Source organism: Lissotriton helveticus, chromosome 6, assembly GCF_964261635.1.
Source record: "Lissotriton helveticus chromosome 6, aLisHel1.1, whole genome shotgun sequence".
In the NCBI taxonomy this organism is placed as follows: Eukaryota; Metazoa; Chordata; class Amphibia; order Caudata; family Salamandridae; genus Lissotriton; species Lissotriton helveticus.
This window is the reverse complement of record NC_136067.1, coordinates 87,573,634-87,717,812: the sequence shown is the minus strand read 5'-3', so window position 1 is coordinate 87,717,812 and position 144,179 is coordinate 87,573,634. Positions and strand designations below refer to the sequence as shown.

General features: G+C 48.2%; 1 protein-coding gene across 2 annotated transcripts; it reads right to left on the bottom strand.

Annotated features, from left to right (window-relative positions):
- Positions 1–47,818: 47,818 nt before the first annotated feature.
- On the bottom strand, positions 47,819–122,821 carry LOC144762259 (uncharacterized). Of its 2 annotated transcripts, XR_013596070.1 has the most exons (3): positions 122,427–122,821; positions 58,176–61,625; positions 47,819–48,029 (listed from the first exon to the last, which is right to left on the bottom strand). XR_013596070.1 is itself a non-coding variant. In XM_078647404.1 (2 exons), the coding sequence occupies exon 2, from the start codon at positions 61,212–61,214 to the stop codon at positions 59,271–59,273; it is 1,944 nt and encodes a 647-aa protein (XP_078503530.1). In that variant the 5' UTR covers positions 61,215–61,625; positions 122,427–122,707; the 3' UTR covers positions 57,201–59,270. The 2 variants fall into 2 exon arrangements, 1 of the variants encoding a protein (XP_078503530.1); XM_078647404.1 differs by lacking the exon at positions 47,819–48,029 and having other exon boundaries at positions 57,201–61,625; positions 122,427–122,707.
- Positions 122,822–144,179: the final 21,358 nt, after the last annotated feature.

Sequence of the window (144,179 nt, the reverse complement as noted above, 5' to 3'; positions counted from 1 at the left end):
TGTACCCATCAAGCTATTATAGTGCTCCAGCACCGGTCGTCAATTTTACTATCATGGGGTTGCCGTTTTTTATTATCACAATGTGTCCACAATTAACAAGCATTTGCAATGCAATAGGTCTCGCATTAGGAACGTTTGAGCTATTGGTCTTGTAAATGACAATTTTTTTATGTATGTGTTGGTTTTGAAAATAGCTAAATTAATAGCTTTGTCATTTACAATGCCAATAGTTATAACTTTCGCAAATGTGACACCTATAGCATTTGTAATGCAACATGTTATGTACTTACGTGACATAGATGTATTGATATTACAAATAACAATGGCTTTTAATTTTTTTAAATAATTAATACTTAAATAAAAGTGATTGTAATTTATAATGGCAATAGCTTAAACTTTTGTAAATAAAGATTGTGAAGATTATGTTCAGTGTATTTTGTTGTGACGAAAATCCAAGAACAGAAGTGAAATATTAACATCTTTTTGTGACATTTGTAATAAAGCTTGAAACATTGAGAGAACATATTTGAACCAGTTGTTGTTGAATGGTTGCACAGATTGATGCTGTGGAGGCCCTGAGTGATGCTGTGGAGGCCCTGAGTGATGCTGTGGAGGCCCTGGGTGATGCTGTGGAGGCCCTGGGTGATGCTGTGGAGTCCCTGGGTGATGCTGTGGAGGCCCTGGGTGATGCTGTGGAGGCCCTGGGTGATGCTGTGGAGGCCCTGGGTGATGCTGTGGAGGCCCCGGGTGATGCTGTGGAGGCCCCGGGTGATGCTGTGGAGGCCCCGGGTGATGCTGTGGAGGCCCCGAGTGATGCTGTGGAGGCCCCGAGTGATGCTGTGGAGGCCCCGAGTGATGCTGTGGAGGCCCCGAGTGATGCTGTGGAGGCCCAGAGTGATGCTGTGGAGGCCCAGAGTGATGCTGTGGTGGCGCATAATGATGCTGTGGTAGCGCATAATGATGCTGTGGTAGCGCATAGTGATGTTGTGGTGTTCCAGAGTGATGCTGTAGTGTTCCAGAGTGATGCTGTGGTGGTGCTGAGTGGTGCTGTGGTGGCGCTGAGTGATGCAGGGGTGGTGCTGAGTGGTGCTGTGGTGGTGCCGAGTGGTGCTGTGGTGGTGCCGAGTGATAATATGGTGGTGCAGAGTGATAATGTGGTGGTGCCGAGTGATAATGTGGTGGTGCTGAGTGATAATGTGATGGTGCTGAGTGGTGCTGAGTGGTGCTGTGGTGGTGCTGAGTGATGCTGGGGTGGCACTGAGTGATGCTGGGGTGGCACTGAGTGATGCTGGGGTGGTGGCCGAAAACAGCAAAGAAAGAAGCAACAGCTTAAAGTTCAAAGGGGGGATGCATGTGGTCCAGAGAGAAAAGGGACAGGCGGAGCCGAGCCCGGACAAAAACAACTAAGAACAAACCGACCAAGATCCGGCGCGAAGAGTCTCTGCCCGAGGATTGAGTAAAAAGAGCTGCGGTCAAAACGATGCTAGGAAAAGCGGGGAAATGAAAAGCGGTCGGGAAATGCTCTCGGCATTGCGGGGGCGGGGGATCACTTTTGGAGGAAAATAGACATTTAACTGCTGTGGCTAATTATTTTCGCACTGGAAACAGGATCTGCATTTTATAGTCACTTAGCCCTCATTTAAAAGACTGTATTACATTACCAACGCATTCACTACATGGTTTTATTCTAGCCGGTACTCGGGTAATTCAGGATCACTGGTGCGTTCAACAAACATTTAAAATAATAAACGTCAGTCTTGACTTTCCGTTGTTCACTCGGGGAAATGCCTAAATGTGGTAAATGATTGTGTGACTGTGATCAGGTTACGCAAAACAACTGCGACTTAAGTAAATTGGGGTTTGACGAGATTAGCGAATACTGGTATAAATAATATATATCACACCAAGCATTTAATTTGTGTTATATTTGTATTCGGGACAGTATTAAAGAAAACTTCCAAAGCGCCCCGTCCCGTTTTAAGATTGAGCACATGAAAAAACTGTAAATAATAGGATAAACAATCCTTACTGTGTATAGGACTGCAACCAAAATAAGTTTACCGCTGAGTTTTTGAGGGAGGAAGGAGTATGGGAAATGTAGTTCACCGCAGGAGAGCGACTTAAATGCACCGTCAGCCATCAAATCCAAAACAAGCAGGATTAGCCTTGGAAAGACGCCCAAACCTGCATGAGTCCTACCAAAAGAAGCCCAATGCTGAGTAAAGGCACGGAGAGTAAACACAAGCAGCGACGAGTGATAGCAGAATGAAACAATTAAAACAAGCATTTAATTTGTGTTATATTTGTATTCGGGACAGCGCCCCGTCCCGTTTTAAGATTGAGCACATGTAAAACCTGTAGGCAAAGCGAGCACAAGAAAGGTTTCCTACCGCAAACAATCGCTTTTCCCATCCCAGAGATGGCGTTTATGGTTCAGTATAGCAAGCCAAACAGACTTCCAACCTCTAGGAGAGAGCACTCACTCTAAACAAGAACATCGCCAAAAGATTTTTTTTTAATTAGAAGCGGCCAGGAAATGCGCTCGGCATTGCGGGGGCGTGGTGCGCATTCCTTTGAACTGTGAAGCAGGGGGCGGGGTAGCGGATCCCTTTGAAGTGAAGCTCTCGGCAGAGCATGGCCTCGCGGCCGTGAAAGTGAAACAGCAGGGATGTAATTAGGGGGGAGGAGAAGTGAGGCCGAGCGCGCGCTGGGGTGAATGCCTGAGGCCGAGCGCATGCTGGGGAAGCTTCAGATGCCTGTGGGAGGGAGGCTGATGGGTTTGATGTGGACGCGCGTTCCGCATGAGTGCACCACATAACCTGGACGCAATCAGCAATGGTTTCAGAGCTTGTTTTGCCTACTATACTCTCGTCTATTTATCCCTGCCGGATATAATAGTCGAGACCTAAAAATCACAATAAAGTCAACAAACAGTGAGTTGAGAGAGTGAGAAGATAAGTACATAATAGAGGTCAGTAGGTAATTACCACTGTTATGCAACATAGCAATCATATCACAGTATAAACAATAGTAAACTTAACATCCTATCCTTGCAATTATCAGTGAAAAATGGGGGCATCATATCCTCTATTTGAACCTAACTAGGTAAGTATATACACAAGGGGTTATCGTGGTCAGTAAAACATCCTTCACAATACCATTGGGTGATAAACATTATTATTTACACATGTTTTAACATGATCAGATCTTGGTGTAGCACTCCTCTAACACACCAAATGTTACTCAATCAAATATGATTGAATAGTCACATTATAATAACATGTCATCCTTGACGCTAGCCAAGTACACTCAAGATAAATACATAATCACTTTCATTATTGTCCTAGAAAGTACTGGAATTCTTTATCGATGTTCATACCACATTCCACCGCTTTCAATTTCATTAGCCAAATCACCTCTCTCCTTCTAAGTTTCAGTTGTCTGTTACCCCCTCTCGGGTCCTGGCTAATATGATCATTACCATGAAATCGAAATATGTGCCCTTTATGGTCATCATAGTTCTGAACAGCATGTGCTGCGATAGGGTATCTAGTATCCCCATTCTTCCATGCTCTAAAATGCTCCATCATTCTATACCACAATCTCCTAATTGTACTGCCAACATATATCAGATCACAAGAACATGCAATCACATATACCACATAAGTGGTGTCACAGTTGATAAAAACATTGATCTCATATTCACCCGTATTATTATAAGCAAATGTCCTGACTCTGTTGTCAGCCCACCTGCAAGAGCTACATCGGCCACATTTGTAAAAGCTTTTGAATCTGTTACTCAACCAAGTACTCTCCCCCTTGTATGGGTAACTAGGGCTGACATTATTAGCCAGTGTTCTTTCTTTTCTGAATGTCAAACCAGGTCGTTCACCAATATAGGGCAATATATCCTTGTCTGCTGTCAACAAGTGCCAGTGCTTGTTCAAAATAGAGTGTACTTTATGGCTCTCAGTACTATAGTGCGTAATAAGTCTGATCTTATTCCCTTCTTTGCTCTTGGAATCAGTCTAATTGGGTGCCAGTGTCTGTGCCCATTTTAGACCAAGCACTCTCTTCCTAGCTTTATTTATGACCATCCGGTCATAACCCCTAGCTTGAAATCTTCTTGATATATCCTCCACATTCCAAACAAATTCATTATCATTCGAGCAATTGCGTCTTGCTCTCACCATTTCCCCAAAAGGTATCACATTAATCTAATTCTTTGGGTGGCAGCTTTTGGCGTGTAGTAAAGCATTACAACTCGTTTCCTTCCTGTACATCTTACTACACAGTTTATCACCATAAACAAACAGTTCAATATCCAAAAATGCTATACGTTCTTGGTCAAAATGTGTAGTAAACCTCAAATTCCCTTCATTGTCATTCAAGTAAGTAAAGAACTCTAAGTTTTTCCACAGGACCAGTCCATATCATCAGACAGTCGTCAATAAAACGACCCCAGTATTGGATATATTCAATCCATCTATGCCCACGACAGCCCCAGATCCACTCCGCCTCGAACCACTCCATGAAGAGGTTGGCAAAAGACGGGGCGAATCTGGAACCCATCGCTGTACTGAGGCACTGTTTGTACCACTTGTTATTAAACAAAAACACATTATTTTTCAATACCAGCTCAGTCATCTGTAAGATCATCATAGTGTGGTCATACAATTCTGCAGGTCTCTTGTTAAGAAACGTCTCCATAGCCTTAATACCCAGATGGTGTTGAATGTTTGAGTACAGAGAAACCACATCCAGGGTAACCAGGTACATACCTGGTTCCCAAATTAAATCATGCATAATATTTAGTAAATGTTTTGTATTTTGTATGTATGCCGGAAGGTTCTGCACATAAGGTCGCAAGAAAGTATCTATGTACTGGGATAATCTCTCAGTCGGACCTCCAATGCCCGATAATATGGGTCTCCCTGGAGGTTTCTCTCTATTCTTGTGTACCTTAGGTAAGGTGTACAAACATGGTGCTCTAGGACAGAAAACCAGTAAGTAATTGTATTCATCCAGATCCAGCAGTGTTTGATCATACCATATTTTAAGTTGCCTATTGATTTTGTCTGTGAGTTCTACAAGGGGGTTACATGTCAAAGCCTCATAATAGTCAGTATTTTTAAGTTGTGACATCATTTCTTCATTGTATTTGGTTTTATCCATCACAACAATATTTCCCCCTTTGTCAGCCATACGTATTGTTAAATCTTTATTGGCTTCTTGTTCCTTCAAAGACTGTCTTTCACCCTTAGTTAAATTGTCCTTTTTCCTAAAGGGTCTTGTACTCCTATTCTTGTCAATCAATTTGTCTAGATCATAGTTAACAGACCTGTAAAAAGCATCAATAGTATTTCCTGTCGTCAATTGTGGTGTCCACCTAGATTTCAATTTAAGACCACTGCTTTCACTCTCATATCTATTCACCTCAAGATCTTCCAGGAGTCTAGATACGATTACTGGATCATCCTCATTTTCAGTTAGAGACATAAGAATCCTAGTAGCATTACTTCCTCCAATAGTCAATTCGCTTGCTTCCTTTATTGTACCCTTATATTTTCTTTTCTCTGGTACATTAAAAAAATATTTCTTCAACTTCAAGAGTCTCACAAATTTGTACACATCAATTTTTGTCATAAACCAATCTGTTTGCATAGTGGGGCAAAAACCTAGTCCCTTTTTAACCCCTTCAGTGCTAATGACAAGGGTAACTCGTCATGTAGGGCCCATTGATTTCAATGGAAAGTCAATGGACCTACATGCACACCCCTTAGCAGCCAAGTGGTTAAGCAAAGAAATCATATTTTGAGACAAGTCTTGTGATGACAGGTTGATAATTTCAATCTCATTCCCCAGTATATCCTCAATATCAGTTAATTTTTCCATGATCTGGTCCTCATCCCCAATCTTCCTCCTTGCTGCACCCTTTCCTCTTGTCCCTCTCCTTGTCTTTTGATACCTTCTTCCCGGTTCCTGGTACTCGTATCTCGGTTCCCAATTCTCAGCCTCCGTACCTCCTCTAAAAAATTATTCTCGATGTTAGTTGTAACCTGAATACCTTCCACATTCTCACCCTCACTGCTCGAAAGATTACTTGAAATGGCATCCGCATCACTGGTTGAGGGGGCACCCACCTTATTCTTTGAACCCTGATTCTGTCTCACCAGGTAGTCGAAGCGCTTGACAAAAGTAAAAACTATCCCTGTTTTATAGTCATTTTCATCCCGCCTCAACTTCCTGGCCTTCCTGCGCTTTATTTCTGCTTGTAAGTTACTCAGATATTCATCTAAGATAGTGTAATTCTTAATTGTAACCTCCGGGAGATTCAACTCCTTAATCTCATCTTCTATTTTCTGTATCTCCACTAAAAGCTTGGTAATTTTCCTCTCTGCGTTCTCAATAAGAATATTCATTAAATTCCTCAATCTATTAGTCAGTTCTTTTTCCCAAGTGTCTAAAAGGTCAGGTTCAAGGTCTTCGTATGTGGGCATAATCTGTGACCGTAGGCCACGTGGTATTCTATTTAAAGTGAGATATTGTTTAAGTGTCACTGCATCCCACCACATGTTTAGTTCCATTCTTTTTAGAGATTCCAGTTTCTTACATTTCTCCTTAAGACCCACTTTCTTAGCATTTCTGCAGTGCCCGTCACTGCACTAATTGAAACCCTGCCGTAAGGTTGCTAAATAGATCTCTAGCTTCTTTATCCCTATTCATTGTTCCCTGCGGCTGCCCTTTCCTGTTACTAAACACAAATACAATTGGTAACCAGTTAAACAGGGTGCTGGGCTCAAGTTTGAGGGAAAGTTACTCAAAAATATATCTCCCACGGTGCTACTAAGGGTGAAGAGTATGGTTACCAAACATGTTCACTCAGAACCACTCACGTGGAAATGTTACAAAAGCTAAAATGGTTCTCCCTGAGCACTCAAAACCAACTTTTGTTTAAAACAAATTGTCATCCAAAAACATCAAATTCTTCAAATGCAGGAAGACAAATAAATTCCAGTCCTTATATTGATACAGTCAATACAGTCCTTGTATTCCAGTTAGATTTTATTCATCCACTGTTATCTTCAAAACGCAGCCAACATGTGTTTCATCGTGCTATGTAAAGCACAATGACTTCCTCAGGGCTGCAACCCAATCAAATAATGTATAAATGCTATGCTCATTACATGAGGGTAATCAAAATTCAGTTGATACAACATTGATCTTCCATAAACAATTTAATACTAGTGGAATCCCGTGCAAGAAAAGAACAGACAAAAGATAGGGCCAAATCCAATAGTCACCCAAGTGTATAAAGTCCCTAATAAAATAGAAAAAGCCTCCACCACTCTTATCACAAGAGTACTTACTAGGGCAAAATAGTAAATTGAATTGAAGTATTAGATAAAAATAGTCACCTTTCCTACACATTCGCAACAGAAATAATCTGTTACTCCACAAGAGGTCCTCACAATCAGTATCCTGTAATATTAATACACCATACTAAGAGAATACATCTCCCCATCAAAACCACTCATAATATACTGGCTCCATTAGATTAAAGATAAATAACTAATCCGCATATTATATACCGCATGTCCGTTGTCCCACGCCGTAAATTCGTAATCTTCAATTATGGTAAAGTCCTCTATTCAACATTTGTTCCTATAATACCAAAATATACCCAAAAGAAATATATAATATATGCACTAATGGCACTAACGGAGTAAAAAAAGACAATCAACTCTGGCAATGCAGAGCCATAACTACTCACCCCATGGTTTCAAATCCAATTTCAATAATCTTTCAATTATCCAGAGTCGGTACCAAATCTCCCCGATCACTTATTAATAAAAGATTAAAAAAAACATTCTTATGTTCATTTAAACGCCACTATTTTGTACAGGCACACACTCTAAAATGCTCCCTTTAAGTAAAACCCACCCGTGTAGGCAAAAAAAACAAAAACAGAAATAGGCAGACACAATCACTCCCTCCGTATACTGAAATAATCACTCATCTTTAGAGTACTGACTACAGGACAGAGACAGCCACAGTCACCGTGTCTAAGACTCCACTGCACACTTGTAAGGCATATGTATACTATCATATGCTTACAAGTGAAAGAGTAACAGCCACAATTATTATGACTTGACTACACCGCGCACATGTGAGCTTCCTCGTATGCTTTCAATCAAAACCGTGACAGTCTCAATTATTAAAACTGGACTTCACCGCGCAAATGTTGGCTTCAGTATTCTATCGTATGCTTACAATTAAAAATGTGACATCGCTCCCAATACGAGTAATAAACAAGTTACAATGCAATTATTATTATGAACAGACGATGCCCAGCAATCCAAACAAACTTACCCATATCACAATCATGTGCACCGATGCACACTTTTCCTCATCGGTAGCCGGTGTCCTATGTCAGTACCATCTTGGTATCCCCATATATACTAACAATACATGGGCGCCATCGCCCAGTTATCTAAATTTGCGATCTGAGATAATATTTACTCTATCCCATTATATCTCAAAACTAGATATTCAAAAGCTGAAGCAAAAAACGCAAAAAAAACGAAAGATATAAAATAACAAATGCTCGTTCTATATGCGCCATTACTAAATTGCACACTTATCGAGAAATACCCGCTCGATTCCCATGTCTGAACAATAGAAAGTCGAAGAAATCAATAAAGTATAAGATCAGTATTAACTTATGTAAAAAACTGTAAAATCTACACAGACCGTAAGTACCGATCCCATGGATAACATTACATCTGCACAACAGGCAATGGTACGTACCTCGTATCCCTGCTTAGTCGATACCAATTTGGTACGCAGACAGTTATAAGTATGATTTTTCATAATGATTCACCCTGTTCAAGAATCCAAATCTATACGATGTGGTGGATGTGGAGGGTGTAGTTGGTGTTGTAGGGTGGATTTGGAGGGTGGATTTGTAGGGTGGATTTGTAGGGTGGTGTTGGAGGGTGGAGTGCTGAGTGTTGCTGTGGTGGTGCTGAGTAGTTTTGTGGTGGTTCAGAGCTGTGCTGTGGTGGTGCTGACTGATGCTGTGTGGTGCTTAGTGGTGCTGTGGTGGTGCTGAGTGATACTGTGGTGGTTCTGAGTGATAATGTGGTGGTGGTGAGTGGTGCTGGGTGGTGTTAATTGAATTTGTGGTGGTTGTACGTGGTGCTGTGGTGGTCCTGAGTGATGCTGTGGTGGTGCTGAGTTGTGCTGTGGTGGTTTTGAGTGAAGCTGTGGTGATTTTGAGTGATGCAGTGGTGGTGTTGTAGTGGTTCTGGGTGGTGTTGGGTGGTGCTGGGCTTGTGCTGAGTGGTGCTGTGGTGTTGCAGAGTGATAATGTGGTGGTGCTGAGTGGCGCTGTGGTGGTGATGGGAGATGCTGTGGTGGTGCGAATTGGTGCTGTGGTGGTGATGATTGATAATGTGGTGGTGCTGATTGATAATGTGGTGGTGCTGAGTGAAGCTTGGGTAGCGCTGAGTGATGATGTGGTGATGCGGAGTGATGATGTGGTGATGCAGAGTGATGATGTGGTGATGCGGAGTGATGATGTGGTGATGCGGAGTGATGATGTGGTGATGCGGAGTGATGATGTGGTGATGCGGAGTGATGATGTGGTGATGCGGAGTGATGATGTGGTGATGCGGAGTGATGATGTTGTGTTGCGGAGTGATGATGTGGTGATGCGGAGTGATGATGTGGTGATGCGGAGTGATGATGTGGTGATGCGGAGTGATGATGTGGTGATGCGGAGTGATGATGTGGTGATGCTGTGGTGATGCTGTGGTGATGCGGAGTGTTGCTGTGGTTACGCTGACTGATGCAGGGGTTGCGCTGACTGATGCAGGGGTTGCGCTGACTGATGCAGGGGTTGCGCTGACTGATGCAGGGGTTGCGCTGACTGATGCAGGGGTTGCGCTGACTGATGCAGGGGTTGCACTGAGTGATGCTGGGGTTGCAAGGGGAATAATATGGTGGTGCTGAGTGATGATGTGGTGATGCGGAGTGGTGCTGTGGTGGTGCTGATTGATAATGTGGTTGCGCCGAGTGATGCAGGGGTTGCGCTGACTGATGCAGGGGTTGCGCCGACTGATGCAGGGGTTGCGCCGACTGATGCAGGGGTTGCGCCGACTGATGCAGGGGTTGCGCCGACTGATGCAGGGGTTGCGCCGACTGATGCAGGGGTTGTGCTGACTGATGCAGGGGTTGCGCTGACTGATGCAGGGGTTGCGCTGACTGATGCAGGGGTTGCGCTGACTGATGCAGGGGTTGCGCTGACTGATGCAGGGGTTGCGCTGAGTGATGCTGGGGTTGCAAGGGGAATAATGTGGTGGTGCTGAGTGATGTGGTGATGCTGAGTGGTGCTGATTGATAATGTGGTTACGCCGAGTGATGCTGGGGTTGCGCCGAGTGATGCTGGGGTTGCGCCGAGTGATGCTGGGGTTGCGCCGAGTGATGCAGGGGTTGCGCTGAGTGATGCAGGGGTTGCACTGAGTGATGCAGGGGTTGCGCGGAGTGATGCAGGGGTTGCGCTGAGTGATGCAGGGGTTGCAAGGGGAATAATGTGGTGGTACTGAGTGGCGCTGTGGTGGTGATGAGAGATGCTGTGGTGGTGCAGAGTGGTGCTGTGGTGGTGATGATTGATAATGTGGTGGTGCTGATTGATAATGTGGTGGTGCTGAGTGAAGCTTGGGCAGCGCTGATGTGGTGATGCTGAGTGGTGCTGTGGTGGTGCTGAGTGGTGCTGTGGTGGTGCTGATTGATAATGTTGTTGCGCCGAGTGATGCTGGGGTTGCGCCGAGTGATGCTGGGGTTGCGTCGAGTGATGCAGGGGTTGCGCCGAGTGATGCAGGGGTTGCGCCGAGTGATGCAGGGGTTGCGCCGAGTGATGCAGGGGTTGCGCCGAGTGATGCAGGGGTTGCGCCGAGTGATGCAGGGGTTGCGCTGAGTGATGCAGGGGTTGCGCTGAGTGATGCAGGGGTTGCAAGGGGAATAATGTGGTGGTGCTGAGTGATGATGTGGTGATGCTGAGTGGTGCTGTGGTGGTGCTGAGTGGTGCTGTGGTGGTGCTGATTGATAATGTGGTTACGCTGAGTGATGCTGGGGTTGCGCTGAGTGATGCTGGGGTTGCACTGAGTGATGCTGGGGTTGCACTGAGTGATGCTGGGGTTGCACTGAGTGATGCTGGGGTTGCGCTGAGTGATGCAGGGGTTGCGCTGAGTGATGCTGGGGTTGCGCTGAGTGATGCTGGGGTTGCGCTGAGTGATGCAGGGGTTGCGCTAAGTGATGCAGGGGTTGCGCTGAGTGATGCTGGGGTTGCAAGGGGAATAATGTGGTGGTGCTGAGTGGCGCTGTGGTGGTGATGAGAGATGCTGTGGTGGTGCGGAGTGGTGCTGTGGTGGTGATGATTGATAATGTGGTGGTGCTGATTGATAATGTGGTGGTGCTGAGTGAAGCTTGGGTAGCGCTGAGTGATGATGTGGTGATGCTGAGTGGTGCTGTGGTGGTGCTGTGGTGGTGCTGATTGATAATGTTGTTGCGCCGAGTGATGCTGGGGTTGCGGCAAGTGATGCTGGGGTTGCGCTGAGTGATGCAGGGGTGGCGCTAGGGGTGGCGCTGAGTGATGCAGGGGTTGCGCTGAGTGATGCAGGGGTGGCGCTAGGGGTGGCGCTGAGTAATGCAGGGGTTGCGCTGAGTGATGCAGGGGTTGTGCCGAGTGATGCAGGGGTTGCGCTGAGTGATGCAGCGGTTGCGCTGAGTGATGCTGGGGTTGCAAGGGGAATAATGTGGTGGTGCTGAGTGGCGCTGTGGTGGTGATGAGAGATGCTGTGGTGGTGCGGATTGGTGCTGTGGTGGTGATGATTGATGATGTGGTGGTGCTGATTGATAATGTGGTGGTGCTGAGTGAAGCTGGGGTTGCGCCGACTGATGCAGGGGTTGCGCTGACTGATGCAGGGGTTGCGCTGACTGATGCAGGGGTTGCGCTGACTGATGCTGGGGTTGCAAGGGGAATAATGTGGTGATGCGGAGTGGTGCTGTGGTGGTGCTGATTGATAATGTGGTTGCGCCGAGTGATGCAGGGGTTGCGCTGACTGATGCAGGGGTTGCGCTGACTGATGCAGGGGTTGCGCTGACTGATGCAGGGGTTGCGCTGACTGATGCAGGGGTTGCGCTGACTGATGCAGGGGTTGGGTTGCGCTGACTGATGCAGGGGTTGCGCTGACTGATGCAGGGGTTGCGCTGAGTGATGGAGGGGTTGCGCTGAGTGATGCAGGGGTTGCGCTGAGTGATGCAGGGGTTGCGCTGAGTGATGCTGGGGTTGCGCTGAGTGATGCTGGGGTTGCGCTGAGTGATTCTGGGGTTGCGCTGAGTGATGCTGGGGTTGCAAGGGGAAAAAAACGAGTCTAACAGAGGGCAGAAGGGCAGAAAAACAAGGGAAACAAGCGATGGAAATGCAATAGGTCTCGCATTAGGAAAGTTTGAGCTATTGAGGCATTGTGCCGTTTGTGCGGAGGGTCGTTAAACCGAGCGCCACTTCCTGCCCCTCACACCACTTCCGCCCTGCCTCTCCACCTTGCAGGTTAGCGGTCTAGTGGTTCACTTTACTATTGGTACAAATGGTGGCCTGGCGGAAGCGCAGCGGGAGCGCCGACTTCGCGCCGAAGTTGCGCCTAAGTTAAGCCCGTCTGCGCCCGTCCGCGGCCGTCCGCGTCCAGCGGCCATCCACTATGTCCACCGTTTCACATACACATCTAAGGAACTCTACTCCTACCAACGCCCCGGGCCCCCTGACCCCTGCGCCGTCGGCATCGCCCAAGCTTGTGGCATTTTTGTTTCTCATGGCATTCACCCTACCCCCCCAGACGTGCCTGCTCCCATCTCTCGTATCAACTCTGTCCCCCTGTCATTTGTGGATGGTCCACCAGTGTCCCATCTCATTTCTGTTGTCTACCTCAATACCCGATCGCTACCCAAGCATCAACTTGAAGTCTTCCAACTGCTAGACGACAGTAATATTGATATTCTTCTTCTCTCCGAGACCTGGTTAACAGACGATTCCACCCCCGACATTCTCGCGGCCATCCCCTCGGGCTATTACATCCTACAGTCCAATAGGGTGACGGGCAGAATGGGTGGGGGGGTTGCTGCCATCATCCGCTCCCAATATAACTTCACAAATTTAGCAACTACCTCTATTCCAAACACCGATATTCTTATGCTGAAATTCACTTCCTCCAAAATCTCCTTTATTTGTGTCCTTGTTTACCGTCCTCCTGATAACATGCCTTTATTTTCCCGACAATTTGGCGACCTCATCTCCCAGCTAGTTATTAATTCTGCCAAAATTCTTATCATAGGCGACTTTAACTACTGGCCAAAGCACCCCCGGGAAAGCAGTCTGTCCGTTGAATTCACAGATCTGCTATATGGCCTGAACTGTAAGCAGCACATTTCACTAGCTACCCACACTAAAGGTCACATTCTCGACCAAGTTTGGACAGCCAATCTAGACATCTCCCCTTCCCTAGTTTACCCCTGCACTTGGTCTGATCACTTTTTTATTTCCTTCTCACTGAAACTTACTCGGCCCACCAGCCCCCCATCTACTACTAACTTTACGGCATGCAACTGGAAGCGAGCCGATATCTCTCACTTTCATTCTATTTTGCTTACTACAATTCCCAGTGACTCCACCTTAATAAACCCTCAAACAGCCATTCTTGATAAATGGTTGACACAAGCGAGCGATGTGGTCGCCCCGATGAAAACCGTTAAAACCAAACGCCCGCATGATGCTCAGCGTTGGTTCACAGACCAATTCAAACAGAACAAACTAGTTCTTAGACAAGCTGAGCGCCGGTGGAGGCGTAATTACGATCCCTTATTAAAAATTGTCTATATCGACCTTTTAAAATTGTATAAAAAATCCATTCTATCGGCCAAAACCCTCTATTTTTCCCAGAAAATCCTCAGCTCAGCATCTAAAACCAAAGATATCTTCTCAATCGTTGAAGAACTCTCCTTGCCTGACCGTGTTACTGCGCAACCCCAACCCTCACAGGCTCTCAGCGATTCTCTCAATTCCTTATATATTGAGAAGATTACCACCATCAAAAATAACATTCCTTCTTTTTCCTCCTCCACTGCCTGTTCCTTACCTCCTATGAACCCTTGCTGTCTGTATGAATTCCCCCCCATTTCCCAGACTGAATTTACCTCTCTATTACACGCGGTCAGCTCAGGTTCCCCCAATGACTGTTGTCCCCCTCAAATTCTGAAAGCTGCTTTCTTGGCCTGTCCAGGTCCCCCGCTGGCTCTTCTTAATAATTCACTTGCTACAGGCTCTGTCCCCGATGCTTTCAAACAAGCAGTTGTTGTGCCTATACTTAAAAAGCCTGGTGCTGATCCATCTGTTCTGAGCAACTATCGGCCGATCTCCCTCCTCCCCTATTTGGGGAAAGTCTTGGAGACCTATGTCACCCGTTGCCTCAGCGCATTCATTGAAAAATCTTCCTTTCTTGATGACCAGCAGGCCGGGTTCAGACCGGCCCATTCAACGGAAGCGGTCATCGTGGCTGTGATGGATGCGCTGAGACAAGGCGCCGATAAGAACCTGGCCCAGGCCCTTGTTCTATTAGATCTGTCGGCAGCTTTCTACACGGTTGATCACGCCATCTTGATCGACCGTGTCAGAAACGCGGGCATTCAGGGCCTGGCCTTAACTTGGATCAGTTCCTTCTTGCACCAGCGCTCCCAATCGGTTCATCTATCTACCTTCTATGCCCCCTACTCTTCACTCTCCTGTGGTGTCCCCCAGGGTTCTGCTCTTTCGCCCCTTTTATTTAATCTCTATATGCAACCCCTCTTAGCCTCCCTCCTTCACACCCCAGTCACTATCTTTAACTATGCGGATGACTTACAGTTAATTTTCCCCATCGATTCCTCTCCTTCTTCTTGTACCAACTTTCAGTCCACTATGCTTGCCATATCTGAGTGGATGCATTTCAGCCAGCTGAAGCTCAATCCCAGCAAGACGGAGTTGGTATTGACAGGAGGGTCTTCCAACCCTTGGAACTCCAGCTTCTGGCCCCAATCTCTTGGCCCCCCCACCCTGTCCCGTCGATACTGTGAGGAGCCTCGGCGTTATTATCTCTAGTGATCTATCCATGAGACCTCAAATTAACGCCGTCACTTCTGCATGCTTCTACCATCTGCGCAGAATATGTAAAATCCGAAGGTTCCTCACTACAGAGGCTCTCATACTTGTCATCATGGCCCTTGTCACCTCTCGTATCGACTATGCCAACTCTCTGTATGTAGGGATCCCTGCCTACCATCTTCATCGGCTCCAGCTGGTGCAAAATCAGGCGGCCAGACTGGTCTTTCAACAGCCTAAGCACCAACATGTCTCGCCCCTGCTGAGGAGTTTGCATTGGCTCCCGGTAGCCTCTCGATGTATTTTCAAACTGGGTTGACTGTTTTTAAGTCACTCCTTGCCCTTGCCCCTGCCTTCACTTCCCTCAGTCTCAAGCGGCACATTCCCTCGAGGAATCTTCGGTCTTCTGCTCACAACCTTTTAATCGTTCCTAGGTTCAAACAGAAAAAGCACGGTGGTTCCTGTTTTTCTTTCCTTGCCCCCTCTACCTGGAACTCCCTTCCCTATACGACTCTGTTCTGACTACACCTGCTTTCGCAAACTTCTAAAAACCCATCTTTTCCAGCTAGCCTATGAATAAACCCCACTGCCTTTCCGTCCTGCTTTGTCTATGAGCGCCATGAAACCATCTGGTGACCGTGCACGGTACAAATCTTTTTAACATAACATAACATAACATAAATGTTTTTTTATTTTATTTATGTGTTGTTTTTGAAAATAGCTAAATTAATAGCTTTGTCATTTACAATGCCAATAGTTATAACTTTCGCAAATGTGACACCTATAGCATTTGTAATGCAACATGTTTTGCATTTACGTGACTTAGATGTATTGATATTACAAATAACAATGGATTTTAATTTTTTAAAATAATTAATACTTAAATAATTAATTTAATTTGTAATGTCAATAGCTTTAAGTTTTGTAAATAACTTTTGTGAAGATTATGTTCAGTGTTTTGATGCTTGCTGTGGTTGTGCTGAGTGATGCTGTGGTTGCGCTGAGTGATGCTGTCTCTGCGCTGAGTGATGCTGGGGTGGTGCCGAGTGATGCTGGGGTGGTGTTGAGTGGTGCTGGGGTGGTGCTGAGTGATGCTGCGGTGGAGCTGAGTGTTAATGTGGTGGTGCTGAGTGATAATGTGTTGGTGCTGAGTGATGTTGGGATGGCGCTGAGTGATTATGCTGAGTGATGATGTGGTGGTGCTGACTGTTGCTGGGGTGGTGCTGAGTGATGCTGTGGTGGTGCTGAGTGATGCTGTGGTGGTGCAGAGTGGTGCTGCGGTGGTGGAGAGTGGTGCTGTGGTGGTTCAGTGTGGTGCGTCTGTGGTGGCACTGAGCGGTGCTGTGGTGGTGCTGAGTGATGCTGTGGTGGTGCTGAGTGATGCTGTGGTGGTGCTGAGTGGTGCTGTGGTGGTGCTGAGTGGTGCTGTGGTGGTGCCGAGTGGTGCTGTGGTGGTGCCGAGTGGTGCTGTGGTGGTGCTGAGTGGTGCTGTGGTGGTGCTGAGTGGTGCTGTGGTGGTTCTGTGGTGGTTCTGTGGTGGTTCTGTGGTGGCACTGAGTGGTGCTGTGGTGGTGCTGAGTGATGCTGTAGTGGTGCTGAGTGATGTTGTAGTGGTGCTGAGTGATGCCGTGGTGGTGTTGAGTGGTGCTGTGGTGGTGCTGTGGTGTTGCTGAGTGGTGCTGTGGTGGTGCTGAGTGATGCTGTGGTGGTGCGGAGTGATGCTGTGGTGGTGCTGAGTGATGCTGTGGTGGTGCTGAGTGGGAGATGGGGAGAGGGAGAAAAAGGAGAGCAGGGAGAGGGAGAGGGTAAAGAGAGGGAGAGAGAGGAGAGAGGGGGAGAGAGGAGAGAGAGACGTAGACGGGGAGAGGAGAGGGAAGAGAGGGAAAGGGAGAGAGGGAGAGGGAAGTGAGGGAAAGGGAGAGAGGGAGAGGGAGAGAGGGTAGAGGGAGAGAGGGAGGGTAAGAAGAGAGGGGGAGGACGAGAGCGAAGGACGGAGGGGAGAGAGAGGGGAGGGAAAAGTCTTCCATCCCCACTCCCACCCATGCTAGGAAGCACACCATACCCACACAAGCGAGCGCACACAATGCATGGCACCCTGCCAGAGAGAGACCCTCTGCCCACACTGGCTCTTTACAGTGACTCTCCATAAAACAATCTTTCACAGTCCCATTACAAGATACTAGTCATAACAAACGGTGTCCTAAATATATGCCACCAAGTTACCAGACTTGGCCCCTCTGGCCTGGCTGTGCCGACAGTGCCACACTGGCCCATTCTGAAATACCCATTGAAATGCACTGGAAACACTCGGAGGACATCAGGAAATGTGCTTCCAAATGTCTAGTACAAAACACTAGGGGGCTTATTTACAAGGACCTTGCGCCACTTTTGCGTCACTGTTCCCATGTTAAAAATGACGCAAAAGTGGCTCATGGGCCTTGTAAATCTGCCTCAATGTTCATTTTCCCATCTTTCCGACCTAAAATGTTCCTGTAAGACAGTGTGGGAGCTAATCACATTTTAGCCAATAAAGACACACCAACACGAGAAACTAACATTTTTGGTAGAGATTACACGTTGTTACGGTTTGTTGTAAGCAGCACACGCAGTTCTAAAACAGGGAGGGTTTAAGTGTATATTGAATAATACAAGTAATATAAAAAAGTTTTACAAAACGCTGTATGTAAAAAGCAGTTAAATTCATCCACACACTCGTGTTAACATCACTAGTAACACACAAGAAGAGACATGGATAAAAAAAGACATTTGGCCAAAGGCCATGCGAGCGAACCTGCAAATGCACACTGACCTTGTAAACAATACAATCCTGCCTCATTTGCAGGATTGTATTGTGCTGCGCTGGGAGCCTGTTCATTAATCCATTCATTCATAAGTTTACACACACTTAGTTGTACAATGGACCGCAAACGTGCAGGACATAATTAACAGGGAGCCATACCAGAGACACATGCCAACATTTGGAATAACTCCAGGTGAGGCTAAGGGGGCATGATGTGCAAGGATAGCCACTTTCTCCATATACTTGCAAAGTCGTGAAAAATCAACATTTTTGATGTAGACAAATGTCTGCAGATCAACGAACGCTGTTTAAAAAATATAAAATATTTTTATAACTTATTCGAGTACTTACTGTCCTATATTTATAACGGAAAAGCAAAACTCTAAATAGCAAACATGGCGCAGCTTAAGAGCACTCTGCACACAAACAATAGAGAAGTCTCCGTCCTAAAATAACCAAGGCATCTCCGCGTGCCTCATTTAAATATTTCACAAACACTAGCTGCACGTCAGCTAATTGGCTGTTTTGTACAGCGTCACAAGCTGGCATTAATATGCCCGACTTCTGAGAGAGAAGCTGTTCAAAGAGCGTGAATCGTGTCTGCCTGGGATCTGGTAGCTAATGAGGATACGGACGTGCTTTGGTGGTCTTATAAATCCAGTACTCAAACAGTGTTACGGTGTGTCTACATCATGCTCTTTCTGCTGTGCGTTCTTCATTAAATTGCAGGTCACTTTCAAGTCGGGAGCATGGCGCCAGGTGGCGTGTAAAGGTAGGGGGTCTCTGGAAGTCGGGACATGGGGCTGCTCTTTGAACACAAGGCAGCTCGGGATCATTCACGAGTGAGACGCATTTTGAAAGAAAGAAGAGATAAAATAAAAGGAGACACGGCCTCCCGGCCGTGAAACTGAAAGTATGGCCGGCCGCGCTTTGGTGGTCTTATAAATCCAGTACTCAAACAGTGTTTTGGTGTGTCTACAACTACATCATGCACTTTCTGCTGTGCGTTCTTCATTAAATTGCATGTCACTTTCAAGTCGGGAGCATGGTGCCAGGTGGCGTGTAAGGGTAGGGTGTCTCTGGAAGTCGGGACATGGGGCTGCTCTTTGAACACAAGGCAGCTCTGGATCATTCACGAGTGAGACGCATTTTGAAAGAAAGAAGAGATAAAATAAAAGGAGACACGGCCTGCCGGCCGTGAAACTGAAAGTACAGCCGGCCGGCCGTGAATAATTAGGGGAGGAGAAATGGGAGACACGGCCTGGCGGCCGTGAAACTGAAAGGGGAGGAGAAATGGCTGAGTCAGAGCGCATGCTTTGATGCAGCAGGGGGCGGAGCGGAGCAGGAAGAGCTGCTGGCGGCACCAAGCTGAGGAACAGATGGCTGGCGATTTGATGCTGTGCACGCGCATTTTAACTCATTGCGCTTGCGCATTGACCTAAAAGCGCACGTGAACTTCATCAAATTGCCACTTTGGTTAAATTCTGGATAAGCCCCTATATCTCTCGCCAGCTCGAATGCGCAAGCGCATCGGCAGGCGAGACCTAAACACGAGTCTAATAGGGGCAGAAAGGCACAAAAAACAAGTCTAACAGGGGCAGAAGGGCACAAAAAACGGGTCTAACAGAAGGCAGAAGGGCAGAAAAACAAGGGAAAAAACAAGTCTAATAGGGGCAGAAAGGCACAAAAAACGAGTAACAGGGCCAGAAAGGCACAAAAAACGAGTCTAACAGGGGCAGAAGGGCACAAAAAACGGGTCTAAGAGGGCAGAAGGGCACTCTGAATCTGCACTCTGCGCTCTGAATCTGCGCTCTGAATCTGCGCTTTGAATCTGCGCTCCGCACTCTGCGCTCTGAATCTGCACTCTGCACTCTGAATCTGCACTCTGCACTCTGAATCTGCACCCTGCACTCTGAATCTTCACTCTGAATCTGCACTCTGCACTCTGAATCTGCACTCTGAATCTGCACTCTGAATCTGCACTCTGAATCTGCACTCTGCACTCTGAATCTGCACTCTGCACTCTGAATCCTGCCCTTGCCAGTGGGACATGTGGCTGCAGGCGAGGGAAAGCCACTGACAGTTGATCCTGTGAATTGTTTCGGCCTTTCATCCACTTAAATATGTAAATGTAGGTGGCGCCAGTTAGAATGAAGGAATGGCTCTGCAGGATATTGCGACCTGTGTTTCAGCTAAGGTGTGCTGTTTGAGGGGGTGGGGAGGGGTGTTAGCAATAAGAGTAATGCAAAATCGCAAAAGGAGGAGGCAGCTGAACACATTTTTGTTTTATTTCACCTGTTTGGTGTTTTCACCTACTAATGACACACTTTGGTGTTGACAAACTTTGGTGTTTTTACCTACTAATAGCACATTTCAGTGTTTTCACCTGCACCTTTGCAATAAAGGAACAAATGAAACACACGAAGACGGGAGGTGGGGGGCAGCCTGCTGCCTGCGAGGAGAGATGGAGGAGAGGGGGGAGATGAGATGCTGCCACTAGTAGAGAAGCAGGAAGGGAGGGCGAGGGAGAGAGGGAAGAGAAGACTGAGGGGAGGTATGAGGGAGAGGAGAGATGGGGGAGATGGTGCCACTGGTAGAGAAGCAGGAAGGGAGGGAGAGAGGGAAGAGGCGACTGAGGGGAGGTATAAGGGGAGGTATGAGGGAGAGGAAAATATCGATAGAGGAGAGGGGGAGGTGCTGTCACTGGTAGAGAAGCAGGAAGGGAGGGCGAGGGAGAGAGGGAAGAGAAGAGCTGAGGGGAAGAGTGAGTTAGAGAAAAGCTAGAGGAGAGGGCTGCTGAGGGATGGAGGGGGGGCTGCTGAGGGTGAGAGGGGAGTTGCATGGATGGCCGCGAGGTGTGCCGAAGAGAGGAGGTGAGAGGGACTGAAGAAGGAGGAAAGGGAGGGGGTTTCTGCCCGTAGACTGAGTTTATTTAGTCAGTTATGCATTATTATATAGCGCCGTCATTGTCCAGAGGTGCTAGAGCGCTATACATTGAACGAGGTTCGTTACAAAGATTCGTGATTACAAAGACTTGAGATTACAAGTCTTACAAAAGGCAGAGAGGAAAGACTCTGGAGACGAGTGTACATTACTGGAGGTGGCAGCTTGCCCCTAAAGATGACCAAATCTAAGACAGAGAGGCGGAGGGGGAGAGGGGATCCGGGGGGGGGGGGGGCAGTGGGGGAAAGCTAAAGGAGAGAGAGGTGTGGAGCAGGGGCAAGAGAAGGGCAGAGGGCAAGAGAGGATGAGATTTCAAGTCAGAGATGGAATGTGTAATGCCCATTATAAGTCAGCATTCTAGTGCTGAGCTCTGTATCTACACTTAACACCCACCCACCACTGATGTCACTGGTCAGGTGACACATCATTAATAAAAGAGGCCGAGCCCACGTGCTCTAGGCCAGTTGCACGATACCTCCTGTGTCTGCATGTGACTGATTGCCAGCATGAGGGCCTAGGGCCCATTCACAGACTTTACAATGGCGACGAGGCGGTAACGCTAGCCACGCGTGCCGCAGCTAAGAGAAAACTTGATGGGAAAGGGGAAGAGAGCTGCCTACAGCAAAGGCACACCCCCTAGGACGAATCGAGCCGGCTGCCGAGAGGCCCACGAGGCGTGTGTCGAGCCCCGGGCCTGGAGAAGGTGGAGGTGACCGGAAGTTCACCCCGCACCTCTCCAGCCTGCTGAATGCCGCCCTGCTGCGGCGGTGCCCCCAAGAGGATAAGCGGACCGGCCAGAGCCCACCTGTACCGGCCGCAAGTGAGCCTGAACAAAAGTGCGGACCGACCGGAGCCCACCCGCGTCGGCCGCGAATGTGCCCACGTATGCTGAGACCAACGCGGAGCCCACCCGCGTGGTCGAACAGGCCTGTTGGCCGAAGGTGAGCCCAAGCGCAATGAGGCTAGCGAGAGCCCACCTCGCTGCACCACGCCGAAGCCTACACTGACTCCCCCGCCGCGCAGCGTGTGATCCCGAGGCGGCGGGGTGAATGTGCCCGCAGCGTGAGAAGAGCTGCCAGGCACTGTCCATGCAAGCGGAGCCCACCCGCTATGAACGATAAACATCAACTGTGCCCCAGTGCGAGCGGCGCCAGCTATTGCCCGTGATAAAGCAAGGCTCGCGGAGCCCACCTGCGGCCTGCCTGCAGAGACGCGGCGTCGGCCGCCATTGCCCCGTCATTGAAGCAAGGCTCGCGGAACCCACCCGCGGCCTGCTTGCAGCGTCCCCCGCCGCGCGTGTGAAGTGCGACGGCGGGGTAAATAAACTTTACCGGAGAGCGCCCGCAGCGTGTGGAGAGCTGCTGGGCGCCAATTAATTAAAGCGGAGCTCACCCGCGAGGGAAAGGAAAGCCCGGAGGTGAGCCCTACCTGCAGCGGGGGGTGGGAGGGGGCACGAGGAAGAAAGACCAAGGCGGAAGGACGGAGAGCGGAGAAGCTAACTGCTCCCCCGTCCCCGCCAAGACAAACGAACTGTGCCGCCTGCCTTGCCCCACCACTAAGAGGGAAAGAGACTGCAGCCCTAGCCCCAGTGCAGCAAGCAACGAGGGGAAGCGAAGAGTAGCCTGCGGTAGTGCAGCACCAACACCCCTCCCTACATAGTCCGAACCAGGGGAAGTGAGCACAACAGAAAGAGACTCACAAGTCTGAAGCGGAGTCCTCCGGTCATAATTAGCTGCCTGTGGGTGTCCCGGGGGAGCGATGTGCATGAGGCTGTGGTGCCATTGTGAACAGCAACTCCAGATCTGATCAGTTGATGCTCCGTTACGCTGACATCTAGTGGCCACGTGAACAAATCACAGGCAAGGGAAGAGCTCCACAAGAAAAGAACAAGCCTTGGGTCAACCAATTAAGAACAAGCATACCCCAAGCAAAGAAAGCCCACAGCCCAGCCACAAGAGCCCCCACAAATGCTGCCCAGAGAAGGATAGAGAACCACCTGCTGGCAGGTGACTACTTCCAATAAGAAGGCAACAGGGTGCACCGAAGACACACAGAAGCACAAGACTCTAGCAGCAAGGGAGTGCAGCGAAAGCAAGGTTCAAAGCCAAGGACAGACTGCAAATCATTGCCCTCCAGCAAGACGACTGTGGTCAAGCGCAAGAAAGCACCAGGAGTGCCCAAAGTGCTCAAAGAAGAGAGCGAGGAACAAAGGTCAGCACTGTGACGCTAGAAGCGCAGGTACTCTCCAGAAAGCGCAAGGAAGACGCCAGGAAGCATGGAACGCGCCACAAAGCACAAGGAAGGTTTGCAGCAAAAGACTACGAAGGGCAGCAACCTGCCTGCAGTCACGTCCAAAGTAGTATACAAGCCATCACACCGCCGAGGAAGATAAAAGGTAATGGCGTAGGAGCGCGCCAGAAGCACAAAAGAGCGCGAAGAAAACTCCAAGAATGCACCAGGAAGTGCAAAAGCGCATGAAGCAACTGCGCAGCAGTGCAGACCGCACTAGCCCAAAGCAGCAAGTCACAAGGAAGATACTGCGAAGGAAAGAAAATGGTTGCGCAGACAACCCGCAGCAGTGAGGATCCAACGCAGAAGCAACATGACCACTCAGCCTGGTCACCAAGCATGAAGACGGCCAGCAACATGGCCGCACCATGAAGTCGACCAGTCAGATGGGCGCACCGAGAAGCCTACCTGTCAGTGATCGGCAGATGGTCGCACCGAGAAGCCTACCTGTCAGTGATCGGCAGATGGTAGCACCGAGAAGCCTACCTGTCAGTGATCGGCAGAGGGGACCAGCACGAGGTCCAAGAAGTTCAGACAAGGCGCGGTCCGAGGACATGGACCCACGAACTTCAACCCCATAATTAATGAAAGCGACAGAAAGAGGAAGTGAAGGTCGCGACGCTAACCCTGAGAAGAGGAGAAGAGAAGAAGAAAGATCGGAGTGGCGCGCCGCCACCGAGGAAAGGAAGAAAGGAGAAGCCAGAGTGGCACGCAGCCACTTCAAGAAGAAGGAAGAAAGAACAGAGTGGCCACCGCCACTAAGAAGAAAAGAAGAAGGGAGAAGTCGGAATGGCACGCTGCCACTGCAAGAAGAAGCCGCCCCTGCAGAAAGAAGCAAGGTGACAGACACTGGAACACCTGAGTGCAATGGAAGACAAGCCTGGCAAGAGCATCGGCAGCACAGACCAAAGACAACCACCTACGAGCCATCCATCCACATGGCGAACGCAGAAGAGAGCAAGCTAGACTGTTGGCGACATCTACCTCTGGGGTTGAGCGGAAGATTTGATGGTGAGACTACTCAGGCCTCCGGAAGCTGAGGAACTGACCACCTCGCACCAGCCCGTGGCAAACCAGAATCAGAGGCCTCAAGGGACTCTGGTGGCAGCAGGTCCCGCACGGGAGACAGGTCTACAGAAGCGCGTCTGCAGGACCCAAGGGGATGAAAGCCTTGTGAGCAATGAGAAGAGTCTACAACTCGACCTTCAGGTGGAACTAGGACACGACGGTGAGGCTCGTGGAGGGTCCTGCTCAAGGCCCGAAGGCCATGGTGGAACAACACGACCGAAAACACCAGTCCAGTGGAAACCTGGCAAAGAGGTCCTCCCGGATATCTGGTGAGAGAGGAATACCGGCGAGAGGGACATCCTAGTGAGAGGGATGTGTGCACCTACTCTATTCACCTGCCAAGAGTCAACACTAAAGCCTGCCCGGAAAACATCACGAAGCCAGTAGAACAAAACCAGAAGACTGTTGACACCTGTGTCATCCATTTATCTCTCATCACCAACGTAGCGAAGCAAAGGCAGGGCTGAGAACAGCGGACAGACAGCACAGACAAAGAATGAACCCGCCGAACAACTGCGAACCGTGCCACCGAGAACTGTTAGCCCTGAATGCAAGAACTATACTGCCTGCGGCTTGCAAGCAGCCCAAGAGACTCGTTTTGAAAACGCAAGTCCAATGGTACCTTTCTATGTTTTCTTTCCCCCACAGGTTTTTGGACTTTATCTGTTCGGTTTAATTTTTAACCAATTTGGGGAGGGATGTAATGCCCAGCATAAGTCAGCATTCTAGTGCTGAGCTCTGTATCTACACTTAACACCCACCCACCACTGATGTCACTGGTCAGGTGACACATCATTAATAAAAGAGGCCGAGCCCACGTGCTCTAGGCCAGTTGCACGATACCTCCTGTGTGTCCTGTGTCTGCGTGTGACTGATTGCCAGCATGAGGGCCTAGGGCCCATTCACAGACTTTACAGAATGCAGAGGATGAGAGGGGGCGTGTAGAGCAGGAAAGGGCAGCATATTATGTGGAGTGGCATCTACTATGGATTAGCAGTATTGGCACGAGGACCTCACGCGAGCCGTCAGGTGTGAGCATTATTGCTGAGGTGCCTGTGGTCGCTTGCCTGTCTATTTGCATCCCGGCCGCTCTGTGGTTCCCGCGCCTCTGCTTTTTTTTTTTTTTATTGATTTCATTTGGCAGTGGAAAGTTGTAGAGTACACATATACAAATAATTCATAACGAAAATAGAGCACTGTTACAAATAAAGAAAAAAAAAAGAAGAGGAAGAAGCATTAAAAAATATTGCATTGAGCACAACGAAGCTTCATACAGCAAGAAAAAGAGAAAAACAAGTTCACTTTGTTTTTAAAATCAGAGTAAATCAATCAATCAGATCCAATTACAGATAGGTGACCATAATTTTTGACCATAAATCCTCTTACGCCGGCCCTTCAGTTTATATACCGCATTTTCAAGCCGGGGGATCCACATCAAGCCAGCGAGAGGTAATACAATATCTGTAGACTGCCATCGCTATAAATAAGAAGCTTTCCTCTTCGATCGTTCTAGTACCAGTTTGGTCAGCCTGAATTCCCAATATCACTAATTCTGGTGATAGTACAGGTGATAATTCTAAAATGCTATCTAAGAAACCTTGAACTTCTAGTATAAATTGATTCAATTTTGGGCATTGAGCAAACATGTGAATTGAGTCGGCAACAAAGTACCCACAGCGGCAACAATTAGTACCCCCCTTAGCTTTCCATAGCGCCAATTTCGACGGTGTATAGTATAAATCAAAAACGGCCATGAAGTGCTAGCTTTTAAAAGACCCATTGAATAACACCGTACTGGCCATTTCTAAGGATCTAGGTATATCGACCTTTTCTATTCCAAAGTTCTTTTGCCATTTATCAGTAAATATCTCAAGGTCGTCTTTTATTCTATTTAGCATAAACTGGTATATCGTGCCAATTCTATTTTTCCTAAAACAACTTTCCAGCACATCTATTTTATTCATAGAACCGGTATTTAATACATTTTTAGACTCTATAAAACTTCGAATTTGGAGATATTTGAAAAAAATCTCTCCTTGTTAGACTATATTTGCCCTGCAAGTACGAGTATGATACCATTTGCCCATTCTGAAACAAATCTCCGAAGGAACTGTTAGAACCGGCTATTTCTGGTAGGCTAAGGCTGACGCCAAAGCCAGGCAGAAACCACCATTCTAGTCAGGGCAAGGAAGTCACACGCCAAGATAACCCCTGCTCAACCTCTAGGTAGCTTGGCACGAGCAGTCTAGGCTAAACTCGGAGGCGATGTGTAAAGCATTTGCGCCAGCGCACAACAGCAACAACATACTAGGCACACCACAAAAGAGACTCCACACAAGGTTATATTAAAATAACTTTTGTATTGTCAAAACATATCAGATAGAAATCACACATGTACATTGTGCCAACTGGCACGGCAATATTCACAAGGGATTATTTACAAGACAGGGCCACATGGGCCACTGTCAGAATCAACACTTTGCAGATATAGAAAAACTTGTTAGAAATTAGAATAAAAGTATATAAAATCACTGTAACACAAAGTAACAGTTATAGATCACATCCAGTAACTACTGGGGACAGGTAAGTACCTCCTACGCAACCCTAAACCCTTAGGAGACTGTCACGCAGGGGACCAGGACCTCACTAGGACCACCTGTACTAAAAAGAACAACCACCTAAGTATCACACAGCATTTAGGGGTCTAAGAAAGAACACATTACCCATGATGTATAAAACACATTCAGAGGAGTAGTAAAGAAAAACACATAATGCATAAACCCACACATTCAGCGGTGTTAAGAATAAAGCGCATGATGCAATAAAAATACATTCAGAGGTACCAGAATAATACAGTAGCGCAAAAGTCACATGATGTCTAAAAACATTCAGAGGTGCAGGAATAACACATGATGCAAGGAAATACATTCAGAGGTGCAATAACCATACAATTGCGCAAAACTACACATAAGCCACCACCTGTGGCAGTCCCTAGGCCAACTGGCCTTGTTGGGGCTAGTACACCCTGAGTCTCAATGTCAGGGGCCTAAACGATGCAGGTGCCCACTACTTGCTGGGCACCTGGGAACACTCACAAGGGCCTAAACGCTGCAGCTGGCACTAAGTGCTGCGCAGCTGTGACAGGCCGGGCACCTCTGTGCCATCTCTATCCCTCTCAGGGTCTCACTCTACATCTTGCGCCTAAACGGTGCAGCTGCCCACTAATTGCTGGGCAGCTGGAGAACCATCAAAACTGCGCCAGGGCCCTCACTGGCCCTTAGGCGCGAACTGCGCCAACGCTGGAGCCACACAGGCTCTAAAAACACTCTACACGCAGGCAGGAGTGGGCGTGCACCGGCAATATGCCCGACGCCCCCCCTAACTAAAAAGGGCCAAACGTTGGAGCCACACAGGCTCTGGGCATCACATGCCCCACAAGTGGGAGCCACACAGGCTCTGCACCCACGGTGGGGCGACCCGCTGCCATTCGGGGCCGCCCTTTCTCAGTGCCTCAAAGCGGCACCAACGTACAGCAGTGCGGGCCCTCAAGAACCCCTCGCGGGCCCTCTAACCACGGTGGGGCGACCCACTGCACATTCGGGGCCGCCCTTTACTCAGTGCCTCGGCCGGCACCGCACGGAGCTTTCCCCCCCGCAGCCCTTCACTCACCGGCTCTCCCTTTGCTCTCGCCGGTCTTCGGTGCGGCAGGGGCTGGCGCGTCAGCCTCTGAGGAGCTCCTGCTCCACGCAGACTCTCCTCGCTTTGCCCGGTCCCCCGTCTCGGGACCGGGACTCAGGGTGGAGCCAGCAAGGCTCCCGGCGGCAGTCCCTTCTCTCGGGGGTGAAGGCGGGGCTCTCCCGACCACATGGGAGCCTCGCTACTCCCGTGCCGGACTTCTCTCTCTCTGCAGGGCTCCCTCGGCACACGGGAGCCCTGTCAAACGGCCGCCACGTGTCTTCCTCGCCGCCTCGTCCTCTCGGGGCTCCCTCAGCCCAGAGGAGCCCCGCGAACGGCCGCCATCATCCGGGGGTCTTCACACCACCTCCTTCAGCTTCCAGGAGCCAGACAACCACAGCGCGGCTCCTGGACCGGGCCCCCTTCAGAGGACCAATCAGAGCACGGCTCTCCTTGGGTCTTGGCCAATCCGGTCGCGGCCCCTTCGTGGTTGTTTTTCCTCCGCGGCAAATCGAGGTGGGCACTCGTAAATAAGTAATTAAATACGGGCAAGACACCTCAGCGCGTCCAGCGCTATGAGCGGCCCTAAAGCGCTCTTAAGCGCTAGAAAAGTCCAGAGAAAGCGCTCTCAAGCGCTTGGGGGAAATGAAGCGCTCCAAAGCGCTAGACAACAGGCAGAGCGCTCCCAGGCGCTCAGGGGGAAGCACAGCGCCTCCAGGCGCTAGGAATACAGCTCCAGCGCTCTTCCCCAGGAAAATGCAGCTTCTCCATGCTGCAACGGTCCCAGAGCTTCCCAGGGGGCAAAGCCAAGTCCCCCCCATCAGCCCAGGCAGGGCAGAGGGGTCCCCCAGGTTCCAGAAACAGGCTAGGAAAAAGCAAAAAGTCTCGGGGTGAACCTGCCCACAGGACCGGGTCCAACACATCCCCCTTCCAGCCAAAACGCAGGGTAGACCAATCACTCCACTGATGGGCTTCACTGCTTTGGGCGACAAAAACACGGACACGGGCCTGCACGGCAGGGACACCTTCCAGTTTTTCGCCACTCTGAACCCACATAGATTTCCCTCAACAAGCACTCTCTGTCACAACTAGAATACCCCACTGGTACACACTAGTCATCCACAGCCAGGACCAGGCCCTAGGCCATCCAAATATCACAGGTCCTAACCAACCCACAGAGCGGGGGGCAGTAACCCCTGGCACACAATAGCCAATCTCCACTCTCTCTCTCAGGGTAGCTACAACTACCACTGTTCCAACAACCTAGGGTCCACACCCCCAGGCTGACCAGAGGTCACGGGCAAGCATGCCCCAACCTACCTCTACTTCTGTGTTCCCGCACCCTCACAGGGAAGCACTCACCAGAACACAACTCTCTTACCAGATCAGGACCTCACTCCGTCACTGGTCTACCACCTGGAAACTATTCCACCTCTGGGGTACAAAGCATACAGCACAGTCCCTCTTCAAGCAGGTGGGGGGCACAGCACACAGCAAAGCCCCCTTTCCTCTACCTGAGTGGAAACAACAAACTACAGGTGGGCCCCAGAACACACAGCAAGGGCAGCCGCCTCGGTCTCTTCAGCTGATCCACTTTGGTAGAGTTCCTCTTGACCTAGAAGTTTCCTAATCTCCCAACCTAGGATCTAAACCCTCAGGTTGCACCGGGGTCAGAAGTACACCGTCCTTCTGCACCCCCTTCCAGAGTTCTGCACCCTCCCACCTTGGAGCGGTACCCCTAGAAGCCAACAACCGGTCAGGACACTGATTACAGATGCCCTTCCCTCCTGGTCAGGCTGAACCTGAACCTGGCCTCCCCCCTCCTCGGGGAACAACCTCCAGAGGCCCCACAAATGGTCAAGCACCCTAGACAGTCAAATGCCCAGCGAACCAGAACTTCTGCACCCTCCACTTAGGAGCGGTACTGCCCAACACTAGGACCGCCGGAGTTCTGGTTACAGACACTCCCCGTCCTCTAGACACAGGAAGATCCTCCTCAAATGACCTGTAAGTACAGCCTAGGCCCCTGACCTGGCGCTCCCTTAGGGAACCCTCCAGGCCCTGAGATAAGGTTTCGGGCTAACGTGGGACACACCGTCCCACCCTCACTCCGCCTCCACTGAGACAGGACGTGAGCCCCTACACCCCTACCATCCTAATGGGACCTAGCTGGGCTACACATGAACCTCTTCACCTACACAGGATCATCAGATACACAAGCCACTACTTTTAGAATCACTTCCCTAATGCCTCTGCAAGACATCTAGCACACCGCCAGACATCCACCTTCTTGTCCAATGCCTCTGCAGGAACTCCTGCACACCACCAGAGGTACACCTCACGTGCAAGCTCCTTAAAAAAACTCACACCAACTCCTCCAGTTCAAGACGCCACTCATCCACACACTACCCCTCCAGACTGGTGAGACAGTTTCTCACTGCCCCTGACTCTCAACCTATCACCCTCTTACTGAGCACCAGGCACCATACTCTGGGAACTGGGAATGGGACTACACGCACTGGACACATTTAAGCTGCCACCACTGGATTCTACCATACTGGGGAATCCAGACACACACACTACACTCAGGGGATAACTACCCTCCCAAGCAAGTCATTTCTCCTCTACACTCCCTCTCTTCCATCTACCCACACAGGGACAGGAACAGGAATTGGACACTGGACCCAGCAAGGGATTCCTAATCTATGGGAACCTCCCCTCTCTACTGGCGTCCCGCCCTGTCATTTTCTCTCATCTGCCACTAAACATAACGCGCAGGAACACCATCTAAAAATGACACTCTTGAGGAAAAACAAAATCAAAAACAATAATCCCAAACATGTGACTATCTGAAAAATGCAGAGTTTTGTAATGTAGCCAGTTGTCGCTATGGCACTGCGCAAACACAAGTCCAAATCCGCACCGCTGACCAACAATGTTAGAACCGGCTATTTCTGGTAGGCTAAGGCTGACGCCAAAGCCAGGCAGAAACCACCATTCTAGTCAGGGCAAGGAAGTCACACGCCAAGATAACCCCTGCTCACCCTCTAGGTAGCTTGGCACGAGCAGTCTAGGATAAACTCGGAGGCGATGTGTAAAGCATTTGCGCCAGCGCACAACAGCAACAACATACTAGGCACACCACAAAAGAGACTCCACACAAGGTTATATTAAAATAACTTTTGTATTGTCAAAACATATCAGATAGAAATCACACATGTACATTGTGCCAACTGGCACTGCAATATTCACAAGGGATTATTTACAAGACAGGGCCACATGGGCCACTGTCAGAATCAACACTTTGCAGATATAGAAATACTTGTTAGAAATTAGAATGAAAGTATATAAAATCACTGTAACACAAAGTAACAGTTATAGATCACATCCAGTAACTACTGGGGACAGGTAAGTACCTCCTACGCAACCCTAAACCCTTAGGAGACTGTCACGCAGGGGACCAGGACCTCACTAGGACCACCTGTACTAAAAAGAACAACCACCTAAGTATCACACAGCATTTAGGGGTCTAAGAAAGAACACATTACCCATGATGTATAAAACACATTCAGAGGAGTAGTAAAGAAAAACACATAATGCATAAACCCACACATTCAGCGGTGTTAAGAATAAAGCACATGATGCAATAAAAATACATTCAGAGGTACCAGAATAATACAGTAGCGCAAAAGTCACATGATGTCTAAAAACATTCAGAGGTGCAGGAATAACACATGATGCAAGGAAATACATTCAGAGGTGCAATAACCATACAATTGCGCAAAACTACACATAAGCCACCACCTGTGGCAGTCCCTAGGCCAACTGGCCTTGTTGGGGCTAGAACGCCCTGAGTCTCAATGTCAGGGGCCTAAACGATGCAGGTGCCCACTACTTGCTGGGCACCTGGGAACACTCACAAGGGCCTAAACGCTGCAGCTGGCACTAAGTGCTGCGCAGCTGTGACAGGCCGGGCACCTCTGTGCCATCTCTATCCCTCTCAGGGACTCACTCTCCATCTTGCGCCTAAACGGTGCAGCTGCCCACTAATTGCTGGGCAGCTGGAGAATCATCAAAACTGCGCCAGGGCCCTCACTGGCCCTTAGGCGCGAACTGCGCCAACGCTGGAGCCACACAGGCTCTAAAAACACTCTACACGCAAGCAGGAGTGGGCGGGCACTGGCAATATGCCCCGACGCCCCCCCTAACTAAAAAGGGCCAAACGTTGGAGCCACACAGGCTCTGGGCATCACATGCCCCACAAGTGGGAGCCACACAGGCTCTGCACCCACGGTGGGGCGACCCGCTGCCATTCGGGGCCGCCCTTTCTCAGTGCCTCGAAGCGGCACCAACCTACAGCAGTGCGGGCCCTCAAGAACCCCTCGCGGGCCCTGTAACCACGGTGGGGCGACCCACTGCCATTCGGGGCCGCCCTTTACTCAGTGCCTCGGCCGGCACCGCACGGAGCTTTCCCCCCCCGCAGCCCTTCACTCACCGGCTCTCCCTTTGCTCTCGCCGGTCTTCGGTGCGGCGGGGGCTGGCGCGTCAGCCTCTGAGGAGCTCCTGCTCCTCGCAGACTCTCCTCGCTTTGCCCGGTCCCCCGTCTCGGGACCGGGACTCAGGGTGGAGCCAGCAAGGCTCCCGGCGGCAGTCCCTTCTCTCGGGGGTGAAGGCGGGGCTCTCCCGACCACATGGGAGCCTCGCTACTCCAGCGCCGGACTTCTCTCTCTCTGCAGGGCTCCCTCGGCACACGGGAGCCCTGTCAAACGGCCGCCACGTGTCTTCCTCGCCGCCTCGTCCTCTCGGGGCTCCCTCAGCCCAGAGGAGCCCCGCGAACGGCCGCCATCATCCGGGGGTCTTCACACCACCTCCTTCAGCTTCCAGGAGCCAGCCAACCACAGCGCGGCTCCTGGACCGGGCCCCCTTCAGAGGACCAATCAGAGCACGGCTCTCCTTGGGTCTCGGCCAATCCGGTCGCGGCCCCTTCGTGGTTGTTTTTCCTCCGCGGCAAATCGAGGTGGGCACTCGTAAATAAGTAATTAAATACGGGCAAGACACCTCAGCGCGTCCAGCGCTATCAGCGGCCCTAAAGCGTTCTTAAGCGCTAGAAAAGTCCAGAGAAAGCGCTCTCAAGCGCTTGGGGGAAATTAAGCGCTCCAAAGCGCTAGACAACAGGCAGAGCGCTCCCAGGCGCTCAGGGGGAAGCACAGCGCCTCCAGGCGCTAGGAATACAGCTCCAGCGCTCTTCCCCAGGAAAATGCAGCTTCTCCATGCTGCAACGGTCCCAGAGCTTCCCAGGGGGCAAAGCCAAGTCCCCCCATCAGCCCAGGCAGGGCAGAGGGGTCCCCCAGGAGTCCAGGAATCCAGGCATCCAGGGGCTGGGCAGCGCCCACCCCTGGTAGATTCAAGTCAGCCACAAGAGCAAGAACAAGAACCTTTTGGAAGGGGACACAGCCCCTTCTTATACACAGAAAAGGCTTTGAAGTCCTTTGAAGTCTTTGTGTAAGCGGGCCCTGAGCCCTGGGTGTTTCTGGTTTCCCTCTCCGGTCAGCCTCAGGTCAGAGGTGACAGTGGGCCGTCAGGAAGGAGAGCCAGCATGGTGGCCAGGCAGGCACAGCCCGGCACCACCAGACGCTATTTCCTCCCATCCCTGACAGCAGATGGGGCCTTTCATCTACGGCTGACTCAGACCCCCTCCTCCGGGGCCCTGCAGACCCTGTCCTACTCAAACCAGACAGTCCACCCACCAGCAGGCCCAGGCACTCCTGGGCCAGGCTCACCAGCCAATCACGTGCCAGCAGACTCACTACACAAATATGCCAACTTCTAAAAGTGGCGCTTCTAGACTAGACACAGCCATGCCGCATATACCATTCTACAGCATTCATTCACACATATCAAACTCGACCCTGCACTCCCCACGCATCAGGAATCTACCATGGGCATACATATTCCCCATTCATTCCTATGGGAGGGCAGGACACTCAACACACATACCCAGAGAGCACACGCACTTTACACTGAACCACAGTGAAAAAGTGCGCAGAGGCCTAAAATCACCAACCCAGGTTTCAGAAACAGGCTAGGAAAAAGCAAAAAGTCTCGGGGTGAACCTGCCCAAAGGACCGGGTCCAACAGGAACTAATCTTAAGATCGTTCCACCTCTGCATCACGTAATCCCTAAAAATGTCAGGTAGCGAAAGATTTTTCAGAAATGGTGTATAGTAATTCAGCTTTATGTTAAAACAAAACCTTTTATTAAATTGTTTCCAGATTTGAAACGCTGAAATCAAAACCTTAAACTTTGTCTTTTTATAATAACTGGGTTCTATCAACCTAAATAACCACTGTCGGGCTTCTGCTCCTAACAGCATTTCGTAAATAGAGGGCGCCAATGCTTCATCCTGATAAAAATCTGGAAAAATCATAACACCCATAGCTTTAAAAAAGATTACCCAGTAATATAATCGGAGGTTCTGGACCCCCAATCCTCCTCTTAATTTGGGCAAAGTGCACCATTTCAGAGATCTTCTCAGTCTCCGATAGCCCCATATGAACCTAGAAGTAGTTCTATCTAATTTATTGAAAAAGGCAAGTGGTATGGTGCGAAACAAATACAAGAATTTGGGGAATATAATCATTTTTAGTGCGTTTGTGCGGCCATATAGTGATAAATGCAAATTATTCAGCCTCTCAAGAGTCCTATTAACAGAAGATAGTAGAGGATCTGTATTCAGTCCGACAATGTCTTCAACTTTAGCTGAAATTGTCACACCAAGATATGTATCTGTAGAGGCAAATACTATGTCATATGGCCTGCCTGCAGCCGAATGTATAAGCTGGGTCTTCGTAATATTTAATTTGTATCCAGAAAATTCCCCATATTCTTGGGCTAGTTCTATGATTTTAGGTAAAGCTGATGCTACATCTGTCGTGACAATCGCCACGTCATCGGCGTATGCGAAGACTTTATGATGTAGCATAACCGGGGTGATCCCGATTTCTTTTATTAACCTAATTAGATACGGCTCAATATAGAGCGCGAACAGCAAGGGGGAACAGGGACAACCCTGCCTTGTCCCCCTTGTGATCGGAAAAGGGTCAGATGTATCAGTGGCGATACGTATTACAGCTTTTGGATTATATTATAACGCCTGAACTGCTTGAATATACTCTTTAGGAAACCCTTTCCATGCTAGGACAGACCACAAGAATCCCCAGTCGACCCTGTCAAAAGCTTTTTCAGCGTCTAGTAATACAACGCCGACTGGGGATCCTGTGACCTGAGCCCAATCCAATAAGGTGATAATACGTCTGACATGGTCAATAGTATCCCTCTTTTTTATAAAGCCAAGCTGGATCTTGGATACTATCGTTGGCATTATATCGTTCAGTCTATTTGCTAGTATTTTAGAATTTTTTTTCTGTCTGATGTGATTAAAGAGATCGGCCTATAGGATCCCATTTCCTTACTAACCTTCCCCTTTTTTTTTTTTAATATCACTATAGTAGCCAATGACCAAGAAATAGGTGGATGTCCTTGAAAGGCTTGATTAAAGACCTCGAGTAAATGGGGTTTAAGCATGTTTTGAAAAACCCGGTAAAATTCTAGAGGAATCATATCTGGCCCCATAGCTTTGCCAGGAGCTAAGCCCAGGATAGCAGTTTCGATTTCGTCCCAGGAAATCCGAATACTTAAAGATATTATATCAGCCTCAGTAATAGGAAGATTATCAATATTCCTCAGGTAATCCAGTGGGGCCCTGTCTTGGATATCACCCTCAGCCATTTTATTATATAATAATTTATAAAAGTCACTGAAAGCCTTTAATATCCCTGTTTCATTTTCTTGGGTTACACCAGCTAAATCAACAATTTTTATTATGTCGTTCATGACTACTTTTTGTCTTAACCTTTGGGCTAAAATTTTGCCTGTCTGATCATTTAATTCATAGCATTCAGCTTTATATTGTTTATACTTAATGGCAACCTGATCTGCTAGATAAGCATATAAAGCAGCCCGTTCGATGGTTAAGAGGCGCTGTGCTTCCTCCACTCCATGACCCCTACTAATAGAAATGGCTAATTTCAGCTCTGCCCCCCTAACTTGATCAGATTTGTTATTAAATTCTTCCTGCATTTTTCTCCGATAAAAATTAGAAAAATGTTTGTGAACGCTGAAAGTGGCGGGTATGGAAATAGCTCAGGCTTTCGCCGGGAGATAGATCTCATTATGCAGCGGTGGAGTGTGTGGGCGAGCCCTGGAAACCCCGAGCTCTTCATGCTTCCTTTATGATGCCGACGGGTTTCTGAGCTTTCTGAACTGCGCTTCGAAGGTTAATTAAGAGCCCTGAGTGCGGATTACACGCAGCTGTTTCGGGAACAGCGTTTGATGTAATGTTGCCAAATAACAAGAGGGTTTGTAGCGAGTGCACTCAAAAGTGAGTGCTGTTGCACAGCGAAATAAATCATTTGTCTGAGCCAGTCTCCCTGGTGGTGGGAACTCACTTTCGAAGTAAATTGAATGACTGTCAATGAAGTGTAAAACAAAGTTTTGTTTAGGAATCTGGTGATGGGAACTCACTTTCGAAGTAAATTGAATGACTGTCAATGCAGTGTAAAACAAAGTTTTGTTTAGGAATGTTAGTCAAGCAGGAATACATTCAAGGTAGTCAAAATCAATTAGTCAAACAAGCATTGGGCAGGCTGGTGGCCTGAGAAGCGTCAGTGAAGCAGGGGGCGGGGAGCCGAACCCTTTGATGTAGCTCACGGCCTGGCGGCCGTTAAAAAAAGCAATTAGGTGGGAGGAGAAGTGAGGCCAGCGCGCACTGCGCGCGCTGGGGAAGCCTGTGGGAGGGAGGCTGATGGCTTTGATGTGGGGAAATGCGCGTGCTTGTGTCCACGTGACCCACGTGAACTGTCTTAAATCCGCCGATGGTTTGAGAACCTATTTTGGCCACTAAAATTCTCCCCTATCCATTCCTGCGGAATGGGATAGGCTCAACCTAAAAATCACAATAAAGTCAACAAACAGTGAGTTGAGAGAGTGAGAAGAAAAGTACATAATAGAGGTCAGTAGGTAATTACCACTGATATGCAACATAGCAATCATATCACAGTATAAACAATAGTAAACATAACATCCTATCCTCTCAATTATCAGTGAAAAATGGAGGCATCATATCCTTGATTTGCTCGAATGATAATGAATTTGTTTGGAATGTGGAGGATATATCAAGAAGATTTCAAGCTAGGGGTTATGACCGGATGGTCATAAATAAAGCTAGGAAGAGAGTGCTTGGTCTAAAACGGGCACAGACATTGGCACTCAAGGAGACTGATTCCAAGAGCAAAGAAGGGAATGAGATAAGACTTATTACGCACTATAGTACTGAGAGCCATAAAGTACACTCTATTTTGAATAAGCACTGGCACGGATATATTGCCCTATATTGGGGAACGACCTGATTTGACATTCAGAAAAGGAAGAACACTGGCTAATACTGTCAGCCCTAGTTACCCATACAAGAGGGAGAGTACTTGGTTGAGTAACAGATTGAAAGGCTTTTACAAATGTGGCCGATGTAGCTCTTGCAGGTGGGCTGACAACAGGACATTTGCTTATAATAATACGGGTGAATATGAGATCGATGTTTTTATCAACTGTGACACCACTTATGTGGTATATGTGATTGCATGTTCTTGTGATCTGATATATGTTGGCAGTACAATTAGGAGATTGCGGGATAGAATGATGGAGCATTTTAGAGCATGGAAGAATGGGGATACTAGATACCCTATCGCAGCACATGCTGTTCAGAACCATGATGACCATAAAGGGCACATATTTCGATTTCATGGTATTGATCATATTAGCCAGGAACCCAGAGGGGGTAATAGACACTGAAACTTAGAAGGAGAGAGGTGATTTGGCTAATGAAATAAAAGCGATGGAATGTGGTATGAACATCGATAACGAATTCCAGTACTTTCTAGGACAAGAATGAAAGTGATTATATATTTATCTTGAGTGTACTTGGCTAGCCTCAAGGATGACATGTTATTATAATGTGACTATTCAATCATATTGGATTGAGTAACATTTGGTGTGTTAGAGGAGTGCTACACCAAGATCTGATCATGTTAAAACATGTGTAAATAATAATGGTTATCACCCAATGATATTATGAAGGATGTGTTACTGACCATGATAACCCCTGTGTATATACTTACCTAGTTAGGTTCAAATAGAGGATATGATGCCTCCATTTTTCACTGATAATTGAGAGGATAGGATGTTAAGTTTACTATTGTTTATACTGTGATATGATTGCTATGTTGCATATCAGTGGTAATTACCTACTGACCTCTATTATGTACTTTTCTTCTCACTCTCTCAACTCACTGTTTGTTGACTTTATTGTGATTTTTAATAGTGGGCACATTGTGATGATAAAAACGGCAACCCCATGATAGTAAAATTGATGACCGGTGCTGGAGCACTATAATAGCTTGATGGGTACACTCCATCTTATTTCTGTTACATCGAGTATCCTATTATTGGATATGTTATTATATAGCGCCATATTTATAGGACCTTATATGCGTTTAATAATGGGACTGGTTTAGCTGAGATACGATGGTATTGTATTGGATTCTTGAACGGGGTGAATCATTATGAAAAATCATACTTATAACTGTCTGTGTACCAAATTGGTATCAACAAAGAAGGGATACGAGGTACGTACCATTGCCTGTTGTGCAGATGTAATGTTATCCATAGGATCGGTAATTACTATCTGTGTAGATTTTAGCGTTTTTTACATAAGTTAAAACCGATCTCATAATTTATTGATGTCTTCGACTTTCTATTGTTCAGACATGGGAATCGAGCGGGTATTGCTCGATAAGTGCGCAATTTAGTAATGGCGCGTATAGAATGAGCATTTGTTATTTTATATCTTTAGTTTTTTTGCGTTTTTTGCTTCAGCTTTTGAATATCTAGTTTTGAGACATAATGGGATAGATTAAATATTATCTCAGATGGCAAATTTAGATAACTGGGCATTACTTCAGGTAACTCGATTCGAGCACACTCAAAGATGGCGCCCATGCATTGTTAGTATATATGGGGATACCAAGATGGCGCTGAGGTAGGACGCCGGCTACCGATGAGGAATAGTGTGTATCGGTGCACATGATTGTGATATGGGTAAGTTTGTTTGGATTGCTGGGCATCGTCTGTTCATAATAATTGTATTGTAACTTGTTTATTACTCATATTGGGAGCAATGTCACGTTTTTAATTGTAAGCATACGATAGAATACGGAAGCCGACATTTGCGCGGTGAAGTCCAGTTTTAATAATTGAGACTGTCACAGTTTTGATTGAAAGCATACGAGGAAACTAACATGTGCGCAGTGTAGTCAAGTCATAATAATTGTGCCTGTTACTCTTTCACTTGTAAGCATATGATAGTATACATATGCCTAACAAGTGTGCGGTGGAGTCTTAGACACGGTGACTGTGGCTTTCTCTGTCCTGTAGTTAAGACTCTAAAGTCGAGTGATTCTTTCAGTATACGGAGGGAGTGATTGTGTCTGCCTCCTTCTGTTTTAGTTTTTTTTGCCTATACCGGTGGGTTTTACTTAAAGGGAGCATTTTAGAGTGTGTATCTGTACAAAATAGTGGCGTTTAAATTACCATAAGGATGTTTTTTTACATTTTTTTGTAATAAGTGATCGGGGAGATTTGGTACCGACGCTGGATAATTGGAAGATTATTGAAATTTGATTTGAAACCATGGGGTGAGTAGTTATGGCTATGCATTGCCAGAGGTGATTGTCTTTTTTTACTCCGTTAGTGCCATTAGAGCATATATTATATATTTTTTTGGGGGTATATTTCGATATTATAGGAACAAATGTTGAACAGAGGACTTTACCATAATTGAAGATTACGAATTTACGGCGTGGGACAACGTACATACGGTATATTAGGAGTGGTTTTGAGGGGGGAGATATATTCTCTTTGTAATATTGGTGTATTACTATTACAGGATACTGATTGTGAGGACCTCTTGTGGAGTAACAGATTATTTCTGTTGCGAATGTGTAGGAAAGGTGACTATTTTTATCTAATACTTCAATTCAATTTACTATTTTGCCCTTGTAAGTACTCTTGTGATAAGAGTGGTGGAGGCTTTTTCTATTTTATTAGGGACTTTATACACTTGGGTGACTATTGGATTTGGCCCTATCCTTTGTCTGTTCTTTTCTTGCACGGGATTCCACTAGTATTAAATTGTTTATGGAAGATCAATGTTGTATCAACTGAATTTTGATAACCCTCATGTAATGAGCATAGCATTTATACATTATTTGTTTGGGTTGCAGCCCTGAGGAAGTCATTGTGCTTTACATAGCACAATGAAACACATGTTGGCTGCGTTTTGAAGATCACAGTGGATGAATAAAATCTAACTCGAATACAAAGACTGTATTGACTGGATCAATATAAGGACTGGAATATATTTGTCTTCCTGCATTTGAAGAATTTGATGTTTTTGGATGACAATTTGTTTTAAATAAAATTTGGTTTTGAGTGCTCAGGGAGAACCATTCTATCCAAGTGTCAATGTCTTCAAGATGGTGAAACAACGACCTATCAAATGCCCCCTTTTGTCTATTCAATTACTGAGGATTCATCTTCGTATTCTTCCTGTTGTGGCTCTTCAGTCCACAGATGAGCCCATACAAATCAGTAATGTTTTTTTATCATTGTTACTAGCTGGGAGCCCAGTCAGAGACCAGGTCGGATGGGAGTGTGGTACAACGCTGTTGAATTTGTCATGACAGTTTATAATTATTCGTTTATTTGCAGAGTTTTTTAAAGCGCAAACATAAACCCATCAGGGTATCAAGAGTACTGTACATATAGCAGTTAGGTCATACATACAAGAATATACAAATAACATTAACACTAGACCCACTGAGAGCACCACGCCCAGGGCTGTCATTGTCGCTCCTCGCCCCTCCTCCAATTCTTGGCTAAGTTTCTGCCCCATCCAGGAACATGAGAAGCACACTGAGCTCCACTTCCAAACCCTCTTCCCATGTCATTGACCCTATTCCACCCCTACTAACCAAAGAACTGAAGCACTCCCTAGCACCGCTTTGGTGTACAATAATAAACAGCTCCATGAAAAATGGAGACGTTCCAGACTGCCTTAAACTAGGTCAAATCACACCCCTGTTGAAAAAACCTGGCCTTGACACGACGGATTTGAATAACTTTAGACCTGTATCTAACCTTCCCCTTCTATACAAAATCCTAGAAAAGTGCGTACTCCAATGTTATGTTAAGATAAATTTATCAAGCGCACTTACACCATAGGCTTCATGGCGCTATTCATACACTCGCAGCTGCAGGGAACCAATTTAGCAGGATAGCACAAAGAGCCAGGTTTTCAAGGCCTTTCTGAAGCCCAATAGACTATCACAGTTCCTGACTGAGAATGGAAGGGAGTTCCAGAGCCTAGGAGCCAAATAGGAATACCTACGCCCGCCTTGTCATTTCAATTTAATTAGTGGGATAGACAGAAGATGAAGATGGGTGAAACGAAGATTGCGTGTGGGGACATGTCTAATAATTAGGCTATTGAGAAACTTAGGGCTCGTGCAGCGCAGTGACTTAAAGATTATACATCCAGACTTGAAAGCAGTGCGTTGCTCTATGGGCAACCAATGTAGGTTACGCAGTAATATCCTGGCTGACTGCCATCTCGGCTGTCTATAGATCAGTCTAGCCACCTGATTTTGAATTATTTGAAGGCGATTAAGCAGACCCAAAGGGAGGCCAGTGTGAAGAGAGTTGGAAAAATCAAGACGAGAAAGCACCAGTGCTATCACCACCTGAATCAAGGCTTGATGAGACAACAGGTACGCGATCTTCCTTATTTTGCGTAATTGGAAAAGAGAAGAGGAGACCACGGTGCCCACATGTCCCTTCAAAGAGAGGTCAGCATCTAAGGTCACCCCCAGACTCTTCACTGATGAAGACGGGAGAGGTGGAGGGCCTAATTTGCCCGGCCAGAAATAAGGTCCCCAGCAAGTGGAGCTCTTCCCAGGCAACACCAATTCTGTTTTGCCGGGATTGAGCTTCAATTGGTTTTGGTCCATCCAACGTTGGAGATGCATCATTGTAGCTTGAAATTCAGCAGCTGCATTTTGGGAGTCCAACTTGAAAACTAGCTGGAGGTCGTCTGCATAGTTAAAAAGCGTTGTTTTCCTGGTATTAAGTGAGTGAATCAAGGGGCGGATATACAAATTAAACAATAGTGGTGACAGGGATGAACCCTGTGGAACTCCACATGAGGCGGTCAGGTTAGGAGCCGTATAGCTCCCAAGCAGCACTGCCTGGGTTCTGCCCGTTAAAAAGGATTTTATCCACCCGTAGGCTGTTCCCCGGATCCCCGCTTGTTCTACGAGGTACAATAAGATGTTATGATCGACCGTGTCGAACGCAGCCGACAGATCCAGGAGCACAAGTGCCTGCGGTATCCCCTTATCAGCATTAGCTCTCAAGGTATCCATCACCACCAGGATCACTGACTCTGTGGAATGGGGCAGCCGAAAGCCGGCTTGATTAGGTTCCAGAAAATCTGAATTTTCAATGAATTTAGAAAGGCACCTGGTCACATGGGCACATGGGCCTCCTGTATTTTTTTTAAAAAGGGGAGAAGAGAAATCGGGCGGTAGTTCGAAGAAACAGATGGATCCGCTACTGGCTTCTTGACCAATAGCTTACCCAACACCTGGATAACATCAATCTCTTGGACTCCCACCATTCTGGCTTCAGAAAAGACTGCAGCACAGAAACCGCGATCCTCAACATCATAGAGGATATCCACCACTCACTAGACTCTGATCAATGCTGCCTCCTCATTCTCCTTGACCTATCGGCAGCATTCGACATAGTATACCACAGACTCCTCATTAGGGCTCTCCAAGAAAGGGCCAGTCTTGGTAAAGCAGTCCTCCAATGGTTTTCCTCATTGCTACACAATCGCACTCAAAAAATAAAAATGAAAAACTTTGCTTCTGACTCTCACCCTATCAACAAGGGAGTCCCTCAAGGCTCAGTGCTCTCCCTGCAACTCTTTAGCATCTACATGGAACCCCTCACCAAACTACTCAGAGCAGCCAACATCCGCTTCCATCTTTACGCAGATGATACTCAGATATATCTGGAAATCTCCTCCCTCAGTGACATTCAAAGACTGAATGATGTCCAACACTGGCTGTCTTCCAATCATCTTAGACTGAACCCCGACAAAACCGAGATACTTCTCATTTCAAACAAGGAGGAGAACCCTCAAATTGCTGAATATCTAAAGGCCGTAGATGCGCTCAATGAGAATCTCACCCTAGCTGACTGTCAAATCACTAGGCATCACACTAGACCCCAAACTAAACATGACCAGACACATCAAGAATTCGGCTAAGAGCACCTTCCTTAATATTAAACTTCTGAACAAAATAACACCCTTCATTCTGCCTGGTGATCTCAAACAGGCCACTCAGACACTGGTACTGTCAAGACTGGACTGTGGTAACACAGTCCTCTCAGGAATTGCAAAGTCTCACCTAGCTTCCATCAAAACAACTCTGAATGCGGTAGCCAGAATGGTGACCGGAATAAAGAAATTTGACCACATCTCTCCTGCACTCAGTGAACTTAGTGGCTCTCAATTGAAATGAGGATCCGCTTCAGAGTAGTGTGCCTCACTCATAAAGCCCTACATACCGGCAAACCCGAATACCTGGCGGCCAAACTCAAAAAAGCCGGTCAGGTCAGGAACCTCAGAAGGTCAAACTCCCTCCTTCTCATCCCAGCAAAAACTCAAAAAATAAAAACTGTGGCTCGTTCCTTCGCCGGAAACGCGCCCAAAATCTGGAACTTCGTTCTCCCCCACATCAGAACTATTCCCTCCATTGTAAAATTCAAAAGCCAACTCATAATCCTGTTCCTCAATCGTGCCCCAGGAAGTCGATAGGAGCACTCAGAGTGGGGTAACAGACACTTAACTCCGCTCCATCATCATGTCAGTGAGACTACAAAACAGATGTTCCCTCGACTACAAAGCTGACCCCTCAACATCGCCATGCATTATTATTGTCGCTTTCTCTTGTCTAGTTTATTATCTGTGCAATGTATCCTCTGTAAAGCGCTCAGATACCCTCGGGTCAGGCTAGCGCTATATAAAACTTCTAAAATAAAATAAAAAAATAAATAAATACAATGCAAGAGGGAACATGCAGGAAGCAATGTAAATACAAACATAGATTGGTTTTTTTCTATTGCGTGGGCATAGTCTGAATGGACATTCGAGCTCTTTATCAACGATATAAGAAAGTTGCAGTGTTTAAACGTCTAGGATTGCATTCGGTACTTTCAGCAGATGTTCATTTTATTACAGTTGAGCATGTTTAACAAATACACTGTACAGCAGTAGAAAGAATACATTTGTTGCCTACACGTGATATAGGAGATTGTAACCCACGCTGTAAGTAGAGGCCTCTTATTCAGATTGTCGGGCAAACTGTCTAGCAATGTCTGTGCAAATGGTGGCAGCTCCTGTCCCACACAAAACCATAAACCTGATGCACACATAATTTGAGGGCTTCAAACCTCTAAGGCTAGTGGTATCGGTCTGCCAACCGATCCCAAAACTCCACTTGTCATCTCCAGGGCAGGATTGCTATTGATAGAAAGGAAATGTCAACAATAAACAGCAAGAACATAACATCCTAGATAACAAACTGTATTTCATTATCAGAAATGTCCCTAAAACTGTGGATACAAGCCCTAGAAGGCCTTGCAGAACAAAAATCACTTTGTGGAGTAAATAGGCATAGTCAGGTCTTATCACAAGATCGCCAACATTGTCCTTATACTACAGTAGGCTGGGAACAAAGAAATAAATCTAGCTGTTTTCTGTAACATTTGCATTTTGTCGAAGTTTGATGATCTCTGGAGTTTGCATAGTTTAATGTCTGTGGGATAGGGGTAAGGTGGGACCTTTTCTTGACTAATCCTTTGGCACCTACGATGACAGCCACTATTTCTGTTCCTTTGTTCCACATTTTGTTCAGGTATTTCATCCCCCTATACCTGTGTGAGGTGTGGATTTTTTGACGTAGCAACTGATGATGGTTTCAAATGAAAGACTTCAATATCAGTCAATCTTAAACCCGGGTGGCCATTTTGATTCCGTGTCAGAGAGCGTTTGGTTGGAAATGCTCTTCACGTTTAAATTATTCAAATGGCTTCTCCCTGGTGTATAATTTCTGATCAAGTATTAGCGATTCCTTTGTAATGAATATCACGTCATACTGAAGACAGATATAGTTTCTCTCTAGAATACATGTTGACACATCAGGCCCATCCTGTGAGAAAACACTTGCAAGAAAAAGTTGTTTCAGCAATAGTGGACTATCTGAGCAGCACCTGGCCACACATTTGTATTGCTTCAGTTACTTCCCAATGTGGATTTTCAGATGTTGCATTAACAGTCCATTCGTAAGGATTGCTTTCTCACATTCAGTATCGCTCATATGCGGATGACAGGTGTCCCACTAGTAATAACTTTCTGATGTTGCATTAGCTTTGACTTTGTAGAGGAAGCCTTTCCACATTGAGTGCAGTGATATGCATTCTCCACCTTCATGACTTTCTCCTCTATGTTGACTTATTGTTATTGTATCAGCTGTGCCCGGCAATAAATTAATTGTCACATTCAGTACATTTATATGGTCTCTCCCTAGTGTTGGCTTTTTAGGTCTCAGCCTGATCCAGCGCATGCGCTGGACTCGGCCGACACATTTAGTAGCTCTGAGAAATGCTACTTTGCCGGCGATCAGCTTGGTAGAACGTGCACAAGAGCGCGCACGTCGTGCACAGCTGTCGCAGCTTCTTTGATCTTCGTTTTGTTTTTTTACGAGCGCGGCCGCTCACATCTAGTTAAACACACACAGCTCTGCGGCTTCTTTGATCTCGTGTTTTTTTTGTTTTTTTATTATTTCACTTCGCGCCCTGACCGCGCAGCGAATGCTTGTTACTCAACAAGGAGCTACTCAAATACATCGTGCAAGTCGGACGCCTCTTTCACTGCTATTTTTAAACAAAACGGTGAGTACTGCAACATTTGATAGTAGTGTTGCTTTCACAGTAAATACTGGCCTTCCCAAGATGTATAGCTCTCACAGTAGCTACCTCTCCATTAAATAGGTCTGCACCACTTCTAGTTTTAGTAACCGTTGCATGTTGTTTAACTGTAGCTGCAGGTGCATGACAAGTGCCAATGATATGAACGTAGACATTACGGAAAAGAATATGCATCCCCTTGTGCCATATAGGCAACACTTAACTCACTTTATCACTGACTGGTCCACAATCCTGTGCTGAGGCTAATACAACACAATTTTTTTTCTATCAAATTAAATTCTAACCATTTTGGCCACGGTGTGCGCTTTATGCTTTTGCCGCTCATGGATTTAGCTGTCACTGCATCCACCATGACAGGAGGTGGACGTTTTCTCATCCATATGCATCGGAAATATGGTGGACGTTTCCTTTGAACTCAGGTACTATTGAACCGCAGAGAGGGAATGCATCCAGCTCCCTCTTGCCTGCATGAGTCCCTTCAAGGAGATGAAATTCTGCTTGACATGTCAGCGCTTCCCTTGCTTGGGAAATTTGCAGTATTCAGTTACTGTGTAAAGCCACTTCTAAAGCACAGAAGAACATGCAGGACAATAAACTGTGCAAAGTGGATTGTTTTTTTTCCCCAATTGAGGTAGCTAATGCAAAACCCTCTCAATAATATGTGAAAAAACAATATGGGGGGACCCATCCTCTGTAATATGCAGTTGAAGTCAGATATTCCATGGGGTGATCTGACACGCTATGCATCCCTGTGGACCCATTTATCAAGGAATTCACCTCCGTACCATAACAAAGACCAAAGGCGGGCATATGCACATTTTCACTGACCAACGGCCACTTCATTTTAGTTTCAGTGTTTCCAAGTACAGATTAGTACCATATTATGTAAAAGCAGTGTCACCTTTACTGAGCCCAGATAATTCTCGTTGATTTAATAACGGAGGAATTTATTAATACCACGAGCCAGGGGACAGATTGCATAGGTTGTACTGGTATAACTGTGCACGCACATTTCCCTTTAAAATGGATCGCACCAGTGCCTTTGCTGCTGTACTCAGACATTTACACCTGTTGAGTGAGATGTGCATAAACTACATTACCTAGTAGGATCGTCCAGCAACAGTGCAGAATTGATTCGGTGTTTGTGCGGTCTATGGAGTCTGTACATTTTGGTGCAAAAATTGCAATCTAAGTAATCCGGCCGCTGGAGGCTGAACGTCAGACTTGCACCTCTCAGCTGAACCTTGCCTCGCACTAACAGATGGTGTCTGAAAAGCCACTCACTCTGCTTGGCTGACCGCGCGGGAACAAACATGCACGGTTCCTCACAGTTTGACAGAAGTGCTGTCTGCTTGTGGCTCAGATTTGTTTGGTTCATGCAATCATTTTTCTTTCCCATAAAAAAAAACATAAAATGGAGACCTTCTGAAGGCTGACGTGAAACACAATGGCTCCCTGGGATGAATGCACGGGTCTCAATTTTATGTATAAGTATCAAGGACCCCCTGAGAAAATGAATCTAGTAATTCCTAGGTCAGGGATAGAATAACAAGCGAAATGTAACAACCTAGGCAATTAAATACAACTAGTCATATAAAAAAGATAATAGAGAGGGAAACACTAATTACAGTTCACATTCAGATATTTATTAACATAATAAAAAATTCATTGAAAAACACATAAATATACAGTATAAATCAACTCTCAACTATAAGATTAAAATCAACATCATGGACAAAATTACAAATTATATTCAAAGTTTAAAAAGTGGCACAAATATATCTCGACGCGCGTTTCGGCGACCAGCGCCTTCTTCTGGAGTTGCCACACACTACCTAAAAATGAAAAATGACATATAATAGATGTCTTCTTTTTAAACAATGACAAATAAATACACAACGCATTCAAAATTCATTAGAATTAGGCTGAATTTTCAATCAGATAGTTTAACACATTCTTAAGCCTGCATCTTTTTTAACGTAAACCTCTCATTACATGACTAGTAAATTCCAATTCATAATATTTATTATTATAACACTCAAAGACACATATTTTTATTCCATTGCGCATCTCTCTTCGATCAGTTTATTGGGAAGTATATAAAACTGTAGAATTATTTGGTAAGGTGAAATAGGAAATTCATTATTAACCATTGGTAGACTAATGTTCAGTAGTTCTTTATAGATAAAGGGGAGAGAAGGAAACATAATTTTATGGTAATCATATATACTCACTAGTTTTGTGACTTTAGAGTTTTTGAAGCAGTTTGAAATCCATAGGGTCAAAATCAAGGATGTTACATTTCGCTTGCACTTGTCTCAATAACATATTGGATTTTTTTAATTTTATTTTTAAAAAGACCCTATCTTGTGAAACGCCCTTGATTTATCTTTCTCCTCACAATGGAAGTTGCAGTTTGAGAGGATACAATTCCATGTTTTGTATTAGGCTTCAATAGGGTTTGCTTACTTCTAATAAAATAAAAACAAGATAACATAGCGGGGGGATTGGGATCGGAGCATGCAACACACGCACAAAGATCCTAGGGTTTGTGGCCATCGCTGGGGCGAAAATAAAATGGCAAATTCAAATTGGGATGGTAGCATGGCAGCCGCTGCTCGACCCCCTCACATCCCATACTATGGACATTTCACCAGCTGTAAGCAATTTCTAATTGTTTCTGAGCCCCTAGTGGCCAGTTGTACATTCAGCGATTCTGCTTTTATCTTTGCCTTGAGGTGCTTGCGCTGAGGTGTTTGCGCTTGAGATGCTATTACCTTGCCACTCAGCTGTGTTCAAAGAACAATTAGTTCTCTTGATTGGTCCCAGGGGGGATGTGGCACGAGCCGGTGTCCCCCTGGGAAAATTCGCGCAATGGAACGGTCCATGCGCGGGGATTGGGCAGGAGTTGGGAAAGGGAAGGTTTTTAGTGGGCGAGCAAGGCGGGAGGGGCTGTCATCGGCGTGAGGGAGAGGAGTGGCGCAGCTTCGTTTGGTGACGCGCTGTTTTCTGTCAGCTGAGGCGATTTCTGACAGGCGTCGCGGAGCGTTTTGTTCGGCGGTGCTGAGAGATGGGACATTTTATAATGGAGGATGCTATTGTGAAGGAGGCTGTCAGAGCTTTGCTGGCAGTTGGTCGCGGTGATTTATTGCGCCCTGGAGCTTCTTTGGAAGGCGCTGAGGAACCTAAGCGCCCGAGGCGTGTGGCGGCAAGAGGGGTGAGTCCGGCAGTTGCTCCATGTCTGCCGCAGTCTAGCCGCCCCTCCCCCTTGGTATCGATTCCTGCATCAGCCCCCACCTCCCAGGTGCATCGAGCGCGCTCCTCAGGAAGGAGAATTCAAGGGAAAAGGGCGCCGCTGCTTCTGCCCCAGGTGTTTTGAGGGGTCGCTCTGGCATTTTAGTGCCCAAAACAGTGAAAAGGGTTGGGAAGAGGGCGGCAGAGGCAGCGTCAGTGTTGTGTATAGCGCCCAGCAGTGTGTTTTCAGTGAGGGAGCGTTGGTTCAGGACGGTGCAGCAGGAGCCAGAGACATTAACAGGTCGGCTGAAGGGTTGCTACTACATAAGGAGGCAGCATTTACTGGCATGATACCGCCACACGTACAGACTCTACAGAGTGACTATTCGACCATTAACATAGCGCCAGCTGTATGGGAGGGTGGTTGCAGCGGCACATTAGTGGATTATTCTACTGACAGCGATGAGGAGGAGGTTTTTCTGGATAATAGGTGTGAGGTGGGGTCTTCAAGGGTGGGAGGTCAAAGTTCAATTCTCACTAGCAGCTCGGACAGTGGGGTGTTGGCGGTGTATCCAGAACCCAACCGCCGCACCACCCTCAATTAGATTTTGACTCTGCTTTGGGATGTTTGTGGGTTGAACATTCACACGTGACCAACGATGAGGCGCCTGGTGTACTCCAGGATCGGAGGCAGGGTAAGTTAATGGCGGTTCCTTGCTGGAGCGGCGAGGAATTGGTAGCGGACTCTGGGGTCAGTTCTGTGTCACAGTTAAGGCGAAGTTCAATGCGGCTTTTGGTAAGTCTAAGTATGCCCGAGGCGGATCTGTTGCGGATTTAAGGGCAACGGCCGGGAGTTCTAGTCAGACTCCTGTGACCTATTGGGAGATTTATGATGGGGGCATTGGTGATGGCGAAATGCCAAGTACAAGTGGTGATACCGGAAATGTTAATTTGGAGCAAAGTCATGATTTGGATGGGCATGATAAAGAAAATGTGGTTACTCCTGTTGAAGTTTTGTCACAAGATGCGGCTTCTGGACTTTTCAGTCAGAAGTTGGGTAGGGGGAGAAGGGGTCATTTCACGTCTGCTAGTGTCTTACAGAATTCTGGAGCGGATTTCTCAGCGGCTAGCAGGCGGCGTGTCGGACATCATAGGCGTGATGATCCTTCAGCACAGAGCTTCGCAACTGCCTTCAGGTAGGAATGATTGGTGGTCTGCGTGGAAGCGGCCTGTGCTGAGTGGCAATGTTGCCATTCAAAGGGGTGGTATTGCGGTGTTTGCAAATGTTCCTGTGGTTTCAAGAACTATTTCTCAGGTACTGCCAAAGTTAGGTTCAGGATCTCAAGACATTGTTGGGTCTGTAAGTAATGCAAGTTCAGTGCCGACTGTGGTGCATACAAAGCAGAGTCTGGGTCAAGGTACAGGTAGGACAAAATTGCCTTATATGGGTTTGGCCATGCCTTTGGGCACACATCTATCGGAAAAGACAAGACAAAAAATTTGGAACCACGACTTTGTGGATGTCTTTAGATTATTGCATAGAGAACTGCAGTCCAAACAGGGCTCGAAAGAAGAAGAGTTGGAACTGGCATGCCGCCCGAGGGTTCCTAAGAGCATAGAAAACTGGACGGCTGCCTTTCTCATATACGCGAGTGTGTATTGTGAAAGGCGTCCCGAACGGGCGGTGGCTTTATTTAAATACATTGACATCATTAGACGGGCACACTTGCAGGTAGGTGGGTACTCCTGGCTTAACTACGACGAGGAGTTTAGGGCCCGGTTAAGTCTTGACAATGACAAACCTGGGGGGGAAGTAGACCAAGAGCTTTGGCTACAATGGATGTCGGTTCACCAGACATCAATGACTATCCATACAGCAAGTCGCCTCCCCATCACTTATCGGCCCTTTCTGCAGCGTCCCACTCCATTGGGGGCGGGTGGTGTTGGCAGAGCACAGTTGCCGGCAACAGGAGCATGTTGGAGTTTTAACCGCGGTTCCTGTATCCGGCAATACTGCAAGTTCAAGCACGAGTGCTCGCAGTGTGGGGGGAGACACCCAATTTCAAGGTGTTTTCCCAGCCAGCACTTTGGGGACCATGGGAGGGGTCAGAGGGGCAGGGGGGCCGGTGCATCTGTTGTCCCAAAAGGCGCCTATCCCAGTTAGGCTACAGGCTATGTTACCGTATTTGGATGAGTACCTGGATGTGGAAGCCGCCGCTAAGCTGTTTTGGGGTTTTAAATTAGGTTTTCGCATTGGTTACCAAGGCCCTCGGGCTCAGCGCTGGGCGGACAATTTGAAATCGACAAAAGAGTTATTTCAGGTGGTTCGTGCGAAATTGAGTAAGGAAGTGCAGTTGGGCAGAATAGCTGGTCCTTTCCCAGGGTGTCCCCTTCCAAATTTGATGGTCTCTCCTTTGGGAGTGATTCCGAAGAAGGCAGAAGGTGAGTTCCGCCTGATTCATCCCTTATCATGGCCAGAAGGTCAGTCAGTAAATGACTTCATTGCTCAAGAAGACGCGGCGGTCTCTTATGCTTCAGTGGATGACGCTTTGCGTTTGGTTCGTTTGGCAGCAGCTGGTGCGCTTTTGGCCAAATGTGATGTCCAGTCTGCTTTCCGCCGGCTGCCCATCCACCCGTTGGATTTTGAACTGCTGGGAATGTTTTTTGAGGACGCCTTTTATGTTGATCGGGTTTTGCCAATGGGATGTTCCATCTCTTGTTCTCTTTTTGAAACATTCAGTACGTTTCTTCAATGGTGTTTGGTGAAGAAATCTGGGCATACGGCAGTGTGTCATTATTTGGATGATTTTTTTTTTATTGGCCAGGCTAAGTGTGACCAGTGTGAAAAGGTTTTGGCGTGTTTTCAGGGGCTGGCTGAGGAATTTGGAGTGGTACAAAAGGGGGTGGTGATGGAGGTGTGAGTGTTTGATTGGTTCTGATGCTCCGTCCATCACCACCCCCTTTTGTACCGCTTGAGGAATTTGGAGTGACATTGGCTCCGGAAAAAACTGCAGGGCCAACTACCAAATTGACATTTCTAGGCATTGAGATAGACACTGAGAGGATGATAGCTTGTCTGCCAGGTGAAAAGGTGGTTGAAATTAAGACCTTTTTAAGGGAAGTGTTATGTCAGCGGAAGCTGGAGCTCAGGCAGGTGCAGCGTCTGCTTGGCTATTTGAACTTTGCCTGTAGAGTGGTGAGACCAGGTAAGACGTTCTGCAGAAGGCTTGGTTTTTCCATGTCAGGAGCTTCGCTTCCTCACCATAGAATACATTTGACTAAAGCAGTGAAAGAAGATCTGGATATATAGTTGCGTTATTTGGAAGACTTCAATGGTGTCTCCATCAATTTTGTTGAGGATGATACTGTGTGGCAAATACAAATGTTTTTGGATGCCGCTGGGGCTCAAGGCTTTGGGCTCTTTTGGGAAGGACGGTGGTGTGCTGAGCGATGGCCGGCACATTGGTTACAACAAGGACGTAGCATCGCCTTCTTGGAGTTCTTTCCTCTACTGGTGGCGTTACAGGTGTGGGGTGAGGATTTCAAGAATCGCTGTGTACTTTTTCACATTGACAACATGTCTGTTGTGAACTTAGTTAACTGGCAGAGAGCTAGAGATGTGAGGGTTCTGCATTTATTACGTTCTTTTATGCTGCAAACTCTGAAATTGAACATTGTGTTTAAGGCGAAGCACATCCGAGGCGTAAATAACTCCATAGCAGATGCTCTGTCTCGTTGTAATTGGCAGGCATTTCGGGAGCTGGCGCCAAAGGCGGACAGCTGTAAGACAGAGATACCTTCGAACATCTAGGACTTGGGGGAGTGAGAATTGCTGAATTGGTGGAACACTCCATTGCGCAGTCAACGAGACGTAGTTACCGTCAGGCGTGGTCCGAATTTTTATCTTATGCTTCTTCTCAAGCTCAAGGGGGTGCAGCAGTTGGTAATGAGCAGTTTATGTTACGTTTTGTGCTGTATCTGATGGACAAAGGGTTGTCGCACACAACCATTTCAGGCAAACTTTCAGGAATTTCTTTTTATAGTCAGTTGTTGTTGGGGGTGGAGTTGCGGGTTGGGGTTTTGTTACGTAGGATGCTGAAAGGATTCAGCAGAAGCAAGGTTCATCCATGCACGTTAAGGGAACAAATTACTTTTGATCCTTTACAAAGACTTTTAGTTTGGCTGCCCAAAGTTTGCTACAATGAGTGGGAATTAGTCAGGTTTAGGCTGTGCATGTTATGGCTGTTTTTTTGGTGCTTTTCGGATTTCGGAATTGCTTGGATTAAAGGATCAGAAGGGTCTTTTAACGTCGGAGGTACAAGTGTTTAAGGGGTTGTTTTTACGGATTTGGTTACGACAGTCAAAAACAGGTCAGATGGCAAACGGAACGTGGATTCAGTTGGGTGGTAATGGGGTGGTTGGTTGTTGCCCTTTGAGCGAATGAGAATCTTTTGTTAAGTCTCCTCAATTTCAAACAGGGGTTATTTTCTGTCACAATGACGGGTTTAAGATTACCTGTTTCCAATTCTTGGCTGTGTTGAGGAAAGTGTTAGCATTGGCTGGGGAAAATCCAATGCTATATGGGACTCACTACTTTCGCATTGGAGCGGCCACGGAGGCGTCCAGATTGGGTTGGGGGAAGGAGGAGTTGCAAAATTTGGGTCGTTGAAAATCTGATTGCTGTTACAGATATGTTCGTCATTGAATGCAGTTCACATTTTGTATCTATGCTGTTTAATTCTGGTTTCTATTCTTAAGTTGAATTTTTTTTTTCCAAGGAGAAAAAGGACGTGGATCTTAGGACACTCCTTTATGAAATGGTCAGCGGTCTTTGCGGAACAACAAATCTGTGGAAGAGCCTTGGGTTTGCATAGTAAAGACCATGAAGTACTGTGGAAAGGGGTTGGGGGAATGAAGTGGAGAGATCTTTTTCCTTTATTGTCTAAATTGGCTACTGAGTGGGGATTTCCAGATCTTTTAATATTACATTTGGGGGAGCTTTCAGGTCTTTCACTCATTCATCAGATGCAACTAGACTTAGCTGTGATTAAAGACAATTGGGTAGGTACGGCTGTTGTATGGACAGAAGTTATATATCGACAGCAATGGAGGGGGGCTCGCACGCATTCAGCAGTGGGGAGAGCTCGCCGGAAGCTGAATAGAGCCATGAAAACATATTGCTCGGCAATGGGAATTCATGTTTTAGTTGACAAACTTATTTCCGGCAAAGAGCTGCACTTGTTCAGACAGGATGGAGTGCATTTGTCTCAATGGGGATAGGCTTATTACCTCATGGAGTTGCGGGATTGGTTGGCTCGTTTCTGGGGCGTTGAGTTATGGTGTACTAACAAAGTCAATTAAAACATTTTTACATTTTCCTATTTTGGGGTGGGGCAGGAAAACTCGTTGGTTTTCCTGGGTGGCGTTCTTTTGGGGGGGATAGGATAGTCTAGAGCGGACTTATCCTTTCCCTCTGGGGGTGGGGGGAGGGTAGGTGGAAAATGGTAAAAAGGAAACATTTGGAGAGAAAAATATTGGTTTGGAATTTCACAGTTTGGGGATTTTGCAAATGATGAATTGTTGGGGAATTGGTGTTTTTAAGTCAGTATGGGGAAATGTGTTGGGGTAATATTCAAAAGTTTTATCTATATAACAATAAATGCAAAGTTGCGGATTTCTGTTTTTGACTGTCCTAAAATAAAAGTGACCTTTTATGCTATCCATGAGGTAAGTGTGGAGTGTCCTTATTGCGCGATGGCTCCTGCTCGCCGAGTGCAGTTTCAATGCTACGCACCGCTGATCAAAAGCGACAGGTAAGACGGAAGCAGAATTTTGGAGGATTACCTCAGAAAACATCACTCAAGCTCTTGCCTAGGGGTGATGGGGCGCGTAGATCTCTGAAGCAGGAGCGCTGCACATTACTCCTGGGGCTAATGTGGAAAAATTCATTTCGAAAACCTCCTGCGTATTTTGTTTATGATTCTGAATTTGTGGACGCCTTGACTGTGTCTTTGTTTCGCCAAATAAAGAATAGATTAAATTGATGTTTTCAAATATTTGAAAGTGGTAACAGGCTATGAATAAATGTGGCGAGTCCAGTTTGCCGAATTCTTTGTTAAATTCATTAAATAGTGGTATGCTGATTTATTATATATGAAGTGTGCCTGGTAGTATGCCATAAATGACCTTACTGTGTGTGTTACACAAGTTTGTACTTGGATGTAGACATAAGCTGGAGCATACAAATTGCTAATGGAAAAAAATACAATCATATCTTGTTTTAGCAGGTAGTGAAGGCGATAACTCAGTTTACACAAAATAAACATGGGGTTTGATGACGGGTACAGGCTGTAGTGCTAATCTGAGCACACCGCTGCCGTGCCTGCAGTTGGCCAAGTGTCCAACTGGTCTTTCTCTGCTCTTTTACTGCATTTACCTGACGCCTATTTATATAATTTACTATTAGATCTATCATTGCAAGTTCTACTGTCGCACAAATCCGCACCCTTTCCATGAAACAATATTTTCTAATGCTATCTGGGCCATTCAGGAATATTAAAACATGACCTCTAGTTCTAGGAATAATATGCAGATCTAAAAATCAACCACACACACAACCACACACACAACAACACACAACCACACACACAACCACACACACACAACCACACACACAACCACAACCACACAACCACACACAAAACCACACATACACCCACACACAACCACACATACAACCACACACAACCCCACACACAACCTCACACACAACCACACACGCAACCACACACGCAACCACACATACAACCACACACAACCTCACACACAACCACACACACAACCACACACACACAACCACACACACACAACCACAACCACAACCACTCACAACCGCACATACAACCGCACACACAACCACACACGCAACCACACATACAACCACACACAACCCCACACACAAAATCACACACAACCACACACACAACCACACACACACAACCACACACACACACAACCACACCCAACCATGCAACCACACACACAACCACAACCACACACACACAACCAACCACACACACAACCACACATACAACCACACAGTCAGTGCACACTTTCACCAGGCACAGACACCATCAGTCATCAGTGCACGCTTTCACTGGGCACAAACAGCCCAGCCGTCAGTGCACACTTCCACCAGGCACACACCACCAGACGTCAGTGCACACTTTCACCAGGCACACACACACCACCAGCTGTCAGTGCACGCTTTCACCAGGCACATACCACCAGCCGTCAGTGCACGCTTTCACCAGGCATACACACCACCAGCCTGCAGTGCACACTTCCACCAGGCACACACACCACCAGCTATCAGTGCACAATTTCTACAGGCACACACACCACCAGCCATCAGTGCACACATCAATTGTTAACGCATCCACAATTAAGTATTGTAGCAATCGCAGTATGGCGCACTTTACTTTTAACCCCTTCGCTGCTGGGGTGATTCCCCTGCTGTGCTGGGGGTGAGGGGGGCACGCACAGCGCCCCCATGCTCATGACGAGCTCAGCTCGTCATGAGCTATGGCGCTCCGGTACTCATGACGAGCTGAGCTCGTCACAGGTGTATTGACTCCGTGGAACGCTCAGCACAGCGGGGGAATTCTCCCCGCACCTGAGCGTTCCACGGGCCATGACGAGCTGAGCTCCTCATGAACACTGGAGCGCCATGGCTCATGACGAGCTCAGCTCATCATGAGCGTCGAAGAGGTTAAAAATATTTATCTAAAGCGCAGCATGCCAACATTGCTACAAAAATAAATACACATTTTTTTGGCCTACAATTTATAGACTTTTGTTGCAATTGGTGTTGCAATATTTAGCCATGCCAATAGCTAAAACGTAATCCATGCGAGACCTATTGCATTGCAAATGCTTGTTGATGTTGTGGTTGGTCTTTCTTTTTTAACAAATACCTGTACATATTTGTTATGATATGCATTCTTTGCCAAGAAGAGTCTTCACTGGCTTCCGATCCAGTCCAGAGTCTCCTTTAAAATCTTATGCCTAGTTTTTAGTGCTTTATCTGGAGGCAGCTCTGAAGCCATAAGCTCCCTTCTGATTCCCTATACCCCCAGCAGAAATCTACGCTCTGCTAATAAGAATCTCCTCTCCGTCCCTCGGACAAACAAGGTCAGATGGGGCGGAAGAGCTTTTTCATCTGTGGCCCCTAAACTGTGGAACGCCCTTCCCCCTGAGATCAAAATACAACCCACTATGGCTCATTTCAAGAAAGCTCTAAAAACGTGGTATTTCACTAAGGCCTACCATTAATCATGCTCTCTGGCCCCTCAGTTTATTTGGCTAGGCGCCTTGACGCCCTTTGGGGCTAAGTTGCGCTATATAAATCGGGCTTCATTCATTCATTCATTCATTCATTTGTGTCATGACTTTCTTCACTTTGTGGACTTTGATATTACATTAGCTGTGCCTTTCTAATAACTGTTTGGTTGAATTCAGTGCAGTCATATCATTTCTATCCCATGTGATCTTTCTGATGTCATCCTAGGTTGCTTTTTTAACAAATGCCTAGTCACAGTAAGTACACTGATGGGATTTCTCCCCTGTGTGGACTTTCTGATGGTTTGTGCTGTGCCCATGTAATAAATGCCTTGTCACTTTCTGTACATTCAAGCGGTTACTTCCAAGAATACTTTGTCGCATTCTGTACATTCATAGAAATTTACCTCAGTGGGAACTTTTGATGTTGTTTTAAGTCTCCCTTCCTAATGAATGCCTTGCCTCATTCCGTGCAGTCTTCAGTGTGGACATTTGATGTTGCGTTAGCTCTCCATTTCTTATAAATATATTGTCACTTTCAATACATTTATATAGTTTCTCACCTGTGTAAACATTCTGATGTCATTGATTTTGGATTTGTAATAAATCTTGTCACATTCTGTACATTAATAAGGTGGTTCCCTAGTGTGGATTTGCTGATGTTGCGTTAACTTATTCTTCCTGCGGAAGACTTTATTACATTCTTAGCATACATAGGATTTCTCTCCGTGTGGATATTCTCATGTTGCTTTAGCTCTCCAGTTATGAATGCTTTGTCACATTCTATACATTGATATGGTTTCTCTCCCGTGTGAACTTTCTTATGGGTAATAACATTTTTCTTTCTAAAAAATCCCATGTTACATTCAGTGCATTCATATGGCTTCTCTCCAGTGTGGAGGTTCTGTTGTATTTTTTAACTTTGCTTTGCAATAAAGGCCTTGTCACACTCTGTACATTGATATAGTTACCGCGCAGTGTGAAGTTTTTTATGTTGTTTTAGCTGTCCATTGTTACAAATGCCCTATCGCATTCTGTACATTGATATGGCTTATCACCCAGTGTGGATTTTCTGATGTCGTTCTAGGTCTCCATTTGTTATGAATGCTTTATCACACTTTGTACATTGATATGGCTTCTCCCCAGTGTGGATTTTCTTATGTCGGTTTAGGCCTCCATTGGTGATAAACGCCTTGTTGCATTCTGTGCATTCATACGGTTTCCCCCCAGTGTGGATTTGTTGATGTCGCTTTAGCTGTCCATTTGTTAAAAATTGTTTGTCACACTCTATACATTGATATGGCTTCTCCCCAGTGTGGATTTTCTGATGCTGTTTTATCGTTCCATTTGTTACAAATGCTTTGTCGCGTTCTGTGCATTCATACGGTATCACCCCAGTGTGAATTTTCTGATGTTGTTTTAGCTGTCCATTTATTACAAATGCTTTGTCACACTCTGTACAGTGATATGGCTTCCCCCAGTTTGGATTTTCTGATGTCGTTTTAGGCCTTTATTGGTGATAAATGCCTTGTCGCATCTGTATATTCATATGGTTTCTCCCCAGTGTGGATTTTTTTATGTTGCTTCAGGTATGTATTTGTAATAAATGCCTTGTCCCTTTCAGTATACCCATACGATTCCTCCCCAGTGTGGATTTTCTGATGTCGTTTTAGGCCTCCATTGGTAATAAATGCCTTGTCACACTCTGTACATTGATACAGTTTCTCCCCATTGTGGATTTTCTGATGTTGCTTCAGGTTTCCATTGGTAATAAATGCCTTGTTGCATTCTGTACATTCATATGGTTTCACACCAGTATGCATTTTCTGATGCTGCTCCAGCTCTCTATTTGTTATAAATGCTTTGTCACACTCTGTACATTGATATGGTTTCTCCCCAGTGTGGATTTTCTGATGCCGTTTTAGCTTTCCATTTGTTATAAATGCTTTGTCACACTCTGTACATTGATATGGTTTCTCCCCAGTGTGGATTTTCTGATGTTGTTTTAGATTACCAGTTGTTATAAATGCTTTGTCACATTCAGTGCATTGATATGGTTTCTCCCCAGTGTGGATTTTCTGGTGCTGCTTCAGCTCTCCATTTGTTATAAATGCTTTGTCAAACTCTGTACATTGATATGGTTTCTCCCCAGTGTGGATTTTCTGATGTCGTTTTAGCTCTCCATTTGTTATAAATGCTTTATCACATTCAGTGCATTGATATGGTTTCTCCCCAGTGTAGATTTTCTGATGCTGCTCCAGCTCTCTATTTGTTATAAATGCTTTGTCACACTCTGTACATTGATATGGTTTCTGCCCAGTGTGCCTTTTCTGATGCCGTTCTAGCTTTCCATTTGTTGAAAATGCTTTGTCACACTCTGTACATTGATACGGTTTCTCCCCAGTGTGGATTTTCTGATGTCGTTTTAGTTCACCACTTGTTATAAATGCTTTATCACATTCAGTGCATTGATATGGTTTCTCCCCAGTGTGGATTTTCTGATGCTGTTTCAGCTTTTCATTTCTTATAAATGCTTTCTCGCACTCTGTACATTCATATGGTTTCTCCCCAGTGTGGATTTTCTGATGTCGTTTTAGCTCTCCATTTGTTATAAATGCTTTGTCACATTCTGTACATTCATACGGTTTCTCCCCAGTGTGGACTTTCTGATGTTTCATTAGCTGTCCATTGGTAATAAATGCCTTGTCACACTCTGTACATTTATACCGTTTCTCCCCAGTGTGGATTTTCTGATGTTGCTTTAGGGAATCCTTACTTCGGAATACTTTATTACATTCTGTACATTCATTTGGTTTCTCCCCAGTGTGGACTTTCTGATGTTTCTTTAGGTTTCCACTGGTAATAAATTCCTTGTCACACTCTGTACATTGATAAAGTTTCTCCCCAGTGTGGATTTTCTGATGTTGCTTTAGATAATTCTTCCTTCGGAACAATTTATTACATTCTGTACATTCATACGGTTTCTCCCCAGTGTGGACTTTTTGGTGTTTCATTAGGTTTCCACTGGTAATAAATGCTTTGTCACATTGTGTACATTTATGTGCTGTTTCTCCTGTGTAAACCTGCTGATGTATTTCTAAACTTTGCTTTGCAATAAATGCCTTGTCAAACTCTGTACATTGATACCGTTTCTCCCCAGTGTGGATTTTCTGATGTTGGTTTAGATTCTTCTCCCATCTGAACACTTTATTACATTCTGTACATTCATTTGGTTTCTCTCTAGAGTGGACTTTCTGATGTTGTTTTAAATTTCCATCTGTTATAAATGCTTTGTCGCATTGTGTCACTTCATATGGTTGTTCACCAGCATGGATTTGTAGATGCTGCTCTAGATTCTTCTTCCTTCCAAACACTTTATTACATTCTGTATATTTATGTGGCTTGTCCCCTACATGGACACTCTGATGGTGCATTAGGTCTTTCATTTCAGGAAAATCGTTTCCACAATCAGTCCCTCAATATGGCTTTTCTCCAGTATGAAGATGCAGATGTCACACTTGCTCTTTCTCTGCTGAAGAAATGTTTTGTGACATTCATATGGTTTCTCTCCTGTGTGTTCTTTCTGACACCCGGTTATCTCTTCCTTTGTAATGAGCACCTCATAAGGCTTGCTTCAGTATGTCAGTGTGTTATATCTTCTTTGTCTATCATCTGATGCCTAAGAGCCAAGTACAGACCTCATTGGGCAGTTTTGGTTTTCCGTTGTAAAAAAAGATTTTAGCGAGGTATTAGCCTTCAAGGAAAGAGATTTCGAGGTATGCTGTTTTTACATCACTTCCTACACGAGTGATGTTAAATGGCTTTATCGTTTTCGTTTATCAGTGCACTTATTTCACCTGTAAGATTAAGAAAAAGAGACTCTAAATAAGCTGAAATGCAGGGTCCATCACAAAAATCTATAGGCATTTAATTGTACCTATTGATAAGTAAGGTGAAGAAATTCTAGATTACACTTTGATTGTAAAAATGCAATCAGCAGAGTAAGGGTATACACCCCTTCCGTGGTCCCCTTCTATTGAGGAGTGTGGACTCAAGCAGTAACCAAGACACCAGAGAAGGTTGCTTTTTAAGTTATCTAAACGGGACGTTTCTGACCTCGGAGCAATTGCTTCAAGGGTTACAACCGTCCTCGCTAAACATCTTCCTTTACGTCTGACTCTGTCAGGGAATACAATCTATTCCCCCAGAATTCCCACAAGAACCCCCAACCTTCGCTCCATTACACATGTTGCTCCGCGCTGACTCGCCGATTGATCTCCATGCTGTATCACGCCATACAAGTGCAACGGGAGGTACCTACCTGTCCGGCTCGGTGGAACCTAGAACTCGGGTTCGACATTACTGATAATCAATGGTCGTACTGCTGCCTTCAAACGGAACAAATAACAGCATAAGCTAGGCTACGATTCACACATTATTAATTCCTGCAGCGCTTCTATTACACCCCTGCAAAACTGTTCCGACTCAACTTGAGCACTACCGATAGCTATGTGAGATGCGTCGGCAGCCCAGGAGCTGATTTCCTGCACCTGGTATGGCATTGTCCACAAGTAAGCGAATATTGTCTTTGATGCATTAGATAAGATGGTTCCCATAAACGTGGAACGCACACCCTTAAAAGCGTTGCTAGGTTACACTGAGCTGATTCCCAAATCCTGCCGCAAATTTCTTGCTCGTGCTGTTAGCAAAGCGTAAGGTGGCTTGCAAATGGGGACTGGGGCGTGCACCAAAATTCAAGGAGTCGTTGGACGATTTGATCAATTGACTTTGTATGCTGAAACGTTGCCACGGTCTGCATGGCCAAGGGATATATGGTCTCCCCTGCAGGGCTACCTATTCACACGTGCAGCGGCCTCCCCGTCCTCTGCGCCAGGGGAGTGGGTGCAGTAGGAATCCTCATGTGTTTCGGACTTTCATTGGGCACCTGTGATGCACTCATTATTTACTGTACGTATTACTGTTCCCAGGTATTCCACCATGCTATGTCTCTCGGACTGTTCCTCATTTCAAAAACTATAGGAAACTCAATGTAACTGTGGTATCACCATATGCACACCCATACCTAACTCACTGCTCTATGCTAGCGCTGTCGACTACTTACCCTACTGCTTACTGTGCCAAATCCAGTAGGAACGATCACATAAGGTGCTGAATGCATATTCCAACTACATGTACAATCCATCGAAAGCCCGTATGTGATGTAATGCTATTGATTCTTCCCTCTGTATTCATATAACATGTATTCTAAAGCAGCGATAATTTTAACACCGTTTCTTGATAATATGCCCCTTACTTTTTAGAATGACACAATTAAATTCAATTATACCTGCACTCCTGTCTGTATTTTAATTGAGGACTAGAGCTATGCATGCGAACCAACTTATCTGTAGGTCCTGCTTGTAGATCTTTCTAGTTTGGTTTGAGTGTGCGTTTGTCATAGATATTTAACTATTATATTACTAATTGAATCTGTGCTGCGCTATCTGTCTTTGCAATCCTATCTATCTACCACTGTCTGTGTTTGTGTCGATCTACCTGTCTCACTGTCCATCTATATACGTGTCTACCTTTCTATCTATCATCCTGTCTATTTATCTAGTATCCCTCTATCTACTAGTCTGTCCTTCTATTTATAAGATTTCTATCTTGGCAACTCTATCCATATTTTATTACTTCTATATCTCTTTGCAAAGATATTTATCTTTGCAAATCTATCATTCTATCTATCAGTCTATCTATCTTTTTAGGTGTATCTGTCACTATCTACAAGGTTATCTCTATCAATCTGTCTATTCAACCCTGACTGCCTGTCTTTACGAGTGCTCTGTTTTGCACGCCTCTCTAATTTTTCTATCTTTTCAACCATCTGTATTTTGCAGCAAAGATTTACAAAAAAGCATTAGCAAAGGCAAGAGGCTGGCAGCCAACACCAGATCAATTGTATTTTTTAGGATGAGTGTTAGTTTGACCTTTCGATTTTATCAATTTTATGTATTACACACTGTTATTTATAGTGGCTTTCAGTCAGACTTCATCTATAAGCCTGTTTTGTCATTCACATTTTATTATTCTTTCCTTTCCTTTTAGAGTGACGAAGGTCCGCCAGCTTCCTGGAGAAGCGTGGCTCAGTGGTTAGAGGCGGCAGACCCGGAAGCTGAGATCGGCCGTGGACCAGGGTTCGATTCCCCGCCTCGGCGGGTCTCGGGCTCAAAATTCCACGGACTCAACAATTCTCGCTCCGGTGCCTACTCGACTCACGGGGTCACACTCTGCGACTCTGGGCAATAGCTTGCTTAATCTCCACTACGGCCCCTCGCGGCGGGATGCCTGGCTTTCACCTTGTGGATACCCTGCCGGGGTATCTCACAGGGGAATACCAGGACGGGTTCCCTAAGCAAGCGCCTTGAGACCCCTGGGTGATTCGTGCGCTATATAAATCGAAATACATTTACATACATTTACATTCCTCAATAATAACGTTTTGCAAAAACCATGTCCGAACAAATCAAGCATTGACAAAGTTAAAAGGCTGGTGACCAATGCCAGATGTGTTAGCTTGGATTGTAGCATTTATAGTGCCATCCACTAGAGTGACAACGAAACGTGGCTTTAGCCTTGGACTGCAGCATTTATAGTGTCATCCACTAGAGTGACAATGAAACGTGTGGCAGAATGAAGCATTTATTATAAAATCCACCAGAGTGGTAACGAAATGTGGATTCAGGACTGGAATTCAGCCTTTATAGTGCAATCCATTAGAGTGGCAATGAAAAGTGGCTTCAGGCACAGACTGCAGCATGTATAGCGCCATCCACTAGAGTGACAACGAAAAGTGGCTACAAGCTTGGACTGCAGCATGTATAGCGCCATCCACTAGAGTGGCAACGAAACGTGGCTTCACGCCCGGACTGCAGCATTTATAGTGCCATCCACTAGAGCAGAGTTCTTCAATCTGTGGGGCGCGCCCCCCTGGGGGGGCCCGACACCATCCCAGGGGGGGGCGCGCGCATTCCACACCAAGATCTTCCCTTTGTTTGTTAACTGTCTGTCGTCCACGTCTTCATCCAGAGCTCCGATAACAGAGGATTGGAGAGGGGAAGGAGGGGGGAGGGAAATAGAAAAGGCACGAGGTGCCCGTGCTTTTCTGATGTAAAGAGCTGAGTAACTGTCCAAGGAGGGGGTTAATTCTTAGAGCTGGAGTGCTTCAGCTGCAGTAGGAGGCAGGGAGTCTCCTGCTAAAAACGAAAGCAAGGAAACAGACAGTCCTGTTCCTTTGCATTTGATTTCATAGCACAGGAGAGTCCTTGCCTCCCAGTGCAGCTGAAATTACCGTATATCTGTTCCTGGCTTTCATTTTTAGAAGAGAACACACACATCCTGCCTCCAACTGCAGCGGAAACATTTCAACTCTACAAGTTTAACCCCGTCCTGGGAGGGTTAAATCTTAGCAAAAGGAGACAAAGTTTCTTTTAAATTCACACAGGGCTTCAAGTTGCAAAAAAAAAATGCCAGCCAGCCATGTGTTGTTTAAACAGCCTGCAACTTCATTGTCCGGACACTAAATATGCTTATAAACAAGTATATATTCATTAATAATGTGACTTTTCTGTCTTTGTTCCATTTTATTATTAGTCATGGATCATTCAAACAGCCCTAGAACACTCTTAACAGTGCTTCTATTTATATTTGCTGTTCAAGGTATGCACACACAAGTCCTGACAGTACAGCTTTTGGTGACCTCAAAATAAGGACCTGGCAACGCTAATCATAAAACTGGAAGTTTGTTGTAAGATCAGCACATTTATTTCCTCCACCCTGATCCCTGGTTAATGCCATAATAGCAATAGTTTAACATATCTGAAACCCTGCACTGCTCCCAATAGCATTCTGAGTTACTGCAAGTGTCTGGGAATGCACCATGCATTCAGACAACTCGCTCCTCATTCTCGCCCTTTACTTTTATTTGTGCAATTTTATATAGCGCGAACTTTACCCGAAGGTGTCAGAGCGCTTTACATAGGATCCAGTTGAAAACATAAGGACTGGCGGTTACATGCGTAAAAATGATTGCAAATTTTTGCATTACATAAGAACCGGTTGAAAGCATACAGATTTAGGATTACATGCGTTACAAAAAAAGGTACAAACAGAAAAAATTGCAAATGTACAAGAGATAAAGTCACACAAGGAGGAGATACAAATGGATATACTCAAGGCCTATACTAGTGATATCTCTATCAACATAGGGAGGGGATACACATGGATATACTCTAAGAGTCACATAGGAATGGTTGAGAGCACAGCAGCCTACTGCATATACTAGTGATTAGAGTTATCTCTATATACATAGGGAAGGGGTAAGATTGGATATACTCTAAGAGTCACATAGGAATGGTAAAGAGCATATCGGACTACTGCATATTCTAGTGATTAGAGTTATCTCTATATACATAGGGAAGGGATACACATGGATATACTCTAAGAGTCACAAAGGATTGGCGGAGAGCACAACGGTCTACAGCATATACCAGTGATTAGAGTTATCTCTATATACATAGGGAAGGGATAGGACTGGATATACTCTAAGAGTCACAGAGAAGGGCATACTTTCATGCTCACCCTGCGCTCACATCGATTGCAATGCCCTCACACTCATCCTGACGCACTCACACCATTCACCCGCTTACCCTGGACTCACAGTGATCACTATGCACTCACAATGCACTTGCGCTGTTCACCCTGACCTCACCCTGCAGTCACACAAGCACACTACTCACCCTGCACTCATGTGACACTTCACTCACCTGTCCCTCCCACTGCCCAATCTGCAATCTCACTCAAATAAGACCATCACTAACCATACATTCATTCGTCCCACTCTGCACTTAAATCTGCACCCAAATTCATGTCACCTCACTCACCCTGCAGTCACTCCTCTTACCCTACTCTCACACTGTTGCATGGCTCACCCCGCACTCACATGGTACTCCTGCCACCACCCACACAGCGCAGAGAGTTAATGTGCCTGCTACAAAGAATGTGTACCATGCAGATCAAAGAACTGAGTGTGAGTAAACAAGGAGTAGTGCTATAAAAAAGAAATGTTTGCCAGAAAGGTGCTGTAGAGAGATGAGGTGCATTGTTGGTGAGTGGTAGTGAGGAAATTCATGGAGGAGGAGGAAATGGGGGAGGGGCGCCAAAACAGACCGTTCCACTGTGTGCGACCAGTGCTAGGGCCATCCCTGGTTCGGAGTGTTCGCCCCCACCCGAAGTTTGGGTCTAGTTGCGCCCCTGTGCACATGTATGGGCATGTCGTGCCCCATCAAGGTTTTCTTCCTAAATTACAAAAGGACACATTTACATGCACTGCAATGCAGCCTTTCAGGGGCTTCTTGATAGAGGCAACTCTGTTTTTGCCCTGATGGCTTGGAATAATTCCTAAACAGATTCTTGTAAATACCGTTTTGTTTAATTTCTTTTTAATGTGATTGATGTGAGAGTTCTATTACTATGTACAGAGAAATGTTTTTGTTTAATGCACACATTTTATCATGGAAAATTGCGTTTTGAGCTGTGTAATAAGCCACGGTCATTTCACCACACCCACTCACAAACCTGCAATTTACTAAACACTCTTATAGTGTTGAACATTATTTGCCGGATATGGCCCGTGATATGCGTGTGGCGGTCGATTATGTAGTGTACCAGATTCCAGATATTTCTGTCAGGTGATGGGGGGGCCCAACATCTAAACAAATTCAGCTGGGGGGGCTCAACCTACAAAAGTTTGAACACCTCTGCACTAGAGTGACAACGAAACGTGGCTTCAGGCCTCCCTGTGTAGCCTGGTTGGGAGAGACAATTAAAAGGAAAAAGAAACAAGCATTTACAATGCAATATTCTCGGCATTGTTAAAGTTAGAGCTATTGGCATTGCTCATGACATTTTTTATTTATATTTTTGTTTTTAAAACATATAAATAAATGGCATTGTCATTTACAATGCCAATAGCTTAATCTCTCGCAAATGTGAGACCTATTGCATTTGCACCCACACACAGAGCCACACACAAAGCCACCCCCACACACATACAGAGCCACCCACACACACATACAGAGCCACCCACACAGAGCCACCCACAGTCATTCACATAGAGCCACCCACACACAGAGCCACCCACACACACACACAGAGAGCCACCCTCACACAGACAGAGCCACCCTCACACAGACAGAGCTACCCTCATACAGAGTCACACACACACAGAGCCACACACACAGAGCCACACAGAGGCAAGAACAAAAACAAACAGCAGCAGGGAACAGAGGCAAGAAATAACAAGGGAAGCTCCCCCCAGATACAGAAACGTATTCCCAGGTGCTTTGTGAGTTTGCAACCGCCTGCCCCACCTACAGGGCAAATTGACCTAAAAAAAACAGGCAGTCTCACCCCAAGGAGGATGGAAGCAAAAGAAACTAGGAGTGAGGGATGCGGAATGAAGACCAAGGAATGAGGGATGCGGCATGAGGAACTAGGAGTGAGGGATGCGGAATGAGGAACTAGGAGTGAGGGATGCGGAATGAGGAACTAGGAGTGAGGGATGCGGAATGAGGAACTAAGAGTGAGGGATGCGGAATGAGGAACTAAGAGTGAGGGATGCGGAATGAGGAACTAGGAGTGAGGGATGCGGAATGAGGACCAAAGAATGAGGGAAGTGGAATGAAGAACCAGAAGTGAGGGATGCGGAATGAGGAACTAGGAGTGAGGGGTGTGGAATGAAGACCAAGGAGTGAGGGATGCGGAATGAGCAACTAGGAGTGAGGAATGCGGAATGAGGACCAAAGAATGAGGGAAGTGGAATGAAGAACCAGAAGTGAGGGATACGGAAAGAGGAACTAGGAGTGAGGGATGTGGAATGAAGACCAAGGAATGAGGGATGCGGAATGAGGAACTAGGAGTGAGGGATGCAGAATGAGGACCAAGGAATGAGGGATGCGGCATGAGGAAGTAGGAGTGACGGGCGTTTCTCCGAGCCATTTGTGAATGACCTCGGAGAAACATGATGGTGTGGAGCGCTCCTCTCTTGCCTTACGATCTCGGAAGGCAAGAGAGGAGCACTCCACACCACCATGTTTCTCCGAGGTCATTCACAAATGGCTCGGAGAAACGGCCATAATTTTTTGTATTGAGGGGCGTGTTTAGGTCAGACTGGGACCTCGGCGAGAGGGAGGGTGTAACGCCCACCACTAGAAAAGGGGCAGGGCTTAAAAAAAGAGAGAAAAACGCCCCCGAATCGCGTCAAGGCGGGCCCTGAACTGAGTGACGCTCCTCTCCTCCAATGGCTGGCCAGCATTTACGAGGCCAGCCAATGGAGAAGAGGGGCGTGTTCAGGCCCCCATACTACACAACATAAAATTTCGGCTCCGCCCACTGCTTACGCAGTGCGACGGTAGCCTCAACCTAAAAAGGAGTTCCCACTTCAATGAGTGAATCTCTTTTTACTGACAACACCACGCCCAGAGAGAAGAGAAGGAACACAGAACTAGGGTAAAATGAGGAGCCCTTTGAATTCATGTGCGATGTGGAATCAGCGATCACTCTCTCTGGTATCTTTTGGACCTATTCTTTTAAATAATTTGTTTTTGTACATTGAAACTAGGCGGTTTACTACCCTACAAGGGTGTAGAATAGATTTACACATTTCAGGAATTCACAAAGTGGAGGGTTAACTGTATTATTCATTTATTTTTTTATTTTTTACAGTTTGCGCCCAAGGAATTTAGAGCACGTTACGTCAACACCAAATTACATCACACAACGTCAGATTAACTTCATTTTTTTGGGGCTCAGGGAGAAAAAGGATTTGTCCAGAATCACAGGATGATGAGGCAGCGCCGAGATTCGAACCTGGTTCCCCAGTTCCAAAGTCGGCAGCTGGGAACCCAGATCCAAAATAAGCTACAGCTCCCAGCCAATCTGTGACAATTGTGTGGATATTGCACTGCAGGTATTTTTGTGCCGGCCTCCCCTGCTGGTTCAGGGCCCCTTCGCTGTTAGTGTTTGTGTTTGCACTCGATCCGATAAAGTCAACGCCGGAAAGAAAAAGAATTGTTTTTTCAAAGCTGCCTTTAGCAGGACACCTGTTTCACTGCTTCGGTTTCATTGTAAACAAACACTGGCCCCTTCCAAGCACCCCTGTGCAGCTTGTTTTCACGGGACGTCGAGTCAGGCGCCACAAAGGTTGTCAGGTGCGCACCTGCACTTCAAGGCTTGTCAGGCTAAACCCGGCTGCACCTAGGGTAACTTCTGTGCATTCCATCTTTGGTTGAGTAAACATACACGTATATATTTGCTCACGTGTAAATCTACCGAGCAGTGCAAAGGGACAGGCTAACTTTGACCTTTTTTTTCTCCTAGAGAAAACTAGTTTTCCCCTGGAGCGACCCTCCCACTTTGGTGGTCCGTTTTTGGGGTGCTTCCGTCTCCTCCATCCTAGTCAGAAGTAAATTCCCATTCCTGGTAGGAAGGGATTGGAGGAGATTCACAAATGTGTACATTCAGAGTTTGCCCCAAACTATCAGGACATTCCACCCCCGGGGCTCACATTCTCAGCCGCTCCCTGCACTTGTGCTCAGATGCACTCACGCGAAAATCTACACTTGCGAAAATCCACGCGTGACTGCACGACACGTGTATATGACTTCCTGCAATGGATCAGCACGGGTGTGAAAGGCGACAGGCACACGTTACGTTAGCAAAACACACACATACCTTTTAATCCAGCACGTAATCTTCCAGCAGGATTTCACTTTGATTGCCAAGTAACACAGGCGTGGACCATGTAAATGCCAGTGTTATGAAATAAATGTTGATATATTTGCGACTATGAATAAGTGTCATGCAAATCCCCACGCTCCCATGGTGCTTTGCTTCCACTGTTATGGCCTGGCTAGAGAGCGCAGCTGTGGCCCAGAGCTTCAAATGGGGAATAATAAGAGCAGGGACTCCTCAAATGTAGCTGGGGCGGGACATGATTATCTAAAGACACTACTTCCATTTGCCAGGTATTAAGTTGAGGGGCGTGTTTAGGTCAGACTGGGACCTCGGCAACAGGGAGGGTGTAACGCCCACCACTAGAAAAGGGGCAGGGCTTAAAAAACAGAGCAAAACGCCTCCGAATCGCATCAAGGCGGGCCCTGAACTGAGTGACGCTCCTCTCCTCCAATGGCTGACCAGCATTTACGAGGCCAGCCATGGCGAAGAGGGGTGTGTTTAGGCCCCCATACTATACACATAAAATTTCGGCTCCGCCCACTGCTTACGCAGTGCGACGGTAGCCTCAGCCTAAAAAAACACACATGGAGCCCCAAGCCCTGGAATAGAAATCCCAGGGGGTTTGGAGGTGGGGGAAGGGGGTTCATTAGCTTTTTAAATAACTATATCTGGAGTTTGTTTAAAAAAAACAACAATATTATATGCTTGGTGGATGGACATCAAAACCAACAACAGCTGTCTGTGAAACTTATTGTATAGTAAAGTGAACCGCTGTGACAGTGGCGTAACGAAAGTTGAAGGGCCCCCCGTGCAAGGTACACAGGGGGGGTCCCCGCTCTGGGTTTAATCCAGAGCACTCAGGCCTCAGTACTGTGCTGAGGGGGCCCCCTGCAGCTCGGGGGTCCCCCCCAATGCGGGGGCCTGTATTACACCCCTGCACTGTGATGATGGTTCCTTCCAAAATACAAAGCTGGCCGCTGGTCAGCTGTCATCTCTAAATAGGATGAACGACTGTCTGTCTGTAAGGATGGCGGGCATTAAGTCCTCTGCCACCATGATGGAAGGTAGCCCTTCCTCCATGGTCTATCAATAAACTTTTCATTTTTAACATTTATAACATTTATTAAGATCTTTTAACTAAACACAAATCATAGCTGCACTGTAAACTTTTTCAGTAAATTTCTGGGGTTCTTTACAAATATTTCTGGGGTTTGTGGCATCTAGTCAATCATTTGCAAACCCTTGCAGTGTGCTGGTCACTTGTCCAGCCTTCCATGGGGTTCGCAAAACTGCAGGAGGTCCAAAAAAGGACAATGACCTCTTGCTGCACTTTTGCATACCTCCAGAGTCGTGCTGAAGCAGGTTATTCCTGCAGTCGGGTTTGCAAAAGATACCTTTTAAAAAGCTTGTTATTTGAAGGTTAACCTTTCGGACCCCCAACATGGTCTGGGGGTCAAGGTGTACCTACCCTCCACTAATATGCCATTTCTTTTTTTTTCAGGATGTGGGGAGCGAATGACTGATTCCAATAATGACAGCCACAACATTCTTCTCATGCAGCAGCCACTCAATCTGATGCACAGACGATTTCCAGAACCAGATAAGGACAGCACAAAAAATGAGCTCCCTCATCCAATAAGATGGAGTTATTCTGTCAAACTGCGCGTGCACTAACACAGATGTGCGGATCTCACTGTAATTACACTTTGAATAATTCCATTTGTTAACCATTTCAAACCCAACAGAAATGTTTAAGAACACTAATTTCTCAAAAGCTACTGAATGGATTTAAAACATTCGAAGAAACGGCAGTTCCTGGAGTAAAGTTTTACGTTCATGCCGCGTGTAGTGTAAATACTTTAGAGTTTTGTTCCTGTATAGATAGCAAAGGTTCCACTGGGAATTGAAATCTTAAAGACCACTTGTGCCCCCTGCTTGGAGGGTCTGCACTTAACTTGCAGTGCTGAACCAAACTGGATGAACCTTTATATGAAAGTGCTGTGGCACTTGGGGCTCTGCACTGGCATCCAGCAGAAGAATTATGTGATTCGGAGCATTTCAAACTGGGGCTTCCGTGGGACGGACCAACCTTCTCACAATCTAAACTCAACCTGTCCACTCAGAGGAGAACCCTCATTTCAAGAATGGCTCCTTAACTGGTACAAACGTTGCATTGGTGGGAGGTCCTTCTCTATACAGACACAACCCGTGGAGAAAACTTCCAAAGAGAATACGGACCATCAATACAGACCTAGAATTCAGAAAAGCAATAAATACATGACTGCCCCAAAAATCATGGCAAGAAACTACATGTCTCTCTCATGAGTGCATCTTCATTAGGGATGTGTGGGGTGTCCCAGGCCCCAATATCAGCATCCAGTGGTTAATAGTGTGGTTTGTGAGTCCTTGTCTGGTACGTCAATATTATTTTTGGACTGATTCTGCTGTTTTTTTTCCTCTGAGAGTGCACGGAGCCCTGCTAACCTTACCACCAGTTACAGTGTTCTGACCCTATACAAATTACATGTTGAATTGGATACCTCACATTGGCATGGACTAACTTACTTACAAGTCCCTAGTATATGTTACCCAGGGCATGTAAGGCAGAGGGCCCACTCAGGGCTGCAGCACTTTTTGTGCCACCCTGTGTGTGACACAGGACAAAATGGCTCCCACCCAACCACTGCAGACTGGAAGGACAGCATTTTTACTGCCAGTTTGACTTTGCCATTCACACCAATGGAAAAGCCATCATACCCCTTAACACTATATGTAAGACTCGCCTAAGGAAGGCCTTCGGAACCCTATGCATGGAGCTGTATTTTGTTAAGTAAAAAATATATTTTTAATATGTTCACAGTAATACCTGAAATTTGTCATTTTGTTTTGGATAATGTTAGTAGCCCAACTGGCTAACACAGGATTAGCGTTCGGCACCCCAACCCAGCTAACTCCTGAATGGGACTACCTAACTGGGTCATGTAGGGTATGAAATTAATTGTGGCCTTAAACCTGACCTGATGCCCCGGTGGAATTTAATACCACTATTGAAGTTAAGCAACTTTTAGGAAGTAGCCACCCTGTGCTCCAGACAAAGGCCCTGGCACATAGACAGCTTTCTGACTGCCTGGGGAGAAGTGTGAACAACTCCCCAGCACGTGAAAAAGGCAGTTGCCACAGAGTGAGGCGTCACCTCTTTTCCCAGAATGGCCACTCAGTGTTAGCCCTAAAAGCGAGCTTCAAAGGTGAAGCCACCTTTGTGACAGAAGTAGCACCAACACCCCTGAGCAGGATGCCTTTTGTTCCTGAAGACAAAGTGGAGACAGGGTCAAGGAGGAATAAGCATCCGCCAGACCAGTTCCACCATGGGTGTGTAGTCCTCTGGTAGCCGCACCTATATGGTAGGCTGCCAAGCTCCTAATGACTGGGAAGGGGTGTGCCCTCTTGAAAGGGACAAGAATGTAGCAGTCTGGGGTAGCCAGATGCCACACCTCACAGAAATTGCATCAATAGGTAGGAGGTTATTGGCTAGTGACTGCATGGTACCGTAAGGGCACTTTCCTGGGATAAATATAGCATCCCTGGCACTCTGACCCTCAGATCATGCTGGAACTGCCTAGCTGCCTTTGGAACCTCACAACGAGAGACTGCACCATCGGAAGGACTGCAACTGCTATACTGTGGACTAACATAGATTTCGACTATGCCTGCAGCTTCTGGCTCGGGTAAAAGTTGAATCCCAGGCCCAACCTATAGCAGGGACTTCAAGGATCAGTTGGCTGATCTCCTGGGACCAGCTACAGGGACACAAGAGCTGAAGTAGCCTAAACTGACAAGTTGGTGGCACCCGCAAACGTTTCACCACTACCTGTCCCTAAGCACCCAAGAGGTCAAATCCAAGATAGCCAAAAGTTGCACCGACTCTGTCTGATATGGGAGTGCTATCTAAGCCCAAATTCATCAAACTCACCGGACACTAGCCCCCTCCTAAGGATTTCGCCCCAACCAAGGTGCAGACTGACCAGTAGCCCAGCATCAGCTGGCCTGCTACTGCAACGTAGAGGACTTTGAGGGACCCCTGATCTCTGTGGCCATGTTTGCCCCCACTCTACCCATGGACTGAGGAGCACTCACAAAGACACTCCTGTGGACCACACCACAACCAAAGCATCCTTTGAGCTTCTTTTGCCTGTATCCCTCAGCATCAGGACCTTTCCATTGATGCCTATGGCAGTTGCCCTGCAAAGTTTGGATTGTGATTTAAAAACTCTGACGGCCAGGAAACTGTCCACAGTGTCTACTCTAGCTCCCTAAATCTCCGCCCTCCTGTAATTGTCCATCCAACCTGGACCAAAGTAGCCAAACTCACTGTTCCAAACTTTTCATAAGTTTTCAGAGTTTTTGTTGCCCAATGCTTGTTTGTTGTTGCATCTAAAAGTGATATCTTCTAAAATCTGTATCTCCGGAACCCTCAGGTGGATTTCGTTCATCAAGGTCTCTAAAAATTCATAACAATATAATTTATGTTTAGGATTTGACGTCTTCTTTCTTTCATTTGTCGTTGTTTTCTTATTTCATAGTTTGGTGCTGTTAAATGCTTAACACATAGGGGCTTATTTACAAGTCCTTTGCGCCACTGGTACGTCACTTTTTCCCATTTTAAAAGAGACGCACCAGTGGCGAAAGGAGCTTGTACATAAGCCCCATAGTTCCTCTGCTAGCCTTTACTGCTCAAAGCCCCAGTTACTCAGGGCTGGGCTTGAGGTTAAGTAAACAAGCCTGACTGGATCCAGGATGGTGTTTTTAGTGTTCTGTATGATAAGGCCCCACAGCCATATCTTATAGTACAACCAAGACTGGAGATGGGGAATTGCTGAAATGTTGCAAATCCTACAACGGAGGGCGGCTTGGAGCTGCGGCGTGCCCGACACAGAAAAGAAGTAGACGGGCCACCTCGTAGAACCTCGGCACGCCCGTAAAGAAGAGGGAGGCACCGCGGGCTGTGCAGTGGCCCACAGCAGCAGTCGGTGTCACAGGCTGAACCACGGCCCGCAGCACAACATAAGAGCACTGTGCAAGGAGAGGAAACGTTTCCTTGGTCTTTCTGCTGGAGAAAGCCCTTAGAACCTGGGAAGAAGCCAGAAAGAATCAGGCTCAACTGGAGGAAGTAATCACCCTTGAGAGTGGGGATGAAGAAGAGAGTAGTATTCATTCTGACCTAGAGGTGGACCCTGAGAGTGTAATCTCCTCAGTGAGATCAAGAAAAGTATGCAAAAGGACACTAAATACATATTAAACATTATTCAAGAGATTCGGGATTTACACTGGTGAAGGAACTCTGGGGAGGATGCTTGCCGAGGGAGCAGTTACAAGACTTGTGGCAAGTATTGAGGAACACTTTATTTTCTGTTGTCAAGCCTGCACTTTTTAAGAAGAAACCATCTTTTTTCCCTCCCCCGAGCTTATTTATCGCCGTACAGAATATCGATGATGCAGTAAGGGCGTGTCGCCAAATGTGCTAAATGTAGGTTAGAGAATGCAGCGGGAATTTGTATTCTCAAGGAAAGCCCAGAAATCCAGATGTTTTGGGAAGAAATGGCTAACCCCGTTTCAAGCATTGTGCCGGTGGATATTAAGATAAGCTTCTCTTTGATTATTATTTATATAGCAGAGGGCTGGAGTAGTTGAGTGGGAATACGAGAAAGCTACTCCTCTATCTTATTGTGCTGGTGAGAAGGAAAATCGGTCTAAAATGGGTGGCTGATCTGCCACCTCTCCACTCAGTGGCTTCATGCACTTCTTTATATAACAACAATGGATGTGGCTGGGAAATCTATAAGATTTACAGACTGTCAGATCAAGTCAAAGCTAACATTAAAGCTGCAGCTGCTAAGATGCTAGAATATGGGGGTGATTGAGCTCTAGTATTCCATGGGTGAGCTCAGTGGTTCCAGTGTCCAAACCCAATCGAAAAAGGGAAAAACCAGCTATGAGATTGTGTGCTAAATGACCAGGGTCAAGATCAACCAGTTACCTTTCTCAGCAGGCGACTCCTCCCCAGATCGCAGGCTCCAGCACTGAAGTGCCATTGAGCGGGATGCCTTTGCTGTGGTTCGGTCCCGGGACTCACTTTACTCTTCAAACTTACCACAGGCCTCTCAGATGGCTGATGCAGATGAGAGAGCCACAAATTGTTGAGGTTGACCATTTGGCAGGGAGCTGTATTTTTTTTAACTAATTTATTTTATTAATTTTCTCATAACAAACAGACTTGAGACTCAATATGACAAAATGACATTAGCTGTTACACACGATGTCCAGGAAAATGCAATCATGGCACCATTACGACAGTAATATCATCTTATTACAGCTGTATAAACTCAATTATCCTTATTGCTACTCCCAATTCCTAAGTGTTCCTTCTCAAAACAGCTTCAGTGCAATATCAGCGTCAAACTAAAAGTCAGGGAGCATCGCTCTCAGTGTGGTGGCCGGGGGATGTTGTTAATTGATCAGTCGTGCCCTGCGCCATGTTTGCCGCTGCCCCATCATCACTCGTCTTAGTGGCAAGGTAAGTTTTGTACAATTCTCAGAAGTTTTTTGGTCTACTCCATGGGGGTAGGAGTTCACTGAATAGTTCTGTCTGTGTGCTACAGTATATCATGTCTCGTGACCACTGTGCCATCGTGGGAACAGGTCCGCATGACCAGCAGATTGCCACACTGCGCTTGGCTATTAGTAGTCCCATGTCCACCAGTCTAAGGACCCTCTTAGGTAACAGTTTAGAATAAGGCCAGTGCCGGTTCTGGTGCGAGAGTCAGTTCAGTAATCTGTCCCAGCTCCTTGAAGGCCAAATCCCAGAAGGCAGATATCTCAGGGCAAGACCAGGCCAAATGGAGAAAATCAGCAGGCTGTATAGTGCAACGCTCGCAAGCTGGATCCTCCCGCAGGCCCTATCTGTGCAATCTCTCTGGGGTATAGTATACCCTATTGAGGTATTTAAAGTGTATTAATCTGTGCCTACCGTTCAGAGAGACGCGCCGGGTGCTAGCGCAGCAGTAAGTCCACGTTGTGTCGTCAATGTCTCTATTCAAGTCTCGCTGCCAGGCCAGCCGGGCCTTGGTGTAGTGGTTTTCTCTGTAGGACATAGATAATGTATAAATTGTGGAAACTATCCTTAATAGTGATTTTGCCTGTATCATGTGGGTTAATGCTGGAAGTTCTGGAGGTTCGAGTAAGTCATCCCCTAAAATATTTAGCAGTGCATGTCGTGTTCTGTGGAACTGAAATTGTGTGAGCATAGTGGATGACGGGTCACCAGAGTTAAAATCCCCCCAAGTCTTGGCAACCCAATCTTCGAATAACTCTCCCACATTCTGTTTTCCCAGTGTGTTGAGTGCTCGTGTAACCCCTTTATCTCTGCACGGGGGCAGCCAGCGGCACCAATCAAGCGGGGAAGACAGTGAGTAGAGAATCACACCTGCCTGCTATTGCAATAGGTGGTGCCACGCATGTGTCGTTGCATTGATTGAGTCCAGAATACCCGTCCTACGGTTAGGAGCTTGAAACATCAAGACGGGCAGTGGCAGTGGAGCCGCCACCGCTGTTTCTATGCGGAGATGCAGGATGTTTGGAGAACCATGCATCCAATAATACGCGTGTGCGCTCTGCGCAGCTCTGTAATATAAATCAATATCCGGCACGCCTAGACAGCCCATGTGGTATGGTAGGGTTTGAATCTGCTACTTGACGCGCGCCTGCTTACCCGCCCAAGCTAACTTCATCATCAGGTAAAAGGCGTGGCAACACTACCATTTTCATGATGTGGATTCTGCCAAGCAAGGACAGAGGGATTTTGCTCCAATAATCCACATCATCTTCCAGTTTGAAGATGGCCACACCATAGTTTTCTCTGAACACTACATAATCTGTATGCACTCTTATAACCAGGTACATTACCGCGTTCGTAGACCACTGCAAAGGGTAGTCCGGCTCAATTTGGGGTGTGTTCGGTGTGAGTGGAAATATAATGGATTTCGGCCAGTTCATGCGTAGGCCTGACAGAGCGCCAAAGTGAACCACTTCGCGCAGGACCAGGGAAAGGTTGATTTCCGAGTCTCGTACAGTAGGGTGTCATCTGCATATCTGGAGACTATAAGCTGATAGCTTGGGATTCTAATACCTCTGAACCCATGGTATTCTCGCAAGCAAGAGGTTCCGCCACCAGCGCGTATAAAATAGGAGACAGGAGGCAGCCCTGACGTGTGCCTCTTGAAATATTGATGGTTTCCATCACTAGGTTACCTATTTTTATTCTGGCAGTGGGAGCATTGTAGAGAACCCCTAGTAGTTGAATGAGGACCGGACCTAAGCCAATCCTGGTGAAAACTTGCCTCAGAAAGGGCCATTCGATGGAGTCTAAAGCCTTCTCCATCTCAAGGAAGACTGCTACTGCCAGCGTCTCTGGCCGGATATGTTGGAGGGCACCAAAGACTGTGCTCAAGTTGTAAGTCAAATTCCTGCCAGGCACAAAGCCCGCCTGTTCCGGTGCAACTAGGTCCGAGATTAGGGGAACCAAACGGATTTTCGCGAATATTTCCATATCTACATTGAGTAGTGAGAGAGGGCGGTAAGAGGCACATTCATCTGGTGACTTGCCCGGTGTTAGGATAGCCACAATCACAGCTTCTCTCATTGTTCGTGGCATAGTTCCAGCAACGCACATATCGTCAAAAAGTGCAGTCAGCTGGGTAAGTAGGAGGTCCAAGAAGGCCTTATAAAAGGAAACTGTGAGGCCGTCCAACCCTGGAGCGCTCCCCGCTTTCATGTTGGATAGGGCTGAGAGAATTTCTTCTCTTTCAATAGGTCTCATGAGGAACTCTCGGTGAGTGTTAGTAAGCCATGGCAGTTTTATGTGAGTTAGGTAATCTGTGATTTCTTCCTCTGTGCCGCCACTGCAGGAGGTATAGAGCTAAGAATAGTATTAACTGAATCTTTCTGCCACTTCTGTCTCTTCAGTCAGGATTTTGCCTTCTGCTGACCTGATTTCAGCTACCAGCGTTTTCTCCCGGCGTTTCTTAAGCAATTAGGCCAGTACTGCCCCTGGTCTTTTGCTCTCTCCATATGTCCGACTGTGGCATAATTACCAAGGTGTTTCATTTCATCATCTGCAGCTTCATGATATTTCTCAAGCAGGTCTGTGAGTTCCCGCTTGGTGGTATCACTCGGTTCCAACAGCTGACGTTGTTCCAAAATCTTTAGTTTTTTCTCTAATTCCATCAGGCGTTTCCGAAAGGCTCAGAGGACACCAGAGTGTTTAGACATTGTGACCCCCTCGGATATAGACTTTGAACGTCTCCCAGATGACTTGGTAGCCATCAACCGAGCCCACATTTGTTTAAAAAAAACGTTTCAATTGCTTCAGCTAATTCTTCTTTAAAAACCGCATTAAGTAAGAAGTATGGCGGGAACCTCCACATGAAGGGAGGAATGGACCTGCGGGGTGTGTCAATGACCACTAGGATCGGGGAATGATCTGAAAATGTGCAGTGAAGTATTCTGCTAGAGCGAACCCTCTCATTGAGTGCCCTAGCTGCCAGACAATAATCAATGCGGGTGTGTAGATTATGGTATGCTGAGTAGTGTGTAAAGCCTCCTCTATTCGAGTGTCTCTGGCGCCATACATCGCATAAATCTCACCTAACTATTGCGCTCTCTACTGCTCTTGCAGCCGCCACAATGTGTCTCTCCGGCCCCCCGATCTATTGAGTCTTGGGTCTCTGACCAAGTTAAGGTCACAACGTTCCCCCCCCCCCACCCCCAAAGCTGCAGTCCCTCTCTTTTTCGGCCTATTCTGTCTGCCAGTACCGAAAAAACTCTGTGTTGTCGAAGTTAGGGCCGTAGATGTTAACTATGAGCAGGTCCATACCATTCCCCCCACACCTAGAAATTGTGTATCTACCGTCTCTGTCCATGTCTACCGGTTTGAGAGTGAGGGACAACTTAGGTGTGACCCAAGTAAGTACCCCCCGCACATGAGTAGTAAATCCTGCATCATGAATGTTGCCAAGTAGACCTCTGCTACGCAGCATAGGGCAGTTGGACGGGAGATGAGTTTCTTATAGCAGGGCCACATCTATGTCCTGTCTCGTCAGATATGTAAGGACCTTACGTAGCTTTCTGTAGTCATTAAGCCCTCTTACTTTCCAAGTGAGTGCTCTGCGAGTGTCTACATTTTTTTTTTTTTGTAAGACATTTATTTATAAACAAATGAAAAAGAAGATGTACACTGCGTCACGCCAACAACCCGGAGGCAGGCCGCTATCAGGTAGGTCGTACAGAGATGTTGGAGACACAAACCAGAGGCCATCGTCCGGCCGGGCTAAGCATTCAGAGGGAAACATGAAATATAATAAAAAGCTTTAGCGTGTGCAGTACAACTTCAGCGAGTAAACGGTCTTACTTTTCTCACAGTGCTGCTGACAATTGAAAGATAGCGAAGATCAATGAAGCCGCCCCTAAGTAGGCAGCGGTCAACCACCCGCTACAGCGGCCTATGAAAAGGATGTGTCTGGCAGCACCATTTTTCTCCCAACAGGACCCCCCAACAAACTAAACCAAAAAAACAACGTCAAACATAGGTGCAAGTACGCGGAAACAGCATCCATACAACACGTCAGGCCACAAAAGGGTCTCGTGGGCCTGCCACAGGTCGTTCAGATAGAGGGCCAGTCATGCGCAGGGCGGGCGTGTAAAGGCATCTTGTCTGCGTACGCATAGGCGAAGGGCGTGGGGGGGGGGGAGGGGGGAGGGGTAGTGAATAGGCCACAGGAGGGCCAGTGGGATGGGGGGGGCCAGGGATACGATCTGGGTCAGTGGGGGCAGCATACGCATAGCATGCGACCGGGCAAGGTCTGTCAGTGTCAGCGCGGGACTGCGGGACCATGATCATTAACCTACGCAGCGCGCACCTTCAGCCCATGTCGTCTGAAACACTCGTGGCACGTGAGGTACCTGGGGTGTCTGAGCTCGTGCGTTCTTTAGTCCACTGTATAAACGGGCCCCATATGTCAGTGGGTCTGGAAGCGGTGGGCATGGTCTCCCAGTAGTGCGTCAGTTGTGTGTGGCCGTAAGTCACATCTCTAATCCAGCTCCCAAGACAGGGGAGGGCCGGTCTGCCCCAGTGCAGTGCGATCTGTCGTTTGGCGTATAAAAGAAGTAATGCATGCAGTCTCCTGTCGCAGGGCTCAGTGTCCTTAACATACCCCAGCAGACCTAGCAGTGGGGACGGTGAGTCATTCCTTTGTGTGATTTGATTAATGGCAGTGAAGACCTCCGACCGGTATACACTCAGCTTGGGGCAGCTCCAAGCCACATGAATAAAGGACGCATCGTCACCCCCACACTTCCAGCAAGAGGCATCCTCACGGATACCCATGCGGTGCAGTAGTGTCGGAGTGCGGTAATACCTGTGTAGGAATTTGAAGTGGATAAGCCGCAGTCGATAATTTGGGGATAGGGCTGTGAGTTGCATACAGCAATACTCCCATGCGTCGTCCGGTAACTCGTCTCCCAGGTCCGCAGCCCAAGCGGTTTTGGCCGTGGCCACTGTCACCGGGGCCTGTTCCTGCATGCAGTTATATAACCTGGACACCAGCTTTTTGGGGGAAGGTCGTGAAAGCAAGTTTTGAAGGGCGGCTAGCGCGCAAGGTTCCTCCGGGAAGCCCGGTCCTATCTTCTTGCAAGACTCCCTAAGGGAATGATATAGCAATTTGTCAGCAAACGTGCAGGGCTGGTCGACCCCATCCGCAGGCATCTCGAAAAAAGTGCCATCCGGATACAAGTCAGCGAAGGTGAGAAGTCGAGTCCCACGGATAGTGAGGACGTCACCTCTTGCTGTCAAACAAGGCAGCATCGGGTTGCCCCTCAGGGGGACAGCTGGCGCATAAAGCAGGGAGAGACCGGCTCTCCTCTGAAGTTCCCGCCAGGACCAGCGGACCATTTCCACTGTGTCTACCTCACGCGACGGGCATGTAACTTTTCCATAAAGTGCCACTCGTAGTGGCATGGGGGCGACCGCTGCTAATTCCACCGCCGCATGTGGCTGGTAGGGGGTGGGGTAGGCCCAGAAATGAAGGAACTGAGCTTGCGCACAGAGTGAATAGAGCTTCAAGTCTGGGGCACCCAGGCCCCCCTGTCGGAGCGGAAGCGTGAGTAAATCCCAGGAGACTCTGGCTTGACCGCCAGCCCACACCAGCTTCAGCAGCAGTGAGCGGACACGGGCGTGGAAGTGCGATGTCATAGGCAGCGGTATGTTGACGAACAAGTACAGGAATTTGGGGAGGACCACCATTTTAGCCAGTGCAATTCTCGCGACCAGGGACAGCGGTAGCCTATTCCAAATCTCGACCTTCCCTTCCAACCAGTCCACCGCCCTACCGAAATTCAGCGACCACAACTCCTGCACATCTCGGCTGATCCAGATGCCCAAATACTTAACAGCTTCCGTCTCCCATCTGAGGGGGTAGTCAGGGGCAGGGCGATCAGTGCTCTCAGTCAGGGGGAAGGCCACCGACTTCGACCAGTTAATGGATATCCCCGCCAATCCCTCAAATCGTACAAATTCCCGGAGTAGCGGGCTCAGGTTATCTTTGGGATTCAGGACATACAAGGTGACATCGTCCGCATATAGCGAGATCAGTAAGCTTCTAGTGCTAAATCCGATGCCCCTGGCGGTGTGGTGCTGCCTAATTCGAGCCGCTAGCGGCTCCATCGCAATCGCGAAGAGGAGCGGGGACAGAGGGCAGCCCTGTCTAGTACCCCTTGAGACACTGAATGGCTTGGAGACGAGACCATTAACACTCACCCGGGCTCTGGGTTCCGTGTAAAGGAGTTTAATCAGGGTCATGAAGTTCTGGCTGAAGCCCATCCGCCCCAACACACTGAAGAGGTAGGGCCATTCTAAGGAGTCGAAGGCTTTGGTGGCGTCTAGAAACACCACCGCCGCCTGTACTGACGGGTGTAAATAGTGAAGGACCGAGAAGATCGTTCGGAGATTATGAGATGTCGCACGGCCAGGGATGAATCCTGATTGATCTGGGAGCGCTATCATAGGCAACATCGGTTGTAATCTATCTGCAATGACTTTCGCGTATATCTTAGCATCCACATTTATAAGGGACAGGGGCCTATAGGAGTCTAGCTGCTGCTCATCCTTATCCGGCTTGAGGAGAGTGATAATTAGAGCCTCACGCATGGAGTCTGGAAGGGAATTTGATTCGAGTGCCTCGACAAATACAGAGTGCAGTCTCGGCGCAAGTTCAGCTACGTAGGTCTTATAGAAGGAGGTAGTCAGGCCATCTGGGCCAGGAGCTTTATTAGCTGGCATGCTCCTAATTACCTGGGCGATGTCTTGTATTGTGACGGCGAGGTCCATGTATTGTCTGTGGTTGTTGTTGAACCATACGAGTGCTATGGAGTCAAGAAAGTCTCGCAGTGATGCCGGCGCCGTGGGTTGTCTTGAGGTGTACAGGGTAGCATAGAAGTCAACGAAGGCGCCTAGCACTGCCTCTTGGCCTACCACTAGGTGTCCGGTGTTATCATAAATAGTGTGGATATAGTTCGATTGTGTGCGAGGCGCAATCAGTCTGGCAAGTGTCCTGCTCGGCCTATCTCCCTCCCCATACCTGCGCGCCTCTGCTTGTTTCCCTAGAAACCACACCTCCCGCTCTGCTTCCTCATTAAAGGCTAGCAATTTGGTTTTTAGAGCGCCAGCAATCTCCAGCGACGGGTCAGAGCTAAAAGCAGCATCAAGGTCTTTCAGTTCCCCCTCAAGTTTAGCTAATGCGTCCCTTATGGTGCGTAGGACCCCTGCTTTTCGTGCTATACATTGACCTCTGATTACAGCTTTAAAGGCGTCCCACACAATAGCCTCAGATGTGGCAGACCCAGCATTCTCAACAAAGTAGTTAGTGATGTCCTCCCTTATCTCCTCTACAAACACAGGGTCAGTGAGCACGTGTGGGGGAAGGCGCCATTGGAACGCCCTGCGCGTAGTGTCTGGGGGGAGCAATTCCAACATACACGGAGCATGGTCCGACAGTGATCTAGCCATGATATCAACATTCGACACCCACGTCGCAACATCAGGAGACACCAACCAGAAGTCTAGCCGCGACCACGCAGCCTTATGGTAGGTGTAACAGGTCCCCACTTTTGCTCCCGGATTTCTAGCTCGCCACACATCTGAAAGCAGTCCCTCATTCATGATAGCAGAGATCGCTTGACGCGCTCTAGTGTGCTGTGGTCTGCTCACACCCCTGCGATCCATGTCGTCATTTAACACAATGTTGAAGTCCCCCCCCAACACAACCGTCTGGCAATTCAACAACACAATTTTCGCCCAAACAGTACTGAAAAAGTCAGGATCATCCACATTGGGGCCATAGATTGCAGCCAGAACAATAGGTCGCCCCTGTAAAGATCCGTGAAGCAGAACATACCTCCCCTCCACATCCCCCACCTGGGAGTGCTCCCGCCAATCCAACCCTCTACGTATGAGTATGGCAACGCCCCTCGCATAATTTGAGTAGATGGAAGAATAAACGTGCGCCCATCTGGAATTTTTCAATCGGGCTGAGGGGGTGACATTCAGATGGGTTTCTTGTAGAAAGCAAATATCGACATTGTGTCTGGTCAATATGCCATGAAGCAAACGGGCCTTCTTGAAGTCCCCAAGGCCTCTAATGTTCCAAGTCCAGAGTTTGATACCTCCCATTAAAGTACCCGACAGCATCGAGCCCCTAACACATATCCCCGCCCCCGGAGGCCATTCGGGCACCCAGATACCACAGTTGCAGACACAGCGCGCAAATATATGAGCATGTGTAGTAGTACATTGCACCAGATACGAACCAAAACTCGCAACATTTGAAAACCCCCCATCCACCCCCCTCCCTCAGCAACCCCCCAATTAGGTCGTGACATATCCCAGAAACCTGCATGCAATGCGTGGAAATACCCCAACATCAACAACAAAGGGAGGCACCCCATGAGGCGTGGTGCGCTCGGCAAACAACCCCGTATACGCGGGGTGGCTACATTCAAACTTTAGGGTTCCTGGGTTCAGGCAGTGCCCCCCATCCCGTAGTCCCCAAGGTCCGCAGACAACCAATGTCCCAGAGGAGACGCGGAGGCAACATTAAAAAGTGGCGCACAAAAGCGTCTCAATGACCCACCCCCAATGAGCCAGATCGGGAGGAGCACACCCGTGCGAGAGACCAATCTAGGCTCCTAGCTACAATGCAAAGAGTAAAATCGCAGCCATGCAGGGTGAGCGTATTAGAGTTCTCAGTCATTGTCACTGAGCTGCTCCGAAGCTTCCTCAAGTCTTGGCGATTTTCTCCTGGCTCCAGCACAAATGTGTTTGGCGAACTTGAGGGCAGATTTGGCGTCAGTGAAGAAGTGAGAGGTGTCCTCGTGGTGAACCTTCAGCTTTGCCGGGTACAGGAGAGAGTAGGGCACGCCAGCCTGCAGTAGAATTTTCTTCGCTGGTAGGAATTCCTTGCGGGCCGCTTGCACCAGGGGGGTGAAATCCGGGTAGAAGGAGATGTGATTGCCCTGATGTGTGATCTTACCCTTCTCTCTCGCCAAGCGTAGAATGACGTCCCTATCTTGGTAGTTAAGTAGTTTAGCCAGAATTGGACGCGGTGGGGCGCCCACCGGTGGTTTTTTCCCTAGGGACCTGTGTGCTCTCTCCACCGTGAAAACCGTGGACAGATCAGGATCGAACAGTTCATGCAGGAGGCTCGACACAAATGATTCCATCTTTCCTGTGTTTGTAGTCTCTGGAATGCCTGTAATGCGGATGTTGGACCTTCTGGAGCGCGCTTCCAAATCGTCCGACTTGGCGCGCAAATTGTCGATCTCCCGCTCCAGCGTCGTTATGTGCCGCTTGGCCTGTTGCTGGAATTCGCAACACTCAGTTTGCCTATTTTCGAGACAGTCCAGTCTCTTCTCGTGGGTGTCCACCTTTGCTTTCACGGTTTCGAGTTGCGCCGCCATGTTATCAAGTTTGGCATCGATGCTCTTCAAGCTGGTTCTCACCTCCATGATGAGGGCCCCAAAATCTATGTCCGGGGGAGCACCTTGCGATGACGATGCGCCAGCATCCGACTCCACCATCGTGTTCTTCTGTGGTTTTCTATTTTCAAAGCTCAGTTTAACTTGTTTGGCGTCATTTTTCCCCATCTCAGCAGTCTAGAGAAATCCACCGGCCACTTAATGGGGCAGCACCTTTCTGCGCCACAGCTAGCAAGTGCCCCGTTTGCTCGTGACGGTCCAGGCGGTGGCAGAGTGCGCCAGGCGTGACTATGCCAGCACGGTATGACGGGCCAGTCGCCTTAAGGACCGCTGTGGGTGTCCAGCGAGGTTATCTAAATGGCGCGCGTGTCTAGGGCCTCCCAGGGCTGGAAAAGCGCCGCTCGGTAGCTCCAGGGGATCAGGGCTGCAAGGCGTCACTTCAAGCGCGCGGCGGTGTGCCCCGCCGAGGTTAGGATCAGCTGGAGGGTCTGGCGCAACTTCGGAACGGTAGGATCAGCAAGGGAAACCCCGTCCCTCCGTAACACCCTCTCACCTCCTCTCCGACTACCGCAGTGGTATAGGTGGTGCAGGCGCGACCTCACCGTCCCACACCGGGCTCCAGACAGGTCAGTGCCGCCTCCGGCGGTCGCAGGAGTACTTCTCCACGGCGCGGCTGTTCCCGCCAAGCCGCGCCGACCTCCGCTAGCTCCCCGCAGCCTCTCGCCAGGTGAGATCGCCGTCGGCTGCAGTGGGGGTTCAACAGGGAGACGCCTCCGGCAGTGTCGTGGCAAGCGTTGGTCTCCCGCTAGGTTCGCTCAGTCAGCATGGGCCTCCGCCGCCGCGGCCCACAGTGTTCCGCGGCTCCCAGCAATGGGCACTTCCGGTGGGGGTCAGGGCCAGCCCGCCGGCCGGCGAATATGGAGCCCGTCTCCGCGTCTAAGGAGAGCCGTCTCCGCGCTCCAAACTCGGGCCGGAGGATCTCCTGGGTGTAATGAGCAGAACCCGGGAGGAATGGGGGTCTGCAGTCGCCAGGAACAGGATACTTAAAGGATTAATCGGAGTAGCCGGTGGAGCTCACTCAGAGAGCGGCCATCTCGCTGCTCGGCTAGCCACGCCCCCCTGCGAGTGTCTACTTTTGCGTTCCTATCAGGCTCCATAGGATGCATCATGAGGTGAGTCTATGTTGTCGTACCAGGTCTGGCAGTGGTACAAGTATGAAGTGCAATGTTTGTGTCTGGTTGAACGCATAACATAGTATAGGTTAGGATATCTGTGTCTCACGCTCCACCCACTCCCCACCCACGTCAGGACATCCCCAACTGCAACCCGACAAAATATACCCAAAAACCCACCCTAAGCTGAACATATGAATTACAGTACTAAACGGCATAACTGTAGTTTGTTTTTTCCCTCCCCCACCCCCAAAACAATCCACAAACAGTGCTAGACACACATGGGCGGACGTTGCTCACCTAGTCGGGCAATACGCACCAACTAATCCCTATTTCTTTCTTTTCGCTAACTTTCTACTAGGACGCTGCTGACCTATAGGACAGCTCTGTCAGTCCTTTCTTGTATCTTGTTCCAGGCTAACTTGAACATATAGCTCTCCCTCCCTGTACTGAGCGAGCTGATTGCACTTATTACAGATCAACATAAACTTCCAGTCTCTTTGGGGTTTCCATGTAGGGAGCCATACCTCTGCCATCGGTTGCTAGAGCCACAAGAGACCTGGTCCGGAAATCGGACAGACAGGGGATCTGTCTTGTTCATCCAATTGTCCACCAACTGCTCCCTCCAAGACGCTGCATTCTGGGCTACTCCGCTGCTCTTTAGCCCATTCCTTCAAGGCCTTTTGCAATAATTTTGGGTCCGTGAAGATTCGGGAGTGCCCTAGGCGGTTCACCCGCAGATGTGCAGCTCTCTTAACTGACGCTTCAATGGTGCAAATTGTTTACGGGCTTCCTGAACCCGAGGTGTGAAATCCGAGTATAACGAGATGTTAGAACATTCGTATTGAAGTGATTGTTTTTCTCTAGCCGCTGGCAGCGCCAAGTCTCTATCAGTAGTTCAGCAATCTCGCAATTATTGGCCGTGGAGGGGCTCCAGGGTTACGGCGAGGGCCCAGGGAATGGTGCGCCCTTTCTACTACAAACATGGGTGAAAAGGTCTCCTCGCCAAGGAGGGCAATCAGAAGTTTCTCCACAAATGTCTCCATATTGCCTGTCGGTGTCAACTCCGGCAGGCCCGTGATTCTCAGATTATTTTGTCGGGAACGCGCTTCTAAGTCCTCCGCTTTGTCTTGTACCTTCCCAAGCTGCTTGTGATCTGTGTCAATGTTGGTCTGTGCTTCCTCCACCTCTATCACTCTCCGTTCTGTCATGTCCAGTCTTTTGGCATGCTTATCGAGTCTCTCCGACATCCTGTCCATCCTGTACGACAGTGAGTCCATTTTAGTACGCAAGACCAAGAGGCTGCTCTGAAAGCCCTTCTGCATAGCTACCAGCATGGAGCGGATGTCCTATTCGATTTCTCCGGTGTCTGGTCATGCAAGGTATCACCATCTTCAGAGGCGTTGTCCCGCAATTTTGCTTTCCTTTGTTCAAACGTGAGTTTGGGCTGGGATTTGTCGACTCTCCCCCATCATGCATGGTACAGAACAGAGGTCGTTTCGTAGTGTTCACTAGTGTTGGCAAAGGCAACAACAATCAACTGCCCACGTGGGTGTGTAATCTTAAACCGCAGGTTGCCCCCAACAGACAGTGCGGCCCCCTGCACAAGTCTTCAGTGTACCTTCCTCGTGGTGCCGTGTCTACTCGAGTTTGAGCCCCGGCCCTCATCAGTGTTACCAGGTTAGTGCTCCCAGTCTTATGGACCGTGCAGACAGTGCCTTGTGGTCAATCTCTGGCAGTCTTAGCGCAATGACTGGTTAGTGGCCACAGCAGGTCTTGAGGCAGAATCTGGTGCACCACTGTGGTGCTAGGGGCTAGCGTTGTTTCTCACACTGCTGAAAGTATTACAAAGGCCCATTAAGTCGCACTGAGAAGCCAGCTCTCACCCACTCAGGTCACCTCTATACAGGGCCCCCCTCTGGGCCGGCGGCTCCAGATTGGGAACAGCAGGAACCCAGTATCTCACCACTCTCTCTAAATGGTGGCCTATGTCGGAGGAAGACAGTCAGGTCTCACCGGGGTTGGTCGGGGGCAAGGCACCAGCAGGCCATGTCTCTCTATCTTGTTTTCCGAGGCCACTATGGGGCGTCCTGCCTCCAGCCGAATCAGGGGCCCCTAATGCCGGTGGCAGATCTTCGCACCGTCCGGGAAGGATCGGGTCTGCCAATGTGCCAGCCGCAGTCTCTAAAGCCTCCCCCACGTCGCAAGCTACTCACTGTGTCACAGCTTTCCCCGCAGGATGCCTCCTTATGCGAGTGCTGTGGAAAAGGGGGGGTCACCACCAGTAGTGCCGTGTCTCCCGCTGATCTCAAGGGCAAGGGTCCTGTTTGATCGAGACCGGGCCTCAGGAGTTCTTTTGCATATGCCTGCAGAGCACCGCTTGCGCAGGCACGCCGCTGCTTCAGTGAGCGTCAGACTTGTCCCGGGAAATGCGCCCGACTCTCTTCTGTCTGCAACCGGCTCATCCGCTATGACGAGGGCTCCTCCCAGCCTGGTCGGGAAATCCGCTTCCCTCCTCTACAACAGGCCTCAGCTTAGCCCCTCCCACAAGGCCGCAGCAGTCCAAGTGTGATTGCGTCGCCGCTCTTGGGGTGTAGGGCACCTCAGAAAGCTCAGTCGACTCACCAAGCTGTCCAACCTCCGCTGAGGGTTTCGGGAGGTGTTACACCGCCATCAGCTGCAGGATATTTAACGGATTGTGTATTGGCGGATCGGAGCAAGTCGCTCAGGCAGCCATCTTCTCCGCTCGCAAGCTCCGCCCCGGAGCTACAGTTTGTTAAGGAAGACATCTTTTTTTTTTTAAACAAATTTTATTATCAAATTGCACATATGTTGCAGGGCCCTGTAAACCAAGGACAACCGCAGTATGAAATTTTACATACATAGGCAAGAAAGCAATTGACCTTTTTAAAATAAAAATAAAAATACATGACAGTGTATCAAGAAGGATACTAAGACCCCCAACTCTCCCCCACGCCTCCCCCCCAGAGTCGCACAAAGCCCACTGAGTTCAGTCAATGAGCAGTATAAATAGAACAAAAGAGTATTAGCATAAGCACACACACCCCCTAGACCCCCCCACCCTGCACCAGAACAGGACCATAGGACCCAATCATCACTCCGCTGGAAGATCATTCGCAACAATGGGAGGCTCCAGCCACAGACCCCGATAATTCGCCCACCGTTTCCATATGTTATAGAGCTTACATGGGCATCCCCTGGCTACAAAGATTGGCTTTTCCAGTCCCATGCAAAACTCCAGGTCATTTTTCCATGCTGCCACCGATGGGGCCCGTGTGTCCTTCCACGCCCTGGCTACATCACATTTCGCCAATGTGAGGCCCAGTTGCATAAGATGTCTTTTATAAATGTTACCCCCTATCCCTTCCATGACATGGAGCAGGGCGAACTGTGGCATACGCGGAAGTCCCCACCCCAAGACCTCCGACAGACAGGAAAATACCCCCCTCCAAAATCGGTCAAGTGATGGACACTGCCAGACAGTATGCATAAATGTGCCCTCCTCCCGGCCACATCGAAGACATTCCTGGGAGACAATCAATCACGCCCGCCCCATTCGAACCCGAGTGAAGTAGACCTTGTGTAAGTATTTAAATTGAATGAGGCGGAGATGCATTGCTATGACCGCTCCCTAGGGGGGCGGCTACGGCCTCCCTCCAATCCTCCTCCTCCAGCGTGCCCACATCCTCCTCCCAAACCCCCCAAAGCATCTGAAGTGTGGGGGAGCAGTGAGTAACCAAGGACTGGTAGATCCGGGAGATCTTCTTTGTCTCCAGATCCCCCATGAAGACATTTGCCTCCAACGGGCTAAATTCTGGGAGAGATTCCAGACCCTCTAGGCTGGGGGTTAGTGCATGGCGAAGTTGGAGATACCGAAAGAACTGGGACAGGCAATGCAAAATTCCCCCTGTATTTCACTAAAGGAATTGAGTGACACGTCCCTCACGACATTACCTAGGGTCGCGATACCTATAGCATCCCAGCCCCGTAAGCCCTACAGGGCCGCCAGGGTGGGCAGGCGCCCCTTTGTGCCGTAGAGGAGTCTCCCGGGTCAGGGTATTCCACCATCCCTGGTGCCTCAGCGACTGCCTCCAGATTTGGAATACTACCCGCATGACTGGTGGCAGCGTGCCCCGCAACCAGCGATGAATAAAGAATAGTATGTAGCGTGTGAGGCCCCATAAGGCGACGCTCCAACGCACAAGCCGGATCCCCCCTATCGCCATACCACCACTCATTGAGGACCAATAAATGCGAGGCCTGTTAGTACGAAAGGACATCTGAGGTCGCGAGTCCTCCGCAGTAGGTGGATAGAAAGCAGGTGCACGGTGCTACACGCACTGCTCCCCCCTCCCACAGGAACAGCCCAAGTACAGAATTCACAAGCCGTAACCACCTAGGTGCGATCGGGTATGGGTGATTCTGCAGCTAGTAGAGCAAGCGAGGAAGCGCTACCATCTTTAAAAAATCGCTGATCTGCCGTATATTGTCAAGGGAATGCGCGACCAAATTTTTATGTCCGCATTGACATCCTCCCATATCGGTGCCAGGTTTCGCTCCCAGGAGATGGCCAGCACATCCGAGAGGAATACCCCCAGATACTTGAGGCCCCCCACCTGAATCGCGGATGCCCATGTGCCCACTCTAACCCGATCTCCCAAAGCCCACAGCATGGATTTGCGGGGGTTCATGTATAACCCGGACGCATGATCTGCAGGAGTCGTGTCCCCGTTCTGTCCAATGCCGTAAGTAAAAAGAGGACATTGTCCGCATAAAGTGCAATCCTGTCTGATAAGCCCGGGGCCCACTCAAAGGCCCTGCTTTGTGCGTCAATGCGCACCCAGGCCGCCAACGGCTCCATGGCCAGGGCAAATAAATACGGCGACAGGGGCACCCCTGCCTGGTGACTCGTCTGATAGAAAAGCTGGATGAAACTGGTCCTGCCACCCGTACCAACGCCATCAAATCAGTACATAGGAACATCAAGTATGACAGAAAGCGTGGGCCCAAATGAAGTCTGTGTAGTAGGGCGAACAAATAGACCCAACTTAGGGAGTCGAACGCCCTGTCCATGTCTACCAGGAGGAGTGCCTCCAGGTCCCCGGTCTGTCGGATAGCCGCCATTGCCACATGCGCCCGCCTTATGTTGTGTCTGGTCGCCCTCTGGCGCATGAACCCAGCTTGGTCCGGGTGCACCAGTGCCGAAATGTGGTGTAGGAGGCGATTAGCCAATGCTTTGGCCAAGAGTTTGGCCTCCACATTCAGGAGAGAAATGGGGCGGTAGGAGGCGTGCTGCTCCGGGGGCCGGCCGGGCTTATGAAACACCACCACCTCCGCAAGCCTCCAGTCCAGGGGGAGCCGACCCTCCACCCTGGCTTCTTCCAGTGCCACCCGACAGTAAGAGGCCAGCTGTAAATTGTACCACCTGAAGAACTCGCTCAGGAATCCGTTGGGTCCAGGCGCCTTCCCGGAGTTGAGCTCACCCAGGGCTGTACCTAGTTCCTCATCTGTCAGAGGGAGCTCCAGCTGTTTACGTATCTCATCCGAAACCGCTTCGGGCAGGAGGTCCGCTATGAATTTGTCAACCGTAGCCTCCGGCAAGCACTCTGGAGGGGGGTAGAGATATGCAAAATATGTAGCAAAGCTGCCTGCTATGGCCATAGGGTCTGTAATCAACGCCCCCGCCTCATCCAGCACCCCTGGAAGGGTCTGGGGGTGAAAAGTGTATGTACATATGGGACCTTGCGGCGCACTAGGATCGCCACTCCCCTCGAGCCCTTCGTGAATCCAGCATGGAAAACCTGCTGAAACCCATATCGCTGTGGACATAGGACCTTAGTACCCATCAGGTGAGTTTCTTGCAGTAAGAGGATATCTTCTCTGGCCCTTTCAGTCTGACGAAGGATAGCCCCACATTTAATTTTGTCCAGGGCCCCGCGCACATTCCAGCTGATAATGCAGAGAGAACCCGGGGACACCTGACCCCCTACAGACCGACTAGCCGTATATCGGATGGAGGGCCACGGCGGCGTGCAGTGTAGAGGGCCCAGTGTGAATGTGCAACTCGTACCCCGAAACAACCCCCCCAAACAACAAACCCCCCACCCCATACCTCAAAAAACGCTGAAGTATCTGTCGATGCAGGATTGGCATCTAGTGCCCAATGGGGGAACGAGGGCCGCCCCCGCCAATGGATCCCCAACTTACAGCCCATATCCTCCGGGCACATCCCACACAAGTACCAGACAGGTTGGTATTCAGCCCACATTGAGACTCCCTCAGCCTCACTAGATCAAACATTCACCAAAGCAATTAGAAGAACACCACGGCACCATCACGACCACAGAAGTGAAGGCGAGCCCCCACAGGGGGTTTCTGGATAAGCGCTCTATGGGCCCGCTCCAAAACAAAGCACTGGAACATGGTTTCAAGAGGGAGCCAGCTTTCCAGCCACTGTGTGAGGAAGCGTTCCATGTTGCCATTTTCGCAGCCCTCTGGAAACCCAACAAAACGCAGGTTATTCCGCCTGGCGCGCCCCTCTGCATCTTCAACTGGGAGCGCCAGACCCTTCTGGATGTTCTCCATGCTTGCCACCTTTTGCTTCAGAACCGTGACATCGTTCTCCACCCATGATATGCGGGTCTCCGCCTCCGTGATGCGGGATACTGCATTCCGCAGATCTTGGCGCAGTAACATAACGTCTGCGCCCACCACCCCATTATGACATCAAGCATGTTCCTGGATCGGGTAATCGCCGCCATCAGGGCTGCATTGTCCGGAATGGCCTCCTGCTGGCCCCCAGCAGCACCAGCCGCCGCTCCCGGGCTAGTGAATTTATCGATGGGCCCAAGTTTGGTCGAGCCACCACTGCCCTTGTCTCTCGTCATATCCACCTTCAGCGGTCACCCCTCAGGTACGGGCCAACCCAGGCCAGGCTCCGACGCGGCAACTTCTTCAGTGTAGGAAGGCAGTAAGCCGGTCCAGTAACCGACCCAACCCCCGCCGGGAGGTGCCCCCGACCCAGGGCCAGCAATCCACAGATGGAGCCCACATCCGGCGGAGGCCCCCCCCCGCAGAGTGTGCGTGGTCCAGCCAGCTGCTGTCGCAATATCACTGATGGGCGATAGTAGGCGCTCCCCTCCCGTCTCTTGGTCCAGCACACCCCAAGCTGCGCGGCTCAGCCGCAAGCGCCTATCCAGGGGCCCCTTTCGGTCCGACCGACCGCCGATGACTGTGCTCCCGGAGTAAAGAGAGGGATGCTGAGGAGCTCACACTCTCTCCCCCTGCGGCCCGAACCTGCAGCCGATCTGACACTCCGCCTCTAGGCCATGAAGAAGGAGCGGGGTGGGGGGGAGAGAGATCAAGAGATACTTCCACTACAACAGGCTGGCCAATGTCTACACCTCAGGTCTACCCACATTCGGGGAGTCCACCACAAGCAAGAGTCTCAGCGTCCCCAATATGAGGCCGTGAAGCATCTCCTCACCCGGGTGCCTCCACTCGGCCGCCACGTCTCCGCCTCCAGACCTGCAATGGCTTTACACATGTCGCAACGCATCTGCCAATCTCAGCGGCCACCGTCGTCTGTGCACATCATCCCCAGGTTGTCTCAGGCCAAACGCTGCAGTTGCGAGTGGGGCCGCGACTCTGCCCGCCACCGCTGATATCTTTACCAGGGGGGGCTTGGGGGGGGGAATTGGGCGCCGGCCACTGATGATGCAGGGAGGCCCAACATTGGATCCCCCAGGAACATACGGCGCAGCCCGGTCGTGCCGCCGATCTCAAGATGTAGCCCCACGCCAGGGATGGGGGGCACCCTCGCGGGGGCCCTCCCGGCCGCCTACACCCCCAACTGGTTAATGGCTGCTGGTCTCACTGATGGCAAGCGCTCCAACCCCCGAGGCTCCCCGCCGCGGCCCCTTCTCCCGCCCCGGCGCTCCACTCCTCACCAGCACGGCCCAGGGAACCTCCATGTTTCCTCCTCGTGGCTCTACTCCAGCGGCGCCGCCAAGCCCTCGGGGGCTGATCTGCTCCTCGATCTCCGCTGCTGTCTATGGCCGTTCAAGGGGCCCACAGGGCAGCACACAGCACCCGCAGACGAAGTCAAGCATCTCCAGGTGCCGCGATTTCGCGCCGGACCACAGCGGTAGGTGATCAAAGCTTGAATGCCACTTCTAGGACCTCGCGGGGGTCAGAGGGAGACAGGATAACTACAGGATATTCTTTGGGCTGGACGGAGCTCGCCTAGCACACGTCTGCCATGATGGCCTGCTAAGCCACGCCCCCAAGTAAGACATATTTTTAATATGTGTTAAAAAGCAATCCTTATAAATTGTCATTTTGCTGTGGCTAAAGTTAGTAGCACCAATGGCTAACACAGAGTTAGCAGTGTGCACCCCAACTCAGTTAACTCCTTAATGGGATTACCTAACTGGGTCATGTACCGTATCAAAGTAATCATGGCATTAAACCCGACATGATGCCAAGGTCAAATTTAATACCACTATTAAAATATAAACAACTTTAAAAAAGATCCCACCCTGTACTTCAGATAGTTCACCAGCCTCATCAAGGCTCTGGCGCACATACAGCTTTCTGACTGCCAGGGGAGACATGTGAACAGCTCCCCAGCACAGGAACAAAGGCAGTTGCAGCAGAGTGAAGTTTTACCTCCTCTCCAGGGATGGCCACTCAGAGTGTAAGCCCAAAAGGCAAGCTTCAAAGGTGAAGCCACCTTGTGAGGGAAATAGCACCAACACCCCAGAGCAGGATGCCTTTTGCTACTGCAGACAAAGTGGAGACAGGGTCAAGCAGGGAAAAACTTGCCTGCAAACTGGTTCTACCATGGGCAGGTAGTCCTCTGGCAGCCAAACCTCTAGGGCTGGCACCAACTTCCTAACGGCTGAGAAAGGGTTGCGCCTGCAGCTCCTGGCTTGGGGAAAGTGTGTTTGCCCCATTCCACCCATGAACGGGGGAGCACCCATAAAGCCCCATCGAGCACCACAACCAAAGCAATCTTAGAGCATCTTTTGGCTGCTTTCTGCGTAATCAGAACCGCTACATTGATGTCGAAGGTGTTGTCCTGTAAAGTTTGGATTTTGCTTCAAAAATGTTCTGGTGGCCAGGTAACTGTCTAAACTTTGTTACAATTGTCTGTTTCCGGTCACATTTTTAATTTCCTTGTAGGTATATCCGTGCCATTTTACGAGGTGCCCGGCTCATGCTAGAATGGGTGCCATATTGTAGAATGTTTGTACCTTTTCATCTTGTTTTTACCAGTTTGCCTTCTCACATTTATTTTAATTTGTTTTTATTGAACAGTATCATTCCTCTCACAGGGAAGTTTGAGGGGTTACTGGACCCCGGTTAGAGTTTTATTTCTTCCACCTTTTTCAAGCCATTACACGCTGGGAAAGCATTGGACCTCAGACATGCCCCCCTCGCATGGCGGGCTATTTAGAGCCTCTGGAAGCTTGTCCACCTTACTGGCGCACCAAACGCAAGCCCGTCAGCACCTGTCGGCGCCATGACTGCGCCTAGCACCATACCCCCTGGCAAGGGCTAATACCCTTAATTTGACTTAAGGAGGACTTTCAAACTTGTGGCAATAGTAACCCAACTAATAATGAGGAGTCTCACCCACACTGCAAGAAAAACTCCAGTCAAGGAAAAGGCACCTGTGCTGTCCTTAAGGCGAGGACACTGGTGAAACACAAAATAGAGTTTGCAGTCTTTCTTGATTATCACAGCCTGGGTATTATCTGCAGTACCGCCTACTAACTAGCTCGAAAGACTAGATAGGACTCAGAAGAGGGCTGGCGGATTAGCTGTCATATATCGAGGCCATGTGCCGGCACTTTTTCAACCAGTTCCCTCCTTGGAGTCAAAGAACTTTCCTTTAATATTGACTTGTCGAGAACCGAGTTAAGCTTGGCGGCTCTGTTCATTTATCATCCACCCGGCCCTAGAAACATTTTTATACAGAATCTTACCGCCCTTTTGGAATCGTGTTTAGATTAATCAGATTACAACTTCCAAGGGAACTTTAATTTTCACTTGGAGGTGCACGTGGATAAAGATATGGACGATTTAATTGACATAATGTCCTGATCTGGCCTCACCCAAATGGTGGAAGGCCCAACCCGCCTTGCAGGGCACTCCCTAGATGGCATGTTTACAAAAAAAACCTTTTTAACCAAAACAGACTTTCTACCGCTGACTCGGTCTGATCATAACGCGCTATTATTTGATATAAAGATTGTTCGCAGGCGGTGCACGACCACGGCACGCGCACCTCTCAAACACATCGGGCCTGCCACAAAATTCAGTCTGATCAATTTAACCAGCTTCTTTCCAATTCTCAGCCCGATTGGACTGGGGACTTCGATCAATTAACTTTTACCCACTCCAATTGGCTGAGCTCCACGGGCCTTATTTATGAGGCTTTGCCATTTTTACGACGCTGGTGCGTCACTTTTTGTGACGCACTGGAGTCATAAAAAAGACGCCCGGGTGTGCCATATTTAAAAAGGCACAACGGGGCAGATAAGGCAGGCAGATAAGTCACTTTTTAAAGCCCTGCTCCACATTATACCTGCATCAGGTATAATGTATGCAGTGAAGACGTTCACCCCAACAAAGCCTTGTAGAATTGATGCATTGAAATCTATGAGATTGTAGTGCGCCACTTCTAAGAGGCCATTGCGTCAAAAACTTCACGCCTGCCAGGCGTAAGGGTGACGCAGTGCAGTAAAGATAGGCCTACCCCTCGCATTGCTGGTGTTGCGTCATGCTTATAACGCAAGTCCAGCAATGCGCTCACTGAATATGCCCCTCTCAAGAAGGAACAAGTAACAGAGCTAATGAATTCAACCAAATCTGGCTCCCAGTTTGATCCATGTCCCCCATCCATTGTGCAACCTGCTCCTGACATTATTACAAATCATCTCTTGAAAATCTTCAATACAATGTTATGTGTGTTGTGTTATATTAATTTATAGAGCGCAGAGCTACTCGGAAGTGTCCCGGCACTAACTTCAGAAAGGAGAAAAATGCACACGTATCCGGTTAGAAAAGCAGTGTTTTTCATTTTTTCTTGAACAGTAGAGGATCTTAGATGCCTCGCAAGGCCAGGGGCAACATATTCCAGGTCAGACCTGCTCTGCGCACAAAAGAATTTCCACCAAGTCGCTGGTGCTTAAACTTCGGAGTCTGCATCAGCAACTGAGCAGAAGAGCGCAACTGTCTCCCTGGTATGTAAAAGGCGAATCTCTTCTGCAAATAAATAGGGCCTAGACCATAAAGGGCCCGATGAGCAATTGACAGCATTTAAAATTTCAGGTGAGATTCAACTGGAAGCCAGTGCAGAGAACGCAAATGAGTCCGAACACTATGCCTAGATGACAAACCCACCAGAAGTCTGGCCGCCGAGTTTTGCACCACTTGCAATTTCTTCACAAGGAAACCGGACTGCTGACCAGGAGGGTGTTGGCATAATAAAACGGGACAGAATCAATGCACGGGCCACTGTTTCTCTGGCCGAACTAGGCAGAAAGGGAAGAAACTTCCTCAAGCTTTTCAACATGCCGGACAGTTTCTTTACTTGCGTCACAAAGTTCAGATTTTCGTCGAACCAGACGCCAAGATGTTTGGCGGCACCGTTCCTCTCAGAAGGGCAAGGAAAACCAGAAGGCCAGAGCCTCTCTCTAAAATCCGTTGAAAAGGAGCCATACAACAGCACTTCCGACTTTCCTTTGTTGCATTTCCTCTGTGCATTTGCCAGCCAATGGAAGACTGAAGACAGACAATGTTGGGCTATCCCAACCAAGTCGTCCTTGTTCCAAGTAAACAACAGCTGGGTGTCGTCAGCATAGGCCATCACTTTCGCCCCCAGTGACTCCCCAAGGTAAACCAGCGGAGTCACGTAGATGTTAAAAAGGAGAGGGCTAAGCGATGACCCCTATGGTACCCCAGCGGTCACTCGCATGGGCGCACAGGCAATCGGGGGGGGGGAGCCAAACCTGCTGTAGCCGACCTTCCAAGAAGGACCTAATGCATTGCAAAGCTGTGCCAGAAATGCCTATTTCAGATATAAAGTGGAGCATCGAGGAGATCGAGGAGCATGGCATGAGGCAGAGTGTTGAATGCCGCCGAGAGATCTAGCATAACCAACGCTGCTCTCCCGCCGGCATCCAAACACTCCCGAATCGACTCTGTGACTTCTAACAATGCAGACTCCATGCTATAAGAAGCACGGAAGCCAGATTGAGCCGGGTGAAGCAAACCAGACCCCTCAACAAAGTTGATGAGGTGGAACGTAACCACCTTCTCACATACTTTAGCCAAACTTGGCAGAAGCGAGATGGGGCGGTAGTTCCCCGGCACCAAAGGGTCCAGTGACGGCTTCTTAAGTAGTGGGAGAATCAACGCATGTTTCCATGCCTTTTGGAACACACGCTTCACACAGTGCTTTGTCCATACTAATATTATAAAGAGAGAGCCCAAACCGTTGAGGTGGGTAAGCTCTAGAACCACAGCGCCAACCGGAACACCCAATACAGCGTTGGAAAGGAGAGTATCAGCAGATGGACATAGGCTATACACCAGCCCAACATATACATTAGAAGGGAAAAAGAACGTTTGGGAAAAAGTAGTCTGTTGTGGGCATGTGCTTTCTGCTGTAAAACAATGGCCGTGTGCATACAGCGATGGGCGTGTGCATTCGGCAAAAGCCTGCGGTATTATACAGCTTGCGATAAGCTTTCTGTGTGGGACTAGCGTTCTAACATGAGTGGGCGTGCCCTTCGGCATTGTTGTGGGCGTGTGCTGTCGGAGACGTCGGAAGCATTCAGAAGCAGGAGTTGTGGTGTTTGCCGTTGACGCGATGTGGGGCGTCTAAGTGCACCGTGCCGTGTTTGGAGAGTGCGTGCATTTTGCGGCGATCAGGGCGTCGGCTGGAGCGGACACACACGTTTGCATATTGCGGCAAGGACAACAAACAGAAGAGCACACGCTCACCTTCAGCAGTACCGAACGAGGGCTTCTGAGCGGACGCACAGGCAAGTTTTGAAATAAATTTGTCTTGCCTGTTACAACCATTGCAGACATTCTATTTCATCCCCGGACAACGTCGGGACGGGCCGCTAGTTAACCATAAAGTTAATTTCTATATTAATGGTGTCTGCCACATCAGACAGCCTGGCTGCACAGGGGGTCGCTGGGTGAGCCGAACTTAAGGGCCTTAAGGATTCTGAGAGAACTGCAGAATCAACGGGCCTAAATTCAGAGAAGGTGGAGGCCTGTTCTACCCTAGGCATAGGCAGTGCCAGCACAGGTCCATTTTCCTAGAGACTTGGGGGCGAAGGCAGTTGGCCGGTTGTGGAGAATTCTTCAAGACCCATGAGAATAATATGGGAAAGTAATCCGACCAGGCGACTGGCCTCGGCCTCATCACTGATAAAGGGAAATTAGCACAGATGATGTCCAGAGTGTGCCCTCCTAAGTGGGTGGGAAACATAACTCTTTGTGAGAGGTTCGTCAGATGAAGGGCATCCAAGAGAGCTATAGGGTCCGTCTCCTCAGTGTGGTCAAGGTGGATATTAACATCGCCAAGAAACACAAAATTCGAGAAGCGCAGTGCACGCTCAGCCAGCGCGTTTCCACAGGTATCCAGAAATTTCCTGCCGGGCCCAGGAGGCCGGTAGATCAGGGACCCCCCCCCCAAAGTAAAGTGGGCTGGCAGTTGTAAACTAAAGTTCAGCACCTCACAGTCACCCCAATGGGTGGATGTTTCGCTGTGAAGGGTCCAGCCTTCCCTAATCCAAAATGGCTAGGCGACCACCTCTGCCTACCAGGCGATCAACCCGGTGCACTTTAAAACCAGCAGGTGTAGCCAAAGCCACTAAAGGATTGGAAAAGGCTTCAAGCCAAGTCTCAGTAACAAACAATATGGCCAGACCGTTGTCAGGAATCAAATCAGCAACATCTACATAGTGCTTCTTCACTGATCTGGCACTGATGAGACAGGCACTAATGTGCCCCGGCCTAGGTATGTCAGCAGACATCCGTTTCCAAGGGCTCCGGAGCAAAGCTAAACCCACAGTCCAAACAGGTATAATCCCTTGAAGGACCGAAGGACCAAACTCTGTGAGACGGACAAGGAAGGGGTTTCAGAGATTTCAGCCACTCACTCAATAGGTGAATGGTATTGCAACTCTCCGAGTCGTATCGGGCAGAGTAGCTCGCCCTGAGCCCTGACTTAGCGCTGACGGGCGCAGACGGGCTTGCCTTAAGTTAGGAGCGCCTTTGGTGCGCCATCGGCATGCCCGCTGCGCGTCCGAGCAGGAATCATATTTAAAAGGTGTGGCTGAAGCTGGCGTGCAGCGTGCGACATCTGGAACGCTGACCGCAAACAACGCAAGTCGCGTCCAAGATGGCCGCTGTCCTGTAGTAACCCCCAAAAGTGCCGCCCGATGAGCGAGGGTAATGGTGCACTCTATTTTAAAACAATACCCTGACAATGTCAGCAGGTAAAAACAATTCCCCTACTATATTTAAAAGAAAGAGAAATTCCAAAGGTTGCCAATTCACGCAACTAACCGCCTCCCCAAAATTCCCTCAGTCAAATTATCACAACGCTTTTTAAATTCGGAGAGTGAGCAAAAGCAACCTTTTCAGAAGCGCCGCTCCGCCGCATTGGCCTGGCTAAATAGACATTGCCTGAAGCAATGTTTAAATTTGGTTATTTTCACAAACAGTGGAAAAGAGCATTGATTCTTCCCTTGCTAGAAAATCTAACTTGAATCCCAGAGACCCACATAATAATAATAATAATAATACACATTTGTAAAGCGCACAATCACCCGTAAGGGTCTCTAGGCGCTGGGGGCCGTCGGGAAGATTAAGCAAGCTATTGCCCAGAGTCACATGGTGCTAGGCTAACCTGCCCCTGGAGCCGGGGATCGAACCGTGATCCCCAGATTCCAGCGTCAGTCGCCCTGGCCGCGGCGCCACACCTCTCCCTCATAGCTTTCGTTCCTTCTCTAAAATCGAGGCAAAAGCGACAAATCAGCAATTAGCTACTTTCATGCCGAAGCACCAGCTCCCGGATCCCACTCCGTTCGGGTTTAGGAGCGGCGACAGCTCAGAAACGGCCTCAATACTGGCAACGGAGGAGATTAGGGCAACTCTTGACACAGCACTCACCTTACTTGACCCATCGGCTGCATTCGATACGGTCAACCATGGCTTGCTGATTGACCGCTTCTTTAAGATTGGAATCGAAGGGGCCCTTTTCAGTTCCTTTCTCAGCGGGGCAGAACTAACAGTGTCAATAAAGGAGTTTGACTCGGACTCCTTTTCCCTGCCCTGCAGAGTACCTCCGGGGTCTTTGTTGAGCCAGACGCTATTTAAAGTTTATGTAACGCCACTGGCTTGCCTGATCATATATTTTTTGCTTATGCCTTGCATTCTATGCAGACGACACTCAGATCATAGACTTCCTTTCTAGCAATGACTACAACACTAGTAACACATTTCATAACTGTTTGCTGGCAGTCAGGGATTGAATGGGCAATAACTGCTTGAAGCTAAACTCTGGAAACACAGAGGTCTTTCGCCCGGTAATGAGGTCTCCTTTTGGTGGTCTCAAGAGCCGGGAACTCTCCCACTACCAGCTAGGAACTCTCCCACAACCAGCTAGGAACTCTCCCACAACCAGCTAGGAACTGTCCCACTACCAGCTAGGAACTCTCCCACTACCAGCTAGGAACTCTCCCACTACCAGCTAGGAACTCTCCCACTACCAGCTAGGAACTCTCCCACAACCAGCTAGGAACTCTCCCACAACCAGCTAGGAACTCTCCCACAACCAGCTAGGAACTCTCCCACTACCAGCTAGGAACTCTCCCACAACCACTCTCCCACTACCAGCTAGGAACTCTCCCACAACCACTCTCCCACTACCAGCTAGGAACTCTCCCACAACCAGCTAGGAACACTCCCACAACCAGCTAGGAACAACCAGCTAGGAACACTCCCACAACCAGCTAGGAACACTCCCACAACCAGCTAGGAACTCTCCCACTACCAGCTAGGAATTCGGAACTCTCGCACAACCAGCTAGGAACTCTCCCACAACCACTCTCCCACAACCAGCTAGGAAACTCTCCCACAACCAGCTAGGAACTCTCCCACTACCAGCTAGGAACTCTCCCACTACCAGCTAGGAACTCTCCCACAACCACTCTCCCACAACCACTCTACCACAACCAGCTAGGAACTCTACCACAACCAGCTAGGAACTCTACCACAACCAGCTAGGAACTCTCCCACAACCAGCTAGGAACTCTCCCACAACCAGCTAGGAACTCTCCCACATTCACTCTCCCACAACCAGCTAGGAACTCTCCCACAACCAGCTAGGAACTCTCCCACAACCACTCTCCCACAACCAGCTAGGAACTCTCCCACAACCAGCTAGGAAACTCTCCCACAACCAGCTAGGAACTCTCCCACAACCAGCTAGGAACTCTCCCACAACCAGCTAGGAACTCTCCCACAACCAGCTAGGAACTCTCCCACAACCACTCTCCCACAACCAGCTAGGAACTTTACCACAACCAGCTAGGAACTCTACCACAACCAGCTAGGAACTCTCCCACAACCAGCTAGGAACTCTCCCACAACCAGCTAGGAACACTCCCACAACCAGCTAGGAACACTCCCACAACCAGCTAGGAACACTCCCACAACCAGCTAGGAACTCTCCCACAACCACTCTCCCACAACCAGCTAGGAACTCTCCCACAACCAGCTAGGAACTCTCCCACAACCAGCTAGGAACTCTCCCACAACCAGCTAGGAACTTTCCCACAACCAGCTAGGAACTCTCCCATTACCAGCTAGGAACTCTCCCACAACCGGCTAGGAACCCTCCCACAACCAGCTAGGAACTCTCCCACTACCAGCTAGGAACTCTCCCACTACCAGCTAGGAACTCGGAACTCTCCCACAACCAGCTAGGAACTCTCCCACAACCCCTCTCCCACAACCAGCTAGGAACTCTCCCACAATCAGCTAGGAACTCTCCCACAACCAGCTAGGAACTCTCCCACAACCAGCTAGGAAACTCACCCACAACCAGCTAGGAAACTCACCCACAACCAGCTAGGAACGCTCCCATTACCAGCTAGGAACGCTCCCATTACCAGCTAGGAACTCTCCCACAACCAGCTAGGAACTCTCCCACTACCAGCTAGGAACTCTCCCTCTACCAGATAGGAACTCTCTCACTACCAGATAGGAACTCTCCCACTACCAGATAGGAACTCTCCCACTACCAGCTAGGAACTCAACTCTCCCACTACCAGCTAGGAACTCTCCCACAACCAGCTAGGAACTCTCCCACAACCAGCTAGGAACTCTCCCACTACCAGCTAGGAACTCTCCCACTACCAGCTAGGAACTCTAACACAACCAGCTAGGAACTCTCCCACTACCAGCTAGGAACTCTCCCACAACCAGCTAGGAACTCTATTACCAGCTAGGAACTCTCCCACAACCAGCTAGGAACTCTCCCACAACCACTCTCCCACAACCAGCTAGGAACTCTCCCACAACCAGCTAGGAACTCTCCTATTACCAGCTAGGAACTCTCCCACAACCAGCTAGGAACTCTCCCACAACCAGCTAGGAACACAACCAGCTAGGAACTCTCCCACAACCAGATAGGAACTCTCCCACTACCAGCTAGGAACTCTCCCACTACCAGCTAGGAACTCTCCCACAACCAGCTAGGAACTCTCCCACAACCAGCTAGGAACTCTCCCACAACCAGCTAGGAACTCTCCCACTACCAGCTAGGAACTCTCCCACTACCAGCTAGGAACTCTCCCACTACCACCTAGGAACTCTCCCACTACCACCTAGGAACTCTCCCACTACCACCTAGGAACTCTCCCACAACCAGCATCGGAACTCTCCCACAACCAGGTACGAACTCTCCCACAACCAGCTAGGAACTCTCCCACAACCACTCTCCCACAACCAGCTAGGAACTCTCCCACAACCACTCTCCCACAACCAGCTAGGAACTCTCCCACAACCACTCTCCCACAACCAGCTAGGAACTCTCCCACAACCACTCTCCCACAACCAGCTAGGAACTCTCCCACAACCAGCTAGGAACTCTCCCACAACCGGCTAGGAACTCTCCCACTACCGGCTAGGAAACTCTCCCATTACCAGCTAGGAACGCTCCCACTACCAGCTAGGAACGCTCCCACTACCAGCTAGGAACTCTCCCACAACCAGCTAGGAACTCTCCCACTACCTGCTAGGAACTCTCCCACAACCAGCTAGGAACTCTCCTATTACCAGCTAGGAACTCTCCCACAACCAGCTAGGAACTCTCCCACAACCACTCTCCCACAACCAGCTAGGAACTCTCCTATTACCAGCTAGGAACTCTCCCACAACCAGCTAGGAACTCTCCCACAACCAGCTAGGAACACTCCCACAACCAGCTAGGAACACAACCAGATAGGAACTCTCCCACAACCAGATAGGAACTCTCCCACAACCAGATAGGAACTCTCCCACAACCAGATAGGAACTCTCCCACAACCAGCTAGGAACTCTCCCACTACCAGCTAGGAACTCTCCCACAACCAGCTAGGAACTCTCCCACAACCAGCTAGGAACTCTCCCACTACCAGCTAGGAACTCTCCCACTACCAGCTAGGAACTCTCCCACTACTAGCTAGGAACTCTCCCACTACCAGTTAGGAACTCTCCCACTACCAGCTAGGAACTCTCCCACAACCAGCTAGGAACTCTCCCACAACCAGCTAGGAACTCTCCCACAACCAGCATCGGAACTCTCCCACAACCAGGTACGAACTCTCCCACAACCAGCTAGGAACTCTCCCACAACCACTCTCCCACAACCAGCTAGGAACTCTCCCACAACCACTCTCCCACAACCAGCTAGGAACTCTCCCACAACCACTCTCCCACAACCAGCTAGGAACTCTCCCACAACCAGCTAGGAACTTTCCCACAACCGGCTAGGAACTCTCCCACTACCGGCTAGGAAACTCTCCCATTACCGGCTAGGAACGCTCCCACTATCAGCTAGGAACGCTCCCACAACCAGCTAGGAACTCTCCCACAACCAGCTAGGAACTCTCCCACAATCAGCTAGGAACTCTCCCACAACCAGCTAGGAACACTCCCACAACCAGCTAGGAACACTCCCACAACCAGCTAGGAACTCTCCCACAACCAGCTAGGGACTCTCCCATTACCAGCTAGGAACTCTACCACTACCAGCTAGGAACTCTCCCATTACCAGCTAGGAACTCTCCCATTACCAGCTAGGAACTCTCCCACAACCAGCTAGGAACTCTTCCACTACCAGCTAGGAACTCTCCCACTACCAGCTAGGAACTCTCCCACTACCAGCTAGGAACTCTCCCACTACCAGCTAGGAACTCCCTCACTACCAGCTAGGAACTCTCCCATTACCAGCTAGGAACTTTCCCACTACCAGCTAGGAAACTCTCCCACTACCAGCTAGGAAACTCTCCCACAACCAGCTAGGAACTCTTCCACAACCAGCCAGGAACTCTCCCATTACCAGCTAGGAACGCTCCCATTACCAGCTAGGAACTCTCCCACAACCAGCTAGGAACTCTCCCACTACCAGCTAGGAACTCTCCCATTACCAGCTAGGAACTCTCCCATTACCAGCCAGGAACTCTCCCACTACCAGCTAGGAACTCTCCCACTACCAGCTAGGAACTCTCCCACTACCAGCTAGGAACTCTCCCACTACCAGCTAGGAACTCTCCCACTACCAGCTAGGAACTCTCTCATTACCAGCTAGGAACTCTCCCACTACCAGCTAGGAACTCTCCCACTACCAGCTAGGAACTCTCCCACTACCAGCTAGGAACTCTCCCATTACCAGATAGGAACTCTCCCACAACCAGCTAGGAACTCTCCCATAACCAGCTAGGAACTCTCCCATAACCAGCTAGGAAGGTAAAAAATCTAAGTGTCTTAATGAACAGCAAGCTTGCATATGGGGATCAAGTCAATGCCACTATTACCTCCTCCTCCTTCTATGCACTAAAGATAGTGCAGAAAACCCTCCCTTACACAAACCTATGTGGCAAACTTAGTCTTGTTTAAAATAGACTACTGTAATGGATTCTACTTGAACATGCAACAATAGTTTGTGAACAGGCTCCAAAGTCTCCAACATGCAGGGGCACACATGTGGCTAGGGATTCTTACATTTCAACATGTAACACACGCCCTGCAAAAGCTTCATTGGCCGCTTATCAAACAGAGAATCCGCTCTGAAGCTTGTGCATTACCTACAAGCACTACATGATACAGGCTCAGGGTATCTGAGAGAAGGTTTTAAATGGTGCTGTCCTAATAGGAAGCTACGTTCTATTGGTCCCGAAAATGTTGTTGACCCTAAATTCAAAGGCTCCTCATAGGGCGGGAAACGCTCTGTGGTGTGTGCTTCTAAATTGCGGCACACTCCAGCTCTGCACATTAAATCCATGAACGATCTTTTATCCTTCAGGAGCCTTTAACAAACTTTCCTTTTAATCATTAGTAGGGCTTTTCAGACCTTTGTGACAGTGTCAGTACCAAGACACCTCTGGGTATTTGTGCATTTTGAAAGTATTTATAACAAGACAAAGTGTCCACTTTGGCCCCTGAGACCTCGGTCCTGCTGGAATCGGTTTCACAACCCGCCCGGAGTAACCAAACTTACTGTTTTAAACTTTTCAAAGTTTTTATTGGCCAATGCTTCTTTGCAACTGCATTTAAAAGTGATAATATCTTATAAAATGTGTATTTCCTGAACGCTCTTGCGGATTTTGTTCATCAAGGTGTCTATAATTTCATAAAAATATAATATATTTTTGTAAATTGATGTCTTCTCTCTTTCATTTGTCCTTGATACTTATTTCATTGTTTGGTGCTGTTAGATGCTTTATACATAGGGCCAAATGTTGTTTGAGACCGATAAAATGCATTTCCTTATGGACCAACCATATTTTGCGAGTCGGGAACCTATTACAGACTCACAAAATAGGTTTGCGCGTCGCTATTAGGAAGGGCCTTGTAAAGGGCGTCCCTTCCTAATAGCAAATTACATTGGTATGTATGAATGTTCACAAAACATTTGCAGATTACCACCATTTTGAAATTGGTGGTAAGGCATTCGCAAATGGTAAGAGGTCACAAAGGCACCCCTTCCCCTTTGTGACTGAGGGCGCCAGCATTTTTTCAGAGCAGGCAGTGGTCCCACTGACGAATGAATACTCTTAAATAAGCATTTCCAATGCAATAGGTCCTGGGAGGAAGAGGTGTGGCGCCGCGGCCAGGGCGACTGACTCCGGACTCTGGGGATCACGGTTCGATCCCCGGCACCGGCGGCAGATTAGCCCAGCACCATGTGACTCTGGGCAATAGCTCGCTTAATCTTCCCGACGGCCCCCAGCGCCTAGAGACCCTTACGGGTGATTGTGCGCTTTACAAATGTGGATTATTATTATTATGTATTACTGTAAGTTTGAGCTACTGGCATTGCTAATAATAACTAAATGCCAATAGCTCAAACTTTCAGTAATGCGAGACCTATTGCATTGCAAATATTTTTTTACACTTGAATCCCATTTGCTCTCTGGACGAGAGCACATGCATTGACCACCTCCCCCCCCAAATACCCCTGTCATGTGAACCCACAACCACAGACAACCTAACACTTAAACACGAAAATAACACATTAGTGTTCCAAAAAGTGTGTAAAATAAAATCACACTACATTAAATCCACTTTTAGATGACATTGCACCCAATACCTTGTCATAACAGCTTCTATTATCCACTTCACAAGGATGGGAGGCTGAGACAGCCCTGCTAGGGTCAAAGGTTGAGAGCCTGGTCACCAGTGGCTTGTTATATCTTATTCGGTCCCTGATAAAATCATGGACCGAAGTGTATGTAGAGATGAAAGATAAAGATGGAACATGCAAAGGGGAGGTGGAGGGAACGGGGAGAACGAGGAGGTGCGTGGGAGAAAGGGAGGAAGGGAGAAGAGAGGGAGGTAGAGGGGAGAGAGAGAGACAGAGAGGAGAGGAGAGAAGGAGGCAGAAGGGAGAGAGGGGACTGAGAGGAAAGAGGGAGGCAGAGGGAAGGGCAGGAGGTAGAGGGGAGAGAGGGAGAGACAGACAGAATGGAGGGGGCAGAGGGGAGAGGGGGAGAGATGGGGCGGAGGGGAGAGATGGGGCGGAGGGGAGAGATGGGGCGGAGGGGAGAGAGGGGACTGAGAGGAAAGAGGGAGGCAGAGGGAAGGGCGGGAGGTAGAGGGGAGAGAGGGAGAGAGACGGAATGGAGGGGGCAGAGGGGAGAGAGGCGGTGACAGTGAGGCAGAGGGGAGAGAGGGAGGCAGAGGGTGAGAGCGAGGGAGAGGAGAGAGCGAGGGAGAGGAGAGAGAGAGGCAGAGGAGAGAGAGAGAGGCAGAGAGGAGAGATGGAGGCAGAAGGGAGAGAGGGGACTGAGAGGAAAGAGGGAGGCAGAGGGAAGGGCGGGGGGGAGAGAGGGAGAGAGAGGGAGAGACAGACAGAAGGGAAGGGCAGAGGGGAGAGATGGGGCGGATGGGAGAGAGGCGGTGACAGTGAGGCAGAGGGGTGAGAGGGAGGCAGAGGGGAGAGGGAGGTAGAGGGGAGAGGGAGGCAGAGGGAAGGGCGGGGGGAGAGATGGGGCGGAGGGGAGAGATGGGGCGGATGGGAGAGAGGCGGTGACAGTGAGGCAGAGGGGTGAGAGGGAGGCAGAGGGGAGAGGGAGGTGGAAGGGGGGAGAGGGAGGCGGAAGGGGAGAGCGGGAGGAAGAGAGGGAGGTAGAGGGGAGGGAGGTGGAGGAAGAGAGGGAGGTAGTGTTGCAGGGTTTCTGTACTCACACAGAACTGTGCACAGAGGAGTGGAACCTCGGCAAATTAGGATGTCCCAAAACTTACCTTAGCAACCAACTCACCCCTTACCGAGCTAGCTACAGTGTCTCATTGGACATATCAAACACCCAATGTTTAGACAAACCAGAACATGAACTTACAGTACCTCAGGGTACGTGGAACTCATGAACACTCTTTCGTTATATTATCATTACAAACCAGAACATGGAGTAAAGAAGACACATGTGCATTTGAAATGTTTATTTACTAATGCCGTCTTCTCAGGCGCAGTATCTTTGATAATACAAGTATACTTATTATCAGTAGCAAAATTATCAGCATAGTTACTAAGACATAAAAAGCGAATGGTGACAGCATGTTAACATGCTGTAATGAATAAGAGTTAACAACACTTATATCTCACCCTCCCTAACACATATATTATATTATTAGCTAAGAAGGTCTCTTTGGGTTGTTTTAGGGCGGGCCCATACCTTAGTGTCCTAGCATGAAGGAATCACATCAGCATACACCAGCTCTCTCTGCATGTGCACCGCATCAAGTGTGTTAACAATTCTCGTGCAAAGCAATATCAATCCCGCCTCAAGCCCAAGTTGGCAAAGGCTGCACTTGTGTTATGACTATGAAAGCGTGGAGATCAGACCTCATAACAATTCCATATCGTGTTGCTCCTGAAACTTCAGCACTCTCCGTGCAGACATGGTTTATTAAACAAGACTGATATCAGAGCAATAACATATTATTCTCACATACACCACGGCAAACCACTAGGTTGAAAGCTAAGTCAACAATTAAGGGTCGTGTGCAGAAGTTGCAAGAAAGGAAAAATGGCGTTTAAATCTCAAATGTACCTATGCTAACTTAACACGATATAAGGATATATAGGAGCTATACAACACCCCCCCATGATCCGACAAACGGACTAAATAAGATAACAGAAGTGCCATCACATGAGAGCAGAATCCATTTATAAACGAGCATGAATGTAAATCCAATTATAAAAACTAATGCTAAAAAAATAGCCCACAAATATAATGTGGCTCAAGCCAATAGGCAAGCAAAAATAAAATGTCTTGACCAAAAGTCAATAAAATCAAGGAAATGCTATCATTCAGCATGTCAATTTGAGGCAGTGTCTATGATAAGACTGTATATGAAAAGTAAGCTGCAACAGCCTCCAGCAGGAAGTCACTGTCCTCATCCGAAAACAGTTCAGCCATCCAATTTAAAAGATGAAAGGAACATACGTGATCTTCCAGCACCGGATCCTCTATAACCATCAGAGGACAGCTCGGTGGGTTTTCAAGAAAACTTAGTTCCAAGAAATTTTGCGCTGCCGACAACACATCCCAGGGACCCATTAGTCCATGTGCCACCGCCAAGGCCATAATCCTTTCGTCAGAACAAACCAACTCGTGAGCAATGATAGGACTCATCAGTTGATCAAAATCGACGTCAGAAGATACTGGTCCGCAGAGACACAAATCAATGGCCCAAAGGAAATCACAGGTCAGACAGCGAAATACAGGCTGGACACAGGTGAAATAGGAGAACCGAAAAGATAATCCAAACGCCGTGCTTAGAGTCGCTAACGGCAGTGTGCCATAGTAATCAAGCATGCGGTTGCGAAACCGCGTCAGTAGTAGCTGTGCGTGGTCTTGCACAGGAAGGGCATCCATATTTAAAAAGGCAGAAAACCACCAATGCGCCAGCCGCTAAAGCAAGTAAAAACGGGAACCCTCCAAATAAGGATGAAAAAATAGAATGGAAGAAAGCAGGGATGACTCCAAAAATCTTCTCAAAGGAAGTCACGAGACCACCGCTAACAACTTTAAAAAAATGTGCTAGGCCCGTTGTGGAGGATGCGTTAAAGATAGAACGGACCATGGCTCCGAAATGCAAGGGCAAATCAGTGTTTAAAAGAGCCTGAACCTCCGTACGGGTGTTAGCAATGTGAAGCACGAAAGTTTCACGGGCCGAGCTCAAGGCCACCTCTTTCTGGGACAATAGAGCTCTTATTCTAGCCATGCCGCTGAATTCTGCTCCCAAGGTCGGTATCTGTGGCCAAATGGAAGACTCCCTATGTTCACGTGTGGGAGGATAAAGCACATTTCTGCAGCAAATAACTCGCTCACTAACTGTTACTATGAAAGCTATACCTTTAATTAAACCACAACAGTTTTCATTATTGAGCATTAAATAACTACCATTCTCTAACAATTGAAACGTGGGGATTATAGCAGGAACCGGCGTGCCCTGTAAAACGCAAGCCATATTCGGTCTGTCCTTGTTACATGAACCGTGTAACTGTATGTGTCTACACATTAAAGAATGATCTGGCGTCTCAGTACACTCATCCCCTGTTAGATAAACTTCTTGTTCATCCTTGAAACATCTGTATGTGTATGGGAGTGACCAGACCTCATGAAGAAAACCGCTACCTAAGGGTTCAAAACGACCTATTGGCACATATTTCATACAATTTGAAAACTTATATAAAGCAAAAGGCAGCGTTATTAAACCGTGGATAAGCCACGTAGCAGCAGTGGCTTCTGCCACAGAAAAAGGTAAAGATTCCAACCTTTCAATATGGAGCATAGAAAAGGAAGCATCACGCATTGAAAGCAAGCGTTGTTTGTCTGTCAAATTAAACGGTGCAAACAAAAAGGAAACGTTCATGTATCCCCAGGGAACTTTACCCATTTTCAGAGTCTGAAGTGTCCATGCAAACTGCATGATTGAACGTAATTGATTTTGACCATGGTATAATACAGACACTTCATCATGCACAATATCAACAACAGACGACACAATATTATCTAATGTGTAAATTCTAGAGGAAAGCACGTTAATGCTATTGTCAACAACTGCAAGAACTTTCTCAAGATTCGCTTGATCAATAGCCCTAAGGCGTGAAGCAGCCTCAATCTGTGAGAGTTTCCAAATTTCATTGTAAACACCATATAACCACCTTTTCGACCTGCCACTAGCTGGGCCTTTAATGAAATCATTCAAATCCACGTCTGCATTCAGTCTGGAAAGGTGATATTTAACCGCAGGTAAAGTTGAATGTTTCAGCCAAGCTTGACACAACTTGCCCACAGAGTAAGAGGTGACAGTATGACTCAAATCAAACCGGGGATCAGATCTAACAGTCTTAAAACCGTCAGTTATATTTAAAAATCTCTTTTGGCAAGAATCAGCACTACGGTGCCAAAGCAGCCAACCCTTGGGATTCATACTGGAAATGTTAAAGGAGGAATTAAGAAGCAGAGCCTGTATATTTTTAATGGACAATTGAGTAAAATTACTCCAATCCTCATATTCCTCCAACTCCGGGAAAGACGGGGTGTTCAACCTTTTAGATGTAGCCAATCCAAAGCACGTGGTCTGGGAAATGGTTTCATTTAAAAACAACATATGATTTGGGATGAGACATGCACGGTGCAAAGCCTCAGTGCCTCGTACCTGCCAGGCCCTTGAACCCCAAACTGATTTAAGGTCTATCGTTTCCTTCCATAACTCATAGCCCCCAGTAACCAATTGATCTAGGAAGGCCTTCGAGTACAACAATTTTGTATCGGTAAGTCTAACCTTGGACAGTGGCTGTTTTTGAAATTTAAAATAAAAGGACTCGGGATTGGACTGGTTAAAGTCAGTGAAATAAGTATACTTCTTAAGAAACGTTTCTGAACTCCCTTGTGTAGGAGCTGGGCAATGTTCCCACTGAGTAAAATTAACAGCCTCCCTTCGGGAAGATGTTTTGTGTAAGAAGTGATTGCCATAATGTTGGTAACAGAACAATTCACCATAATTAGCAGATTCTAAATATAAATCCTCAGCATCAAAAGCAGCATAGTATTTCAAATCAGAAAACAAACTTTCCACAGCATTAACATCCCAATCATCAGAACGAATGTTTTGTTTCACCACATCCCCCATATTAACTCTTAGTACATTAGGAACATTAACGACTTCCGTTGGGCCATGAATCTGAAAACGAACTGCATCCCACGCGATTCCATCCAGAACGGGCCATGCTGTGATGTTAACCAAAGTCAAGTCTCTTTTTAATCTGTGAGTAGAATGTGAAGAGGAAAGTGGGGCCAATGTTCCATTTAAATGAGTAATGCAAGGTCTCTCCTCGACATAGTGGCCATTCATAATCCGAAAAAAATAAAACACAAAACCAATTGACATAAAAAGGTAAACCGAAAAAAGGACCAGCCAAATGTATATCCAAGGAGGAATCAAAAAATGTTTTTTAAACAGGCTAGCATATACCGCAATTTGAGAGGGTTTTATCGAGGCAAGGGAGGCAGAGTCAAATGAAAATCTGGATTCCGTGGCTAAACGAGCTTGCAGGTCAGGCATGGACAAATCAGTGGGGTATGTATAGTCTGTCTCATCAAGGTTAGTTCCTGGCAAATCATTTAATAATGGACTGGAAACAGCAGGTAATTCTATGGCCACTTCAGGTTCAATATTAGAGGAAGTGGGCATAATTGAATGTCTCACAATGGAAGGACAGGAAACAGCCGGTGTCATGCTAAGAAGAATCGGCCACTCTGTGTATCTTGACATTGTCAATAGAAATAAACCTGTTTTCCTTACGACCTGGAAGTGGTGGTAAAATGACTGTTCTTGTGCCCTTCACTCCAAGCACTGGGACCGGAGCTCGATAGGAGGGACCAAACTCTTTCTTGTTGTCGATCTTCTCGCGAACCAGTTCTCCAACTTGGGGTAGCCAGCCAACTACCGGGATCTGCAACGCATCATCCGACGTGGAGGGCAAATGTTCCTTTGCAAGAGAGTCTCTGGTCTTTTGTAGATTCTGTAAAACATTGCAATGTTCATCTGCGTCAAAGGAAGTGGCGCGAACCACTGAGTCTAGACCGTCAAGGTCAGGGACGTACATCTTGATGCCAAAGAGCATTTCGTATGGGGTCCGCCCACCCAGAGACCTTCTAGGGAGATTATTAAGAGCACGCTGCACGCCATAGAGGTGAGCCAGCCAGTTTCTGCCAGTGCCTATAACTCGGGCTGTCAAAGATTGCTTTAAATCACGGTTCATTCGTTCAACTACACTATTACCCTCAGGTCTGTAGGGTGACGAAAACTTGACTTGGACCCCCATCGAAGTCATGGCATCCTTATACGCCTTAGAGGCGAAAGCCGGACCCTGATCCGAATGGAAGGTACCACAGGCAAAAATCCCTATAAAGATACGCAAATCTCTAATGACAGTCCGTGAATCAGCGCTGCGATGTGGCCATACCCACACAAAGCGTGTGCATGAGTCAACTGCTACTAAGATGTACCTATACGCAGTATCAGATGAAAATGGACCGCAGTGATCTAAATAAACACAGCCTAGCGGTTTATTAGAAATGTACAACTGAGTCTGAGGCGGACGCGTAGCAGTCGAAGGTTTAATCTGCTGGCATATGTCACAAAGAAGGACATAATCACGCGTCTGTTTGTACAGTCCCCGCCACCAGAAACGTAATTGTAATTGAGTTACAGTGGCCGAGACGCCCGCATGCGCAGACGCCACACCTTCATGAGCCGCTGTAATCAAGTCTGCTATGCGATCCGAGTTGGGAATCAGCCGTTCCCCAACATCAGGAATGGTCACAAAAGGAACCTTTTCGGGACTTAAGTGGTATTTATACTTCGAAGGGAATCCAGCAGGATGTTTACTTCCCTTCTCAGAGGCAGCAATAGCTGCCAAGATGTCGCTATCAATCTTGGTTTTAGACCTAGTAACTGCTGCAACTAAGTATGTAGATACTGCTGATTTCGCTGCTTCATCAGCAAGCGAGTTGCCAACAGCGTGTACTCCCACGCGCTGATGACCGAGAGTATGAATCACATAAACGAGCGGCAACCTAGCCTTAAGCTCTGCCACGCGAACCCAGATCATTTTATGTTTTATTGTGCTACCCTTGGAATCATGAAAGTCATTTTGAATCCAAAAGAACTAGTTTTCATTGTAAGACTGGACACAGTAGTAAGAATCACTTACAATTAGAGTAGTAACACTTGGATCTGCGTACTCCAAAGCTAGTAAGAGAGCACGAAGCTCTGCCAATTGTGCGGTGCAATCGCCCAGGGGCAACGTGTGTACCTCCCTGGAAATGAACTCATCATTCAACATAGCACCGACCACAATGGCGCATGCGGAAACGTAGGCATGTTTAGAGCCATGCGCAACCTGCGCCGACCCATCAGTGTAAATGATGCAATGGAAGTCCTCCAAAGGTCGCATCGCCAGAGGAGCAGGATGAACGAATTCATACTGCAAGTACTCCTGCGACCGTAAGGAAGCGTCAAAAAATAAACATGACATCCGAGGATGACAATGACGCAGCCCACTGAATCCACCGAGGGTGCAAAGCCTTTGAATTTGGTACACTGGCTTTCGTGACTGCCTCCAAATGAGGACAGGGTGTAACCACTAGCATGCGTTTCCCCTGTGACAGAGCTCGTTCCTTTAGAATAGCCATCTGTACAGCAGTTAAAACCTTTTCCACGGTGGGAAACCGCATCTCAGCCGAGGTGTACAAGTGTGACTTGTAAGCAATAGGTACTGTGTCACCTTCATTAAAAGTGAGGTATGTGAAACCCACCGTCCCAGGAATTATTCTTATTACCAGGTTGGTGTGGTTATCACGAGTCAGTAAATATTTAGAAGCGAGCAGATCAGCCTGTAAGGATTGCAAAATGGCTGAATGCTCAGGCAGCCAGCATGATTTTGAGAAAGTTGGTTGTATCAAAGCATACAGAGGCTTGATACGCTGGGCATATTCCGGAATGTAAGTCCTACCGAAATTCAAAAAGCCCAGTAAAGACTGTAATTTTTTCAGTGTTGTTGGAGCGCGCAATTGTGCGCACTTCTCTAAGAAGTGAGGAGCCAAACCTCTACCTTCATTGTTGAGCTCATAGCCCAAAAACAACACTGTGTGTTCTGCAATGTGCGATTTTGCAAAGTTGAATTTGTAACCCATGTCTGCGAAGTTGCAAACAAGAGAATTTACACGACACAGATGCTCCCAAATATCGTCGTCTGTGAGATATATGTCATCCACATACGAAAAAGCATCAGGGTCGAGTGCCTCCAGAATAGAGACAATTCGAGCGGTAAATACACCAGGACTATTCTTGTAGCCCATTGGAAGACGCCGGAATTGTTTTTGGACTCCAGCGCTCGTAAAACTGGTCCATTGGGAGCTAAAGCTGTCCAATCTGTGGGCATAAAAACCATTGGATATGTCAAGTGTTGTCTTGAAACGCTTACGCACGAGACTATCCACTAGGGCAGAGCCGTGGGTATTCTGTACTGCACAGTTACGGCAATGCGAGTTTAAATGCCGGTAATCCAAAACCAAACGATATGATCCGTCAGGTTTGTTCACAGTAAAAAGGGGATTATTCATCGGTGACACACACGTTTCAATAACTCCCTGATATTCCAATTGTTCAAGGATTTCCGCGACGGAAGATTTTGCTTCACGCCGTATGGGATATTGAGGTTGAGGCTGCGGCTGAGACCGCAACGGAATTTCGTGGCAAGGCGACAATTTATCCCAACCACATTGGTTACGGTACAGAGCCGGCGCGAGAGCCCGAGCCCACTCTTCTGCAAAATGCTGCGCATGCTCTTTCGAGACAGTGTTCGCGAAACTGGGTAGGATCACCTCCTCCCCTCGCGGCGCCGCGAGCACAAAAGGTGGGGGCCAGTCAGCCTCCGAAAGTAAAATATCATATGTAGAAGACAGATTCTCCCAAAATACACCTTTAACGGTACGCTGTATGTCACCTTCAATTAACAGGACAATTTCATATAGTCTTTCAGGGGGAGCAAGTCTCGTATCCGCTGTTTCTATCACAACGTAGACATCAGTCGCTGTCACCCTCAGTAGTGGACGCAGCGCCTCTCTGACTATGGTTATCTCCGCCGCGCTGTCCAGCAAGGTCAGAGCCCACGTCAGATTCCGAAGCCGCGTTCTCACTATCTGTGGCATATCGATGCGCTGTTAAGGCTGCGACTTTCTTTTTTGCAAACTGCGGACGCCTAGGCGTAGAATCCTCCTGCTTCACTGCGCCGTCCGTCTGGCGGGACTGACCACGTCCTTGTTGGCCACCACGTCCACGTCCACCCCCTCCTCCTCCACCGGTCTTCGGGGCCGATGTGTCCTGAAAGGAACGAGGAGAGCGTTGATCAGAACCCTGAAAACGATCAGGCGATTTAATCATCGCGCGGTCGCGCAAATCATAAACTTTTTCGGGTGGCGCAGGAGATTGTATCGCAGGAAAAGTACCCTGAGTCTGCATTGTCTGCTTCCCCTGTGTCTGTTTTTTAGGCCAATTTTGTTTCTTGGACTTGGGTTGGGCATCTGTCACTGCAGATTGTCCCTGTGGTTGTTTTTTCTCCTTTACTGGAAAATATTTTAGACCTCTACTTGTGCGGCCAATTGTTTTATAAGCGGCCACCACAATCTTTGCTAACTGGCGGGGTTTGTCGGCATCGGGCAGAGCAGCCAAAGCATTCGACACCTGAAAGTTAACTGCATCTCCTTTAACATTGGAGAGAATGAGATCACTTACAATCTCAAAAGAACCGCACAGGCGCATACCCAATTCAACCGCTGCCTCTGGACCGTGATCATTCTGAACACGTCTAACGATTTCAGGCAGGGCAGTCATAGACGGGGTGCCGAAGCACCTTGTATAAACTGCCGCAAATGTTTTTCCCCAGCTGTCACAGTCAGCAAGTTCAGGAGTAATATCCTTCGGTAGAGTAATCGTTAACATTCTATGTTTATCAGCAGGAGTAGAATTCGGAAAAACCGCCTCCAGTTGATCAAACTTCTCTGCTAGCCAGAATGGGAAGTCATCGTTGTCAACAGGACGCGCACCAAAAACCGAATTTACCATCACTGGATTGAGACGCATTCCGCCTCGTTCCATGGGAGCGGCCGCACCCCCCTGGGGACCACCAGGAAGATGTCGACCGATGTATTGCACTAAAGCACGAATCACGGAAATGGAAACTACATGCAGCCTGCGTATTTCTGCCAGGGTGCAAGCCCCGTGATTCGGGTGCGGGGTAAAGCCACCCAACGCAGGCCAATTAGTACCTGGAATTGAGAGTGGACCTAACCTCGCATGGGACAAAGAGTGGGGGAGGGCGCCATCAAACCAAACTCGATGCTGCCAATGATCAATAGGTATTTCCAATGCCCTGTATGGCGTATATTCAGCCGGGACATCCGAGGCGGTGTAGGAGTGGAACAAACCAGAATTAGCGTCCACAGCCGGAAACGTAACCCAAGAGTAAAACAACTCGTAAGGAAACGCCGGATCTGCACTTACCACGAAAATCACAGCCATCCCATCTACTGGGACCTGGTACGTCTGAAGATGGTTGCGTACCGCTACGCGACTATGCTGCGCAATAGCCACCGCTGCCGCCATTACAGAATTGGAAACAAGAAAACACAAAGAATACTTTGTAGCACAACTGGGTAGTAATTCAAAGAAACCGTTTAAGTAAGAATCAAGCTTGAATATAGACCTATTTCAAAAAATAGGTAGGTTTCACCAACACCCCGTTTTCCGGAAACGGACGTGAAGGGGTTAAGGCACGAACGATAAACTACCCGAGTGTCATGATATAAGACCACCGAAACCGTTGGGCGCCATGTTGCAGGGTTTCTGTACTCACACAGAACTGTGCACAGAGGAGTGGAACCTCGGCAAATTAGGATGTCCCAAAACTTACCTTAGCAACCAACTCACCCCTTACCGAGCTAGCTACAGTGTCTCATTGGACATATCAAACACCCAATGTTTAGACAAACCAGAACATGAACTTACAGTACCTCAGGGTACGTGGAACTCATGAACACTCTTTCGTTATATTATCATTACAAACCAGAACATGGAGTAAAGAAGACACATGTGCATTTGAAATGTTTATTTACTAATGCCGTCTTCTCAGGCGCAGTATCTTTGATAATACAAGTATACTTATTATCAGTAGCAAAATTATCAGCATAGTTACTAAGACATAAAAAGCGAATGGTGACAGCATGTTAACATGCTGTAATGAATAAGAGTTAACAACACTTATATCTCACCCTCCCTAACACATATATTATATTATTAGCTAAGAAGGTCTCTTTGGGTTGTTTTAGGGCGGGCCCATACCTTAGTGTCCTAGCATGAAGGAATCACATCAGCATACACCAGCTCTCTCTGCATGTGCACCGCATCAAGTGTGTTAACAATTCTCGTGCAAAGCAATATCAATCCCGCCTCAAGCCCAAGTTGGCAAAGGCTGCACTTGTGTTATGACTATGAAAGCGTGGAGATCAGACCTCATAACAATTCCATATCGTGTTGCTCCTGAAACTTCAGCACTCTCCGTGCAGACATGGTTTATTAAACAAGACTGATATCAGAGCAATAACATATTATTCTCACATACACCACGGCAAACCACTAGGTTGAAAGCTAAGTCAACAATTAAGGGTCGTGTGCAGAAGTTGCAAGAAAGGAAAAATGGCGTTTAAATCTCAAATGTACCTATGCTAACTTAACACGATATAAGGATATATAGGAGCTATACAACAGTAGAGGGGAGGGAGGTGGAGGAAGAGAGGGAGGTAGAGGGGAGGGAGGTAGAGGGGAGAGAGAGAAAGAGACAGAGACAGAGAGGAGAGAAGGAGGCAGAAGGGACAGAGGGGACTGAGAGGAAAGAGGGAGGCAGAGGGAAGGGCGGGAGGTAGGGGGTGAGAGAGAGCGAGGAGAGAGGCAGAGGGGAGAGAGAGGGAGGCGGAGGGAAGGGGGAGGCAGAGGATAGAGGGGCAGAGGGGAGAGAGAGGTAGGTAGAGGGGGAAGGGGAGGCAAAGGGGAGAGAGGGAGGCAGAGGGGAGAAAGAGGGAGGCGGAGGGGAGAAAGAGGGAGGCAGAGGGGAGAAAGAGGGAGGCGGAGGGGAGAAAGAGGGAGGCGGAGGGGAGAAAGAGGGAGGCGGAGGGGAGAAAGAGGGAGGCGGAGGGGAGAAAGAGGGAGGCAGAGGGGAGAAAGAGGGAGGCGGAGGGGAGAAAGAGGGAGGCGGAGGGGAGAAAGAGGGAGGCGGAGGGGAGAAAGAGGGAGGCGGAGGGGACAAAGAGGGAGGCGGAGGGGAGAAAGAGGGAGGCGGAGGGGAGAAAGAGGGAGGCGGAGGGGAGAAAGAGGGAGGCGGAGGGGACAAAGAGGGAGGCGGAGGGGACAAAGAGGGAGGCGGAGGGGACAAAGAGGGAGGCGGAGGGGAGAAAGAGGGAGGCGGAGGGGAGAAAGAGGGAGGCGGAGGGGAGAAAGAGGGAGGCGGAGGGGACAAAGAGGGAGGCGGAGGGGACAAAGAGGGAGGCGGAGGGGAGAAAGAGGGAGGCGGAGGGGAGAAAGAGGGAGGCGGAGGGGAGAAAGAGGGAGGCGGAGGGGACAAAGAGGGAGGCAGAGGGGAGAGAATGAGGCAGAGGGAAAGGAAACAAACCCCCATTACTCTGTAACTTCCCCAGCTTCAGCCCTCCCACACAGACACCTCACCTGCAGCAGATCACACGGCGCGCTCACTTCACACAGCACTTAGGGTCGAAAATAGCTCGCCTGTCGGAGTCTGACATTCAGGGCTTAAGCGGTCGCTCCCACCCCCGCCATTAGCAGTGACGTCAGACGTGCTTCATCCAGAGGGGGTGGTCAGACGGGGGAGTCCCAGAACACCCTCCAGGCACCCCCACCTGAAGCCACGGTGAGAGGTTTCAGGATAAGGTGCAGGGCAGAGCATTTCGTCTCTTTGGTTACACAATAAATGTGCCGCCCCAATTGTGATCTTTGGTGCAGCTCCTCTCAAGACAGGAAGGGGTTGGCAACATCCTGTAGAACTGTGTTCAGTAACTTCCTCTCCCTCTGACCCACCCCGCCTCCTCCTTGTGGTCTGTGGTGCAGCCTCCTGTAGGGACGTGTGAAGTGCCTTCCTGCCCTGAACACACCCCACACACACGGGCTTGCACCCCTGTCCCGGCTGCACCCTTCAGACTACAGTAAAGCTCTCCCCTCCATCCCTTCAACTCACACCGCCACCTCCTCCTTGTGGTCTGGGGTGCAGCCTCCTGGACCTTCTGTAGAGAGCCACTCGGGCTCTCCTATACTTTGTATCCAAGCATTGGCAAAATCATCCCGACACAGGGACTATTTTCTGTCTCCCTGCTGGGACTCACTGCGCCCTCTTGTCCACGTGGTCTCCCTCTCTGTTCGTACGACACTCACCGTGAGGGGTTTGGAGGGAGCATCCTATCGGCATAAACAAGCATTGTCCAGTGTACACAAGCGGGCCAGCAACACTGCTGCGCAGGCACCGGGCAGACAGACACCGAGAGGGCCACCAAACATTAAGCCAAGTCGATTGTAGCGCCTGGAACTGGTCAAGACGGGGCAGGTCAAAACCCACCCGCAGCGGCCGCACAGCCACCTGCGTTAGTCGTTCCACCTACACCAGGCCCCAACCAAGCCGGAGCCACTGCAACGATGCCACCCACTTATCTACACTCAGGCGCAGCTCCAATTCCCCCGTTCAGCGATGCGGCAGACCCGGCGACGGCGGCGCCGAGATGGAAGGCGTGGGTCGGAAGATTAAACCTCTACTTCAAGGGCACCCGGGAGACAGACGGAACAGTGAAAAGGTCACTCCTCATCCTGTATGGCGGACCGGAAATCTACGACCTATTCGAGACGCTCCCTAATACCGGACTAGACAACGACTATGACGCCGCGGTCGCTGCTCTCAACACACATTTTGATCCACAACTCAATAACGACTTTGAGAAGTTTAAATTCAAGAGAGCGTGGCAGACGGAGTCTGAGTCGGTTGACATGTATTACGCCCGACTGCGCCGGCTCGCCAGCACCTGTCCGTTCACCAACCCAAGGGAGGAGATACGAGACCAAATCATAGTGGGCTGCAGGTCGAATCTACTGAGGAAGCTCATACTTCGCCAACCCAGGATATCGCTGGATGAGATACTAGTCCTGGCCAGGTCACACGAACTGTCTGACGCGAGGGCGGAAGAAATGGAGGTTGCGCTACGCACGCCGATTATTTCCCCGACAGCCGCCAAGACACCACTGATCAAGGAGGAGAGGGTCGACGCGATCCAGAGACCGCCCACGACCGCCCGGCCAAGAAACACCACACCCCGAGGGAACACATGCGGATACTGCGGTGAAGATCATCCTGCGACCGCAACATGTGGTGCGAAGGGAAAGACGTGTCTAAAGTGCGGGCGGCTCAACCATTTCGCCGCTGTATGCCGAGGAGGAAAATACAGACCAGCCGGCCCAAGACCCAGAACAGTGACGCAACGGGTCCGGCAGTTGTCGCTCGACCAGGAAATACCCCCTCCTGATCACCAAGCTCAAGAACGGCGACCGCGGTATGAGGACGATGAAGACGATGAAGTGTATGTCATCTCCTACGTCAGTAGGGCCTCCACCAAGCGAAGACCTCCTCCCATGTGCTCAATAGCTGTAGAGGGCACCCAGGTGACATCCCTCATAGACACGGGAGCCTCAGTAAACGTCATGGATTCGGAGCAATATGAGAAGATGTCTCCCAAGCCTCCGCTTGCACCTTCCACAGCGAGGATTTACACCTATGGTGGCACTGAGCCGCTACCGCTACGAGGAGTGATCCAAACTACCGTCGTGAATGGCGACTACTCCACTGAAACACGTTTCCACATCACGGAAGGAAAGAAAGACACCCTCCTAAGCTGCCACACAGCGGAAGACCTAGGACTCGTGTTCTTTGCCAACCAGGTGCACCAAGCACATGCAGATTTCCTGTTGAAAGACTTCCCTGCGCTATTACAAGGCCTTGGGAAACTGAAAGGACGCAAATTCAAGCTGCATATCGACACATCTGTGCGACCGATAGCCCTCAGACACCGGCGGGTGCCGTTCAATTTGAGACCGCAAGTCGAAGAAGAACTCCAGAAACTGGAAGACCTCGGCGTAATAGAGAAGGTGTCGGGCCCGACACCCTGGGTTTCCCCATTGGTGGTCGCACCCAAACCAAAACAACCTGGGGCGATCAGATTGTGCGTGGACATGAGACTACCCAACGTGGCCGTCAAAAGAGAGAGGCATATCACTCCCACCATGGATGATATAGTGGCTGACCTCAACGGGGCAAAGTGGTTTTCGAAGCTGGACCTCAACTCAGGATACCACCAGCTCGAGTTAGAACCAGCTAGCAGATACATAACCACGTTTTCCACCCACGTGGGACTTCGTCGCTACAAATGACTGAGCTTTGGTGTCTCTTCCGTCTTCAAAACGCCATTCGTGTAGTACTCTCTGGGCTGAGCGGGGTGATCAACCTCAGCGACGACATCCTGGTATACTCAGCGACCGTGGAAGAACACCATGAACATCTGAGGGCAACTCTTCAAAGGCTCGTGGACAGCGGGCTGACCCTCCACCGGTCAAAGTGTTCCTTCTACCAGGAATCAATAGACTTTTTTGGCTACACCTTCACGAGGGAAGGACTGAAAGTTGATCCCAAAAAGGCGGAGGCGATCAAGGCAGCAAGCACCCCCAGGAACCCCACCGAAGTGCGTAGTTTTTTGGGCATGGCCACTTACTGTGGCCGGTTCATACCCAATCTGGCCGCTCTTGCAGAGCCCCTCAGAGCCCTCACCCGGGCAGACCGCCAGTGGGAATGGACAGTGGCAGCGCACAACGCTTTTCAGAATATCAAGACTAATCTCTTGGACACGACTGTTATGGCATATTTCCAGCCCGACGCAAAACGGAACTCATCGTCGATGCCAGCCCAGTGGGCTTGGATGCGGTGCTCCTGCAGGAGCATGGACCCGAAGTGTGGAAGCCAGTCGCATATGCTAGCAAAGCGCTTTCGGATACCGAGACTAGGTATGCCCAGATTGAAAGAGAGGCCTTGGCGATCAAATGGGCGTGTCAGCACTGCCATTTATATCTGTGTGGGCAAGAGTTCACTGTAGTGACGGATCATAAACCTCTGCTGCCACTGTTTGCAGGATCTTCCCGGCTGGCACCACCACGGATAGAGCGATGGGCAGTGCAACTGCAGGGATACAATTTCAAGATCGTGTTCCGGCCCGGGGCTCACAACCCGGCTGACTATCTATCCCGCCACCCTGACGCCGTTGGTCAACACCCGCCGCAAGATGAAGGCACGGAAACGGATGCTTTTGTCCACATGATCTCGCACGCAGCGTGCCCCGAACACATGACTCTGAAAGAGATCGGTGAAGCGACCGCCAAAGATGAGACGCTGACGAGAGTCCGGCATGCCCTGGAAGGAAATCGGTGGGCCCACTTCCTGGATGGAGCGCCAAGCCTTCGACCGGAAGTCAGCCATGCGCGCCAGCAGCTGTGGCAAATCTGGAGCGAACTAAGCGTGGGAGACGAAGGAGTCATCCTCAGAGGGCATCTTCTCGTAATACCTGAAAGCCTACAACAGAGGGCACTGGCACTGGCACATGTAGGCCACCAGGGAATGGCCAAGACGAAGGCCAGTCTAAGGAGCAAAGTATGGTTCCCCGCAATGGACAGCCAAGTCGATGCAATGGTGCGATCATGCCATGCCTGCACCATCACGGGCCTCGATCCGGCTCCTGCACCGGTGATCACTGAAGATGCTCCACTGACACCCTGTACACATCTCAGCATAGACTTCGGGAGCTTCCCAGACGGTCGGCATACCTTGGTTCTGGTTGACTCGTTCTCAAAATTCCCGATAGTGGAGATCATCCCCTCGACAGCGTTTCCCCAAGTAAAAAAAGTGTTGAATCGCATCTTTGCCACGATGGGGCTCCCAGACGAAATTAAATCGGACAACGGCCCCCCTTTTCAAGGAAGAGACTTTCAGAGTTACCTGGAGAGCCTCCGGATCAAGCACAGGAAGATCACCCCTCTGTGGCCCCAGGCAAACGGGGAAGTCGAGAGGCTGATGAGGACACTCAACAGAGCCCTGAGGATCGTGGTGGACAATGGAGAAGATCCGGAACTAGCTCTTGATCAGTTCCTAGGAGCTTATCGACAGACACCCCATAGCACCACGAAGTGTGCTCCTGCCCACGTGCTGTTTAAGAGGGCGCCCCGCGACAGCATCCCAACAGACAGCACCTGGATGCCTGAGAATAGGAATGGGGAAGCCATTCAAGCCCGGAGGCAAACCACCAATCGAAAAGCGAGCGAGGTTCGCCATGCTAAGGAACCTACGTTGAAGGAAGGAGACACCGTAGTGGTGCGAGATCGACATTCGGGATGGAAGTTTCGAACACCCTACGAGCCTGAGACGTGGGTAATAGACAAGGTCCAAGGAACCATGGTCACCGCCAGGAGGATGGGCAAGCGGTAACTCGTAATGTGTCCTGTTTTAAGAAAGCAAGAGAACCAGCTGGAGGACATAACGCCTTGGAGTGTCCAGAGGCAGGAAATTATGATGTTTGGGACCTTGAAGGTACAGCGACAGGGTCACCGGTGGCCAGGCAGACTGGAGAGGGTCTACCACCCAGATCAACTCCCCAAAACACCATGGCTGATGACGATCGCCCCGGTGAGACCCTCTGCGGGGAGAGTGCAGCAACAACCCCGGCTGGGGTTGCAACAGCCCCGTGGACTCGCAGCCAACGATACAACCTCTCTCAGCCAGAAGCTGAGAGACTTTGTCTGGACCTCCCCTTGAGCAAAGAAGCTCCTGAGTTTTCTGTAAGGACAGATCTAAATTAAAGGAGGGATGTAGAGAGCCACTCGGGCTCTCCTATACTTTGCTCGCGCTGGGGTATAAATAAAGAAAGGGGAAGACCGCTCGGGGTCTTTCCGGCTATCCCCTAACTGGTGTCCGTGTATATCATTGTGAACATCCACACCACGTGTCAGGCCCAGTCCTGACACTCCACACCTTCCTGCCCCAGCACCTTTGGGTTATGCCAGCGCTATATGATTATGCATGAATGAATACATAAAAATCACTGTTGCTGTTCTTTGCTTCATCACATTGTGCCTTATGGCCCAAAGGCTTAGTGCTGATATAGGCCACCTCCCCCCACAAGAAGAGCATAGCACGCACAGCAATACAATAAACACACAAAACATGTTTGTTGGGAAACATTTTGCTGCAGTTTTATTTCATAGAAGAAGTATACCAACGTGGTGGGTTAGCTTACGGGGGAACCAAGGGCAGGCAGAGGTGATCTAAGCTGCCCTGCTCGCCTGAAGAGCCAACTGCACTGTGGCCAACCAAATCAGTACTACCATTTTGTGGGGATTATCCCCCTTAAATACCGTGGACCACCAGTCCATCCCTTTATTCATGCCTTTTTAGGCACAAAGCTTAGCAATGCAAGCCCCCGGTTGCTCAGGCTTACACTCGCCCGAAGGACTAGCGGGGAGCCGTACAGACTCCAGGGTTTTTTTTTGGCTTCTGCACCCCTATTGTGCTCCTGAATAGGGTACCCCTATGTACCATTCAGCCTCTGGATCGCCCTATAACTCCGCCAAGTCGTGGATGTGGCCGCCATCGTATCTGGGGCCCCACAGGCTCCTTAACCTCTTGCAACCTACAGATACCAGTCCTTCCAGCTGCACCAACTGCCTCTCAACCTCTCGCAAGTGTGCCCCGTCCCTATCGTGGTCCCATGTTTTGTTTGCGCCAAAGAGGCTATGCCTAATATACTAAGCCCTCCTGCTTGGTGGGCTTGTACTTGGCTTAATTTACCCTTCGGTAGGATTCGATGACCTCCCCAGAAGCTGGGAACTACTGCTCTCCTCTTTAACCACAGTTCCAATATATGTCCCTCTGGCGCCCTCTTCTGCAAATGGGCCTTCTGATTGGGGTTTGGCTGGACCTAGTATTTACGGCTCACTGCCCAGGCCCTGACTTCAGGATTTGCTGGTAAGCGTAGAGGTGTCCGCCTTCAATGCCACAAATATGTTTGTTTTAAATAAGTTATTGTTGTGGCCAACACAATACCCTTATCTTTACCCGCTGACCTCCATTTGTATAGGAGTAAGGCACCGGCAAGGAATGGGGCCTCTTGGTAATATAAAACGTCTTTCACCGTAACCACAGTTCTGTGTGATACAAACCATAACGCACTGTGTGCAAGTTTGTGCCTTTTCTTTTGGGGGATGATTAAGCCCTTGTGAACCCCCTTACTTGAAGGGTCCCAATTACGAGGGCTCAGACTGATGACCAATTGCCACTCCAGCGAGTGAACGTGTAGAACTGCTTCGGATCTACATATCGTCATATACTTTCGAGGACACCTGGTGCTCCTCTTCCCCCCTAAAATAAGACAAGGTGGATCTAAAAACAGGGTGAGGACTTAGGTCCACATATAATGCGATCAAAAGTATTGAGGGTAGAATGATCTATCCTCCAGACTGAGCGCAAAATAAGCTATGAAACGACGGTTTCTTCTCAAAGTTCATTAGTATTTATTTTTCTTCTTAATCATACTTGTAGTGTTACATTTAACACAACTGAATGCGAAGCGCTATTCTTGCATACATAATTTCATTCTTATGTAGCAAAGTTTCAGATAAATATATCGATTTTCATTACACCCAATGCATTTCGGGTCATTTGAATTTGACCCTTCATCAGGGGTCTGAAATAAGGACAAACAGGACCAAATTAGTCACTCGATTATGTATACAGATACAATAATACATCGTAATCAACGTACTGAAACGTGCAAACTCAACGTGCCTTGTGATTGTCAACAATGGACCGAAAGTGAGGCTTGTGCAATAAAGTAACCGAAGAGTTTACACGCCACCGAGTAAAATGAACACCCATAGTGCATGCAACGACTAAAATGTAATTTTCGTGCACAATAGAAACCAAACCGGGGACCAACTTAATCCACAATCAAGATTAAATGCAATAAACAGGCAAATCATATCACACAAACTTACGAATAAACGGACGCCGCCGCGCCTCGGAAAGTTAAGTCGAATAACCACAGTTCTCTAACAATGCCTATCATAGGCCGGTTTGGCATCATGTGATCGTGACTATAACCAATCACATTGTGGGATAGTGAACTTGCCCCCACCATGTGACGGGAGTGCTCAAGCCTCATATTGAGGAAGTGAAACGCGCGCCCGAATATAATGCCACATATCATGTCCTTATTGTCTGCAAAACCCATCAGCCTGACTGCAATCTGCAGATACTGTGTCGCCATGCTGGTGTCCCCACTCTAGCTTATGTAGCCCATAGCCAGACTTTTGCTAAAGGAATGCTAGTGTGAAGAAAAGGCACCACAGCTTTTGGATAGTGAGAACCAAGGGTAACATATGAACAAAGATTGCCTGCACCTTCCTAACTAAGGCTGCAAGATGTGTTCTGGTGATATTCAGCATACCTGCCCAAAACCCACTTTATCCACACTATTGAAGCCACGGCACACTTGATGGAGTGCCAAACTAACGCAACCCACCTAGCTGAAGGGCTGCAAGGTATATAGCTTAAATGCTGGAACCCTTTACCCACACTCCTCTTTACAGTATTCTGCTTCATGTCATCATTGCCTGCAAGCCCATTACCGTCTGACTGCGATCCTTAGCTGCTGTGTCACCTTGCTGGTTCCCCCACCTTCGCGTGAGTAGCCCAGAACCAGGCTTCTGTTGATGATACCAGATTGCAGACAAGGGAATAGAAAAGCTACTGAGATGGTGAGAACCTTACTTGGGGCCCGCCTGCCCTTTTATACATTATGGGAATGTTGACTGCAATAACTTGAAACCTTTGTGCTGTAATCCAGTATTTCCCAAAACTTTGCAACCTCACCACACTTTTTAGACTGACAAACTTCCGCAACCCACCGAGCAGCGATGGCAATAATGCGGGCGCCTTTGGCTTATCCACCATTTTTGTTGAAATGACTAATACATTTGCACAAACAGATTTCTTGATAAAACTATGACAAACAAATTAATAATGTGTCAAAACCAGTTTCCATGAATGTTTGTCTTATGTGAATCTGCGGGTACACGCGGCTTAGAGTGTATGGGTTGTCAACTTTGCCGGGCAGTAGTGCAGTACCTTTGCCCAAGCTGTGCCGGTGCAGGCAGAATTCAGATATCCAACCTGCCTTGCTTCCACTCTTCCAGTTATCTGTGTATAATACTTGTTGGGGCATAACATAATTGTGAAAAGCATGTGCTCCTGTAGACATGATAGTGCTGAATAACAGATGTTTATTACCCCACTCTCAGATAAATATGTACAGATTACTTGCCCTTTCTTAATTTGTGGGTATGCTGGATGCTTTCTAATAACTGTGGCCTTATTGCTCTAGCCCAGTATTTCCCCCAAACTTTGGGACCACAGCATACTTAGAGGATGACAAGCTTTTGCAACCCACCTAGCTACACTGGTGGCAAGGCGGAAAAACTGTAGCACCCACTTGTTTAGCACTTTCCTGTTGAAATGAAAATGACACTTGCACAGACCGTTTTATTGCTAACAATTTAATAATGTGTCAATCCAGTCTCAGAGAGTGTTTGTCCTTTGTGCATCTGCCAGTAAGTACCTTGATTTGTTTGGCTGTTTTTAAATTGTTGCTAGCGATAGGACGGCCTTGAGCCTTATTATTGACTTCCTGCAGAAGTACTTGCCCGAGAAGGTACATCTTGTGAAAAATGAAACCATAAATCTGGGGTTAATCATGGCTCCCCTGCTTGACCAAATTGTGAGATCCTAGGCATTTGTCAGAATTTTGCTTACACCTTCATATGACATGAGGGCACCTTGAAATACAGGTGGTCAAGATATCCGCTGTATGAAACTCTCTTTTGTTTGAATTATTAAACTATAATCTAATTAATCTATGTTATCCAACAACCCAGCGAGTTCCTTGTGTTAACTGACTCTCCAGGGAGGAACGCTTGTTAATGAAATACAGATTTTAATTAAGAAGAGACTGTGTATTCGGAAGTTTGTTGAGAGATTGTTATGGATACCAGCAATGCCCTTACCAGGAGGCTTCTGTATGTGTGGTAGGGTAAGGGTGTGTACGCCGCTGACCCTGTTAATCGCCCTATTTTTGAATTACAACAAAGCGTGTTTTTCCTAGTGCATCGCGGTACCAAAGGGGTTGGTGATGGACGGAGCATCTGAACCAATCAAACACTCAAACCCAGTCAAAAGATCTGGGTTTAATCCATCACCGTTCTTTAGCCCACTCTGCCACCCCAGTTCAGACATGCCATATGCAAATCAGTCTGACCCTGTGCCTCATGGAAACAGTCCAGCCCGAACTGCCAAGCCATGCCTTCCCTGGACCGGAAACAAGCTTCCAAGGACCTGTTTCTGGCATTTCAGCCGTCTTCAGCCAGGCTTGCTTGAATCCAGTGGCAAAGTGAGCAAGGGACTCGCGTCTGAGCATACCCTGCCAACTTATGGCGAACAAAGCGGTACAAAAGGGGGTGGTGATGGACGGAGGATCTGAACCATTAAAAACCTCACACCCAGTCAAAAGATCTGGGTTTAATCCATCACCGTTCTTTAGTCCACTCTGCCACCCCAGTTCAGACATGGCCATATGCAAATCAGTCTGACCCTGTGCCTCATGGGAACAGCCCAGCCCGAACTGCCAAGCCATGCCTTCCCTGGAACCGGGAACAAGCTTCCTAGGACCGGTTTCAGGCATTTCAGCCGTCTTCAGCCAGGCTTGCTTGAATCCAGTGGCAAAGTGAGCAAGGGACTCACGTCTGAGCATACCCTGCCAACTTATGGCGAACAAAGCGGTACAAAAGGGGGTGGTGATGGATGGAGCATCTGAACCAATCAAACACTCACACCCAGTCAAAAGATCTGGGTTAATCCATCACCGTACTTTAGCCCACTCTGCCACCCCAGTTCAGACATGGCCATAGTGCATCAGTACATGCTCAGTCATCTCAGCGCTGGGATTACCAGATCCAACAGTCTGTATGGGTTGCTGTCCTTACCCGCAACGGGTAATGATGGCCAAACAGGGGAGCTCTCGACAAGCCTACAAGTATTGCTGGTGGATGTACTATTCATAACGTGCATTTGTGTACACAATCACCTGGAGGGCATCCTGGCGCCAGTGTTCCTTGGTAAAAACTCAGAGGTACTTGTTTTCTCGACCTCAGAAGGAAGAAGAGCTGAGTAGACCTTCCATTATGTGAGCAGGCTGCATAGAATGTTCCTTCCGATCGCTCTGTTTTAACCTCTTGCACGCTGATGACGAGCTGGGCTCGTCATGAGGTAGCCTCCTGCTACGCTGATGACGAGCCCAGCTCGTCACGTAACATGCGGTTTCGCAAAAGTCAGCGTACGAGCGGAATTCCGCCCGCACGCATGCGGTTAAGCCAATATTGAGAAATAAACTCACCCTCACCCGTCCTATGACCTTTGGAATCACCCTCTAACCTCCTTGCACAAGTGGTCATTTGGCTAAAAGCCTAGTGGAACTTGGGAATTCTATTTCACCCTCATGTCCTCTGCACTCACTGTTGCTGATGCCATAGTACGAGCAACTAGCTGGACACACCTCACCACCCGCTATTTACCACACATATTGGGTCATGGCCGTAAAGGTTTGAGAATGTCTTTCTCTGGTGGTGATGCGGGTCTTGCACAACCCGAAGCACTGTTGCCCTGAGGTGCTACAGAATCCACCTTATGGGGCCATACTTGTGATCAGGAGGACGCTAATAAGCATTACAATTAATCCAAAAAATAGTGGTCCAGCACTCCATTTAACAGTGTAAGAAATATATACAGAGATAAATTCTCAAGAACGGAAGAAGCAGGTCATAGTATGATTTCTTTATTCATAATTCTTTCTTTTTTCTAAAAAACACACTTGACGTAGTCATAAAAGCAGGAGGTAGCCAACGCGTGTCGTCCTTACGGACTTCTTCAGGGCCAATATATTCATGTAACAAGTCCTAGATGGTCTCTAGATGTAACAGCTACCAAAAAGAAGTTTGAAATGGCTTCCAGAAGTGGCCTCAGAACGATCAAAAATTCAGACACATCCATACTAATATTATAAAGAGAGAGCCGGGCAGTTGCAGCAGAAGGACATAGGCTATGCAGACGGATAAAAACAATTATTGCAAAAAACGACATCATCCAGAAGGCCGAGGGCCAAAATAACATCAAACAGGAAATGATGTAATAATGTGACTCACTATATTGAGACTGAGAGCCTGGAGCCAAATTGATCGTGAACAAGGGATATGCTATCCCGAAACGCGTGGATTTGTGCCTGCCTGCTTGAGGTACTCCATGCTGAGAGGATTAAATAAAAAAAGCACATAAGTGAAGACAAACGCGAGTTTGTCCCGTTTTTCTCCCAGCTGGGGGAATTGGTTGTGGATTTAAATGCGGCGTGGTTCGGTCGCGGGGATTTACGAACCGGCGAGAGAGCGCTGCAAATTCTGGCGAAAAGGAACCGAGGGGTATCAATCCATACTAATATTATAAAGAGAGAGCCCAAACCTTTGAGGCAGGTAATCTCAGTAACCACAGCACCAATCACAACACCCAATACAGCGTTGGAAAGGGCAGTTGCAGCAGAAGGACATAGGCTATGCAGACGGCCACCATATACATTTAAAAGGTAAAAGAACCGTGCCAGCAAAGTAGTCCCTTGTGGGCGTGTCTGCGTTCTGCTGTGGGCGTGTGCTGGGGGCGTGACAAACGCTGGGGGCGTGTGGTACGTTCTGCCCTTCATGCCATGTGAGTCGTAATTGCGCCGCATCAAGGGGCACGCTGGGGGCGTGACATGCTGGGGCCGTGACAAACGCTGTGGGCGTGTGTCCACTGTGGGCGTGTGTCCGCCCTTAATGCCATGTGAAGTGCATATTACGCAATTGTGCCGCATCAAGGGGCACGCTGGGGGCGTGTGCTACATTCCGCACTTCATGCCATCTGGGTCGTACATTATTCAGATCGTCTGCTGTGGCCGTGTGCTGGGGGCGTCACAAAGGCTTTCACCTCGAAGCGTGGTAAGTAACCATTCGCAAGACTCCCTTGGGGGACTGCCCTTTGTCTCACACATACTGGGGGTGCCGAATGCAGTGTGTGCCTTGGCCGGGGTGCGTCTAAAAGGACCGAACGCAGTGTGTGGCTTGGCCTGGGTGCGTCTAAAAAGCACTCGGGCCGAAGAGCGTCGGTGTGGGTCATAGAAAATAAGAACAGTGGGAAACAATCATTCAAGATTCACCCAATTTTAATTGTTAGACGGTCACCGCTGGCCCTCAAGCGGGGGCACACGCGACTGAGCGTGTCTGCGGGGACAATTACTGCAGCCTCTCATGCGGGCTGTTACTGAACTATCACATTAAACCAAATTACATGCGCCTGCTAACATCAGCCAGGGCTTTAACCGGGCTCAGGAGGTGGATCACTACACTAATTACATGCGCCTGCTAACATGAACCAGGGCTGCAGCTGAGCCTCAAGTGGGGGAACACCCGAATGACCGTATCTGAATACACACATTACACACATTCTATTTCATACCCGGACAACGTCAGGACGGGCTGCTAGTTGAAAGAATAAAAGTAGAACAAATACAACATGCTATTGGCTAAAAATGGCAAACATATGTGTGCAATAATAAAGTTAAACAAAGCAGCTCATTTCTTGCCTGCCCTCTGTTTGTGCCTTCTCTGCTCATTTCTGGCCCTCTGTGCCTTCTCTGCTCGTTTCTTGCCCTCCTTTAGCCTTTTCTGCCCATTTCTTGCCCTCTGTTTCTGACTTAACTGCTCGTATCTTGCCCTCTTTTTGCTTTTTCTGCTTGTTTCTTGGCATCGGTTTGTGCCTTCTCTGCTCATTTCTGGCCCTCTGTTTGTGCCTTCTCTGCTCATTGTTTGCCCTCTTTTTGCCTTTTCTGCTCAATTCTTGCACTCTTTTTGCCTTTTCTGCTCAGTTCTTGCCCTCTGTTTGTGCCTTCTCTGCTTGTTTCTTGCCCTCTTTTTGTCTTGTCTGCTCGTTTCTTCCCCTCTTTTTTCCTATTCTGTTCAGATAAGTAATATTACGAAATCATTCCCCAAATGCCTGAGGAACTTTTAAGTACTTACTGCCTGGGCAAGTATTTTCAGTGGCCACTTAGAGTGTACTCTCTGCTAACCCTAAAATGTTTGCCCTATTTGTTCATCTTTTGCTTTGTCATGTGTATACCGTTGGAAATAACCTGTTGCACTAATAAAGGATATGAAAAGGATACTCACTTGTTCCTAATCTGTCCGGGGCACCAAACACCCTGGAACTAGCCCTGCTGCTGTGTGGGTAATCGTAGCCTAAGTGTCAACGGCACATTCTGCAGAGCTCCTGGCAGTTTAGAGGAGTGGAATGAAAAACTAACATATTGAGCTGTTTGAGGCGGGAGACACGAATGTGAATGGCAGCATGCAGTAGGGAGCATTTTAGGAGTCACTGCAGATGTAACTGACTAACAATAACAGCTAAAGGTGCTGTACTGGATGGAAGCATCTTACAAACAGTAAAAGCACATGTGAAGCCAGTGACGCTACACAGTGCAAAAAAAGAGAAGAACTGGAGAAATTAAGAGGTGGCCTGGTCGGAGGCAGTGATGTAAGGTGCAGCACGCTGGTGAAGAGTGTTTAATAAGTCACTGCAGCGGTGTATGGCCAGCAAAAATAGCAGAGGCTGCTGAACTGAGACCAACCAGCATACAGACTAATAAGGCCTCAGACAAGCATGTGTGACGCCACAGCCAGACACAGAAGGAGCAAACAAAAGGTGGAGGCAGCTCTGCCAAGTACCACGCATCAGGCGTTAGACTAACGCATTTCAGTGTGGTGATCCGCATCATCGCACTGAAATGCAAAGTCATCCATTATAATGCCTCGGCTGTAAAGCTGAGAGCGCTGCTATAATTATAAAGCACCATACAAGCTGCAGTGGCGGTGCACGGTGTGTGCTGCTGCCGGCAAACTAAGGGTGCTCTTTGGCTGAGCTATAGCTTAGTTCAACTGTACAGAGTGGTGTGCTACAATGTTACAAAGTTACAAATACACCAAGGTGCTGCGATATCCCTGACGTCAGTGGAGGGCGAGTCTGAGCCCAACTGCTACCTAGTGTCTTGACTGACAAGTGACTTTATGCGGGTATGGCTCCAGCTTCCTGAGACGGGAGCAGGAGGGCCATCACGCAGATCGAAGTTGGCTGATGGAGCAATCGTGATACCATCCCCATGGCTGACTGCCGCAAACAATAAGGACTTACTTTTAGTAGCTTGCAAGCCTGCAGTATCCAGCAGTTGCTACCGGACCCGGCCCCACCGGCACGATCATGGATACATGTGTATAATCGGGGTTGAGCAGCAGAATCATTGCCACAGGACTGAGCCAGTCAGTCCGTGGTACTCAACCTAATCATTACTTACGGCTAGCGGGGCCGCCAACTGCTGTTGTCCGTGTTCCCAGTCCGGTCAGTGTTTATTTTATATTGATATATCCTCATGACCTGTGTCCCACTCTCTGTGGTGCCTTAGGAGGTGGGTATCTGAAGCGGTTTGTGGCCTGTTTTATTTCTTGGTCAAGGAGCCCCCACCCCCTGTTTCTTGACAGTGCCAGGCCTCTCTTCCTCACAAGCAGATGGGAAAAAGTCAGAAACAGCACATGAAGGTGGATTCTTCACTTCGTTAATTCAGAAACCCTCAGTGTGCCCGGCCTGGCCATCCAGACCGGCAATGACAGCACAGCAAGCCAACTCCCATAGGGAACAAATATTTATAAGAGCGTCTTGTAAAATAGCGTAGGCTGTGTCCGGTTTATTCTTGGTGCCCAATTAAATGGCAGTTTACTTTCAATTTATTAGGGCATCTTCTTAAAATACAAAGAATTTCGAACAATTATTCGAATGGAAACGGACAATGCAAACATAGGTGAACTGCTCACCCAGTTGTTCGTGTAAAGTGTGGATTATGTCAATCACGGTGCCTTCCCATAAAGTACAGCTGCATGCTTAGTTGTGATCTAAATGCATGTCTCCCACTCTCAGCTTTCTAAGGCAGCTGTGCTTGCTGCTCATGACGCTGTGTGTGAGTTTGCGAGTCACGCAGCTTTCAGTGTGCCTTATCTTTTGTCTGTAATTTTGGCTAGAGTCTGATAAAGCAAAGTTGTGTATATTTCTTACGTTTTGCAGCAGTTAACTTAGTATCTCTAGTTACAAATCTTTGCTGAGCACTCATCTACTATATATGTAAAGCAGTAAGTTAACAGTCCAATTCTCAATAGTTGCCCAAGATTGTCCAGTAAACAGAAAATATCCAAGATCCAATCCAATAAGGTATGGTCGCTCCAATTGAAACACCAAGGTATGTTGAAAGTTTCTGCATCAATCAGTTTTATTTCTTTCTTCTTCAATCATCAAGATTAGCAGCCAACACGTGTTTCGTCTAGCATTCCTATCATGCTTTATGACTTCTTCAGGGCTGCAAGCCAAGAAGATAATAATAAAGAAACTAAATTTACCACTCCATTATACGACCATTAATAATTAAAAAGTAGGAGCACCATCTAGGTGTAGTTACCGTAAGATTTGTAACTATTGTTATATCTGGAAGTAATATTCTAGATCTGTAGGGAAGTTAGGTGACCTTTCCATTTTTGCTTAGAAGCACCACCCGTTACAAAGTGTTATTATTGAATGCCATACTCTTGCTGTGCGCCGGATTTTCAACCTGTCACCCCTCACAATAATTGATTTAACTTAGTATCTCGTTGCTCAAATGGGTGATATTTCTGATATTTATGTGTTCCCCTTGTCTTCATTGCTTGATTTTGCTGGCGAGACAGGGTCACTCATAGTCATTGAAATGCACTCATAATTACTCTACAATTACGAAGATGTCACACATGTCAATCTGAAACCTTGGCAGCTATTTGGAGGAGCCAGAGGTCTGTGGACTTTGCAAATGGAACTCGGGCTGTAGAGAAAGCTCTGGGAATTCTCTCCTGCTGTTTAATGACAGCCTTGCAGGCATTTAAACGTCCCCATTAGCATTTATATAGATGAAAAACACACGTCTTTAGAAATGCATTTGGAAGCGCAGCAGTATCACCATGAGCCACGCTTCAGAGGCTCCAGTGCAGTATTCACTGAATGCAGTGGAATCCATTGTAGTGCACACTGATTGTAGGTGTCTGCGCGGAGGGAAACCTAGGTGTGTGTGCCGTTTAGAGGGAACCATGCTCATGGGATGTGAAGAACTACCACCTGTGTTGCTGAGCCGTTCGGAGTCCGTGGGAACCCAGGATCAGCAGACCGGTCAGCTTAGTTGCGGTGCCTGCAGATGCAGGGAAGTGACTCCTTCACTTCAAGGGAGATTACTTCAAGTGTCTTAAATGCTCACAGGCCTTGGAAGGCTCCAGTATGGTGCATAGGCATGGACGTTGCAGCAGACGAGTAGGGCGACAAAATCGGGAACAGCAGGAGTCTTCCCAGTTGCAGCCTTGATGTCCAGAGCGAGGTCCAGTGCAGTCCTGAGTGCCCAGATGATTGAAGAAGAAGTGGTGTTTGAACTTAATCTTGTCCCACAACGAATCTAGGGACCCACCATCGGGTAAGTCTTTAAGTACCATAAGAAAAGGGTTGGGATGATTCAGGGGTCCCTCCTTAAGGAGGAGCTGGACAAGGGGGAGGATACACCCCTGTCTTTTGTCCAGTTTTGTGCTGGAGCGGGAGCCAATGGCTACCTGAACTGGTTTGAGCTGGACTATGCATGGAGGGCACCAAGCGTGCCCTGCACACAGACTATGTTGTGCTGGCAAGAACCCCCACCCTGCCCCAGTACACTAAACCCTGTCTAGGAGGTGGTCACACCTCCCTGTGACAGGATACCTATTGTTCTGCCTTCACCTGCCAATGCTTGGCTCAGGAGCAGGAGGGCAGAAATGTGTCTCTGGCAGGCAGTAGCCCGAGCTTGCTGTCCGGGTCTGGAAGACTGGTACCAGGAGCACCGAGGGCCTCCCAAAAGAGCTTTACTGTGAACATGCTTGATACCAAACATGATAGTATTCATTACAGCCAGTTTCAAGAAGGTCATCGCATAATGATGCGGTGCCCCTCTATATGTTATATGGCTGTCTCACTTATAACTCGGGAAAATGGGCTCCATGGGTTCTAGGGGTGCCCTGCTCATGCAGGGGCACCCTCACACTTAGAACCGAGCACCCTGCCTTCAGGATTGAAAGGCCTGCTTTAGGGGTGACTTATAGGTTTTAAGTGCAGTGACCCTAGATATAGGTAAACCTTTATCTTTCAGTAGTGGTGCTAGCTTACATAGGCTGCAATGGCAGACCTGTAGTTAGAAATTGAGTGGTCTCCCATGGGTGTCATAATACATGATTCAGCCCATGAGGGACCCCTGGTGTACCTATGCCCTGGGTAACTTAGTACCATATATACTAGGGACTGATAAGTGTACACCAGTGTCCAATCTGTGATACACCTAAGTATTTACCATACCAATTTAGTTGAGAAAGCACAGAAATGGATCCCAGTCAGAAACAGTATTACACCAAGCAAAAAGTGGGGGTAACCATAAAAGCAGATACTACTTTCCTACAATATGTTTCATCTAACTACTCCATATGTTAACACCTTAGTGTATTCTCATGAACATTTCCATCACCATCCACAAAGTGGATAATAAAACTCAGCTGCTCTTTTTGTGAGACATCTTTGGTTTCATCAACTAGCACTGCAAAACTTGTTGTCACGTTTTGGACAATACGCTCACGCACAAGCCCTGCTTCCATGGATATCATGAGAGGTATAGTGCTCATACCTCCCGGACATTTTAGTTTTAACCTCTCATCTTTATCAGAAATAAATTCTAACAATTTAATTAAATGTTCCCTATTGTGAGAATGCTCAGTTTCATCCTTGGCACAGAATGCAAGCACCTGACCACCTAAGAAACATAGGGCCTCATTTATGAGCACTTTTGTGCTGCCAGAATATCATTTTTTTGACATTCCGGTGGCACAATTTTATTTATTTATTTATTTATTTGATTTATATAGCGCGCTATAACCCAGAGGTCTCTAGGCGCTTTGACAGGATTCACAGGCAATTCAAAGGCTACAGCAGATTTTATCATTTAGGAATAGCCCCATGCTTGCTGAAACAACACTGTTTTTAATTTCTTTCTGAAAGACATTAACTTAATGTCCTTTCGCAGATCCAGAGGCAGTTTATTCCATAGCGCTGGTAGGGTGTGTGAGAACGCACGACCTCCCACCGTAACCAACCTACAACGCGGCTGGACAAGGAGGGCTGCTTCAGCAGATCTAAGCTCCCTAGCTGGTCTATAGGGAAACAAACGTGCCTTCACGTAATGGGGTGCCCTTCCATACAGAGCCTTATGAACAATGCATAGCCCCTTGAACATTAGCCTCTGCTTGACTGGCAGCCAATGTAGTTCGCGCAAAAGGGGGGAGGCATGTGTATGCCTTGGTTTTTTGAATATGAGTCTCGCAGCATCGTTCGTAACAATCTGCATTCTTTTTAAGAGTCTTTGTGGTAGTCCTATATACAGCGAGTTGCCATAGTCCAGCCTGGCTAAAATCATAGCGGAGACCGCACTCCTCAAAGAGGAAAAGGACAACACAGATGAAACCTTCCTCAATTGTCGGAGAAGGCCGACGCAGGTGCCTATCACAGCTGTGACCTGTTTTTTCATGGACAGTTTATCGTCCACCCGGATGCCCAGGCTTTTGACCACTGTCGCCGGTTCCGGGGGAGTACCCAGCTCCCTGGGCCAAAATTGATCACTCCATGGGTTGCCAGCTAAGGTGATTGGCAACACCTCGGTTTTATCCGGGTTGATTTTCAGGGAGTTCTCGGACATCCAATTAGCCGTGCTTCTCAAGATGTTGTGTAATCTTGCAGAGGCATCCTGACTATCATCCAATTGGATGATGAGTTGGGTGTCATCGGCGTAGTTGTACACCTGGCAGTCCAATTGATTGAGCATCAGAATCAGGGGCTGTAGATATATGTTGAACATGAGAGGTGACAGAGCAGACCCTTGCGGTACTCCACAGGTGATCGATGTTGCGGTGGAAAGTAGGTCACCTAATTGCACTCTCTGCTTCCTCCCTTCAAGAAAGGATGCGAACCAGGCATGTGCTGTGCCCTGAATGCCGGACTCCCTCATCCGCGACAGTAGTTGTTCATGACAGACGGTATCAAATGCCGCGGAGAGGTCCAACAGCACCAGGGCACCGGGAGTTTTCTTGTCTGCTCTGTTCCTTAACTCATCCACAATTGACAGCATAACCAGCTCCGTGCTGTGATTCGCACGAAAGCCGGCCTGATTCGGCTCTAGCCATGAATTGGACTCCAGGTGTTCCGATAGAGTGGTGAGAACATGTTGCTCCAAAACCTTCGCGAAGAACGGAAGCTGAGAAATTGGTCTGAAATTTTTCAGACATTTCACGTCCGCCCCCGCCTTTTTTAGCAAGGGGATAAGCCGAGCCTCCTTAAAGGAGGCGGGCACTTGTCCTACCTGTAGCGACAGATTTAGGAGATTCAGCACATCCTCCTCTATACCAGGAAGTGCTAATTTAAGCACTTCAGGTGGACACGGATCCAGACTAGAGCCCGACTTAACCCGCCCTGTGAGAATAGACAACCTCTCCTTAGTAATCAAGGGTAGGGTAGATAGTGGAAGTGTCACTGCCGGTTTAGCTGGCACAGCCTGCCATGGACAGTCTATCTTAGGAGTCGCAGTCGCCCTAATTTCAGTGACAAGATCAGTGATTTTGTTGGTAAAAAAGTCCTGAAATTTTTGGCAGTCTTCCAGGGTAAAGTCAGGAGTCTGTTCCTTATTTTTCCTCAGCTCTGTGAGAACTTGGAAAACTTCTTTCTGGGGATTTGCTGCAGTTATTATTCTTTCCTCGAAGAACTCGGACTTCCTAGCTATAATTGCTTGTTTGTAGCAGGTGAGTGCCTGCATATAGCTACGCCTAGAGTCCGGATTATAGTCCTTACGCCAGGCTCTCTCTACTTTGCGAAGCCCACGTTTCTTATCTCTGAGTGACTCGTTATACCACCTAGCCCTTCATCCTCTATCCACTATGTTCATCCTGCGGATAGGTGCCACTCGATCCACAGCCTTTGAGACTTTATCCATAAGTTCCTTACACAGGAGCTCTGGATTATCTGTATGGTTATTAAGGGGAAGGTTGGTACGAAGAAGATTGACCATTTTGTCCCCATCAATATTTTTCCATTTCCTGACTTCCCTCCACCTTCCACCAATCGTTGAGATTTGTTTGTCCACTAAAAGGCCACCCCTCACCAAATGATGGTCTGACCATACACATGGCTGGACTGTTGCCACTCCCTGCACTGGGACTGTCGTCCATATCAAATCCAACGTATGTCCCTTCACATGAGTCGGACCATTTGCTTGTTGGGCCAGATCTAATGAGGCTAAGGCCTCCTCGATCTGTGCTGCTTGACCTTCTCTTGGTACCTTTTCCCAGTGATAATTAAAATCACCCATTATGACTACTTTGTCATATCTTGAGCGGATGTCATAGACCAGTCTCGTAAACAAATCGGGAAACTCCTGCGAGGCCCACGGGGGGCGGTATACCACTAGAATGACCAGGCAGTCTGTCCCCAACTTCAACTTAACCGCCATTACTTCCGCGCCAGCCAGATTTTCGGTCAAAAACCTTTCACCCGATAGGCACGAGCTATACAAAAGGGCCACGCCTCCTCCTCTCCTAGCTTCCACTCGGTTGTAGAAGAGTGCCGAAAAATCAGCTGGCAAGGAGGCTACTAAGTCCGGCATTGAAGAGTCTTCAAGCCATGTTTCTGTTATTCCGAGTAGATCCATATCTCCTTCCTCCAGGAGAGTGAATACTTCTAGATGATGGCATTGAAGAGAGCGTGTATTGAGGAGACCATAACGCAGGCCTTGTGCCTTCATAACTGTTTTCCTGCCTCGGTGGATACTGGGGGCTATCAGCAGTCTTTCCTGCCTGAGTCTATCAGTGCAATCCTGACTGATGACACCCTTACCTGAATTAAGAGCCTTCAGCTCTGCACCGGTATAGATAACATACGGACCAGGGGTCATGGCCCCAGGTCCCAGTTGGTCCCGGATGGGCACAGATGGGCTTGCCTCTGGCGAGCCTCCGGCGTGCCCACGGCGCGCCCGCGGCGCGCGCGCGCTGCGCGCTCGCATATGTGCAGGGTTAAGTAGCCTCGAGCGA

What these genes read in the sequence shown, in the direction of transcription:
- LOC144762259 (XM_078647404.1), bottom strand. Translation starts at nt 61,214, where the DNA reads ATGAAAGACCTAATGCACCATCAGAGTGTCCATGTAGGGGACAAGCCA.